Genomic DNA, 121896 nt, shown 5'->3' on the forward strand with positions numbered 1-121896 from the left:
TCTTCTGCTAAACCCAAGAGAAATATCACTTCAGAGGATTATATTACATTTCATTTGAATGCTGGGACAGCCACATCAGTAAGTAAACTAAAAACCATATGGATCGTCAGTGTTAATACTACCACCTGCCTATGTTTTCCCTTTCCAGCTCTCTTCATCAATCATATTTCATTCTCTTCTTTTCCATGCCCTTCATGTCAAAAGTACCTAAGAGTTTATTATTTTTTTATGCATCACAATTTCAGTGAGGCTGTATTTTGTTTAGGAAAAAAAATGCTTAATGTAATGCAAACATTTTTAAAGAAAAACGGAAAAAAATGCACCTGGGAAGTTGTACTTGCACATCCACACTGGCTGGCGACATGCACGTGAAATACAGAAACAAAATGAGAAACATTTCATTGTTCCTTGACATGTACTGTGCAGATGGGTGACAGCTCATGAGGAGAGATTACAGCAAACGGGACTGTCCTTTCCCAGGTTTTACTCTTACTAATCATGCCATTGTTTTAAATCAAGCAAGCCTGATCTAGGCAAAGATTGAGGCTTAGACTAGATGACCTTTAAAGGTCCCTTCCAACCCAAACTATTCCACAAAAGGAAGTGAAAACAACATCGCTGCCCATAGGTGAAGAAACTCTGCACAGGAGAAGGAACAAGGGAGCCTTACATGTAAGGACTGGGCACAAAAAACTTGGGAGCTGCAGAAATTTTAGTGGAAGTGATACACTACAGGTGACAAAACTACGTGTATCTTTGAAGCCTGTATCAGATAATAACAAAGCTTTAGAAAAACATACATATTCTGAAATTTCATGTACACCACTGTCTCTGATCCGCAAGTTTATTCTCAGTTTGCTGTAATGCCAAGACATGTATTTGCTTTAAGCAGTAATTCACAATCGGTTGAGGCAACATCATTTGTGGGATTTGCAGCTGCCTGAAACACATCGGACAACTGGCAACAGATTTATCTCAACAGTTCTTAAAGTACATAACTGTGAAACTGCACTTTTAATCGTATCGGTACCCACACGATGATGAAAAGCAGCATTTTCAAGAGGAGTAGTATGCACTCTGTCTTCTTCCCACAACTCATTCTAACACGCCTTCCAATAAATTCAGTTCTAACAGCACATTTAAGCCAAAAATACATATTTGATATATCAAATTTAAATAACAACATAGACTTAATTTAACTATAAACCACGTGTTCCATTTCCTCAACATAATATGTCACCAATAGGTAAAATTACTAAAACTTACTTCGAATAAAAAAATTTTTTTTTTCTGGAAAAGTTTCTTCCATGCTAGTTTGAAAGAATATCTAAAACAGAAAGAAGTTGGTAATATAAACTTAAATGGTATATACCATGGTATTACTTCACTTCACCTGCCTGCCTGTTAAAATAGAATTTATATAGGTACCATTTTGTATCTTGCAAAGTAAGTGCATTTATATCCTCGTTCCTAAATTTGCTAATATCTGCAAACAAATCATCTTTGTATTAACTTACCATAAATTCAGACAGTAATATAGTTCAGTTCTACAAGAATGGATAATCTTTGAAATCCTCTCCAGAAGGCAGTAATTTTGCCTTTAATTATAACAATTATTTTCACAGATAAGAGATTTCTTTTGTGATTAAGACAAGGATTATGATCTTTGTTAAATAAGCAGTAGAAGCCTTCATTTCCACCGTTTTTTATGTATTTATATTAGCTAGTGTTAAAATGCACACATATTTGTCTCCAACAGAAGCTTCTAAAGGGTCCTCATTGAGATATGAGCATGTAAGGAGTTGAAATGGTTTGGGTTCGGGTTTTTTTTCAAATGCCTTTAAAAGCAGTAACAAATTGTTTAAGTGCACAGATTTATTTTGTCAAGCATTAGTAATGCTCCATTAGCTTAATTTGTGTTGACATAGAAACAGAACCCAGAACTAGTCAGAAAAACGCAAGTTCACAGGTGACAATCAAAGAAAAACATGGTATGTACATACCAAGAGCTCAATATTGGAAGAAAGGACCAGTTAGGTATACATCTGAAGTACCAGCTACAAAACGGGTTTGGACTTTTCCCCCCACATTACACATAACTCTGCAGACATCAAAGCTCTGGTTTGGTTTTGTTCGCAATTATAGTGATAGCTTTTAAAAACCACAAATGACTGCCAGAGTAAATCAAACCTGGGGGAGTTTGTATTACAGAACATTTAGAAATTGCCCAACAGTCAGTGCGGCTGCATCTTGGTCTCCAGTGCTGACTGTCAAGAACTTAATCACGGAAAGCTGCGAGCAAAGTCTGAGCAGAAAAGGTTTCCTGGAAGGGGCAGTTCCCAAGCAACAGCCGCTGTAACTTCTGAAGAGAGTCCGCACAGAGAGCACGCACCACAACACTACACCTGGGGGTCCCAGAGATCTCGTTAGACAGGGAGCTGTCCATGGAAAAGGCAAAGGGGAGGGAGGAGGAGAGAGACGGAACAAGGAGCTCGAGAGCTCCCATTTCTCCTCATGCCAAGTTAAGTGCTGCGATGCTGGAACCCACCTGCAGAGATAAATCCTCTTGTAAAAAATAAAATATCAGAACAGAGGGAAATGAAAATAAATTATTTTGTGAACAGCAAGGTTCAAAACTGTTTTTTATAAATATACATGTGCATGTATATATAAATTGGGAATGAAAAATAAATACTTTAGAGAGCTGAAGAGTTATTGATGCAATTTTTGGAAAAATCAAATGCCACTAGTAAAATTAAATTGGTACATGAATTAGTGAAGTTTTGTTTAAGAAATTGCTACCATGTACCTTCTAGATAGGAAGCAAGGGCAGCATATAAAGAAAGAAGAGCAGTGCAAAAGTGAGTGTATGCCTCCAGGAGGGATTAAATACTTTATCAGGAACTCTGTCCTCATCCTGATTTTTTTTTTGTAGTCATGTAGCTCAGTACAAAGCCAGCACTAAAACCACCAAGTGAAAATAACTGAATTTACAAGATATGTGCTGGTCCAGGGCAAGAGAACCAGAGCTGAGGTACTTACTTTCAGGCACTTAAAATCTACATATACATTACGATATAACAAAATACACTGTATCTACTGGCAATGCTGCACTCACTATCCTGCTCCGCAGAATTTTCTCTTCTCTTTGACTGTATGATAGGTATAAATAAGGAGTACAGACTGAGCACCGAGACTACGTACAGGCAATGTTCTGGAGGTCCATACATGCCCATCCAGCTTGCACTGCACGTACAGGCAGGCTTGCTCCCTCGGCGCTCTGCAGTGACCTAATGCCACATGGCACCGCGCTGAGTCAAGCGCATCAGCCCTGCTGAATGGCTTCTGGGCTACCTTGAAGCACAAAAGCTCAACCTCCTCCAGAAAACAGAGTAGATCTAGCCGGGCAACTCTGAGAAGGGCTCTGGGAGGGGAGACGCGAGAGAGGACAGGGTGGCCATGTGGAAGATCGCATCAGGCAAGGATTGCCACAGTGGAGACAAAGCATGAAAGAAGCTGCAAGAGGAAGAGCACGAGAAAAACAAATTGTCTGAGCTGCAGCTTTGCTCTTTTAAAGCCAGGAATTGTAGTACATAGTACCATAACCAACCTAGTCTCCACAGGAAAACCATCTCCAGCCACAAGGACAACGTGTCACAGCAGAACTGCCTCTCTTGTCACTGCCTGCTCCCTTAGTCTGTGGCTTTTACACACCACTCTCTCATGACTTCCAGGCACCTGCACTAGCGACCACGCTGTCCGAGGGCTGTGGCCTGCACGCTGCCTTGGAAGGGGAATCTGCAAAGTGTACTGCATCCCAAACACAGCGGGGCAGGAGAAGCATCACTTCCCAACTTCCAGTATGGTGTAAAAAAAAAAACCATTTGTTTTCATGGACTATTTTTGTGAAAGTTGCTTTGTTCTTCTAGTGGCACCTAGGGGGGACGTGCTGGAGCCAGCACGGGGACCAGCATAATTCCAGCTCCAGCAGCACGAGCCGAGCGCAGGAGAAGTGTGCGGCTGTCCCCAGCCCTCGGCAGCACTCGGCTCCCCAGTTCGGGATGACGTCTGCGCAGCTTTGTCGATATCCCAGCCAGCTAGCTGGGTTACAGCTGCTTCACAGTTGCAAGGATCACAGCACTATCCTAAGCTGATTCTCTATGAAGCTTCTACAAAGCCATGCTGACTTCTAATAGCATTTGGAGCCTCTGTTTTAGATGAGATTTTTCTGGTAAATACAAGTTAATATAAGTTAACATAATATCTGGTTAATACAAGTTTACTCCCAGGTGAACATGAATGATGATGACAGTTCAGTGTAGAGAAAAAAAAAAACAACTATGAAAGATAAACATACGGGGACATATGGAGTTACAGAATATTACTGTAGAAATCATTTTTTCTATGCATTGCCTTAGCAGTAATTAGCACAAATAAATACATAAAAAGGTGTATTTGATAAGTGGTAACCCCATGGATACCTGGCATATGCAACAAAACGGGCCTTCTGCAATTATTAAACAGTCAAAATTTTATCTTAGGCTAAAGAACACCTTTTGCCTCAACTGAATTTGAGAATATATTATCTGCATGTTCCAGTATTTCAAAGCATATCCCTCGTTAAACCAAAACAGTACCAAACATTTTCAGGATGCCAATTTCACAGCAAGTAAAACACTGTCACTTTTCTGTAACACTGAAAGCATACATCTAACACACAGTAAATTGGAAAACAAATCTGTTTACTCTCCTGGACTGAAACCGAATGTTTTATTCACTTTGTTCTAATTTTTTGCATCCAACAGCTGTCACCAATTTAAACCGACATCAATTTGATTTGCCACAAGGTCACTGGGATACTGTTCCAAAAGGTTTTTTTTAGGCCTTTGGCTTATACCAGAAGAGGGGAAGAATATTAGATTTACTTCAGTACTGTTACTCTTACCATAAACTCTTATGTTGCCTAAAACAATTTATAGGGCATACGCAAATGTAACAGCCCCAGTCATCTTTGGATTTAAATACATATAAGCCTTACTACAAGACATTATCTGCAATTACTTTATTAAAAATTAAAATTTGCCTACAAAAAAGACCCTGCTCAACCATACTGCCAACAGAATATGAAGATAATGATTAAAAAAAGGAGAAAGAGTAACACACACTCATTTGCTTAAACACAGCCCTGTTTCGATTTCCACAGACTGATCCAAGCTACCTTCAAATGGGACGGACCTCAGAGGTTCAGACCTTTGTTGGCCTTGCAAATACAACAAGGAAGCACTGTTATACAACACACACAAAGCCGTGAACACAAACTAGTTTTAAATAAGTATAGTAATTTATATAATGCTAAATTGTAGCTTAATAGCTCTCATCCAAGAGTCTAGATTTATCTTTGTGAAAATCCTTCTGGAGGGAGAAAAAAAAAGTATCAAGCAACACACAAGTGCAGAAGTTTGCTCACCCTTTCAATCTTTTGTGAAGCATCAGGTTTACGGATGACTTGACTGTGCCCCATCTGACAGACAGATTTACAAGGTTAGCACTGAACCTAATCAGAAACAATCAGAAAACTTCCTCTCTGGTGTCATTTTCTGCTTGGATGGGTCTGCTGCGCTATTATAAATAGCAAAAGCTTGCAGCACAAGCAGGGTGGAAGACTTCAGGGAGATTTTAGTAATCACCTTCCATTCAGATCACACCTACTCTTTAATCACAATTGGATCCTTTTCCATTTTATAGCCCCAGGAGTAAACTGAGGAGCTCATAATCAACACAGATAGGGAGTAAAATTTTAGTCCCACTGAAGCTATTGTGAAATATTATCAATGCATGGGGTTGAGATTTCAATAATGGTCCTTCCCTCTGGGTTCTCTGTTCTAATTTAAGGTGTTTTTCTCCACCTTCTTCCTATTTCTCATAATATACAGTAAATGCTCCAGTGAAGTTAAAATTTGTTTTAATCAGAGGTGCTCTAACATTAAAAAAAAAAAAAAATCTCCTGAATTCTACAGGATTCTCAGCTGATTCTCTGAGATGCTGGGAATAGTTCCAGGGTTAACAACCCCAGTCATATATCCATTGCGCTTTTCCTCAATGTGAATGCTTACTTCACAAAAACCTTTCCACAGAGCTGAAAAAAATGGTTAGGAATTTTATTTAATTTTACAAATTGCACATCTTGCACTGTCAGAAAGATACAGCTTTCAACTTATGCTAAAAACTCTGCAACCAAAGCAACCTAGAAAGACCAAGAAATATATTTGACAGTTAAGTACAAAGTCCTTTACTGCAAAAAAAGGCATAGAAAGTTTACCTTTAAGAAGGTGCTTTTTGCATCAGAATAGAGCACTGCTAACTTCTTGCTTGGGCACATTCAGGGCCAAAGGCACAGCTCACTTCACCACGAGAGCGATGAGCAGCCTCACCGAGGCCGCAACAGCCTGCTGTGCTATGGCACGGGAACCTCGTCCCACCAGACAGGGTAGGAAGGGAGCACTGCCCAACAGGACCGAAGAAACCACGGGGAAGCTTGGGAGAGGAGAGATGTTGTCATCCACACCTCCCTGGTTCTGAACAAGCTCGCTGTTCGCTGACCATTTAATTTTATGCTTCGTTCTTTAATTTAGCATTTTGTTCTTTCTTGGTCAGTAATAGAGTACTAGCACAATGCAGGGCATTAGCAAAAGATACTCATTTGCCAGAACAAAACAACCAAACTTTCAGCAACCTTAATAATACAAATACCAACAGGTTAAGGTTAACATAATAACGGCGTTCTCGGGTCCCTCAATCTTCTTTCATGTGTCGGAGAGAATAGTAACTGTTAGAGACATAAAGAGCTTTCCTGGTAACAGGCTTCAAAAACTCTCCTTGCCCTTTACGTTATGAAACAGCACAGGTACAGGCTCTAACATCAAAGTACATCAGCCTCAGTAGTTTTTTTTTTTGCTTTGCTTCCCCCCCCATACCAGAATGCTTCATAAAACCAATTCCAAGCTTTCAAAAACAGAGATGCAGGCAGAAACACAGACCTCTCCCTTAAAGAGGCTTTCCAATTTAGCACTACACAGTCCATCTTCCAGAAGTTTTGCTACTGGGAGATATAATCTTTTTGCCTATTTATGTGTTTTTAGATGACACGAGTAGCACAGAATCCACCTCCTCAAAACCACTGGACATACTCTGGTTCTTCTGGTTCATTATTTATAATTGCTTGTTGATGACCGCCACACACAATACCTTTATGTGAAGAGACAGCTGTGTTACCAAAATAACCCTAAATTCTTTTACATTTTGAGATTTCATACCTTGATTGTCCTCAAAGGAAACAAAGCTAGATCTATAGGGTCTACAGATGCAGAGTAAACACGACAAAACTAGAGAAGCGTTTTGCTCAAAGTAAGTCTAAAGAACCCCAGCACTTCTGTGCATGAGCAGTACCTTTCCTTAATGAATCTGAATTATTACATGGATGAAAAAGAACCAAATAACCATTTAGTTTCTTTCCATTAATTCTTAAAATTTGTACCTATGGGGAAAAAATAAAGAAGGAGAGGCACGTATTTTCCATCTACTCCAATTCTATTTCTCATAGCTGTTCCTCTACAAAAACGCATCCAGTTGCATAAGTGATTTTCTACACTCTACTGAGACAACAAACAAGCATAGCCTTTCAAATTCACATTTGAAAATTAGATGACAAAATATTCATGTCCTGAGAAGGACAAGATTGCCTCCCTATTCGTTTATGCAGTGAAAATTAAATATTTCTCCTTCTTACCATACACTCTTCCAAGTCCCTGTAATTGCTCATTGATCCACCATTGCCCATATTCTGAACATTATTAGAAGCAGACAACTTCACAACTACTGAGTTTGGTTCAACATCTCAGATTGTGCAAGCATCAATCTAACAATCATAAAGCAGTTATAAAACCACACTTTTATGTGCACTGTAACGTTACTCTTAGTCATTGGGGGAAAATGAATAACTAAAATGTCATAATGCTCAATTAATATGCCTGAATATTTAATCAGTTGGACCACTGTGTAATGAAACACAAGTAGAACAGACTTTGTTGGACTTTTTGTGGTTTGAGTAAATCCAGCTGCTCCATCAGCTCATTAGCAGAGAACATGCACAGGGAACTCAAAGATGTAGGCTCCTGCTGCTTTTTCAACTTCTCATTTTAAAGTAATTAGCATTCTTAGTGCATGCACATGCATGAGTACATTGCAAGAGGGTGGAAAAGCTGCCCACTTGATGCAGTGGAAAAACCCACAGCAATTCACTGAATAAAGTTATATCACAGTTGATCCAGAGGAAAAAAAAAATATACCAACTGCTATTTGTTATCAACAAGGTCTCATATTTTTTTGCTGTTTTGAAAAAACACTAGAGGGGGAGGGCATCCCCTGCTCCCTGCTAAACAAAAAATCAGCTTTTTCAATGCACTCAATTAGCAGTGTTTTATGTCTGTGTCAGATTCATCGTCAGAGCTAACTGATTTCAGGCACAGGCCCATCTCACCATCCAACATCATTATGCACAGGTAGGTGGTGAAAAGGAAAACAAATTTCTGATTAAGAAAAGCATGAGGGGGAGGCACACCATTTACAAGCTGCACACAGCATTCCCTCTCAGAGAAATAACAGTGTTTAAAAACATTCTGAAGGGATGTCCCACAATCAAATATTACAGGACTGCTCTGGAAGCCCCCAAATTGGAGATTTTAAATTAGACCAAGCTGGCTGAAGGGGCACGCATTCACCTTTATCTCAGGAGAGAACATGGGGGAGAGAAAATTCAGCAATGTTTCCTGGCTTATTTCCCTGCTCCCCCTTCCATGTCCATGCACAAAGCAGAAGTCTGCTCTGGGGCAGGGAGGTCTATAGAGGAAATTGTGGTAGCACATAGGATAGTATTTCTAGAAAGCAAAAAAATTTATTACAACTAGCTAGCTGCATTGCAGTTGGAATACAACTCTCTGTATGTATCAGTGGGAATATCTGAGGTCAGCACTTGTCAGAGGAAAGAGACAAGCGCTCCTGTTCTCTTGGCATGAAAAGCATACGTTGCCAGAGCGGGAGGCGGCTTTCCTGGCCCAAAGCCCATGCTGGAGTCCCAGGAGATAAAGGCTGGGAATGTCCCTCCTCTCCCACATGCACAAACCAGTTACTCTCCAGACCTGGTTTTGTGCTGAGCTAAATTCTATGTTTATATTCATCCTTTTTAACACTTTGAAAATAATAAATTACAGAACTGTGCTTCATCGACTGACTTCCATCTCAGCCCACAGCACAGAGCTACTTTCAGCACACTAAAGCAGAGCGCACTGGCAGGGCTGGCTCCGTGGACATTGATGTTCATCAGCCCACAGAGCCTCAAGTGCCCAGCTGCAAGCACTGGCATATAATCATCACTACAGATGATTATATTTTTAGAACCATCTAATTAAGCCCTATTTTCCTGGCCTCAGAGACAGCTGTATGGTAGCTCACCTGTTCCAGTATCACCTTGTTAATTAGAGACCTCTTCCTTCAAACACAGCCAAGTGCTCCAGCCAGCAACAGGCCCAGGGTATTGTCCAGCAACACCTTTCTAACAGGAGCTCCACAACTGCTTTGGGGCAAGTCATGTCATACACGAGAACTGTACCCACCTCCTAAATGCTTTTCACGTAAACATGAAAAAAAATGAATAGTTGCCGGTTTTCTCTTTTCCCTTGTTGTTCAACAGAGGATGTGAATATAGTATTCAGGAAGCAAATTCCTGTTACATTTTGGTGTCTACTTCTACTCTATCATCACTTGCACACTATTTTCTACTGCAACCTTCTGTATATTTTTTACCTTTTTTTCACCTATATATAGCCGCGAGAATAAACTACTTACAAACTTCATTTTAACAGACACAAGTGCTTTAACTACCTTTTCTTTCAGGTCATTGTCCTTCTGAACTCATTTTGCTTGCATTGTATTTGTTCACAATAGCTTAGCAGCAGCAAAAAAAAATTTAAAAAACCAACAGCTGCGATAAATAACACTGCTGCACAAATTTGCTGTCTCACTGAAGCAAGGAAGCTCAGTGAAGCATTGGCATGTTTCTGCATCAGACTGAAAGTGAGCAGCAACTGTTACAGCTTTATATTGGTACAACACTGCTGACTGCTTCAATTAAAGTATTTCATTCTTCTTTATTTAGATACCTCCTGCAGCCCCAACCAGTACAGCAGATGAGCACTTCTGACAGTTGCTGTTCATACCCCAACACCTTTTCCCCAGTCTTCGGGGAGGCGTACAGCGAGTGGAGCATGATTTTCATCCAATTATATATTCCCACTTCTTTTATAGATCTGTGAAAACAATAAGCTTCCCTGAATGTTCATTTCTTTGCCTGAAAAAGAAAGCTAACCAGCTAACTACTTTGCAGGTGGATTAGTCAATACCAGTGCAACATTTGGATAAGCATACATTAACATATGTAACAAAAATAGTCTAACAGCAATGCTCTGAACTTAACTCCTTCAGGTCCTGCTCAGTAGCCACCCCATCACAGTGTTGCAGGTTATCAACTGTTTCACTGGTAGATGCACATTTAAGATACCTTTTAATTTACTCTTAGTCCAACACAAAGGTTGCTAATGAATAATTAGCTGCCAATATGCAGCCTGCCCCCCAGATCAGACACGATGCAGTGCCCTCTGTTCTCACCCAGCACAGCCGAGGCGGAGGCTCCCCAGCTGCAGATCGGCGGGCGCCCAGAGGCACAGCCCTCGCCGCCCTGTCGCTGGTGGCTGCCGCAAGTCCCCTGCCCGGCTCCCGCTCCAGCCGGCCCCGGGGAGCCAGGCACAAAGCGTGCACGAGCTGACCAAGGCAAAGCATGAGCCAAAGTAAGGCAAGAGGTAAATGGCCAATCGTAGGGTGCTGAGGTAAGAGACCGTTGATGTGGAAGAGATACCGAGCAGATTATCAATAACGCCACACTCACACCTGCAAAGACACCCCAAAGCTAAGAAAAGACACACCATTTTTGTCACTGAGGAAAGGCACACTTACCATTTTTGTTCGCCATCTTCAGCTGACTGCAGGCCAGGCCCAGCCCCACCGGAGCACAGAGCCCTTCCACCCTGCCCCTGCCACACTGCCAAAACCCTCCCCCAGGGCGGGGGCTCCCCACACTAATGGGCCCGAGGGCACCAACCTCCAAGGAGGGCCTGAACTGCCCCAACCAGCCTCAGCTGTGGCCACCAGCCCCGCACCTGGGCCAGGGGCAGCAGGTGTCAGCCCGGGCCCTGCCCTGGGCCCTCTCACCCTCTTCCCCACACAAACCAGCATCCCACAGGCATACAGGTCCTGCCCCGAACAACCAAACGATTTCTTGAAGTACAAACACCTTAGGAGTCTTAAAAATGGCTTATGCAAAGCACTGGAAAGCAAGCGGTCAAGAGCAACTCTCTCCCATGAGCGAGAAAGCAGGGTTTTCTCCCCTCCTCCTCCCCAGCGCGAGGAACCAGGTCCCTTGCGCAGGTGCTGCTCATAAACTAAGTAAGGGCAGCAGACATGTTTAACTTCACCCTGCCACACCGCCATCAAAATGCACACAGAGCATGGAAATTCAAAATACAAATGTGTTTGTGCAATACACTTTTATTTTTATTTTATTTTTTTAACCTTTGCAGTCATCTTGGAGTAATCATCATGTAAACAGTAGGATGGGATGGGATTACATTGAGTCGTACGCAAATGGCTCTAGAACACCTCAACGATTATGACAAGGCATTATAAATAACTTCTCGTAATAATATATATTTGCCGTTTTCAGTACATTAAAGAGCTGCCGATTATCTAGGATTAGCTAGGAAGTAGTTTAAATTGTAACCTCCAAGAAACACGTCTCCAAATTTGAAAGTCTCTAAGGTTCGCTAGCTCCATAACATCTATGTCACAGGTTAAGCATAAGACTACTTGGGTCAGAAGTGTTTTCTTTGTAACAGAGTTTTACTTGATCATTGCACAAAGCCCTATTATTTTTACTCCACCTTGGTATTTTGCAGAACTTCAAGTAAAGCTTCAGTTCCATTCTTCAAGTTTTTATCACCTGTATGAAACCGGTTTCTATCATTAAGGATAAGTCGGATCAGAGATGGACACAGTAAGCAGTCTACCTTAACAACAACAATTCGAAGTAGTTCTAGCTCATAGACTCCCCAATAAAGCATAGTCAAAATACTCTAACACCTTTGCTACTGTATATCCCCTCCTTGCTCAGATAACTATATATATTTATATATATTGTACCATATGTATGGTACTTCTAGGAAATGGAGATTATTTATTTAAGCAGCCTCAGGCACATTCTTAAAACATTGGTGTCTGCAAGGCACCTCCCACTCCCTTGACAATCAGTTTGTGGACTGGTTTTTAGACACACAACCAAAGCTTGCTAATGCCTAATTAATTAATTAATTTTTAAAAAACCCTAGAAGTTACCAAATACTTCAAAGATATACCTGAAACTTTTTTAAATAATGGGAGATTAACTGCAAATAGTACATAATCAAGTCAAATCATTTTCTTATTACTAGGATGTGTAATGCATAAATATATGAAAAATAAAATTCACAGTCAGTTTTAAAACTAGAATTCAAGTTTAGCTAATAATTAACTTTTATATTTATGTTAATTTCTAGATAGAACAGAACAGAGGCAGTATTATCAACCACAAGTACAGGTAAAATAGTATCACTCAAAGTTTATGAAAGAAGTAAGCTTGATAGAAAATTCCTTTTGTAACCAATAAATACAGCCACCTGAGTGCATTTCCACAGGCTTTTTACTTAGGGGGAATCCAAATCAACTGCTAAGAGACATTTAGTAGCATTTTGAATGTTAGCAGCAGCGGTGTAGCTGTGGGCTTTGCTTGTTCTGACTTTGTGAATTGCTAGAGAATGAAGCAGAACTCAGTGTGTGGTGCATTAATTTTCCTTTGCATCTAAGCTGGCCTCTTCGCAATCTCACAATTCGGCTTGGGGTCAAGGGACAGACATCAGCTGACACTTAACTGAGCAAACCCAATCAGTTTCACTTCATCGGGAATCTCAGTGCCATCACAGCCAGAGGCCTGCAAGTACAAACAGAAATGTTTAGTATACCATGCTACGAAGGATGATTTGACAGCCAGGCTATAAGTTTTCCCCTTATCGCCTAGTCAGCAAACAGCTTAGTCGAAGGAAAGCTTTAAGACTGCTTGGTGTATCTTCCATCAGTGTCAGTCAACTGCATCCTGAATTTTAGCAAACTCTTTTAATCAATATTAAAAATTATGAAAAAAATACTGGGAAATGAACACTTAAAGACCCAAATTCTTTAACCCAAACTTTCCAGACTGGAGCCAAATTTGCTTTTTCATGTGAGCATGCTGTTTTCACTCATGAAGAGCAAATAACCTACATGTATAGAATCCACCTTTTACCGTTGTGCTGTAGCCACCAAATGCCTCATGAGTCCAGCTATCAAGTCTGTTTGGAATACAATCCACTGAATTTTTAAACAAGAGATTAAAGCAGTCTACGAAGAGTAAATACTAATATTTGCAAAAGGACAGCTCCTTTCTGACAGTACAATCTAGTACTTAAAATTGTACAGTTGAGATTCTTCAGTAAAGTCTGTCACAGTACAAACTGGCACAAGTAATCAGTTCATTTTTCACAAATAACAGTAAGAATATAAAACCACCTTGCTCAGGACCGAACTGTTACTTTAGGTCTGCTTTAAAAAAAATTACACACGCTGTAGGCAAAATATTTTTATATTTTGATTTTTAAATAGAAAACTTGCTTCTGTAGGACAGAAGTGACCTCATTTTAAATGAATTTTTTATGCATTCTTCATCTGTGTGGTAGATAAATCAAAATAATAACACAATTGGATGAACAGTGTGTAATGGTAAATTACTTATGACAGATGCCTTCAGACTCTTTGGCATACCCCCCAAAAAATCGCCAGAACAATTGGTTCACCCTATAAAAATGCTCTTGATCCTTTTATGCATTAGTAGCAGTTGAATCCTTTAGTAGAACTGGTTTGTGTATATGCAATATAAGGAAAAGAGCTCTCAGATTGTGCACACAAGGTGCACCGAGTGACATTATCCATTGAGTTTTCATGACCAAAAATAAACCCACTCATTACTTGTGGAAGCATTACATCAGGCTACTCCTTCAAATTTACTTTGATCAGACACAGAGAACAGAAGTTCTCTCTTCGGAGAGTATTTCACAGGTCTTATTCCACTGAAGCAGCAAGTTAAAGATCTGAGATCATCACCATTGGTTATTACTAAGATATCTCAATGGTTTTTGGATTGGGAATTTACTAAATAAATGGAGTTTGAATTTTGCACTTAAAATATCATGATAAAAAGAGCTAATATTATTAACATCATTCTACACTCTAGCTAGCTATCAATCTCCTCAAAGCGAGGCTAAATAACATATCTAGGTGCATATAGATTTTTAAATGCCTTCCTTATCAATAAATATTGCCTAATATTTAATGCACCTAGAACCTATTAGCTTATATTTTGTGCTTAGCGTAACTACAACTACCATATACGAACTGCAACCTACAAGCAAAGCTCTTAGTATTTGCAAGTCACTGTTTAGTGACTGAATGCATTCATTCCTTAATTGGTTTTTTCCTCCCTTTTTCATCCTAAAAATCCTTACATAAAATGCAAATTATGCTGCGCAATAATTTTGTGTTTCCTTGAGTGTTGCCAAGATCACTTGTGTATTAAAGCAGCCTCCTTCCCAAAGTGTGGACAGCTGGATCCTGCAGGGAAATCATCATTCTGTATTAGCCAAGTCAGCTAAGAGAGGTTTAATACTATGTATGTTCTGCAGAATTACATCATTATAAGATCAAAGATGCACTGTTAAAAAATTATGCAAGAGGGAGATCCAACCTTAAAGGCAGATTCATCCAGACACCTCGCTTTAATAACTTTCTTTACCATTTTGGAAATAATTAAAGATAAAAACAGTTAAGACATAAGTTGCTCTTTTTTCCCCAAAGATGAAAGCGCTTGCTGTTTGAATAGAAATATTATATACCAGCAAAATACCAGCAAAAGCAATGTGCAAGCAGTGAGATACTAGCCAGATTCCTTGTCCACAAATAGTAGTAACTAATCCTAGACTAAAGAGTCCTTTTCAGTTGAATTCTCTGGATGGATATAGGATTAGCTACATTTAGACTTTGAATCCCCATGAAATATTTACCAACAAAATGTGTTTTAATCAAGTTGTATACAAGTGCTCTCAAATTCAGTGAGACCTTGCGAAGAGGTAACGAAGACTCAGTAGGGCATACAAACCAATGACAGAGTTCTAGGCAACAATTCATTTAGCAACTCTATTACACAATATAGAAACAGGTAGAAACGGAACATATATTAAATTAATCCAAGGATAAGAATAAATTAGGATACTTCTTGTGGTTATGTTCTTTTCCCGGGAAGTAGGGAACTAACGCAGGAAATCTAGGTTAAAAATATCAGGAAGAAACTTAGGTTAAAAACTAATCTCAGGAATTGTTCCATCACCAATGGAACTTACCTTGAGAAGGAACAAAGACATTAATTTTGGATTGTCTATTAATTCTGATTATGGTAAGAAGTAGGATTGTAACAGCATTCACTCACTGGAATCTGAAATACCATGTGACGTTGACTGCACCCCAGCAATAAACCCAACTGAATCACAGAAATACCCCAACCTAAATTTTCAAGAGGATTTGTTTTCAAGGTATATAAACATTAACTGGATACCATGGGACACTACATTTTGGAACCTCAAGCCTCTATTTCAAGTGTGTGAACTAGAAACCCAGACTTTTACAGACCCTCTGGAGTATCTATGTATCTAAATGCTCTTGGTAAGATGCCATTGACTATACAATAAAGCTAAGTCAGATGTTTAGACAGCAAGAACACAGATGAGCTGCAAAGAGAAGCATCATCCTTTAAGCTATATTTAGATAGTAAGGTCCACAGAAACAAAACAATTTGAGTTACATGTCCTTATTCCCCCACTCCAAACCCTTCTCAAAAGAAACATGTAAATTATGGTGATTTTACTGGACTGTAGAGGAAAAATGAGTCCAAATGATTTAGTCAGTTAAAACTACTCAAATCTCTATTTAAAAAATGACATGGGAAGAACAATCCTGAATTAATACATTATCATCAACTAGGTCACTTACTCTCTAAAAATGGCTCTCATCTGAAGCAGCTGCTTTTATAAACAAAGCTGTGATTCTGGAGACCTACTTATCTAACAGACATTCAGTCTAGTCTTTCATACGCGGCTGAGTCACTCTCAGCCAGGGGTGCTGAAAGCTAATTGGTAAGAGTTTGGTATTTACATAGCTAATCATTCAATAACTTTAGGTATGTAAATTTTTCAACTTAATTTTAGCAAGAAATGAAAACAAATACAGCACATCAATTCTGAATTAAGTTTTTGCAATGTAAAGTTATTAATATTAAATTAGATCTATCATGATAGCATCAAAATCAACCAAAACTAGGACCCATGGTCCAGAGAAAACAGTGCCAGGCCCAAAACCAGGGTCTGATGTCATACACAGAAGACAGAAAGAGGTGGTGAGGGAGAAACAGTAATAAAATACAGTGGGAGCAAGATCAACTTGCAAGTGTGGATGGTCAATTGAAAGAAGGTTGAAGGGAAGAACTAAGGAGAAACAAGCCGTGGAAAGGGTGACCTGCATGCTAGAAAAATGGTGGCAGGTGTTGGAAAAAATGGGATTGGAACAAAACATCCATTAGCAGAGGACACTTCAGCCAGGGCAGAGCTGAGGGAGTTGGGGTGGAGGGGAGTTAACGTAACTACTACGGTTTTCTCTGCTTTACTTGTTTCTGCAATTCTTCCCAGGGTTTTTTTTCCTGCAGTTTCTCTCCTAAACCTTATACTTCCTCAGAACTCATGTGAATGGACCTGTGTGACTGTACATATCCCTAATGTCCTGTCAAAACAGGCTTTAGGTTTTTTTTCTCTCACACATGGCAATTTCAATCATCTTATCTGTCAACACATTTATTCAGCAAAATAGCTGTCAGTGAGATAAAATCCAGACTCTGTGTGAATACTGTGATATTTAGTTTGTTTCTTCCCTTCATGCTTTTACTTACCAACTTAAAAGTCAATGTTTTCAAGGCCTTTGGATCATCTACTATCTTCTGTAAGTTAGCAGCAACTGTAAAATAAAGTATGTAAAAAATATGATTTATAGAAAATTGCATTCAACATGACATCAAGCCTCATGTTGAACTTTCTACTTAATTCTACGCACATACATGTCTGTAAATTACCACTTGAATAATTTAAATCACTCTCTAGCTGTCATTTGAAAGTCAGAGGGCAGTTGGGCTGCCATAAATCCTACCTCCTTTCTTTTGCAGTCACTGATACTTTTTGACTATGTGAACTGATTCGGGGGAAAAATCTGCCTGAAAACCAAATGAAGAAAAAAATAACTACTAATTTTCAGCTTAGTCTATTCCATAAACAATTAACAATCACACAAATGCAAGTGCAAGGAAAATCATGGTAGAATCACACAGCCAAGGATAAGCTGATGGCTGTCATGATTTATATCATGTTTCTACTACAGGCAGGGCCACCATCAGCACAAGTTTCTAGGAGAAGGCTGAGGTCACTGTCCCCTCTAACTTCTGTTTCTCCTGGCTTTATGTGTGTGCTTCTGTCCCTTTTTTGGGCTGGCATTAGTACCCACACAGACTCTTGGTGATCTGTTACAGCTCACTACCAAAAGAAAAATGAGCAAAAACAAGAGAGTGATACAGAAGGAGCTGATCTTCAAACTATTCTCTCAGTAAGCATGACCGAGATTTGTGATGCAACAGCAATAAACAGTTTAACTAGATCTACAGAGCCCAAGTGTCCAAAGACGGAAGCCGTATGCCATAGCAGAAGTAGCAGGAAGGGAATAATTTACTCCTCGAAAACAGAGGACGAGGCAGGAAAATAATAAAACCTTTTTCTATCAAAACACCAAAGTCACACTTTTAATTGGTCTATTTTTTACAATATTGCTACTATTAATCTTGACCAAAAAATTGGCTGCTTTCAGCTTTGTACGTTTACTAAACTTGCTCCTCAGCTTTGCACAGCCATAGATCCTGAGCTAACTCAGACCGAATCATTGAGAGCCTTTGTTCAAGACTGACTTATGAGCACAGGATGTCATCAACAGGACATCAGCATGAGGTAAAGACTCCACATTGGCAGAGACAAGATTTGTCTTTTTTAGACAAGATTTTAAAAGAGAGATAAGCAGGTATTAAGTAGCAGACATTTCTTAGTACACCAAGTAGGTAAGTACCATAAAGCAGAGAAGCAAGAAAAGAGATGTTCTCCATAAATAATACTTTCCACAGACTTCATAAGGTGGAAGATACACAGCAAACATTTGCATGTTGAATGTCCTACTGCTACAAACTCAGGTTCCTACTTCCTCCATCTTCTAACATCACAATGATAAAATTTTCACTCCTACTGTGCCTGATCATATATGATTCACAGTGTAGTAACAGAAATTGGCCTCACAGGGGGAAGTACTGTGTTTGGCAAGGGAATTTAGAGAAGCAAACAATTAGGCCAATCTACCACTGTTAAATGCAAATTAAATTTTTTGCACTCTCATTTTCTTTATACGACTGAAATGGCACCAAGGGTTGTTTATCTGTAACAAATTTGACCAGGGATGAAAGGGTGTTTGAAACTAAAAACAAGCCTTAAAAGCAAGCATAAGGTACATTTTGTACAGAACAGTTTTTGGAATGAAAAAAATTAACCTTCACAGTTAAATGAACTCAACTACAGGCACTACAATAGAAAGTCTTTCTGGTTTTAAAGCTTCATTATTCATAGTCTTCTTTATTCTAGTCATTACAAACAGTTTTTATTTTAATCACACAATTCACTTTCACAATCAGTAAGTCAATTTTATTGCAATATCTCCTACCTGATAAAATACATGCAAATACAGATAATGCTTTTCATTACAATTAATACTTAGAACCTCATACACAGGCAAAAAGGAGTGTTCAGCCTCATAGCTCCTGAAGTCAGGATAGAATACCTTCAATTTTTTATGTCTTAAAAAAATCTATAAAATAGGATCATGCACTCAAAAGCAGGTCTGGCTTATCCAAATCCTCATAAAACAGGTCTTTTTTTTTTTAAAAAAAAAAAAAAAAAAAGGGAAAGCACAAATTCTCCAGTTCGTGTTAGCTGGTTTCACTGAAATGGAGACACAGTGCTACAAAACCAGATAGGATTGGGTCCTAAATCCAAAGATTTCTAACTTCACCTATTATAAAATGTTACAAAAAGATGAGCTTCAAATGCATGCTCATCTTCAGGAGGGGCAGCCTTTCATTTAATGTTGAGCAGCTGTAGAACAACTAAGACAAGTTGGCTTGGCTATTTCGCCTGAACGCAAAAACTTCCAGCTGCCCTTAGCCAAAGTTACTGGCAAAGTTACTATTCCTGCACTTGCAAACAGCAGCCCATTATCAGCAAGTGTTTTAATGAACTATCATACAGTGGAAAGCAGCACTGAGGACTTCACAAGTATTATCAAAAATCTTAAAAAACCCTAACCTTCCTGCTGATTCTTTACCAGGGAAGAAATTAAAGTTTTCAAAGAAAAAATAGCAAAAGATAAACTAGCAATACATGTAAATAGTTAATTCTAATTAATTTTTTTGGTTAATTAAACACCATACCAGAAAGGAGTGACATTTTAGATGGATATCAGTCTTCAAGAAAACTGCTTTTCAAAGAATAGTGCTCATTAAAAGTCTACAGGGACACAGTTTTATTTGTTCACTTGTCTTTACTTTTAGTATGAACACAAGCCAAAAATTTTTACATATAAATGCTAGAGAAACATCTGAAGCAAGCATATGAAATATGCTTTATTTTTGCTTCTCTGATGGGCCATAACTAGAGTGGGGCATGTTTAATCAAACAGAAGATTAGGAGGATTTAAGGGAGTAATGCCAGATGTTTTCAGGCTATGCTTGAAAATGAGAAAGCAGACCTGCAAAGAGTCCATAATAGTAGAATACAAGTTTACATAAAAAATAGTCACACCTGCAGTTTTCTACAGAGATATCTTTTCAATTTCAATTATACGCATTCAGCATTTTTCAAGTAAAACTAGCGTTTCACCTGTGACTTTTGGTACTCTGTGTTTTATATTTTCTGGTCTTTACAGAATGGCAATAAAAATTATTTTGCCAAAATAACGTCATTAATCCCATTCAGTCAAGTCACCGTGAATGTGAATCCCCCCAAAGGCCTGCTCTTCCTGCAATATCTGAAAGCATAAGTAATTATCATCAACTAAGAATCAAATATGTGTGTGTATTTACCTAGCAAAACCATACAGTCCTGTTGGTATCTCTTTCATTTTTCTAATCCCTTGCTTTTGTTTTGCTAGGTCTTGTCCTTATTTAGACTGCAAGGCCAACAATTAGAGATGACTGTCTGAATTTGAATACCTAAGTCTGCGTTTCAGGAAACTACTTAAAATATGGTTCCTTTTTTTTAGGGATGAGACAATCATTATCCTTTTCACCTTAGTGCAAGCCAAAGATTCTAGGACCTCTATAAGTACATAGCACTGGGGCATGAGTCTCTGCACGTAAACATCTTGAAGATCTGGGCTCAGCTGGTAACTGGAATCTTTTGGGGCCTGATATAGTCAGCTAGGAAAAACAGCAGTAACCTATGAACTGCAGATGTCCCTGGCATCTCTATTTTCATTAACTTCCTTTAGAAACAAAGCTTGCAGCACAGGCAGCAGAAGCCATCCAAGCAGTTCAAAATCCTTCCTGAAAGCCAGCCTGCAGTGCCTTCCAATTATTTCTCCAGAAAGTTTGGGAATCCCATCTTAACTACAGTAAAGACATCCTCAAAATTACAAGTAGAACAACATACTCTAGCGTGGAATACTCATCCTACTTTAAATGCAATTAAATTATGCTATCAGTTGCATTAAATATAACTGACTTACTGCTATTACAAATATACTTCTACAAATTCAGGACTATTACTAAACCTACAGAGTTTGGACCACTAAGTATGCAAAGTCTCCCAAAAGACACCGAGATATTCATGCCAGACTATATACGTTCACAACAGTAAACAATGTTCTCACATACAAGCAGTTGCCGCTATTGTTCAGCCCTATTCAGAATTACTGATCACATCAGGCAAGAAAGAAAACCAATTACTTTTAAGTGGAACTGCTATTAGGCTTTACTGATGAGCATCTCCCCCAGCTACTAAATTTAGGCTCTTTTCGTCACGGAAAATTATTTACTAGGTCAAGATTCACTAACCCTCCTAGTACAGTTCACATACAAAGTTTTAATTTGGCTTAAATACGAAAAATGAGCCTAAAGTTTCTAAATGCAGATGAACCCAACCACATCTGCAAACAACTAGGGAGGAAAATAACCATCCCACTCTCACCACCTCTCCCTCCCCCACGCTCCCAACAACTCTTCTACTGCAAGTCACTGAACAAAGTCCATTTAATACAGTAATGCTCTCCCTCAAGTGAAAAGAAGTTTCACATTAGGAGTTTCTAGAGAGGTAGGAATGGTTCTCTCCACTGATACTTACATTATTTGGAGAAGTAGAGAGCGCTGCAAAATATGTGTCTCTGGATTCTACTTTACTCCTTATCTCTAAGTTAAGTATACTATAGTTCCTATTGACAAAGCCATTTTCCTTTGAAGTACTCTGAAGTCATGCCTTGGATGTTGTACTTCTGAAATTCACAGCAGATTAGTTTGCCTGCAAGTAGCACTAATTGACAATTTCAAATCCTGTGGGGAATTCACTGTTTCTACAAGGCCTGGATATACTAGACTCAACTTTATTTTACAGTGCTTTCTCAAGATGTTATAGCCATGCTCCTATAAAAGTCAGAAGAAGAAACATGAACAAGATAACTGCAGGAAAAAATTAAGTGGTGATGGAAAAACCTTTGCCAGCAGTAACCTCAAGTAAATAGAATATACTTCAAATCATGCCTTGGAGCAAAAGCCCTCTTCAAACGTTAGCAGCAGTTAGCACAACAGGCTTTTTGTTGTTTACAACAATAAATGAGGTGCCGTTCTGCTTTCTTCAGAAGGCTTCTGAAGGACATATAATCAACCTATGTACCACAAATCATTCCAGGTTCTTTTGCAGGTTTTGCTCAGTGACAAATGGTTGTGCCACTCTGACAAAATAAGTGTCTGCACTTGCAGAACACGCAATAGGATAAAAGGTCAAACCCAGCATATAAATATACGCAACACAGGCTGCTAATTGCAGATGTAATAAATAAAAAACCCCCACATAACTACAGTCCTCTAGCATGCATATTTACGTAGAATATACCACGAATCACTCTTTGCTATATTACAATTTTGGCCAACCACATAAGTTATAATTTTTAAATAAGTGATCAATATAAGCTGAGGTAACAGAACCAAAAAGGCCATCTTCAAGATCACAAATAAATATAAGAGGATAACCATATTTTGGGCGGTCTCAAATAGCTGTTTTGGTCCTGTAATGTGACAGGGCTCTGCCTGTTTATTTAAAATTCTTAACACAGTATGAAACCTAACCCTAATGGCTTCTGAATAGGGAAAACTTTTGGAAAAGTTAAAATTAATGAGACAGTAAATAAAGCTACATGAAGCACAGTAGAACTATTTCCAGTACAATGCCGACCCAGCCAACTGAGCCAGAGCCATCTGGCATAAACACAGACACAAGCAGAATCTAAAGCTTGAGATGATATTTCTGGGGTGTTCTCAAAAGAATAATGATTCATCTGCTTTTCCATTTTGAAAAGAGTGGATGGAGAACCTCTGACAGTATGCTTAGGTTCAACAGTTGGCAAAGCTATTGCATATTGTAATCCTGAAATTCAGGTAAGAGGAAAGGGAAAACATTATTCAGGCACAAAATTACTGTCACAAAAAAAAGCTGAAAAATTATAAGCTCTGAGAAAATGAAAAATATCTTTAATAAGTGAAAAGTGAAGTAATTTTTATGTAGTCCAAAACTCAGTCTATAAGAAATAGCCACTTTCAACTGCTCCCTACTTCATCAACGGTATTGCTGTTAGAGAGGCCAAACTCAAAGCTCCACAGATTTATTGGCTTTCCCGCTGATTGTTTCAAGTATTACCTCTCCCCCAACTGTAGGCAGTTATTTTGCCATTTTCATCTGACACATGGAGTTCTACATAATTAACTGCCTTGGGAGTCTGCTGATTTGAGGATTAATGCTGTATTCTCCTGTATGGGTCTTAGGAAGAAGGATGCCTGAGTGACAGGGAGTATTTTTCAATTGAATTATCACTCCTGAAAATTCAGCTGCTGGTAGGGCTTTCCTCCAAAGGGCTGAATTTATTATGCACGCTCTTGAGGCGGTTTCACATACTGCAAGAGGTTCATTGCAATATATACATTCATTTATATGTCATACTACACAGTATGAAGACCACTTCATGCATTTGCAATTTCATAACAAAATCAGAACTAAGTTTTAAAACCTAGCTAGGACTGGATTATAGCATATTATGCAAACAATCAAAGCAATCAACCTTTAGAGCTTTTGGTAACAATTCCTCCAGATCTCCGACTTTCTTATTATTATCTAATATTATTCTAATAGCTCACGAACTGTCTACATGAAAGATTAAAAGGCTTTTCAAAGCAAGGTCAAAAAGGTCTTTTAAGTGCAGCGCGATTCCATTAGTTCACCCATCAGGATGCTAGTCATAAAATCCTTTTTGTTCGTGTTGCTCGAGAACAGTAGCAAGGGAAATATTAAAGCATTTTGGGATCTGTGACAGCTAACTAACAAGTGTTTATTGCTAGAAGACTGCAAGGAGCTAGACATGATTCTTATAAGAAAGAAATAAAAGAAAATCTAAAGATCAACAGCAAGCCTGGTTTCTCTTCTGAAGAAGCTATTGGACACTGATAAGGCAAGAAACATTAAAAACATTTACAAATATATTATTTATGAAGAGGCTGTCATTAGGAATTTATCAAAGGGAGATGAAGGCTCACAAATTTGTCTGAATTCTCAAAGCACATTGCTACATCAGTAGATACAGATAAAAACAGAGGAAACTATCTCCAATTCAACATTTGATAGTTTAATATCCAACAGCTTGATTTGCAGCCTCACAATCAGAAAACACAGCTTAAAGAGGACAGCTACAGGACAACAGAAGGCCAAAGCAGTTCTCCCTTGAAAGGAACACTGGGACACTGAAAAAGGTCTCCTACAGCATCCTTATGAACAGGACTACAATTTCACAGTGCAATTCCCATAGCTTAAAGTAATTATTAAAACCATTTGAACCCTGTGGTTCATATGGATTCTGAGCGCCAATATTGTAAACATGGTAAATCCAGGAATGTATGCTCTTTCATGCGTGTATAAAGTACCAGGCATGAGGAAGAACTGTACCAAATAAAACCATCCTCAACTCCCGAAGAATGGCCCAACACACAGCAATAGTAAAGAAAGGAGGCAAGCAATACTTCAAACTATGCACAGAACACTCACAGGTGGAGGTTGTGCTACTCCTAGTTAGTACCAAAATCCGTGCTCATTTAACTTAGGTATTAATTCATTTATTCTGTCAGACAACCAAGGTTTAGGTTAGTTAACGTCTTTTTAGACATTTTTAAGGATGTTAACTAGTAGTTTGGCATCAGGGTATCTTGTTCCAAAAAGGGAGGGGGGGGGGACTGGGACCAAAGCTTTAACAACTAACCAATTATGCTATGTTATTCAAGAGTGGAACAGACAAAGACATGGAAAAGACAATATTTCTGATTGACCTCTACAGACAAATAAAGACTTTAAATATTTATCCTTGCTCAAACTGAAGAAATAAAAGAGTTTATGGAATAATAGTAGGCCTCAAATGACTTCACATTAAGATCCATTAACACGGGGTATTAATACCCAGGGGTCACAGACAAAAATTGGAAAACCGAGGACTGATAAAGTAATACACAAGATTTCATTTTTCTTTAGGTAGCCGACGGAAAAACTCCCACCCCACAGACACAGTATATTTTATGAAACAGGAGCACTGTATCAAAATGAAAAATGAAATAAGCTAGTGCTAGAAATCTACCTAAACTCCCGAATTCTCAATTGTTTAGTAGGGATATCTGAACCCAAGGTAATGTTTTACATTCTACAGTCTGTGAGCAAAAAAAAAAAAAAAAAAAAAAGAAAAAAGAAAAAAAGACTGGACTTGTGATAATTGTTTTTATTGATTAAATTAAAATATTAATATAACTGGCAAATTGTACCTTTTCCCAGAAACTTATGAAAAAATAGAAGGTTGATGTTTCAGATTGATTTTTTTTTCCCCCTAGAGTGTGTGAAGAACACTTAGGCAAACCACCACACATTTAAAACAAAGTGTTATAAAAAGGTAAGTAGAATATATGTGGATACTTAAATGCTTATTTATTTCAGACATTGATTCTGCATGTGTCTAATGGGGTAGATTATCCAGGAAGATGAGGGAGGAGTATATACAGATTTCACATTTTCCCCTTCATTTTGAGGAAAGCATTTTGATGATCCTGAGCGTTCCAAACCTCAGTCTAGTCTCAAATGAACATTTAAAATAAAAATTTAGACTTGCTGCCTAACATTGCTAGTAGGGATATTTAACAAGCCTGAGATATTACAGTAAATTGTGGTCATAAATTCTCTATACAAAAGAATGAGTCAGAGTACAAGGTTGAAAAAATCGTTTGCCAATGACTGAATGTAGAAAGCAAGTGCTAGCTTTCAGACAAAAGTTTTGACAACAGTTTGATAGTCATCAAGATATTGAAGACGGGTCTAACAAATACCTTCATCATGCTGGACTAGAGTTGAAATGTAGGTCTATGCAGAAATAAGGCAGGTCACACTCTGCTATGCATATTATTACTTGGTAATCTCCTCTCCCCATCAGATCTTCACAACTCCTCCTGTCCCGAGTTCTGCTATGAATTATACATATTGTTCTGACGAAACTATTAAGAAGATGAAATAGCAGCCAGGCTACTTCAATATCTTATATCTGAAACTTGAAACAAGGAAAATATATTTAGAAAAGACTCCCTGATGTGCAGGAGTTAGGTTCTGATACAGACTACCGCTACTTTGAAGAACCTCAATAAATCCTTATTTTGACAGACTAAGCACTTGCAGAGAAGTGAATGCCAAGGAAACAAATAACAGCAACTAAATTACTATTGAAAAGAGCAACATTACTTACATTGCTGTCTTTGCAATTTCTGATTCAAATTCACAGTTGTCTTTTTTTCTTTTAACTAGAAAGGAAAGGCTTCAAAACTACAATTCAGACCTGTGAGGGCAGGGAACACACTTCAGGCCTAACAGTTTATCACCTACTGTACTGAGCAGAACCCAAACTAATCCCACTAATAAACAGATGGATTTATTCCTCGTTTACACAGTGAAGTAGGAACTGGTGGACTGCATGCTGAAAAAAGGAATTTTCTTTGTAGGCAACTGCCAATTCCACCTTTTTTTTTTCCTTAAAGTAACTAAAAATTATTATTTACTTGACCATGGCTATAAGACAAGCATATTTACCATGATACATGAATACACATATATGTGTGGAGAATAATTTGTACACTTGGAGAATTTCTTACATCACGTATTTATACATTACAGCAGTGGTGATTACTCCCCTAACACAATATTGTTTTTTTTACCTTGAACCTCTCAGTTTCCACCACACTGAAAATTCAGCAAGGTGAGAACCTGCATGAAACCAGCCAGTTTCACACAATATACTTTCTCAAGTGCAACTTTTATGTACAACACATATAGCTAAAATAACTTTGAAGGCGCAATTAGATGCAAAGCTTGATTACCTGTGGGTGTACCTCAAGCTTCCAGAACTCCCAGCAGTCTAGTCATTATGAGTCACCCTTCAATGCATTAGCTCCAAATAAGCCAGATGTGTTGAAATATTTAAGTCCTTAGGTTAAACGCTGGGGATTTTAGAGATATTCTCCTGTCTGTAATGCATGTGCATATCTTGCTAAAGAGGGAGTTATGTGCACAGGTTGAAGGTACAAGAGTCTCTACAAATTGCCTTAAAATACACTCAGGTTTTCATTAAATCTGTAAGTTTCCTTTCTGGATAATACATTAAAAAGTAAACACAAAGTATTTAGTCTATCATTTGAAATTAATTGTTAGGGTCTATAAAGGCATTTTCTCATGAAAATAGAAAGTTCATGGGAACATTGAGCTTTGGAACATATAAAAATGTGATACACTTACCTAAAAATTCAGTTATTTCACTCAGTTTGAACCACAAGAATAAACAGACACAAGAAAAAACAAAACTTCTAACAAATTCCCTCAAAGATTACAAAAATCAGTGCACCTCAAAACATTACTGATATTAAATGACAAACCTGTGCTGCCTTCAAATGGTAGTGCTATCCAAGTCACCTACCCATAGCAACGTTACTGCTCTTTGGGAACATAAATTAATGCAATATGTTTTCTACTCGTGCAGCACTTATCCCATTTTCTGATTACAGAAAGAAAGCCAGAATTAGTTGAACAAAAGGTATCACTTCATTCAGTTTCAAAGATGATTAATCTAACAACACAGCAAAGTAAACTAGGTATAAGCAAACGCAGAGCAAAACCAAGGAAAGCAAAAGAATATTCACTCTGTAACTCTGTGGCTTTTCTATGATTTGGATTATCAGCGCCACTATGAGTTAAGATGTTGTTACAGACAGTACTCTAACAAACTGGGCTTCTGCTTTTTCATCTTTCCATTTTAGTATGAAAGTACCTTCAGCATCAGCAGACATGATACTGTAAGACAGTCAGCCATTTCAATTTCAAATGCTTTAATACTGCAATTAATTGGGAACCATACATATTACTTACTATTTAACATCCGTTGAAATAATGTCATTCTGGATTCGGTCAGACACATGTTCTCTGCACTCATGGCCAAATAATGCATGCACAGCCGTGATTTTTTTTTTTTATTTTAGATGCTAATTTAAGTCCTGTCTACTTACCACAGTGAGCACCAAATAAAAAGGCTATTCCGCCCCTTCCCCACCCCCCCCTCCCCCCCCCCCCAAAAAAAAAAAATCTAACAACTCCAAAACCCTTAGTCAAACTATTATGGCATCTATTGTATTCATGCTTCTAAGAAAATAGTCAAGATGTTAATGAAAAAGCTTGCTACTTTCAAAATATGTTCTATTGGGTTTTCAGCTGGTTCTTCTAAACACATTAGGCACTTCAGCAGGAAGCTTTTGTTTTGACTGACTAAAAGCTGTTCCTCTGATTACTCAGTGGATACTCCAGCACCAAAGACAGATATCCATTTACCAGTAGTTAACGTCTGGTGTATTTAAAAGTGAAGGTGCATCTTCGATAATGCTCAAGGTATTCACAGATACTTTTTGACAAAAATACCTAAAATAAAGGTACATTAATATAGTGAAGGGCCTAAGGCTTCGCTGAAATTATACACACTTTGTATACACCAGTGAAGTTGGATTGCAACTATGTGATTTTCAACAGAACTGACTGTTGATATGATTTGAGTTTCCTTTATAGTATCAAAAATATAATAAAGCATTACTAGATGAATGTTTACTAGCTAATATACATATATTGCATATACACACGGAGACATAATTCATCTCAAAATGTATTTTAAAAATATTCCAGATCTTTCATATGATTTAACATAGCTATTCCGGTACTGCAAACTCTAGTTTGCTTTAAAACAAAATTCTCTGCACTGATTCCATTGATCTAGGGACCTCCTGTGTAACATCGCTACTGTCAATAAGAACAGAAACCAGTCAATCGTAGCCAGAACTGAACATGCAAGACGGGATTTTTGCTCCTCTGCAGAACAAGTAGCTGAACTTATTGCTTATCAGAATGGAAATCTTCCTGCAAAGCCTGTGTTAAGTGAAGCAAATCCAGCAAGACTCAAAAGGTGAAGCATGTTGATGCTTAGCAGCAAATTCTATAGAACTTACACATCAGCTGGTCCCTACTAACAGCTTCAGCTCACGTATGCCATGGCCATACTTGCCACAACAGTATTTGCTAACTCCTACTCAATTGTCCTTTCAGAAAATCAGCTGTTACACCAACAAATTGTTGAGTTCAACATAAGCACAGGTATTTTCACCTTTCCTTTTTCTCCCAGCCTCTACATGTTCCAACCTCCATTAAAAGAAACTACAGGAACAACTTTTACGAGACTATCTCGGAACTTCGTTTTCATTCATGTTATAGAGGCTGAATTTCTGCATGCTTCAGCTGAAAAGTGAAAGGTAATTTATCAGCTGCTTTCAATCTGGAAGCTAATGGAATCAGTTCTTCTGGTGAAGAAGGTTAACCAAGCTCTTCTGTACTATTCCCCTCTTCCTATATAGGAAGATTTTAAACCTTTTAATTTCGAGTGTGAGCAAGGTGGCAAAATCATTTTACACAGAAAATTAGTTTTGTAAGCAGATTTACATTTTCAGCACCATCTGCTCTCTTATATGACCTATTGCTTTAAACTACGGGACTGAAATATTTCTTAGGACTCCACTGCTACAGTGAAATTCTGAAATTTGCAATAATCTGCTTGCATGCAAGTTGTTTTATTCCATGCCCATACAACATTTAGCCAGTTTTCCCAAAGCAAATCACAAACATATTCTAACATAAGTCCAACTTTTTTTTTTTTAATTAAAAGTAAAATCACATTTAGCAGAACTTGTCTTTCAGTAAAACTTAAAATCTAAAGTCATTTTCTAGGAAGATAACTATGTCCAAATGTATTTGAAAACTTAAACAACTTCATGGGTGAAGCAGACACAAGTGAAAATTATAGTACAAAGTCATGCAAGAATTTGTGCCTGTGGAACTTAAAGTAAGTTACAACAGAAAAATGAACATATAAAAATGAAATTAAATTTAAGTTGAATGCTTTCATTATATACAAGAAATCTGATTTCCTTAGGTTTTTTTTAATACCACAATAAAAAGATAAACAGGAAAGAACAGGAAGGACCATCATCATGGTGCTAAAAATCAAAGTCTGATGACATTCAAAGCAAGAATTAAGCAAGGAAATAAACTTCTATTATTAACTAGACAGTGTCTCTAACCAAGCCTGCTAGGGAAAACCTTACTTATTTAAATATTCGCGCTTCTTCAAGACCAAAGTCCCATCACTAAAGCCATGAGGGACATTTATCTTCATTTGCCTTTCCCCCATCAGTCTCCCTGAAAGATGATAACATCCCATTCATGGTGCCATTTCCATGGAAGTACTGGCACTTTGCATTGGAAGAGAACTTTGCAGCAAAGGGAAAAGGGAAGAGCGAAGAAGGGAAAAGGGGTCTCACTGGGTCCCAGCAGGGCTTGCACTGCAGCATTGCCAGCCGTGACTGACTTCTGTGCAACACAGAGTGCCAGCTGACTGCCTAGGCAGGTGGGATAGCCAACGTATACAATTCTTCCCCTAGCCAGAAAAAAAAAATTTATTTATTATTTCTAAGTGAAGTAAGGTATCTTGTGGCAACAAAAATTCTAACAAAAACATCAGCAGCAGTATGGTAGTGACATTTTCATACTGGATGTTTAAAAGGCAACAAAGGACAAGCTACCCCTCTCTCCTGAACCCTTACAATAACAGTGCAGTAGAAGTGACTTTAAGAGAAGAGTGCCTGCTAGCCTGTACTATCTGCGAACCTCTCCTAAATACTTTTTCTTTAGAAATTAAAAGCATAGGTAGGGCTTTTGTTTCTTAGACCAGCTCGAATCAACCTGTATTCTGAACATACAAAAGCAAAAAGTATTGGCTTCTCTCTGAAACACTTTAGCTACTCTACAAATGCACTAAGAACGTATTTAGATAATCTTCCAGGCAAGTCACATGAACTTAAGGATTTGTAAAACACTCTCCATATCATGGAGGATATGGAGTTTGGTAATGATATCTGAACCAATTGATATGAACTACTTTGACTGCAACACAAAGATTGATTTGCTAGTATTCCTCGATTCAGTTCTCACACATTTAGCATCTACTAGCCCCCCTCTGATTTTGGTAACTATATACCTACTGGTCTTGAGCAACCAGAAGAAGAGAAGGAACTGCAGGGAAATAAGCACTTCCAAATTAATCATCTTTGCCAGACACTGAATTTCATTAAAAAAAAAAAATTAAAAAATTACTGAAGCACAGAATAGAAAAAGAGAGAAATACCTTTCCTCTCAGCAGCCAGAAAATTTCTGATTATCTTTTTTTTACCATAGAAATAATATCTCTAGGTGCAATTTCCATAGATCCTGAACTCTGGCTTCTTTCTACTTCCATGAACCCCGGCAGAATACTTACTAACTTCAGAGCTGCCAAAGCACATTTTGCAAAATCCTACCAAAAAATCATGTTATTGTTAAACAAAAAAAATGAAGTTAGTACAAAAATGATCAATCATTGAATTGTAAATAATCCTGCAGGAGTTCTATACTACATCATCCTCTCAAACCACTAAGGAGTTCTGACTTCCAAAAGCAATCTTTGGACTGGTATCAAAATTGGCTTGTTGATTGAACTATGCATACATGAAAGCAAAATTAGGACAAAAAGGATTTTGTGAAAACCAGCATTAGAGAAAACATTTTTCACATCCATTTAACACAAACTTGTCACAAGAGCGTAATTGCAAAGAAAAATGTAATTTACCTATAACTACATCATGGCCATCAACCAGGCCTGCAGAGAACAGCTCCTGAGAAACGCCGTCTGCTGTGTCTGTCCAAAAGGTGAAATGAATAAGTATGAGAGCCCACAAAAAACCAACAAAAGCTATCAGTCATCCAATGCAATTTAATAGAAATATATTTTAGTTCCAAAATACCCATGGAGGCAGGCTTGAATTCAAAATTATCTTTAATTAGGAGGAAAAAAGATAATTATCTTATCAGCCTCTGCACAGCAAATCGCATGAGGTAATGATTTGATTCATTGCAAACCCCCCTGGCCACTAGCATTTCTCCTCTATTATCTAACTACGTACTCCTACACAGTTTACAAGTTCAGCATCTTCACAACCAAGAAAATAAACTATGTTTTGCTGTTGTTTTCACTGTTTTCTTTATCCCCTCCATTGTTCTGCATATCAAGATGGAGACATGCTATATAGGCTTTCTTTTTGTCACCAGTGGGTCAAAGGAGTTACATGAACAGTCATGATTTTGAGCTTTAGGCTTAAAATAGCTTTTAAATACTGTGACCCAGGAAATTCAGAGCTTTCGATCGATTTTGCATGAATTGCTGTACCCGAGTGGGTTAATTCCTAAGTCCCTGTGACTAGTACTTGCTCCTGGATAAAGACTTTAGAAGGCTTAGAGGTAAGTAGGAGGAAACAGCAGGACAAGCCTAAATTCCAGCTAAGTCTCAACTGTAATATGGCCTCAACACCAAATATCGACATGGAGAGCATGCTTTGAGGCAGTTACACAGTTGCATCATTTCCTCAAGAAACACACAGCGGTGAAAAACGATATAGCTGAGCTAGCTGCAATTTCTGGAGAGCTCTGAAGATGAGAATCATAGCTGCCTTCTGGCTACCTCAGTGACTACTAGGAACAGCCCTGGTGTACTTTACTATGCCACATCCTCTATTTTTTGACCAAGTAAGAATTCTCGAATGACTTAAATACTCTCTAAGCAGTTACATAAGCAATTCTTTTGTCAAGTGACTAAACCAGGATGCTCTGTGCCCAATTAAGTAAGAGATCTCTCTCGTTATTACCCATTGCAAAAATCAATGAGAAATGCAGGTAGACAACAGGGAGTATATCCATGCACAGAACTACTGCACATGAAAGATACTATGATTTACAGGAAGACACACACCTCTTCTAATCTGGATTCATTTTAGGTGGAAGCTCTTTGAAGGCTAATCTAAATATAGCGAATACCGACTTCTGAGGAACATGAAATGTGTTCACAGTTCAAAGGGTTCCTATGTAACAAGGATGATACCTTCTCACTCAACATACCAGCTTCTGTGCATTTTATGCCAGTAATACTTCATTTTCTTCAAACAAAAGTAAGTTCTTACAACTCTTAGCATTGGAAAGCCAATACAGTTCAACAAGCATGCAGTAGAGTTTAAAGTTTCAATGCCAGAATTTCTTTCTGGTGATGATACCAAAGTTAGAGATGCAACTCAACTTTCAGTTGAAGACAGCATTTGAAAAATGGTGTGCACTTCATACTTGTTAACAGAACTTCTTTTATTACAAAAGGAACTCAGATATTACCACCCTCACCACATACATCTTTATGGCTACTATATTCCATTTCCTATGATGTTTTCCAAATGTGAAAATGGAAATTCCAAAGCTGTAAATATTGCTATGCAAGATCTTATAAACCACATAGATCATTTCAATAAGACATGAAATTGATAAAGTATACTGTCGATCAAGTCATCTAATACATACTATATATTATGCAACCTTGCCACTATACATGTGCTATTCTTGTTCAAATGAAGTTCAATATAAAGCTCTGCACAGTAGGAAACATTCCAGAGAAGTAGTTTGTATTAACCATAAACGGTAATCAATTTCTGAAATATCTTTTTGAGCAATAACAGAATAATTCAATTGAAGGAGCCTTACCTCTGCCTGGAGTAAACTCAAACCGTATGTCATTAAGTTCTTTCCTGGAGTTCCTGAAAAACATTAAGTATATACATTAAAATGTAACAAAGAACAGAGCAACTATTCAGTTCCTACACCCAAAGAATACCTATGGCATTGACAACCGAATTTTTGTAGTGTGTGTTTCCTCAACTTGAAAAACAATGCTCTCCCAAAGCGCCCACAGTGGAGAGACTCCACCGCATTTTCACGGAAGTATCTTGGGGAAAACTAACAGAACGATACGCTTAACCTGAAAAGAGCCTTCGATAACCTAAAGGATAAAATAAGGTCCTCTAATAAATATTTTCCTTTTCTTCTTCAAAAGACACTCTGCCATACTGACTCTACTAGTTCAACATGGTCTGAATTGTTTGTATTACCCCTTCTCCTCCAAGAGTAACAAAATATTCACTTGGACTTAAAGCTCCCTGTCTGAGACCACATGTATACAGAGATGCTCGTTTAAGAGACAAAGTATGTAGCAAACGTTAAATGCTGAAAAGCAGGGTTTGATGCACAGTGTTTATAAAGCTGTTTTGAAATGAGCAACTTCTTTCACTGACCACCACTGTCTCAGTAGTGAGGTTCTATCGACACACAAAATAAGCAGCAGAGTGTGAAAGCCAAAGGTTTTCTGCCTTTCCATTCGCCACGAAGAGTGCTTTAACCAGTTCAGTGTATGACACAGTCATAAGGGACTTAATACCTACATTAAAGAATTTCTTTACAGTCTCATACTGTGCTCCAAACTTCCATTCCTTGCACGTTTCCAGCTTCAGTTTTAGTTAATAATTTCTACCATCAATAAAACATTAGCCTTTTCGCAAAATAGACGTCCACCTCATTTTTGGAAATGGCAAGCCGACTGAGCATAGGGATGAACTTAATTGCTGTAGCACTCTCTTTTTCCGATGAATAGCTCAATCCACTTGAAAAGCTAATAGCAACAGAATGTGTTTTGCAGTCCATTATTCTTCTCCTCAGCAAGGAAACTGTATGCAAGCTCATATTTCAGCGTACCAGGCCATGAAGTCTTGCTGTGAGAAAACTAAATCCAATAGGCAGGCATACTCAGCTGTGACTTACAGCTATCATTACTTGCTAAATACTTATAAAAATATTAGAGTCAAAAACCAGCAACATGCAGGAACACAAAAACCAAAATGACTGGCAACACAGACAAAAGCAAGATAGCAAACCCTGAAAAATAAGTATGCCACATGCAGTGCTTAAAATGAAAAGTACCCATTTATTGAATATACTGAATGCTTCAAAGCTGAAGGAGTTTCAGGTTCCCAAAATTCTACTCTAAATAAAAAACTATGGGAGTTTAAGATCACTAATACAAAGCTGCAGATAATGCAGCTAGCCAGGTACAGATTTACAAGGCTCATTTACTTCTGTTGTAGAAATCTGCTGCCATTATATAGAATATTACACTGTCTATTTGTATTCACACAGAATTAGTATGATTCTCAGTTCTTTCTTCCCCCCCGCCCCATAGAAAAACCTGGATGGCTTTCTGTTGTTTGTTTGTTGTTTTTTTTTTTTTAAAAAAAAAAAAATCAACACATGACCCATCTCTGAGTTCCCTTTCAACAATCCACTCCCCTTTGCTGAAACTTATTATACCTAATAAGCTTATTAAAACTGCCGCTTTCCAAAGAGGGAAATTGCACAGAAATTTAGCATTCTTCTTAAATAAGGTATGTTTTGACTGAACGTGGGATGCAGCTCAGACTTAGATATTAACTTCCTGCACACACTTTTGAAGAAGCAAATCAAGGGAATAAAAACTTTATCTCACACCTTTGCAAAGGTAAATCAGGAAGTTTTGCTTCTTGTTAGCACCTATACTGAATTGCTCCAGCCTGCGTATCTTTTTCCACAGAGAGTCAAACACTAAAACCAGCTGAGAAGTAATTTTGTAGATTTTGCACTCTTACGGTTATCTATTCAGAAACTAGTACAATTCACACTCAGATTATATCTTTCCACAGACTTCCCATATAGAACATGGAACATCCCATAGAACATCCACCATATAAAAAGGCATTAAGTAATTATGAACTCTTATGAAAATTACCAGCTAACAGACTGATACAGCTATGTGAAAGACCAGCTGCTCCTGATACAGACTCTTTCTTCAAGCAGGATGCAAATTGGGTGTATTTTACTTTTTCTCCAAATTGCAGAATGTCATGAATAGAAAGTTAATGAGTCAAATCTGTTTATTTAAGTGAAAGCGAAAATTCAAGGAAGGTTGATATGTATTCAGCCATCCAACTTTGCTGTCTGGAATTGTACACTGATTATTTTGAACTTGGGACGCTGCTGCTTTCTCTTTAATGGTACACTACTATTCAAGAAAGCAAAACAAAGGAAGTTTGGCAAGAGCAATTTGCTAGAAGCCTGTAAGTGCTTTTGCTTACGGTTCCATTACCTTCCAGACATTTATTGATTTCCATAAATTATTTATTCCATTATATATTCCACCAAATAGAAGATGCACTCGACTTCTCCCCTAAAAGCTGTTCATGCTCTTCTCCAGTCTTCAGACACTTCTCTGGTTCTAGTTAGCGTCACTGTTACTGCAAATTAGTTTGCTAGTTCCCTTGATACACTTTGGTGACAACTGTTTGGACTTGTTGATTTATTTGTAGGCAGAGTTTCCAAGCAGCATTTCATTTGTTCCATTGGAGTTCTCTTTTTACTTACATCCATTACACTCTTTATCATGCAGCAGCACACGCAGACTTTATTTCTGCTAAACAGAAATAGGATTTGAAGAACGGCACTTAGTATCTTTGTGATTAATAATTTTATCATCTTCATCATTTCTTAATCGTCCCTGTTTCTGTAATGCATTTGTGAAAAAGTTATTTCTATTTTAAAATGCAAACTCAGACCTTTTTGCAATCTCTTATAAAACCTCTTATTTGCTTCTTGCTCGGTGCCATTCCAGACTAATAAACCTTGATTATCATGGATAAAAACAGCCCATCTCTTTTTAAAAATAGTTAATATTAAATACTTTTGTGCATTTTAGCACACTGCAGTTTATTAATTTTCTGCAGGTTGCTTTTCATTACGCAGTCACCTCCAACAGGAGGAATTCCACAGAATTGCTTTGAATGAGGGTGACACCAAAGCACAACATGCTAAGACGTTTTGGCAGCCATCTTTCTTGCAAAGTAATTTCAGAATTTAAAACTTTACACTTTATGAAAGCATATTTTGCAAATCTTCAGTATTATTTTGTTTTCATCAGGACCACTTGATGTGTACACCATGATTGCTAGATCTGATTTTCTAGGGAATAATGCTTCCTCAAAGAACCAGAAGCAGCACATGGGCCAACTTCATCACTTAGCCCCTCGCCCATGAACTTAGACCATCCTGTCATTAGGATATGAAACAAAGATGCTCTGTTTTGAAGGAAATTATTTGCAGAACAATGCTGATATTTACAAAAATAAGGATTAAAGAATAAACAAATTATGCAGCTGTTCAGATTGACATGGTTCTACTGAAAAAATCCTAAGATGTGAAAGAGATTTCGGGCATTTGCGTTTAAAGACAAAGCCTTTCAAATAATTGCCTAATCATAGCAAAAATCCTGCTATAGTCAATTAACTATGTTCCACATGCTTGATAAAAGATCTACATTGTTGAACTAAAATAGGAAATCATGTTTGTGTAATGATGCAACTGTAAATTGGAGACATAAAATGTCATTATTTCTTTTGTCCTTAAACGGAGAATGCCTATAATATAAGTGAGATTCAAGAAAATTAGACGTCTTGGAATTAAATTTAAGGTCTAAATCATGCTGGGATAGCTTGATTATGTATCAAGCAGATGATCTTCATTCTTTTTTACAACTACTTTTTTTTCCCAACAAATTTATCCACCAATTCTTATGCAGAGCTATCTGAAACACCACTTTCTATTTCCCCACAAGTTTCAGCATCTTCCATATAGCCCTTGGGGAGAGCCTGTATTCCTAGATGAGATGCATCTTACCATAGCTAAGTAACTGTATATTCTTCCTTCCCAAAATAAAAAAAAAATTCTCAAATAAGGTACGCCAAAAGAAGGGTGCGTGCATGCGCGTAAGAACACACAGGTTTTGTCTCTGTATCACTTGCTGAATTTTCAGACTTCAGCTACTCAATCATCACACGTGGTTTACAAAGACTAATAGATGGAGCAGAGTGTCCAAGAACACAGGTGATAACAGAATGGTAACCAACAAAGCTGACTTGTGGAACAGTACAGAGTACATATACATCGCGTGGAAACTGCATCATTTACGGCTTTTGGTTAGTTACAGCAGAAGCAATTCCCTGATTTTTTTTCATTCTCTCCTTTCAGATGGAGTCAGAAACCATAAATCACAGGCACTCCCCCATCACCACCTGTTCCATCACTATGTCACGTAGAGAGTGAGCACTGTCTAGACTACACTACAGGCACTGTAGACAGCCATGCTTTCAATCAATGGTCACTTACTCCTGCTGTCATTTCACAAATACATCCCCTTCCATGAAACTTTATTTGTTTTCTTAATCAAATGCTTTTTAATTCAACTGTTTAATCATCCTTTCCCATCCCTCCAAGAGAAAAATCAATCCAAGAAATCTTAGTTCTCATCATCCCCATTCTTGTCCATTTGCATATGTAAAAAGTACATTGCTCTACACCAACATTATCCAGCTTAGATGCTAACCATTCTTTTCATTAGTGTATCATTCTTCTCATCATTAGTATTATGGTTATCCAGTCCTAACAAGGCACAAAAATATTCTCTACTATTTCTATGGACTGACAAGTGGAAGCAGCAAAAGATAGAGCACTCTTATTCACTCTTATTAGCACACTCTACTTTCTCTTTCACTTATTTTTCCATATTTCTGCGTGATTAAAATTAAATATCTATATTTTATATAGATATGAAGGAAGATATATATCTCTCTATATATATCCATCTCTCTATATATATCTTCTATCTATATAGATATATAGATAGAAGAAGAAAGATATATCTCTATATATGTATCTTTCTTCTTTCATCCTCTTTTTCCTGAGCTCCAGTCGAACATGGAGGACATTACCAGTCAAAGAGAAGTAAGTGAAAACATTCAAAAAAAAAAAACCAAAAAACCCAGAAGCTATGCTTTATAGTATGGTCAACAACATACAAGCTCTGCCCAGGCAAGGGTCCTTGGTTTGCCCATGTCGGAAGGTAGTTAAGAGGCCAGAGCACCCGCACCATTTGTAAAGAACAGGTCACCTGGTAAAAGGGACACTTTCTGCACTTTCAGGGCCTGACCAGCATTGAGGAGGGCCATGGTCCAATTAACCAAATCATAAGCAAGAAAGCATTCTCAGAAGAAAGTCAGAAGAGCACTTATTTCTTCCATCCACTTTCCGGATCAGGACTAGTTATAACTCAGCAACAGAGCTGATCTACGTGTTAAAAAAAATCTGCATCAAGTGTGCACTCCCTGAAACAGAAAAGTTTGTCCATGACTACTTTTGTCAAACCCTAACAAGTCTGGCTGGTAGAAGAGACAACTGCAGAATACGTATCCTTCTCTGGAACCAGAAATAAATTAGTCTTCAACTAAAACTGTAGAAACTCTATTATGAATGGCACCATAACACATGGTGCCACATGGCACTCTCCACAAACCAGCCTTTCCCCTCCCCTTACTCCTACAAGCCCTATTCCTACCAGAACAGAATTTCCCCCCATCATCAAGGACTAGTGACTGACCAAGTCTAAGTCAGTGTGCTTTAACAAAAAACACACACTGAAAATAAAGATCACACTTATCACACTTGTACAAAATTTACGTGTCTCAGATGCTCCTCCCTCCAAAATTCGAACTGCATTGAAACTACCATGGAAGCAAACTAAGTTAGAATGGAAAATACAAGCACAGCTTAAGAAACAAGGGCAAGCAGTATGGTACTTGCACTGCCTCACTGCAGTTGCTGGTGTAATTAAAACCACAGAAGCATTTAAAGGACTTGTTCATTTAGACTGCAGAGAAAGCAGAAGTTCACATCAAAATGGAGTGGACTAATCAGAGTGATAGGTAGGTTGTACATCCTAGAGCTGTACTCATCCAATTTTCATTCTGTCTCTCTGGGGCAAGATCTTTGTGTGTACAATGCAAGAAATATAATCGAGGGAAAAACACAGAAGAGCAGGGTTTGCAGGTTTTTTTAAAGAAATTTTGCTTACATTTTTTTTCCTTGCTATTCAAATGCTGGAGGGACAAACATTATTTGGCCACACCAAATGTTATTCAAATTCAAAAGGTCATCTTCCTTCTCGCAATAACTTGTCACCCATTTCTCACTTTCACGTGCTTAAGGCATAACGCACAAGTTAAAACATGGTTCCCTTTGTAACCTAGCTTTTATAGCACTAGTTTATTCCACAAGTATTGTATTTTTCAGTCAATGCCCTATATTACACATGGAGAAAACTGGTCACAGTAGCAGTGGAAGACATGAAGACAGCACCACTCCATAAAAACAACTGTGAGTTTACTTTCTCTGTGGGCAACAATGGGTTTTTTTGTTTGTGTTTTTTTGGGTTTTTTTTAACAGCAGAATGTACTTTCTGGCAATCTATAGAGCTTGATTCAAGGAGAATCCTGATTAAGTGACAGAGTATTGTCTTTTTAAGTATTGTCTATTAAATAGCCTTTACTGAAGATATATAGTACCTGTTTCTAATCTCAGTTTTGATTAATTAAAACTTTGTTTCAACTGTATTTACAGAACACAGTTAATATACATAGAACAGTGAAATGCAAACTGGCACTTTACTTTTTGTATTGCAAAGAGGATGCGGGAGAAGAATCTTTGAAACTGAACGTATCCATTGGTCCCAAATTCAAGGTTTGGCCTGGTATCTAACTCTTCTGTCCCTTTACTTTCTTTGCCTTGCAATTTTGTTACGCTTCAGCTGTGGGAATTTATCCATTCAGCTAGGGCAGGGAAAGCAAGAACCCTCTCCTACTCCTACAAAAATCACAGCTCACTTCTTCCTCCCCCCCCTTTTTTTTTCCTGAAGTCATGGTACCTTGCATGCAGCAGAACCAAAGCAGAGGAAGTTTGTTTATTAAAGTAATTTTGCGAATCACAACTTTAAAGCTCCTCTGGGATCACATAAACACAACAGAAGAGAGCACTTACTGTAAAGAAGCATTAGCCTCCTGAGGATTCACCACATGTTTATGTAAATCCCTTTCTCCCTAACACTTCCATGCTCAGCTGTCATTTACTAATCAATATCCAGGCTCCTCCATTACACATTACCATACTATCAAGAGCAGATCATGTCTGTTCAGCACTGTGGAGAGAGATGGTTCTTCTCAACTTATTTTTAATGACTACAGGTCAGTTCTAGATTAAATGGAAGGGCATTTCTGTTAACTTCTGGTAGGAACAACATAGATGTTTGAAGTCTGCCCTGCTTCCAGATTGCCAAGTACAATGGGATTAAAATCTCTCTGTATTAGTAAAACATAGTCCTGAAACATACAGTTCTTTGACGTCCATTAAAACTTTACCATTTACTTCAGTGGTTCTGAAAAAACTCCATGGGTTTACAACTTATCCCCCCATATACATTACTGGAAGAAGAGAACATGTTTAGCATAGGATGCTTCAAGATCAAGTTATAGGACTCAAAAGTTAAATATACAAAACACTGCCACTACCATTTAATCTTTACATGTTCTTAGGTAAAGAGCAGATCCCTGAAATGATGCAACACACTTGTTAATCACTGTACTTCAAGAGGCAGCAGCAATACTAATGGCAAAACACAGCCAAATGATGCTTTCAAGACTGAAAAACAGCCAATGACACAATGAAACACTGCCATGTGACTGTTAACCTGTTGGAATGAGACAGCAGTTACCTGTTAAAGATTTACCATCTGTATGCCATCTACCATACAGAAAAGGCAAGGGCACATTACAAAAAGCAGCCACCAAGTGAATTGTTATGGTCACAATTAGATCAGCTAAGAACAGTGTCCACAGCTCCAGGTAGCTGACAGCTCCTCCAGCAGAAAAGGACTTTACAACAGCTCTATCCATAGCTGACCAGTCCCAACTTGCTTAAAACTTAAAAGAAATTAGAGTGCTTTCAATCTAGTAAAATGGATGGGATATGATAGCAAAACTAAGAAAATACACAGTTTGTGCGATAGAAGAAACACAAGAAGACTAGCTGATACACACAAGTACCACCAGGCACGTATACAAAACCATGTTTATCATTTTAGAAGCGACATATGAACATTAAGTCCTTCCTCTCCACCCACTGGTTTACAGCCCCAAGTCTTCATTCCTTGACACAGAAGTGTTAGAACTAGAGACATTTTAGATATATCTATACCTAAACATGCTTTTAAATAGGGTCTTCTCTCTCTGCAGCTGCTGATGCCAGAAGCTAAATCAAAAGAATGTTATAAGCCCTTCAAATTTTTTTCCTTGTTATATTCATTCCCAGCTAAGTCAAATAGCAAACTCTGGAACAAACAATATTTTTTTTTACCTCAATTCTCAGTGACCCATTTCTCTGCATAGGCAGTGAAAAGCAGTATTCACTTGCATCATCTTTTTTGAGGCTCACACTTCCTACTTGCTCTCATGTATCAGCAGGTGGAAACAACTTAGACAAAGAGCTATCAGTTTTGTTGCTGAGGGCAATATTAATCGTAAGTTTTTTCCCCTAAAATTATTCCTGAATTAGCACAAAAGTTTTTTAAAAAGCAGTGGTAAAGATTTAACTTGTGAAAAGCGTCAATACTTTTAACAAGCACTTGAAATACAACGAAAGGCAGTACGCAGTTATACTGAGAATTTACTAATGTGGTAAAATCTCAATGCTTGGCCAAAACCAGAAATGATCTAGAACTGACTTGTTCCTAGAAAGAACTGGAGTTAAGTACAGATGTGTCCTGGTTTCGGCTAGGATAGGGTTAAATTTCTTCCTAGTGCTGTGTTTTGGATTTAGTATGTACTCTCCTAGTCCAAGGACAGCTCCCGTGCCTACTGACTGAGCTAGGTACACGAGATGGGAGGGAACATAATCAGGACAGCCAGACCAGCTGAACAATGGGGTATTCCATACCATGTGACATCATGCTCAGTATATGAACAGTACGCGTGATCCAGGAAGTACCGATCGCTACTTGGTTATCGGTCAGTGCGGGTGGTGAGCAATTGCACTATGCATCACTCATTTTGTATATTTTATCATTATCATTATTATTTTCCCTTTTCTGTTCTGTTAAACTGTCTTTATCTCAACCCACGAGTTTTTCCTCACTCTTACCTTTCCAATTCTCTCCCCATCCCACTGGGGGGGGGGCGGGGGGGAGTGAGAGAGCGGCTGCGTAGTATTTGGCTGCCTGCCAGGTTAAACCACGATAAGATGACATCAATAATGTTAAAAAACAATCACCCTGAAGTATTCAGTGGGAGCATTTCAATAACAGAGAGGACAACTGCCATGCACATAATTTGATCACTTTGTTAAACATTACAGCACACTGTGGTTATAGTTGCCTTTCTTGGATTTGCCAATTGTTTAACTTACCCCCTCCGAGTATCTCTCTGAAAGACCTCTGTACTTCTTGATACCAAACATCATTGATCAGTGCACAGTTTAAGGAAGTCAAACCTGTATTAGCTGCGTGACCGAAGTGATACTTCCTCTGCCTGACCGATAAGAGATACCAGAGCAACTAACAGATTAAACATGCAAAGGCTTACTTTGTATGCTTCTACATGCCTGGTGCACAAGAAGAGAGATTATAACCTGTTAGTCCAGTGACAAATTCTCCAAGTAGAGTGTTGTAAAATGGCCAAAATGCTTTAAGAAAATTTCAGTTCTTTAAATCAGAAAGTGTGAAAGGCAGATCATTGCCAGGAGGCTAGGGGTACTTCAGAATAGAGCTGTAGAAAAGTGATTTCATTTGTAAAATCAAGACAAAAGACTTGCAACAAGTTCTACAGGAATATGTATTTTTTTTAATAGAGACGTGTAAGCCCCCAAGTGCACAAAACAGGCTTTGAGAAAAGGCTCAGAGAAACCTTTTGCCCTATCCAAAGCAAAAATCTTTTAAACATGTTGAATCAAAAGCTCCCTGGATGTATGTATGCTTTCAATGCCATTGGCTCGGAGTTTTTCACTCCTGATGTTCTACCAGTACATTACCATTGCAACCAAAGCAGACTTGTAGGTAAACCAGAAAGACATCTGAGCCACCATGAAATTACGACAATCTGCATAACATCCATCTAAAATTCATGGATCCCGACTAGCTTATCAAGAAGAGTGGGAAGCATGGCAAAAAGTCCAAGCTTTGTTTTAAAATCTTCAAAGGTTTCATCTAGTTTTCCTGCCATGGGCCAAACTTTCTCAAAAGTAGCTTTACAATAAATAGGCTTCACCAGCGAAGCCTGCTCATTTGTTAAGTTCTTGTCCCACCTGTGTCCCAGGGCACCTCTTGTGGCTATTCCCTGGCCCCACTACAGCAGCAATGACAATTGCTTTGTGGAGCAAAACAGGATCAGTGAAATGAGTTCAGTTAAAATTTTGCTTTCCCCTCAAAAATATCAGAAGTCACAAACCAACCAACCAAAACCTGACTGCTTTATAATGACCCAACACAGTCCCAGAAACACCCCTACCAGTGCAAAGTGGAAAGATAGAGAACCACAACACTAAGTGGGAACAAACAGCCAAAGCAGACAAAATTATTTAAAATGGTTTCAACCCCGCCAAGTGTACTATGTCACCACATCCAGATGGATGAAACACTGTGGCCTCTCAAGGTAAATGCAATATCTTCAAAACTATTAGAAAAATATCTAATCAGAATTAAATTTTGAATTATCAAAAGGTAGGCCATATTACAGTTGACCATTAACATACACGACGCCATTAATAATACAAATAAAATTACCTTTAACACTGAGGTCAATTCAAGCTTTAAACTATTTCCTTTAACATAAAGGAGGTTGGGAGTGGTGTTTTGGTTTGTTTGTTGTTTTTTGTTCCCCTTTTTTTTTTTCTTTCTTTTGTAAATAATACAATAAAAAGTCAGAATGGAATAAAAAAGCTCTAGCGATTTTAAAATTTCAGTATCCGCAACACCCCCAAATGCCTGCATAATTTACAACTACAGCTATGCAGGTTAAATGCCTAATTCTTTGCCATCTAAATGTTTAGACATGCAAATCTTCTTGACAACCTAAATTTAATAAGCAGAAACAATATATTGATTCCCTGGCTCAATAATTATCAATTTTACATACAAAAGTTGTTTTGATAAACAAATATACCAGTTCTCTAGTAAATAAGTGATAGTATGGCGATTGCATCCAGAATTATTTAGGTCATAATTAAAATAATTTTTTAAATGTTTGATTTATTTTCAATAAAAATACAGCAAGGCATAGAAACATCCTTAAGTAGTAAATAAGAAATGCATTATTTACCATTTTTAAAGAGCAAGCTTTGAAGGAAATAATAGAGGTACAAACGGAAAACAGAATTAGAATCGATAGTTTAATCAAGGGTCCCTCCTTACTGATTTCAGTCATGATTTAATCACGATTAAACAAGTTATTTAAATCAAATCTCCATGCTGTGAAAATAAAATTCAGTTCAGTAACCATGTCCCCACACCTCCCTAATTCCCAGGGCAAAGCCTTAGAGGTGATGGCAAATTAAAATATAGGACAGTGCTCAATACTGTAATCACAAGTACATTTATTTCAAGAATTCTGCAAATGGTTTTGTTTATGATGTTTGTTACTGGATCAATCCCCAGCCTATAGAGAAGTTCTGTTACTTTCCAGTTGTAAATCTACCACACAGCTGAGTTTGTGGATTTTGTCATTAAATACACTGGAGAACAGAAGTCACTCTAAACAGCAAAAATGATGAGAAATACCTGCCCTTGGTGAAGGATACACATCAGGCCTACTTCTTACAAAAGAGATCAGAATGATACGAGATTGGAAAAAGAGAAGTTTAAGATACCAAGAAAACTAGAAGAAAAAAAAAAAAAAAGAAAGAGAATCAAGAACTCTGGTTATGGTACTAAGCCAATTATCAAGCTCATTCCGCCTCTAGCCAGAACAGATTTTGGGGTTTGCTTGTTTATAGGCAGGTTTTTTCTCCTAAAAATCTAAGCCTCAAACTTAAATATTAACAACATAAGAGTAGCTCTACTAGTTACCTCCAGCCAAGTATGCTTTTTCTGTAACTTTACATGTAATGAATTTTGTAAGAAAGATCAAAAAAACCAGACCTACATGAAAGCAGAAAGATTAGCACTTGAGCTTCAGCTCAGACTAGTGAGTGATATCTCATCATCTATGTTCTGGCACGCAGAGGAAATCACATTTCACTTGAGTCCTAACAGCTCTCCCGCTGTAGCGCCGCATAGGCAACTGCCTGCTGCCAGCTGCTCCTTGGACTTGCCATTCTGAATTGTATCTGTCAGTCCAGCTCCCCAGAAGACTTATTCCTCAGAAAGGATCACGACACACAGTTTCAAAGTGTGACAAACCAGCTATATTAGCTGAAGAAATGTTTTTGTAAGAAATAGAGACGTGCACAAATGTTTATCTATAAATAACACGATCAGAGTGCCATTACATACAATTCTGCCTTAGCATTTTCTCTACACACTATTTTAAATAAGATACGCAATAACGTAACAGAAGTATCCCATTTGCCAGCGCATCAACTAAAAATGTTCCATTCGTCCCTTCTGGTTTTCCACAGGCTTAATTCATCTAGTGCGCAGGAACTGTACTAAATTAGGTCCTGGGACATTCCAATTTACCATCAGTAAATTATCTTCCTGTCATAGGAGCTAATTTAACCATCTTAGATTGCTTCAGATAATTTGCAATTCTTAACTATTAACCATTAACAAGTCTCCTAATTTAACATGAAATGTCTCTGTTATTAATTTAACTACTCAAACCCTCTGACCTTCCTAAATCTGTAACTGTAACAGCTTGGTGGCTAGACTGGAAATTTCAAATCAAGGGTGATAATTCCTCCCCACCCCCTTTCCCTGGTGGCATGAACAGTCCCGTCGGAGGACTAAATCACAGACAATTGCCTTAAACTTCTCTTTGCAGAGTTCCTGCCAGGGTCCACTGCCAAGACACAGGGTGCGCACAGCCTCACAGGAGAAAATTTGGATTACAGATTTCATTCCTCCCCACTCTCAAATTCTTCTTCCTCTGTGAGGGTGAGGATATAAAGCATCAGCATTTCAATGTAATCGCTCAGACAGTCTGGGTTGTAGTTACATGCCATGGCAACAGATCAAGCAACAACTGAGAACCAATATTTTCAGTTCATTGCAAAATTCAAGCACAGTCTCTTAATTAAACTTGAGCTTTAAAATACTAATGGTCTGTATTAAGTATTTAATACTAGAGCCTTTTAAAAGCTTTGCATGGAATTACCTAAAACACACTGCTGCTAATTTCACTTCTGGGCCAACATACTCCAAGACACAACAGCGCAAAAGATAGAAAATAAATCGGAAATTGCTGTCTCCAACTGAAGAAGCAACTCCGACAGTAGAGAATATTTTTATAAGTTAGTCCTACTGAGAAAACTACTAAAACAAAATGGTATTAAATACAAGTTAAGGACAGAAAAATCAGATACTCAAGTTGGAAACCATCCAGATTAACAGAGTTAAATACCAGCACTTGTATAAAGAGCGTGATGGGATTCTTTAAAGATTATTTCAGAATGTGAGTTGTGCTTCTCATCCACAAGGCAATTGCACTAAACAGAGGCTGGTGTTAACTTGGCATTCCCTACTCAATTACTAATGAGTCCAACCCTGCTCTGCTTGGGAAAAATAACAGAACCTGACCATCCAGTAAAAGAATTACTGAAATGCATTGATTCTTCTGCCAGAATTCCTCCTTTGGGAAGGTAATTTTTAATTTTCATGGGTACTAACAACCTTTATTGGAATATACTACTAGGAAAAAAATGCAAAACTATCATCTAAAATCTGATGGGTTTTGGTGCAGCATAGCCTCACTGTAAAAGAGGAAAAAAAACAATCCAGAGGAGCACTTACTTCCCCACCCTGCCCCTCGCTCCTGTTGAAGGTTGCTCATCTCCCCAGGCTTTGCCCTGTCTCAAATCTCCAGGCACTACTCTTCAAACCTTTTGGCCCACACTCCCAAGCCTCATATTAAGTTGTTTCTGCCCATCAGGCTCTAAATGTTTGCACCAACTTCCATGACAAACCCTCTGTAACCAAGGTAGTTCCCCAGCCAAGGAATCAGCAGTACCGCACGCGCCATCAGGGTTTTCTCTCCACCATCCCTTCATGCCTCAGGACGCTGGGGAAATGCCCTCTCCCCTCAGGTCCCAGCCCAGCCAGCCTCCATCGAACAGGAGGGGCTCCTTCCCATCTGAGATGCTCACCTTTTGCTGTCCCCTTACCCCACGGCCCCTCTCTGGGGAAGCAAAAGAAAGCAATGAAGAGATGAGGCCTTCCTGAGCCTTCTCTTGACGTGTTTACTGCCCTTCCCCTCTCATCCTCCCCATCAGTCAATTCATTCCTCTTGTGTTTTGCCGCTATTTACATTTTCACCAACATCAGTACTGAACTTTTTTTTTTTTCCCTTAAACAGTAATTCTCAGCATCTAAAACCAGTGTGTTCTGCACTCATCAAGCTACTGCAGTTTATATAATGTGATTGCCTCAAGCGAATTATTTTAAAAGAAAAACCTTCCAACATTTTGGATGATATACTGAGCTTTGAGTCTTCAAGTCTGGCATCTAATGTTCACGATGTTTATCTGAATATCAAGCCATAATTTAACAGCTATATAATAGTAGTAGATGAAGTGTAACAGGAAATTGTTTCTATCCTCATACTGTAGCTAACTTGCTCCATAACAATATGGTTCACAAGTTACGGTTCATTTTAACAAATCCCATAAAAGTCCTCTGATGTGCTCAAGTCTCTATGAGCTATATGACTTAATGATCAATTCACCAAAAGACATCAACAGAATAGTTTAAAATCTGCAGTGGAGGTAGATAAATGCAGAAATCCCTGTGAGGATATTAGCTGTTTACTACCTTACAATCCCAAGGGAATGCTGCGGATTCACACAGCAAATGTGACACAAAGCAAGTAATCTACATCACTTTTATTCACTACAAATGCCAAAACTAGCAGTATTTTTACTTTCAGATGCTCAAAAAATGTTTACTCAGTAAGTTAACTACAACAAAGGAGAGCAGTTAGGGGTGAGAGCATACACAGCTGCCCTAAATGTAAGCTCATTTACCCCACAACAATTCCAGCAGGACAGCTGCCTACGGCTGGAACGCAGAGGGCGGCTTCCTCTGTAACCCACAACTGACCATGAGAGACTGAGGGCCTCCAGGTTCACATCCTGTGATACAGGAAATTTATTTTTCAGACTTTTATGAAGGAATCACATAAAACTGCCCTTCCACTAAAAAAACAGAAAAAACAGCTGAATTAGTGCAAAACAGATTACAGCAATAGTTCAAGCACTAACACTTTAATATTCGGAACACTACTGCCTTCCTGAAATAGCATCTCGTTAGCTTGTCACTTACATTACCTGGTGTGGCACAAGCTTGTAAATACTTCACTGGAAAGCCAGTGTCAAACCTACACTGCCAGGCCAGGGCCACTACTAGTGTGCCTACAGTCAGGTCAAAGATGAAAAGCTTTTTTTTGCTGCAGCATGGGCAGCAAACAGGAGGAGCTGGAAGCCATTGTGCAGCGGGGTAGCTATGACTTAGCTGCCATCCCAGAAACATGGTGGGATGGGTCTCATGACTGGAGTGCTGCAATGGATGGCTATAAGCTCTTCAGAAGGGACAGGCGAGGAGAGGCGGTGGGGTGGCTCTGTATGTTAGGGAGTGTTTTGATTGTCTAGAGCTCAATGATAGTGATAAGGGCGAGTGCTTGTGGGTAAGGATGAGGGGGAAGGCCAACAAGGCAGATACCCTGCTGGGAGTCTGTTATAGACCACCTAGCCAGGATGAAGAGGCAGATGAAGCATTCTACAAGCAGCTGGCAGAAGTCTCACAATCGCTAGCCCTTGTTCTCCTGGGGGACTTCAACTTACCAGACGTCTGCTGGAAATACAACACGGCAGAGAGGAAACAGTCTAGAAGATTCCTGGAATGTGTGGAAGCTGACGGCTCATGGCTAGACAGGGACTCTTTGCTGGGTAAAAAACTGGCAGGACGGCCAGGCCCAGAGAGTTGTGGTGAACGGAGTTAAATCCAGTTGGCGGCCGGTCACGAGCGGTGTTCCCCAGGGCTCAGTGCTGGGGCCGGTCTTGTTCAACATCTTTATCAATGATCGGGATGAGGGGATCGAGTGCTCCCTCAGTAAGTTTGCAGATGACACCAAGCTGGGCGGGAGTGTTGATCTGCTGGAGGGTAGGAAGGCTCTGCAGAGGGACCTGGACAGGCTGGATCGATGGGCCGAGGCCAACTGTACGAGGTTCAACAAGGCCAAGTGCCAGGTCCTGCACTTGGGCCACAACAACCCCATGCAACGCTACAGGCTTGGGGAAGAGTGGCTGGAAAGCTGCCCGGAGGAAAAGGACCTGGGGGTGCTGGTTGACAGCCGGCTGAACATGAGCCGGCAGTGTGCCCAAGTGGCCAAGAAGGCCAACAGCATCCTGGCCTGTATCAGAAATAGTGTGGCCAGCAGGAGCAGGGACGTGATCGTGCCCCTGTACTCGGCACTGGTGAGGCCGTACCTCGAATACTGTGTTCAGTTCTGGGCCCCTCACTACAAGAAGGACATGGAGGTGCTGGAGCGTGTCCAAAGAAGGGCAACGAAGCTGGTGAAGGGTCTGGAGCACAAGCCTTATGAGGAGCGGCTGAGGGAACTGGGGTTGTTTAGTCTGGAGAAGAGGAGGCTGAGGGGAGACCTTATCACGCTCTACAACTACCTGAAAGGAGGTTGTAGCAAGGTGGGTGTTGGTCTCTTCTCCCAAGTAACAAGCGATAGAATGAGAGGAAATGGCCTCAAGTTGCACCAAGGGAGGTTTAGATTGGACATTAGGAAGAATTTCTTTACTGAAAGAGTGGTCAGGCCTTGGAACAGGCTGCCCAGGGAAGTGGTGGAGTCACCATCCCTGGAGGTATTTAAAAGACGTGTAGATGTGGCACTGAGGGACATGGTTTAGTGGGCATGGTGGTGTTGGGTTGACGGTTGGACTCCATGATCTTAGAGGTCTTTTCCAATCTTAATGATTCTATAATAGAATATACTGACAGATACTTGACACTGACAGGCAAATGAGCTGAGATAACTCCCCACAGGTAATCCGATAATAGAAGAAACATAACTATTTTGTTAAAAGTTAACAAATAATCATTAGCTCCTTTTCCCGAATAAGGTTTCTGTCAACTTACTGAAGAACAAGACATTCGAATATAATTCTTGACAAGTATTCAGCAGCCTGCTCAGCCCTGCCATGCTCACACAGCCTCAGCTGTTCCCCTCCTGGGGCCAACAGTGAAGAGGAAGCACAACTATTCAAATGCCATCAGAGGTACCTTGCTAAACACAATATATATAGCAGTGAATTTCTGCAAATGTTCCATAAACAGAATAACTCTTGCTTTTAAAGTAGCAAATATAAAGAAATGCTTAAGTACAAACTCTGAATCTACACCACTGGGCAGAGATAGATGGAGCTTGTAGCCCTCGTTCTTAGATATGCACTTTGCAAAGTCCCAACTAAAGGAAAAGAGTGCTGCTCCTATATTCCCCTCAAACATCCACACACACACATTGATTATGTGCTAGCTCTGACTCTACTCACATGCTCAGGTTTCCATCAGAAGGAAACACAGACACACAGTGTTAAGATGCATAACTCAGCCCACCTCCTACCACTGAGGCAGGACCCAGCCAGAGCTCACACGGGGCCAGGAGTTTGCACCGCAGAGCATTCTTCACTCGAAAGCAGGTCAGCTTAAATTAACAAAATGCTCAGCAAAATTATGCATCAGATTTTTGTTTTTTCCAAGACACCGTTAACAGTGTTCCCAGGCCCCAGAGTGTATCTGCTGTTTTGTTTTGTTTTGTTTAAAGGAAACCTTCTGGTTCCTAAAATTGAAATTCTTGTTTCTTCTCTCTCTACCAATAACCATCTAAACCTTCATAATTGTAACACATTAATCTAGTTACTACAGAGTCACTTTTAGGGAGGGTAAGGGGAGAGAATTTTTTCACCCATGAATTAAGAGGATCCTTAACAAGAACAAAAGTTCATCGTGCAAATAAGAGTTTGGAAATTCCAGTCTCCTAGGATCAATCTTCCTTCACTTCTGGCTTAAGAGCTGCAGAAAACTGAAAGTGTAATCCCTGACATTTCACTGTGCTTGCAGAACTAAATGTTTGCCCTGTGGATATACCAACACTGCAAGTAACTGGGTAGAAGCTAATCACTCTAGAGGTTTCATCGTAATTTAAAAATACCCAAAGCACCTCACCAGTACATCCACATAGCAGTATAAATTGGTCTGGTTTGTAAATGGTTTCATCTACCTGTCTGTCAGCAGAGAGATGAAAAATAATATTGATAGCATAACTGGGCAGTTATGTAAATTGGACAACTAAACTGATTCCAAACAATCTCTAAGTCTTTTCTCTCCCCACAATAAAATTTATTACTCCTCCCTTCAGTAAACAACCTTTGGCAGCCACACAATTTTTTGCGGCTGGCACTAGAAAAGTAGTCAAAGAAAAGGGAAGATAATAGATTTTGGAACTTGGCTCTCATTCTGTGTAGATTTCTTTTTTCTGATTGCTAACAGTTTTTGATGTTACTGTTTTGAAGCCACTTGTTAGGCATAAATCTGCTATTTGTTTCTAACATACTGGTTGTAACTTTGTAAATATTTCTCTATTTAATTTTTTCTTTTTGCTAGCATAAAAACCCTATAACATTTAACTTTTCCCCATAGCAGTAATTAAGAGTTTACAACCTCTCAGATATCCCGTCAATGCAAACAAGTTTTAAAGTGAGGGGCAGTAAGTTTTTTAATTAAGTTAGTGATTTAAGGAAAATGGCTGTAAATACATAGAAAGTTATCAAAGCTTCTTATGAAAAAATACTTTATCCAAGAACTAGACTGCATAATTAAACAATTCAAATCTTAAGTTATAAACTGATTTTAATTAAAGGTAATTTGATTCATTTTAACTATGTATAAATTTAAGTCAGACAACATATTTGTATCCATTTTTCTAAAATATCTGTCACTTCTTCACAGTGGCTGATCAAACTTGCCAGTGAAAAACGTTTTGAGTAGGCAACTTGTAATACAGCTATGGTTTATTTCTGTCAGACGCTGACTGCTGAAGTGTGAAAGAAACTCATTAAAAATCTCTCACTGTGATCCTGCATTGCAAGGAAAAAAAGAAAGAAAATACTTAATGATGGGTACACTTAGCCTGAAGCCACATTCATACTCTGCTTTTCATTTTACACTATTTCAGTAAGCAATTAAAAGACAGCAATTAGTCACAGAAACACTATTCATACTGGTCATACTGGGAGATTAAAGAGGTTAACACTTATTTTATGTTAAGATTATGAAAGTAATGAGGGAGATCAAGAATAATACAGCTAACTAAGGAACGCTAAAATAAATAGAAGAATCTCTTACCTTAATCTTAAGACAAGATTCACTGCACATGGAACTTCACTATATTCGTCATTAACAGCAGGCTGACACTATTAAAGAAAAACAGCAAAAAGTCTTATAAAGGATGCCAAAGGAAAAAAAAAAATCCCAAAATACTTGCCATGCTACCAGTTTGAAGTTAGCACAGAATATTTTACACATCCTCTAACTCTCAAAAACCTTTTAAACACTTTCAGTAACAGTCTAAAATATAGCTGATACCAGTAAAACTGCTGTATTTCAGTCACAGAGATACAAATTATAAGACCTGCATTAAAGCACTGAGTGTAAGAGCTTTTAATCCACCTTGCATCAAAGCTCCAATAACCTATTAAATAACACGCACACAGTGAGAAAACCAAGCTACTACTCACATCATTTTTGTGTAACAGTTTTGGTTGTTAAGGAAGTCTTGCATCTACCCATCTGCAAAGAACTAGTAGCGTATCAAAGTGGGCATCACAACTCGGAGAATGTCTTTCACAGAGAAAAATCAGGAATACGGATATCTTTCACACTATCACTCCTCCCTCACACTATGATATCCTCCCCAGCCCTCAACTAACATTTCTATGAAGTCTCAAGCAAAAGTCTATCCTACATACAGAGAAGCTCAGGGTCCTCTACCCTACTATGATTTCATATCCAACTTGGCATATTGTCACCACGCACAGAAGCCTGGCAAAGGTTACAGTCAAGTCCTCCCAAAATAAAGACTTGCATCACAAATCTCATTTGATTGTTTTCCAACAGTTTTCCAAATTAAAGCTACTTTAAAAAAAAAAAAGTGTTACAAAAGATCTATATTTTATTATCTGTGCATTTTAAACAAAAGTTAATGAATATTTGGAAAATTATTTAACCACTAAAAGGGAGTAGATTTTTTTCTACTTTAATTAAGTTCCTTCCATTCATATAAACTACTGCTATTATTTCTGCATCTTCAACAGACCTGTTATTTCAGTGTATAGGAATGTGCAGTCCAAAGACCAACAGGCGCACACCAACAGTGACAAGCTGCACTAGTCTCAGTTCCAAGTCATCTTCTGAAGCATTTAGGAAAATAAAAATCAATAGAAGACTTCAAGCAGAGGCTTTTTTCTCCTTCATAATCTAAACAACTGTGCTAGTTTTGGCTGGGGTAGAGTTAAATTTTCTTCATAGCAGCTAGTCTAGGGCTATGTTTTGGATTTGTGCTGAAAACAGTGTTGATAACACAGCGATGTTCTCATTACTGCTGAGCAGTGCTCACACAGAGTCAAGACCTCTTCTGCTTCTCACCCCACCCCACCAGCGAGCAGGCTGGGGGTGCACAAGAAGCTGGGAGGGGACACAGCCGGGACAGCTGACCCCAACTGACCAAAGGGATATTCCACACCACATGATGTCATGCTCAGCATATAAAGCTGGGGGAAGAAGAAGGAAGGGGGGGACGTTCGGAGTGATGGCGTTTGTCTTCCCAAGTAACCGTTACGTGTGATGGAGCCCTGCTTTCCTGGAGATGGCTGAACACCTGCCTGCCGATGGGAAGCAGTGAATTAATTCCTTGTTTTGCTTTGCTTGCGTGCGTGGCTTTTGCTTTCCCTGTTAAACTGTCTTTATCTCAACCCACGAGTTTTCTCACTTTTACCCTTCCGATTCTCTCCCCCATCCCACCATGGGGGAGTGGGCGAGCGGCTGTGTGGTGCTTAGTTGCCGGCTGGGGTTAAACCACGACAACAACTCATAAATAAAAGAATTACCTGTGTAAACTGAGTCACAAACTGTGGAACTCAATTTTCTAAGACATAAAAAGACTGTCTGGTGAAAGTCCTTTTTTTTTTTCATACTCAGCTTACATAAGACATCTCAGATGCTGAAGCGTTAAGTAAACTAGCTCTGCAACGGAAAGACTGGGGTCATCACAGGAGCTAACAGGACCAAACCTGGCAGGAAGCTGTTAAGACTTTTAGAAGATTTCTATGACACCAATGAAGATCAGAGAATCTAAAATTGCAGGTGAGATCGCAAGTATCACCCCCCAAGAAACAGACATTTTTAAAAGAGCACTTTGGCTGTAAGCCAGTAATCCTATTAAGCAATTATTTATAGCAGCGATGCTTCCCACACTCTCAGCACAGGGCCATGAAACTCAATATGGTATTTTATTCCTCTGAATTAATCTACTATGCCACAGTACTGAACTATATTACTGTATACGGGATGAAGCATTTTAATTACAAGCTACATGTCATGATACAAATCCTAAGAATGAAAAATTATTTGGAGATCTTCTGGCTACTCCGAAACAGCCACCGTAACTCTGGCAAAAAGACAGCAATTAGTGTGATCCAGTTATGAAGATTCATTAAAAACAGCCAAATTACCTATCTTAACCAATTCTCCTGGGCATGAACATAACATGACTTTAAATTTCCTATCCGTTTTATCCAGCGTGCGCTCAAATTAATTGTTACAGGCCCAACTGCATACAGTTCTATCCTCACAAGTACTTGCCATACAAGGCTGCAGAACAACACTCCCACCTCAATTCACATTTTTAACAACAGAAATGAAAAAGAAATCCCTTCACTCAAACACTTGGAAGAAAAAAAAATTGATAGACATTTTTACCTCTGTGTTTTCCTCCACTTTCACTCTTCGTGACTGGAAAACAAATGCAGTGAGATATGAGCTATGCAGCTTTATGCATTAAAGATCCAGAAATGCTGACAATTAACATTAAGACAGAATATCTTGCAGAGTGCAAATGTCTTGGTACAAACAAAAGTTACCTTTTCCTGAGAAACAGCAGCTTTGCCTTCCTCGCTCTTCTCATCCATTTCATCATCACTCCATTCCCAATCCCCATCTTCTGTTTTATGGAGGTGACCACTGGAACCCGGCACTCGTCTGACCTACCAAAATATTAAGTGTTCACCATTATACAGACATCTTTAGTCTTTATTAGTGTTCTGGTTAATCAGCAATTCTTCGTTATTTTTATTCTATATGCTTTTAGTAGTTTGCTGGAGGAGTCACTGGTCATCCTTGAGTCAGTGGGTACAGCTAAGCTATGCAAAATACATATAGGGGAAACGGGCTTTGGATATATTTTACAACTGCTTAGGAACAAGCTCAAATAGATGACAACTGCTTACTATGAACTAAGCCTTGAAATGAAAGGAAGCTATTCAAGGAAGCCGAAGTTATACAAACAAGGTTGTTCTTGGGACCCGAGTATTAAAAACTTTAATTGTTCTGCTAAAAAGCTTTAAAATGTATAAAGCCGTTAAGGATACTTTAAAAGTAAAATTATCCTTATTTAAAAAAAAAAAAAAAAAAGGCAGCTGTATGCAGACTGAGAAGGTAGGCAGGCATGCACCACACCAAACCAACTGGGCAAACTCCTGTAGATCAAACAGTCTAACGAGGCTTAATAAGAATATCCAGCAGCTAAATCTGAAAAATAAAATAGTCTTCTGATGCCATCTTGCTCTTTGTCAGAGCCTGACAACACGGTTGTTTTCCCCAGATCATGTTTAGCCTATTTGAGCAAAACAAAAGAACATCCAACAATTCTTCCCACACCTTGGCATGCATTTATGAGACTCATGAGATGGCTGGAAGCACAGCACAATAAGCAGCAGCCCCACTGGTGTTTAGATTAGAATCAGTTTCTCTAATTATTTCACATTAATGAACCGATATACAGTTACCACTGCACAACTTCAAATGCTCGTACAGGTATGCTCCCCAGCACTATAAATTTGTAAGTCTTAAAGTATATCCTTTTGAATTTTAAAAATGAAAAAAGTTATTCAGGAAAACAGCCTGTATATTGGTAAGAGAACGAAAGGAATAAAACATTAAGTGTTCACAGCACACAAAAGGAAGAACTAAGTTGGCAGAAAAGCAGTTTCAGGCTAAGAACCACTGCTGGAGAAGACATCTAATAAAAATAACTTTTTTAAAAAAAAATTACAAACTAGATGGTCTTAGCTCAAAATTGCATAATATCCTGTTTGCCAGTGTCTACAGTAACATACAACAGCCTGTTGTTCAACTTTGGTTTCACAGATTCCTGTCTGTGGTGTTTTGCTGTCTTGTACTGAAGTATACTGAGCACTGATTAACTTCATTCTGCCATTCTGATGGCTGGTGGTGGTGATGGAAACCATTCTGCTAGCACAGCTACCACACAAAACAGGAAGAGGTAAAAAAAAAAGTCATCTAAAATCTGATTTCTGATAGAAAAATTACTGTTTTTTCAACATAATGAAACTTACGTAAAGACTAAACTGATATTAACCTTGCTCTAAACCCCTCCAGTTGCTGCAAACCACAATGTGGGGAGAGATACAGCATGTGAGAGATTCCATCTGCTCCTAAATCCCATCAGATAGTACTGCAACAGAATATGTGTGGCATTAAAACAGTATAGGACACTAGAAGTCTGAGCTCATGAGCTTCTAGAAAACTCTGCAATGCAGATATTTATACAATTTTTCCAAAGCAGCTTTTCACAGAGAGCTGGGCACAATTTGGAGCTGGCTGGCCTGACACCACAACAGCAAGAGTTGAACTTCGGAGCTTTCTTTCAAAACCTTGTGCATACACAAGCAGGTATCTTGGTGTCTGTCTGCACTCTTTACCCCTCTTCCTTCCTTCACTCCCCAAACACTCATCTGCTCCTCTTCCTTCCCTTTTGCATATATAAGACTAAACTAGAGGAAAGGGTGAAGTTTCCAGAACCTCAGCACATTTCTGTACCTTCTTCAGTCCTTATGATATTCCTCCCTTATATTTCTTCCCTGCACAACTGAATAAGAGCGCCCTACTAAGTTTCTCCATATTTTGTACTCCTTTGAAACTGAAAAGAGGGGAAACGTATGCAGGACACTGGGGGAATATCCTACTCCACCACTTGAGGGACAAATTCTGCTCTATTTTCCCTGTTTCCCATACGAGGCTCCTCATGCACCAATTTTAGCTCTAGCTGCCTCAGAGCTTGGTAAAAGAAGCTTGAGTGCGTTTGGGAGGGAGGACTAAGCAAAAGTCAACAGACGCAGTAGCACAGCAATTTCTTACTCGGCTGCAATCAGCCCAGGTACAATCAGTGGGCTTTTACTGTCTACATCATCAGGGATTAGCAGCGACACAAGGTAATCTAGCAAGCAATTTGCCTGGTGCTTGTGGATATAATTTGTTATCCTTCAAGGAACAGTCCTGACGTAGGCTTTTGTTTAACAGCACAAGCATTTTGCCAACAGCTATACATGAACCTATGAGAGGACATCAACCACAACCAAAAGCATGCTTTTCAAACAGAATAGAATAGAATGGTTTACAGACACATTCACACACTACATCGTGCACTAATCAAAATCTCTTCTGCATCCATTTTCAGTTGTTCTGAAGACTTATTCTAACTAGAATGATTTTAATGGAGCTTAATGATGCTGGCAGAGTTATGGGAGAAAGCTTTACTGATGAAGATGGAGTGCATTTCAAGTTTTTAAATAGATTGCCTTTTAATAAGCAATAAACAAATGGCTCAAGGAAAAGAAAATAAAATATCATGTTAAATTAAATTATTTTCTTGAAAAGTGTCTGAAGACAGAAAAACAAAAGTTTAGACTTGTACTCTGTTTCAATCAGACTGATTCCCACCAGCACACATATTCACAGGAAAGAAATCATAATTTCAGCTACAGCAAAGCACCCAACCTATTTAACCTTTAAAAATGTGAAGTTGTTGTCTATGACTTTTTTTTACTGGTGGGTGTGCTTAACACTCGCATTACTTGGCAAATTTGCACAATTTTTGATTAACAGTGGCTTTGCTCAGGCTCAGTTCTGGTTAAAGCCACAAAGACTCAGTCACATAAGGAGGACACGTACCCTAGATGCAAGACAGAGCAAGAGTGGCACATCATGTCTACAAATAAATTAATTGTCTCTTCATTCATCATAAACCTGTACAACTCTAATATCACATATTGGATGGAAACATATTAGCTTAAATTTCTGTTGTAATAGAAAGTTATCATAACAGACTTGATACTAGTATAGCGCTGCTTCCCTTCAGATTTTCTAGTGTCTTTTCCAGAGCACGTTCGTTAAAATGCGTGTAGGTGTAACATATTTGAAATATTTTAGGAGACAGCTAGCATTTTACCATATTCAACTCACATTAATAAAAAGCAAAAATACACTAGAAGAAGTAAAGGAAAAAACCTACATTATACAGCTAAAGTTTTTAGGCTTTGAATTTGGCACAGCCAGAGAACCACTTTAAAGGGCTAAGACAAGACAACTGAGACAATCTACTAGTTTGCTACCGTGGGAAGAGACGTGCATCAGGGCTGCACCAGGACCTACCTGGTTGTACAGTAAGCAGATTCAACCCACCAGCCTGGGAGAAAAACTAGCCTTTTTTTAATTTTCTGAACAATTTTTTTGCAAGATTTGTGGGTTAAATCAGCCCATCTTGAGGTCAAATAGCAAAGACTATAAGCAAAGAGGCGGAAACAAAAGGGCCAGTGAAAAGGAAGTTGGATCATCTTGTTTTGGCAGCAGAAATCCCCCAGGATCCTCAAAATCACATACTCTAAAACCCTTACAATGCAGCATCATGACTGGAGTGCACAATCTGCCACACCCAGTCTCCTCAAGCTTTCATTAGTGCTCCTACAGTGGTGCAGATGACCCAACTGAAAAATTAACATGGAACACAGTGAGCTTGCAGCCACATCAGCTTTTTACTTTAGCTGATCATGAGCTAGCACCAGCACTAGAGCCTGAACAAGAGAAGGAGCTGGAATATAATTTTCAGTAGTTGCCCCAATCATCTGTGGTAAGAAAGCATTGTAAATTCCTAAAAAGTGATACAGACATAAATATGAATAGGGAGCAAATATGTCCAGACGCATACATTTGTCTCCATTCCCTTTCGTGGGCATGCTAGTTTAAGTTCTTTAAATCTGTCACACAATCTTTTGTCATCCTTTCTTGCTTTATTCAGCCCAAATATTAGGCTTTCAGTATTAGGCTCAGTATTTTTTCTTCCCTTCCTACATGCAAACACTATAAACATATTGTTGGCTTTTCAGCATAAAACAACCCTTTTCCTAAGGATCTTTGCAGCTTTTTCATCATGAATTGATTTATACAATCAACATTACATATCAGCACACATTTTCTGAGGGGGGGGAGCGGGGAGGGAAAGAAGTCAAGCTACCTGCTTTCAGTACCTTTTTTTTAATACGCTACTTTCTCATATAAATACCTCTTCTCTTCATGAAAAGAAAAAAACATGAATAGCATAATGCTGTTATTTTATGTTCTGAAACAAAGAAAAACATTTTATAGTGTGGATACACACTTCATTGGTATCAAATATTTAACTAAAAAGGACAATTTTAATTCAGGAAAAACTATTTTGGTATTATATCAACATATTATTTCTACTTTCAGAAGGGATGCATCTAGGATAAGCATTTAAGCATTGCAATGACAACTGCAGAGTTTGGAGACCACAGTAGCACCACATTAGATATGAATCAGCCGTAGGGGTCAGCACCCATTGCAATGTGCATACAGTTTATTAGACTATGAACATCTGTAAGAGTTTAAGAATGGTCATAATCAACCCAACCAATAAGCTCCAGCATTGAGCTGGATACCAGTTGTATCTCTGTTTAGAAAAGAAAAAGCAAGTGTGAAGGCAACTCTTCAGCACTTTATGTATTCCCCCAATTTCTAGTAATCCTCTTTTCATATTATGTTTGCTTTATCAAGACAAAGACACTTTAAATAACGTTAAAATTCCTAAGACCTTTTGATAATCACAGGATAAAATTAAAGCAATTTTGTCCCTTAAAGAAACAGATTCTTCTTAAACACTTGCCTTCGGCCACCAAACTCGTCTTTTGTGCTACCCCAAGTCCTAGTTTGCTAGGACGCAACGTATCTTCTGCTCTAACCTTTTTTCCCCGTCTCACAAAACACTGCAGAATTAAAGTGAGCACATTTCTATAGAGGTATGCCAAGTCACTACACTAAAATCTTCAGATTTTCACTTCATCACAATCAAGCCTTTCCGACCTTTTGGATTACTCTTGAAGTGTTCGTCACAGAGTGTGGTAAAGCTCTATATCCCTTTTGTCCTTACAGGCCTAAACATCCTTCCACACAGGAAAAACCTGTTCCAGCAAGTACGTTAAGGGCTGTTATAACAGGCCTGTGAGGAGAGGAAAAGAAAAAAGGAAAAAAAGGAACAAGGATAAGCCATCACTGAGCGGCAGGGGCACCAGAATTGTTCTATTAGAAATGCATCTTCATCTGGGTGGAAACAAGGAAAGTGTTTTTCTAGATCACATTCTCACATACCTTACTGTTTTGATTGTTTCTTTTCAATTTACAAGAACAGGTGTGCAATACACAGAAGTATTTTGCTGAATAATAGTTATATACATACATGTACTGAACTGTAGCCTGCTAAGCACTCGTTTTGCACAATAGAACAACAGGAATCTGTGCCTCAGGCGTCAAGCGTTTGAGGCAAAAACATTATGGTATGCCCATCGGGGGAGAGGGAGGGAAATTATTATCCCATTTTCTCCCATCAAACCATAGTCCCCTATGGCAAAGCTTACAATTTCTTTCCTTTGGTAGTGAGCAGCTTAAGCTACTCTGAAATGCTGCAGCTTGTAAAAGCTGATGAAAATGCTGCAATAGGCCAACACAAAAATCACATAGAAATGATGAGGAGAGTTCATAGGGACTTGATGGCCTACATAACATTCAACTGCTACCTAAAAAATAAACCAGATGGCTACTGATGGAAGGTTATAGAAAGCTGTGTTCACCCCTGTACAAAGTATTTATCTGTGCTTTGCCAATAATCTCAGCCTCACTGGGTCACTGCAGGAACACATGGAAAAACTTGATAGAAACAGCAGATCTGAAAAGATCACACAAACAGACAGCAATAACATCATCAAGATATTTTCAAACAGTGAAGATATTCCTACCTAAATTCAGAAAGACAATGCAACATGATGAATGTCTCAGAGGGCACCTCAAGTCCCACTTAAAGAATCTCTTGTATTTCTGACAGAGTTCGACTCCCAGCTCTGCTCAACAGAAGTGTTTTTCAAAATGTATGTTGAAGATACACTTCACAAATACGGACATTAAGAGTTTTTCTACCCTCAAAATAAAGTGCTAAAGGAAACTAATGTTGAATGAACATTGAATGAACAATGTCAAGTGTATGCAAGACAGATCGTTCATCCCAACCTCTAGTAGTACCGTGGAAGGGAAAAGAATTACCTGAAGACAAGAAGGAAGGAAGTTCAAACCATGCTTATCTTGGAGACTTGAAGACGTAACTTAGGAATGAGTACTGCATAGCTCTCAAAGGACACCATACAATCAAGAAACAAAGAAAGCCCAGACTTTGTGCCCTGTTTATCAACTTTCGATGAGATTCAATGGCACTTTACCCTTGAGAGAACAGATAAACCTCTCTTTTCTTCCGATTTTATTTTACAATCAAGTATAGCATTTCCCTCATATGAGCTGTCCTTCAAACAATGCACTATGTTCTTCCCAATTCACGCTATCTCAAACTCCTGTTGTTTATGTATAGACAGTTAAAGTGTCTTCTTTCTATGTCCCCCTTTTCTTTCTATGGGGGGATTTTTAAGACTGTAAACATTATTTGGCAACTACATCCATGGTTTCTATCATAATGCCATATTGATGGCAAATTCACAATTCAACCGGCTGGAGAGAAGACATTTCTGCAGACCTCTATATGCAAGCCTAAAATTGTCAGTGGACTTCAGTCCAATTTCCCAATCTCTCTTGTGTCAGTGCTGAAATTGGCATAAAAGTCAAGCAACATGAGAACGGATCCTCACCCTCAAATGACATTAGCAATTGGTGCTATAGGTAATTTGAATTCCATATTCTTGTTCAGATCCAGTTTGCTTCAGATTGATTTGCTCCAACCCAATTGTAAATGACCTTTCACTAGTTTTCTCACAAGCTAGCATAAGAAAGGTTGTCTTAAGCGGTACTAGCCTAGGACCAAAATTAATTTCTCAAGTGCCAGATGAACAGGGAAGAAAAGGCAAATGGAAGGTGAGTAAGAACAACAGTCCACTGTTCCAAGCAAGAATACACAACAGGGGTTGTATTTGGAATATGGTAAATATTTGGAATTTTCATTACTGGTTATCATTTGAGATACTACTAGAAGACTGATATCAAAGGCAGCATGCTTGCATTTCACCCCAATGATTACAGCATTACAACAGTTGAGAATATTCTATATATTTCTCCTGATACCCTGCTACAGGCCTCCCATTTTACAGAACGAAATAAAGAAGCAGATAAATGAAGTGATTTATCCAAAGCCACAAAGCAAATCCAAAACAAAGCATGGAACTGAAACAAACTTCTTGTATCTCTACAAAAATAAGGAAGAAGTTCTTTTACATTGCACGCGGTAGCTATACAAATGCAATTTCTCCATTAGCTTTAGTCAAAATACACAGCATCAATAGTTCTTTACACTGGGATTATATCTCTCTCAGTAAATATTTCGGAGGGAAAGGGAAACAAGTTAAAACATGCTCAATTCTAATTTGGGTTTTATTGTTTTAAAAACCTAAATGCTCCTTCCAAAATAGGACCTAAAGTGAATCATAACTTTAGCTAATAAAGAAAACAATGAAAGCCTTCAGCCTTACAAAGACAAATTAGTACATACTAGAAAACTTATTTCACATAAAACAGAAGAGCACACAGGGAACAAAAAATGAATTTAAATGACTGTCATTTAAACGGCACCCAACACAAACGCAGCTCACAACATTGTAATCTACAACCAAAAGCAGTTTGTAGGAGGAAAAACTTAACAAGCCACTGACAACATTACCACAGCTGTGGAAGAAAGACATTATGAACATCAGCTGCAACAGAGAATGCTTGGACAATTTAGTGAGTGAAAAAATCATGACTACCACAAAAATATTAAGCATCATATTATTATTACTGTTGTATATGTTGTTGCTGGTTAAAGCTTATTCCAGTATACACTAGAGTCACAAACATTTAAGAATAAACTAAGCTGCTGACAGAACTATTTGTCCTCACGCTTTTAAAGTAAGATACAGATAAGTTAACATTCCCAGCCAACAACACCATGCATCAGCTTTCCAGGAGAATGTCTGCTTAACCAGATGAACGGGGCAACTGTAAATCCCATCCATCGAAGGTAAGCCCAAACCAGCCTGACAGAGGGAGAACTCTGGTATCAGAATGCAGAAGCTGCGCACATTTCCCAAAGCTTGATGAAAAGCAGGCTACAGCATAAGGAAGCAAAACATAAATTGTTGTCTTCTAGGCACTGATGTGCTTGCTATATGTAGATGTTAGAGACTGGGGAAAGAAGAATCTATTATTCATCACTGATTCTTTTGCTTCTGCAAACTCTTTATAAATTTATTTTTGTAGGGTGACAAGAAAAAAGAATGAACCTTTTCTGAATATTAAGATCTTTCTACTTCCTTATTCACAACTACTCAAAACAGCAAAGAACTGGGCCCACTTACAGATTTAGTATTTTATTTCAGTGTCTAATTTTAAAAAAACATAAAAAGGGCACACTGTGGGATACCAATGCATACACACAATTCATACATGGTACAGCACATGATCTAGACCACATTAAAAAAACATTCTTTCAGTAAGAGTAATATTATGCATCTGTTGTCTTTCTCCTCATTCTACAGGAAGACGACTGAACTAGTAATCTTGATTTTCCCACTATCTCAATTATTTAAGCTATTCCTATTAAAACCTCTGGCAACTGAATATTTGGGATGGAGTCCTGGGTAGATTTAAAACAACATTTTTAATTCTGCTCCACAAAAGAGTACAGTGACCTGAAAGTATAGTAAATAAAATGCATTTGTGTAAGCAAAATTGATGGCATTAATGAACATTAAACATTTCAGTAACATGGAAGGCACCTTGCCGCCCTCCATATATAGGCAACTTAGAGCCCAAATGTACTTTGTTCCTGAATTCCTGGAGAGAGGCAAATGTGTAGACCCCAACCATTTAAAAACACATCTGCAAAAGTCTTTGTGGAACCCTGACATTGCTCCCTATTAATTTCTAACTAGAGAGCAGCCAGTGCTGTTCTTCATTTTTTGCACTTGCACATCTACAGAAGGCAATTCATATCTTTTTCTTTTTTTTTTTTTAAACACACATCCTTCTAGAAATACTGCAGTCCAACAAATCAACTAGCTTAGCTTTTTCTGGAGATAAAATTGTCTTTTCTTTTACCACTGATGCCCTTCAGCTACATCTGCTAGTACAGTTTTCAAGATATACAAACTCCCATGTGCCCCAGAGAGCAGGAATGACAAGGTGGTTATTTAAACACCTCATCTTTTTCATTTTCTGCAGTCTGTCCTAGTAGGAGCCCAGATTTGACTTTCAAGCAGAAAAGAGAAAGACCAGTTAACTGATGCTGTATGTCTTCACCTTTCCCTAAGACTGTGGTAATGGTTCTTTTAGAAGACAGGACTCCCCCGTTACACAGAGCCCCGAGGTTCTTATAGAACAGATACGCTGAATTACTCTTTGAAGTGCCAACATTACTTGATAATTGGTAAAGTGAGGTTTTTTGCCTTCCCAACCACCACGCCCCCTTTTTTTTTTCTTTTTTTTTCTTCTTTTTTTTCCTTCTTTTTTTTTTTTTCTTTTAAATCAAGTCCCAAGAGCTTCACTTCTCATACAACTTCATGAGAAGTATTTACGATGCCAGTTACCATGCCAGTTCCATGCCAGCTATTTTATAGGAAGATCAACGATGAGAAATAGGACATTACTGAACATAGTTTTGGTTTTCGCACAACATTTTCCGCTGTGTATTTTTCTTTCCAAAAAAAACCAGACCAGTTCCTTCCATACACATCTTAAGCCTGTAGAGCAATCAAATTTTATAATTTTTACCTTCAGCCCTCTTGCAAACCTTTCCTGAATGTCTCCTAAGATACAAAAGCAAATTTCAATCCCCATACCTATGCATTTGTTTGCATTCCAATGCAACGAAGGAAATCAGCATATCATCACATTTATCCAATCATGGCACAAGCCTTTTGCTTAAAACAGTTACACATTTAATCACAGCTTAGCACTTGAGGTAAAAGGCAGACCATGGAGAAATCACTTTCTACAATATATTTTCATGCAAAAGAACATCAGTCTTGTTGCATAAGAATACTTACACTGTAATCACATTTTTGGGAAAAAAAAATAAATTAAAAAAAAAATCCGAGGTCCAAGACACAGTATGAATTCCCACGTGTACACATCATCCTTTGCTCTAGAGTTGAGGCACTTCCTCAAGAGAAGGCTAGTCCCCATCCAACCCAGTCTCACAGGTCTTGTGAACATCCTAATCCCTTCACTGCTGCCTATTCTTAAATTCCCCTGAGTTCATTATAATGCGAAGTCTCATTTTTATTCTGATGCAAACCACAAAAATCCTGCAAACCTAAATGTGCTTTATGCAATTGGGAGTCTTGTTTTTTCTCACCATGACTTATGCAGACTACCATTATTAATGGGATGTACCACTACCTTTCTAAAATAACACCCTGGCATTTCTGCTTTGTAGGGCTCAAAATGCATTAAGATATCAGTAAGTTGGTGTTAGTGTCCCCTCCTCTTAAGCCACTCTGCATACTGCAAATACAATGTGAAAAAGCCTTCCTCTTAGTCTGTCTTTGTTTTTCTCCTACTTGGAAAAGAAGTTAGACAGAACTTCAAGTGTTTCATATTCATAAGCAGGAACAGGGGGGGGGTTGGCTTTTTTGGGTTTTTTTTGTTTGGTTGGGGTTTTTGTTTGGTTTTTGTTTTTGTTTTTTTAAAGCGCAGGCAGGCCTAAGACACTGCTTTGACAGCAAGAATTTAATCTGGCACAGAAACTAATTCTGGGATAGCTGCAACTGGCCTTTCAGGACCAGACAGTAATCTTAAACTCTCATCTCAGAATAAAAATTGAGATGTGCAAGCCATCACTCAGGACGACATAAGCCCCTTCCCTTTGCAAGAACTGTGGAGGTTTGTTGCATTACACCTTTTGTGGTATGAAGAGATCCAAGTCCTCTACTTCACTGCCCACAACCACATGCCACAGAAACTTTCCTGGGGGAAAAAATTCATGTATGCAGAAAAGGATAGGTAAGGCCAAACCTGAACTCTGAAAATCTGCAAAAGTTATGATTCATACTCTGCACCAAATTAATTATTTTGTATCCGTTCTCTACATTGCACAGCCATGCTTGGGTTTTGTCCAAATTGCTGACTGAAAGGACACAGATGATTTAAGGCTTTGCAGTTCCTGAAAAATGTCTTTAGACGTTTCTGGTATGTATATTCTCTCTGTGAAACAACAGAAATTTTTGACTGAAGAAGACAGGGAAGCTGCTAGGAAGCAAACACATTATTCAGTGTACACACCTCCCATGCCCTAAAGTCTCAGTCTGAAGGGTTTGAATTTCAGTATTCCAAGGTGACCTTACAGTGGGAGGAGATGAGGTGTCGTTAGCACGTCAGGTGGTACGTCCCGAGTCAGTAAAAGCAAGAGCAGAGAATAGTCTCGCATATATATCTGTTATCTCACTAGAAAGATACAGGAAGATCAAATCCTTAATTCCAAGTCAATTCCAACTGAATTCTTCAATTCCAAGTCAAATGCAGATGGTGTCTGCAAAACATGGCAACACTGAGAGAAACTGTTATCCCATTTGAAATCTTGCATTAGAATAATGGCCAAAAATATTTCATTTACTTTGGGGTCAAGCTTTCATAAATCATGTTTTGATCTCATAATCATTTTCTTCAAAAACTTAAACTGTACCTCTGTTGGAATTAAAATATATATTTACAGCTATCCAGCACACCCTTCCAAAGCAGCTATTTATTGTTTGCTCTGAAGTGTGCAATGTCATGTTTACAGAACATTTATTATTACCTTCAAAGAAATAAGTCAATATGGAAAATTTGAGTCACTGATGCAAACTTGCAAATACTTGTTTTTTCCTTAATGCAGCACAAAACCTGAAAAGGCACCTAAGTCATTTAAGAATTGGAAATACAGGAATCTTCACCATTTTTGTGTAAATTACCGCTTCTACTCACTATTGGAAACAATTACACTGGCAACTTCAAGTGAAGAAATCTAAGAACATTACATTTTCTTTCATGAAAGAGTACTGCATAAAGGAGATTGATAATTCTGCATTGAATAGGACTTCTTCAGCTCTCTCTATCAGTTCTTGAAGAGCACCCTTTTTTAAGGGATAAGACAGCACAAGTCAACAAAGACTAGAAATCTGTTAAAAAAAACAAAAGACCATTTGCTTTAAATGTTTATGATGCTGGTTTGTTTTTATAGCCAAACACAAACAGTATCATGCTCACATGATGACGAGTGTGACACCTGAGGGCAGGGCCATCAATTGAGAAGACTGCCATGAAATCTTACCTAAACTCACATTTTAGAAATGGAATACAGTGGAGCGATCAGTGAGAGGAAAACAAAGCCCTGAAAAGCTGAAGGGAGAGGGGAGGAGGGAGCACATTCCTACATCTCTAGTGGAAATGCCGAAAAATGGGTACAGATGCTCAGTGTACCAACTCCCCACCCACTCTGGGGGATTCCCTGTCCAAAGCCCTCCTCCTTTCGCTCTTTCACCAAGTCTTCTTTTGCTGGCATAATGCTGCTTAGAGACAGCAAAATGTAGTGGCTCAAACTAGAGACACTATTTTGTCACATAAACATCTTGTAAACAAGTGCAGGTAATTCCCTGCACTCCTAATTCTGCTTTCCAAAACCATGAGGTTTTTTATAAATACTGCAACTTATTATCTCTGCTCCAAAATTTGAACCTGATTTTGAGAAATTGCAGTGTTTTGCAGAAATCCCAGTAACATGGCACATGTCCAAGTTTAGTAATTCAGTATGATTTTTGGTTTTCAGACATTATTTCTCCATTTATTAGTTCCACTACATAAATTTCATTACTGAATGTTATTAACTGCAAATGATTCTTTAATTCACATTTCAACAATAGTCTTTTCAGGCATGAATGTGTACCTGTGCTGAGGAGGATCTTTTCAATTAATTGTGCAGAGGAGTTGCATTGTTTCTCAAAAGTAACACTTCGCCTCAAAAACAAGGAATCCCAAACGGGCTGTCGGCATGACCTGATGTCTAATTCATACATGCAGAGAGAGGCTCTTTTACATCCTCTTTCTTTTCCCTGCCTGACCCCTTCCCCCCCCCCCCCCCAAATCAAATTAAGGTGCTAAGGCCAAAAAGGTACCTGCAGGAAGCAAAGGAAGCCAATCAAAAACACACCAAAATGGCAAAGTAGCTTGATACTCTGAAAGATGAAGAAGAAAGATAAAAAAGCAGCTCTTTAGAGCTTCTGGTTATCTTTCCTGGCTGCTCAGATGAATGGGCATCACGATGGTGAATCACTACTAAAAGACCTTCTATTAGAAGGATCACTGGATCCTCCTTTTATAATCAGCTTTTTCCAGTTCCACCATCCTTTTCTGTTTACTTGCTGCTTACTTGCTGTAAACATCCAAGCTGTTTACTTGCTTAAAATGACCAGAGGGGAGAAGAAAGACGACAAATACAGCCTCATGTAGAGCTTTCATTACTCAGTAGTAGAAGACTCATTATAAGGTGGGTTTCACTGCCAGCAATATGGTCACGTTAAAGAATATTTAGGAAAAAAGTCTACTACTGTAGAATTCATCAAGAATTTACTATGATTTTCACTTACTTTCAATCTCAAAGGCTTGAAAATACCATTTCAAGGTGAAATTCTGATTTCTTCCCTTTTCTATTTTCTACGAGGTTTCCATTTATTTATGCACAGAAGAGAAATTACTGTAATATACATTCTGCATTCCACACAGATTTTAAAGAGACCTAAGCTTATTCAAGACATTTTAAAAAAAATGGAAAGGCAATCAAAATGAAAATTTGAGTGCAGTTCTCCAAAAAGATACAAATGAACATGAAAATAACGAACACAAATCTACAATTTTTATAAAATCTAGTTTTATAAAACCTCTATGTTTATATTTTAGTTAGATATCAAGCAGCAGCATGCATTCAACCAGGCCATAGCATTTAAAATCACAGACCTAGAGCCGCTCCGAGCTGAACAATGCTCTCCCCAGCCTGCGTGACTTTACAGTTCAGGAAGGACTGAACGCTGCTCGCTGCACTGTGCGTTAGGTGCGGCTGCCCTCTGCTGTCTATGACTCCCACACAGCACAGCTGGGATGCACACATCTTTATCACCCAGTTGATGTTTTTCCCCTTTCACTTCATGTATGTAACTTCACGTTTACCTGCAGATGCAAGGTTTGAATAATCTTCTCATGGAGCTGCTTTTCAGTGCTAAACAGAAACTGGACTCTGCATATGAACTATTACTATTCCAGTCCATCCTTCTGCTCTGCTAGCCTTAAACTACCTGTTCTGATTAAAACCTTGAAGTTTTCAGCTCCAGCCATAATTTTAACTTCTTGAGCCAAGAGCACTTTTCAGCTAAATTAAGTCCCCCGTAATACCACTGGGTAGCACAATCTCAAGGATGTCCTGCTTCACCTGTACTTCCCTTGCAATACTCCCCAGGAACTTCAAGTATATCACCAGTATCAAGCATAAGTGCGGGGGCAGGGGGGAGGGTGAGCATCAAAACAAATGGCATGCAATTCTTTTGTGTTGTACCTCTAAAAGCTTTACAAAGTCTAAGCAGGAAACCATACTTACTTTTCACTTTCTTCAGAGTGTTGGGCCTGGGCTCCTTTTTTAGAACTAGGAAGGCTAAAGATTTAACTTCTCCATACAAAAGCAAAAATTCTCACATAGCTATTCCATTAGTCTTTCAGCAAATGGTAACAGATGGCAACGCTGCTTCTGAGCCACCTTGCATTTACAGAATCCTCTTTGTAATTCATCTCCCCATGTGACCTTCCTGACAAACTTCCCAAAAATGTACAAAATCACAAGTAACACACACTTCCACATCCTCCAAAACTCCTCATTACTTTCATGAACAAAGACAGGCAGAATGGCTTCTCCTACCACCTTGCTCAAGAGAGCACAGTGGGAAACCTCGTGACACTAAGGTGACCCTAGCAAGCCAACTGTGGCTGCCTGCATTGACAAAATACTGATTTGGCCTATAGACTGGGAACAGATTTAATAACAACTAATTCCATTGAGTCACTTTCCACTTAGGACACCATTTCAAATCCAAGAGAGGCAATCTGATTTTGGATGTCACACGAGGCTTCAATTCTCAGAAGGCAAACAAGTAAAACCAGCACCTTCCTGCACATTCTCAGCAAGAGACAGAAAACCAAATCATTAAAAAACAGGACAATAAAATAGGATTATCTTCTGGTTAGTTACAAGACATACCTCCTGATCAAAGAATCTACTACCAGCATTATGCACGCCTTCCTTTATCCTGTCTTGATCCTTTAACCAGGACTCGTTCAACAGCACCTTTAAGAATACACTACACTTGCATTCACAGTAATGAACCCCTCCTCCAGTACTAAAAGTTTCAACAGCTTAGATAAATGCCAAATATTTAAAGCTACTGCTCTAATCAGAAAAGTTCTCATACACCAACCTCACATTAGTCCATGTTCTAGGCATTTCTGAACAAGTCAACAGGTCACAAACACACTAGCTAATGAGCAGATCAATGCTGTTACACAAGAGACAGTGACTCATTCACCACATGAATGAATTCTGAAGATGAACCGTGATAGCCCATGAATTGGAAAACACTATCCAACACGGGAGAGGATTACTTTTTAACGATTAAGATGAATCACGTGTGAGCTTTTAAACCCCGCCAAAATAAGTAATACAAGTTATTGTAGAGATGCTTATGGCTATCTGAAGTAGAAAAGACACTATTCCATAACTTGTTTTAAAGCTTATCTATTCTGTAATAGATTAGCTCCATTTGAGAGGGCACAAAATCCAACTTCACAAACTCTATACAGATGGTAAAAGCACCCTGTGAAAGAAAGGATGTACTGTACGAAGTTCCTTGTACCTTATGGCACAACTGCATTTAAGTACACCTGGCAGAAATGCTGAAAACAATCTTTCTCCTTTATCTTAAATGTTAAAACAAAGCTGATGCAACTGCATGTGTCTGCCCCTTAAAACACCTTCCATTTCTACTACCCACTAATGCAGGCACTGCTTTCTGATTATGTGAATTTTTGTCAAATTTACACTTTATGGAAAAAGTGTTTCCATTAATTTTTACTTCCAACAACTTCTTGAAAATAAAAAAAACACCCAACATGGTCTGAATGCCAATTTCTCCTCTATTTTTTCTAGTAATATCCAACAATATAAAAACAGTTGCACTATTTTTTTCATTTGTAGCAGTGTTCTGGGTAAACTGAACAATTAATCCTCTGTGATGGAGGGGCCTCCCCCACATAAAGTCTTGCCAAATACATACTTACAGTTCAGCTGCTGTTTTCCAGAAAAAGTGTTCTAGTATAGCACATGTCCCTTCTCTTTACACAACAGCATTAATGAAATAAGCATTTCTTAAAGCGTAAAGAATCATAGCAATGAATATACATTTTTATTAACACCTGAACTCAAACTAATGTTGCTCTCTGCTTTTCAAAAGGTCTGGAGTCCAGCTGTACTAACACCCATCATTGGCAAGGTGTATCTATCAGATTAAATCCATTACTGAAAGAAGGAAATGTTGCATATGTATGTCTTGCTGAGGTGCAATCATGCTGTTAGAGCTGTCCAAGAAATCTGGGATCTAATGATATTTTCCTCATTAAATGCAGGGGAATGTAATTTCTTCTATAAGTTAACATGATCATTTCCCTAAATTAGCTGCACTGCAGAGCTAGAATTCCAACCCATCAGTAAGGGTATTTCTACTGAAGTTTTAATAAAAACTGGTATCACTCACACTAATCATCTCTTTATGCTGTCACAGGTTTTTCCCAGTACTTACAACTCTAAGCTCTAAAGAGCTTCTATTAACAGCGCAGAGCAATACCACCTTCCCCAAAATAGAATTCAAGCCCAATTACACTCAGATTTTTTTTTCTTTTTTTACTAGCAGCACTTCAGACAGCAATAAAATGAAATGCAGATACATGTTTTTCCCTGTTCACTTTGTAAAAGTGGCAGTCATGCAGGAGATTTTCAAATTAAAGAAACAGGATTATAAAATCACAAAATTGACCCAGGGCCTTCGGGCATACAGAGTACTGACAGTTCTAATTAATTTTTTAGTGTGACAAGATTTCAAAACTGACTGTGGAATTCTGGAAGCTGTTTCAAATTTGCTCTATTCCAATACAGCAATTCGGATCACACATGAAACAACTTAGCATTCAGTTCAAAATTAAAACTACTTCAACACGTGTTAATAAATAGTGTATCTAAACTCTTGCTAAGCTGTTGTATAACAGGGGTGTACACAGCCCTGATCCAAGCAGGACAGGGCAGGCTGCTCTACCATCACACCACCTAATAAGGCAGAGGCTGCAACCAGGGCTCCCACATTTCTATCAATGACAAAAATGTGGCCTCAGAGCATGTCCCCACTTACCAGACCACACTGAGCTCAGACCATTCACCACAGTCTTTTCTCCAGTTCTTCTTGACACCAGCAATGGTCTCACAAGTGACAGTCACATTAATGAAACCCAGAATTGCCAGTAAGAAGTTGCATGGTGTGACACTCATTTCTGTACCGGATCAGTACCGGTATATACTTAAGCAGATTCTGCACAGAAAGAGGCAAGATATGTTCGTCCTCTATTGAGGCAAGTCAACTCCAGAAGTGTTTCACTGTTATCCTTAATTACTAGGATAGGGCCAGGAAGAAGGGCATCATTTCAAAATTCGCAGAATTAGAAACACTGAGACGGGGAATATGTGCACAAACATATAGTTTACAACATATAGTTTACAACTCTGATGTTAAACAGTATTTTAAACACACAATGAAGGTGGTGTTTAATTATCAAATTGGGTTTTAAAACGGGACACATCTTTACAGCATCAAGTGTTTTCCTCACATATACAAGACCACATGTACCTGCTTTCAGGATTTCACAAACTAAATATGAAATCATATTTAGTCAAAACAGTTGCCAAGTATAAGCTGTAAAGGCAGAAGCAAAACATGAGAACACTATGTCAAGTGAAAAGAATTTAAAGTTAAAACTAAACGGAGGCTGGAGTTCTGGGCAATAAGGCGAAGTAATTATACACGTGGTAAATGCAAGAAAAATTAAATTACTGCAGGGCAGACCTGACATCTGTGCTAGCAGCAGTGCTACAGATCATTAGTTATAGGCATTTCACACCAAGTGCTACAGAAGATAATTTAAGCAGTAATGACACCAGCTCCTTCCCATCTCTTGCCCTAGTGATGTTCTTTTTTGCATTACAGGGGTTACTTCTTCTAAGAGTGACCTCTTAGGCATTTTACATGTTAATGTTTGAGCAACTAAACTCTACTTACACAAGCTTTTTTAAATAAAAACCCACAGTTTTAATATTAAAATACATTTATATTTTATGGTATCTTAAAACAGTAGCTACATGTAAAGTTGTAACAAGTGAATTAAATTTTAAATCCCTGATGAATTTTAATGTTGTGTCCTTTTAAAATATAAATAATTTAGCATTTTCACTAGCTAAAACCTAAATATTTTCTCCATTTATGCTGTAATTAAAAGACCTATTAATTTGTCCCTTGCACTGTACAGCTTTGATTTCTTAAGAACCACTCCTCTTCCAAAATAGAAAGAGGAGTCCAAAAAGTCATTCAGAAAACCATTTCTGGTGGTATATGGGAGGCTACCCTGCATTCATTTTGCAATTCCAGATTCTAAGTTACCTAAAGAAATAAGTATACGTACATATATGTATGAGTTAACGTACAGTCTCTAAAGTTGAACTGAGGACACAGCTGGGAGATGAATCGCACGAGGCACAGGCTCTATCAGAAACCTAGCTGGTACTAGAACATATTTAAATTACTCCTGTATGGCCCAAGATGTAAAATGAAAAACAAACAATTATGATTATTCCCCCAGTTAGGTAATTTTTGATGTGGGCATTGCTGCCACCACATGGCCAAACAGCTGAACTATGTCTACCCTTCCTCTGCACCTTGCAGATGCTAACCTGCTCAGCACACTTTCCCTTCTACAAGCCCTCTCATTCCAGCTTTCTACTCCAGCCTCTCACAAAGCCCCATCATTGCCACTGCTTTCCCAAATTACTTCCACCTAAAAGAAGATTAGAAGGAACTTAAAGCATTCAGATCTTGCTGACGGTCTCTTCCAAGTATATGCCACTAGCTGTAGGAACAATTCAGTGTTGCAGAATTATGCCAAACCGATATTCACAAAGACAACAGAGTATCTTACCAGTGCCAGTCCAGGTAACTGAAGCCTAAGTGATGTGCCAACAAAGGCTGAAACAGTTCCTTTCCTGAAGTGCCCTCCTCAAAACATCCTCCCAGAAAGCCTGCTTTTAGAAAGCTGGACTCAGGACACTACCCTGTCACTTTCAAAGGCTCAGCAATCTCCGAGCAGGTTCCTCATACTGAAGAGACATGGTGAGTTAAGTCACCACAGAAAGGGAGTTCCCTAATTTCTCATACACAACAAGCAGGAGTCTACATTCATTCCTGTTTATTAGCTCTTAAATGTATATTGCTTCATACTTAAGTTTTAAAATACTTACCTGTTAAGAATTTTTTTTTTTTTTAGTTCTGCTGCACATGACCTGGTAAGCTCATTTACACAAGTGCCAAAGGCACCACAGAAATACTAGCACATGCCATAGCTGTGGGTTTAACTCCATCACCTGCGGGATAAGGCTCCACTGGTCTGAATAACTCAGCAGCACTCTTTCTTTGGACTGGACTTCCATACATTTGGGCGTCACATTTGAAATAATCCAAAGAATCAGGTAGTCCTCAATAAATACCATTTCTAGTATCTTTACCCTTTCTCTAGGTGATGAATGAAGATATGAATTCTGCAGTTTATCGACTTATATGCTCGCAGATCACTTTTTATTTGCACAACCATTTCACCTGTAGCTTTCTAAAAGGGAGTGGGAAAAAAACGTATTATGTATGATGACAAATACCATATATCATTTTAGTAAGGCCAGAAAGGAAGTCAAAATGCCCCAGGACTTCCTGGAGAAAGCTAGGCTGCAGAAGACATTCATTCAACAGTCACTATCTTTGAAGGACTGCATAAGAGAATGGCTCAGTCAGTCAACTAATATGTAAGGCAACTGAACAGTCCCTGCTTTCTCTTGCATACCAGTCAAGAAAAACATGTGAATACACTCACCTTTTTTGCTCTTTGTGCTATATTAGGCGTTCTAGTGAGAAGCTTTTCAATCAGGTATTCTCTATTCTGCAAAACCAACATTTGGTAAGTTAAAAATCAACACAAGGAAAGAAGAAATTTCATGTAGATTTTAAGGCAGAGCAAAATTTACTCGTAGGGTTAAACGTTTTACCTTGGCTTTCTGGAAAAATTTGCATTTTAAAAGTTCTGCTGCTGTGGGCCTGAAAGATCAATAATAAATTAGAACAGAAAACAAAGACCCCTCTCAGTGAATACAGTACAAGACGTTAGTTAAATGGTACGTCTCTAATACTTTTGAATTAGTACTGTATGAATGGGGAATGAATGATAATAGCTACTGAATTAATTCACACGTACTCACTTACCACACATGAAAAAATTAAGTCTCCCTAAGGCAAAAATACAAAAAAAAAAAAAAAGGGAAAAAAAAAAAATCAGTCTAAGTTGCCAATTTTCCCTCTTTTTCTTTCAACACAAATGCATTTTACCCTTAAAACAAACAAACAAAAAAAAGAAAGTCAGGTATCATGTTCCTCCCCAAGGGACTCTATGAATGCAACTGAACTTTGCTCCACAGCAATAAAAGAGTAATTACATTTTCCAAACAGTAGTATCAATACCTGCTACCGGCATTCTTTTACTTCATTGATGTCAGCAGGTATTCACAAGAAACCATACTACTAACATGATGCATAAACCAAAAAGAGAGTCATCAGGAGCATCTTCCAACCAAACGGACAAATAAAAAAATCAAAGCAACAGTTGTAAGGTCAAACCCTAGACATTTCACTTTTACTTGCAGTTCTGTTCAAGCCTCTTTTTTCCCATCATCGTCAAGTTTTTATTTTTGACATTTTCAACAGATAATCACAATGTCACAGCTACCGAAGTGATTCCAACAGCAGGATTTGTCTCCCCTAGCTTCAGGGATCTAAAAAGCTACTTATCTAGCCAAAGCCAGGCTCTGGTACTGAAGCAGACTCTGGAGAGAAAGCAAAGCATCTCTATGGGCTCCTTTCCATTAGGAGCCCATACCACTATCCAAGACTATTTTGACACAGCTAAATTTAGGGAAGCCAAAATCTCCAAGATTCATCATTTCTAAATGAACAGAAGCAACATCTGTTATAGTTTCCACTTGAATTAAAGCAAGAGACTGGATATAGCACAAACTAGATAAGACAGTGGAAAGCTTCAATTTGGAAAATTTCAGACTCAAAAAAAAACCCCAAAATCTGAACTTATTTCTCTGAGGACACATCTGAAGAGTAAGTGAAGAAAAGAGGAGTAGTAAGGAGTGTATATGTATATATCAGTTCACTCCTACTAGAAATAATGAAACAACTGCTGATATTAACAAAAAGCATCCAATTTAGACACAGACAGTAGTTCCATAGAGCACTTATTTTTCTTCCCCTCCAAAGCACCAAACTCTACAATAAAGGAGTTCTTAGAAGTGGTACTGTGAAGACCACCAGGCTTAGCAGTAATTCACACATAAACCTTGGATGAGCAAAAAGGAAGGGGAACTTTTTAAAAAAAAAGAAAAAAAAAATCAGTTTCTGTGTTAAAGTTTTAAAGTTATATCTCAAATTAACTCTTAACTTCAAAACAAGTTTCAGTGATCCAGTACCATCACATCTCATAACAGGGATATGCACAGTTAAAAGCTAGAGTCTTAGTAAAGTTTTATCTAAACAAGTGTTCTCCATTCCTCTACCATTAATTATGCCAGACACTTCTGAACTGGTCTGGACATGCTTTCTGGGCCCGTTTTCCACACAGGCCGCGGCAGTGAATTGCAGCTGAGGACTGTAAGCAGCATCCTTGGCACTGGGGAGAGAGAGAAACACCCACACACAGATCCCCAAAAGAAAAACATCATGGTCTGAGACAACAGTGCAATGTCAGTCCTAGAATTTGCCACAAAGAGCAGGCACTTCTCCCATAATTGACACGACAGCTATAGAGGTATCTCTGTGCAAAATTAAATCCTGGCTTGGGAGAAACATTAAAAAAAAAAAATAGCGATGACCCCACAATATAAGGACACTCGCTCCTCAGTGGGAGTAACTGGCACACAGATCTAATCACCTATCTGATAGTCTAATTGTTCAATTCAAGGCAATTCTGAGTATGAAGATATAGCACGTGTTTAAGCATCCAGTGTAATAAATTAGCGTAATTAGTTTAAACACTAATGTTTCAATACTGATGTCATAACGACAGATCAGGTAACTCAGTACTATGTATTCAAGGAGAGAAGAAAAACCATTTTAATTATTTACTTCATGTTTTAAAACCAATTTAATCTTGCCCTGAAAATTGCTGGACACTTGAAACGAAAAGAAGGCTTGATTATCCAGAACACATTTCAATCTTATCTGTAAGTGGCCAAACTGCAGAGCTAAGCTTAAAGCATCAGGAATTGCTGCTACGACCACCAATTGTAAGGGGTTTGGGAATCTGAAAACAGTACACAAATGATCCTTCAGTAAAAAAAGAATTTGAAGGATTTAAAAAATAAAGATGTTGCCACATAATCTTTTTTCTTAATTATACTTAATTATATATTGCTGCCGTCACCTTTTCGACTTGACTCCCTACAACAATATCCTGGACTTAAGCTAGTGGAACATCAGTGAAGAGAAGTACACACCCCAAAAGACCCACCCAGTACTCGATCAGGATTGCGCTGTCAGAACAATCTTTTTTTCCCAGAAATACCAGCTCTGAGACTCTTCAAAAAAGTGATACATTAAATACCCTTAGGAAATAATGTTAATTAGAATGTGCCTCCTCCAACTCTTCAGCAAAAGAGACCTACAAAAATGGGTCTGCATAAAAATGAATAAAGGATAAATAAATTAATCATTCTGGGAACTTGGGACCTCAGCAACGGTTTTGGAATAGATGTTTAATATTTTCATCATCTTGGCTATCCCATTCACAAAACACAGCAAGAAAGAACAAATCACAAAGGTACTATGACATGCAATTACCTACATAAACATGAGGAAAACTCTAAACAAGAGCTTGGAGTGCCTAACTTTACAGTAAAAAATAAATACCTCTTAATAATTTTCTCTGGAAATATCCAAGTTAAAGACAATACTAAGTTTATGTCACAAAACGAGAAAAAAAAATCAACACATTATTTATTTATCTTTAATTTACTTTAAAGGCCAAGACGCTGGCATGTTTGATTACCAACAGTTCTGTCAGATCCATCTGAACAGTCTTCTTAGACTTAACGCACAATATCAAGATTTTTATCTTGCCTCAGATGAGAAATTAAGATGTAGAGCAAGGACTTCTGTTTGATCAGATTTGATTGATCAAATCAACAGTATATTTAAATATAAATAAATTAGGTTAACAACCCAAAAGAAGAAAACTTAAGCGACAATTAAAAGGCAATTTCTTCTCCCCGGATGAAGATGACTGAAGGCTGCTACTTACAAAATTCAAATCAAGCACTTACAGATGATGTTTAAACAATGGAACTTTAAGTGGTCTGTATATTTAAAAAAAATAATTCCACTGTACTTGGCAATAATTACCTACCTTTTGGAAGGATCTTTTTGAAGGCATAATGAAATTAGTTTTCTAAAGGATTTGCCATACTTTTTCATCATCTCCTTGTCCTCTACACCTGTCTCTAAAGTGGGAGGGTCATTTTGAAGCGTCAGCATTAACACCTACAGTAAACCCAAAAAAGGTACTGTAAGCAAAATCAATTCAAAACATGTAGAAATTAAAAGAGAATAAATATTCCACAGAATACATATATTTAGATATCTTGAGTTGCTATTGAAAATGAAGTAGTGCTAACTATCTAGCAGCATTAATAATACAGCTAACAGCATTAAGTAATACAAAGTGTTAAGTAATACAAAGTGTTAAATAATACAAAGTGATTGTTACTTTCATAGGAGGGTATTTGTGATAAGGTGCTGCTCCTGTTGCTAACTCAATGGCTGTTATCCCAAAACTCCACATATCAGCCTTGAAGTCATAACCTCGCACCTGGAATAGAACCAGAAAGGAAAAACAAGGTGGTAATGTCTCAAGTTCCAAAAATTAAAGACTGAAAATGTTGGGGGTTTTTTTAACATTAGGAATACCTGCTCCATCACTTCAGGGGCCATCCAACATGGAGTACCAACAAATGTTTTCCTTACTTTGTTACGAGTAACATCACCTCCCGTTGCTAAAAATGCACTAACGCCAAAATCTGGGAAGGAGGAAAGAAGTCAAAATCTGTTAACCTACCAATAACAAAGCAAAAGTTTTACACTTTAGAAATTAAGTCAATTCATAAAGGTCTACTTATAGAAACTCTCCATTGCATTCTTTAGTTTCATGACACACTGTTCTTGAAATGCTATGGAATAGATGGTATAGTTTTATCTGGGAGATATGCACTAGGACACCCTCAAGTTTAACCTCCTAGCATGTGTCTTCCTGAGTATGATTACAAAGGGCTCTAGTACGTCTGTCACTTAAGGTTTTCAAATGTGCATTTTGAGCCAAGGTTTGAAAGGTTTGCATCTACTATTGTTCAAAGATAAGGTGCTACTTCTGTATAGCTACTGAATTTGAATGCAATTTGAACAAGAGGGAATACTATATATAACTTAAATACTTACGGAGATTTGACAAATCAAAGATAATCAGTAAAGTGATCAACAATATACATTTAGTAGTAGACCATAACATGAATAGTTTTTTCCAAATTCCAAAATAGCAAAAAACCCTGTCACTACGTCAGTTACAGCTGTATGGGAGAAGTAGGGGACAAATGGAAGAAAGAAGAGCAGATTACCAATGTATGGAGAAATACTGCCATTTTGAATGGAGCTATATGAAGAGTATTTTAGACTGTGCTATTTACAATCCAGTTATACTGAAATCAAGCAGTTCACTATAGACCTACTTCAATTTTTATCTTCCTATTGTTTTCCTATTGTTCCCTGATTTTAAGATTGGGGGGGGGGGGGGGGGGGGGGGGGGAAATCAGTAACTACAGAAAATGTAGTTTTATCATTACTTTCCACTAAATAACCATTAAGCATCACAGACACAAATTCTGGACCTCTTCTACATCACACAAGCACACAGAAATACAGTAGACAAGTAAGAAGCAAGCTTCAAGCAATATTCTTTAATTTTCCCTGCAGCTTGCGTGATGAATAAACAAAACATTTTTTTCTCCAAAGTTATAGAATAGACAGGTTTTGTTTGTATTTCTGAAAAAGCACAAACAGCCTCAGAAACACCTGCTTCTTAGTTTTTAATGCCCTAAAAATCAATGCTGGTATTAGTGACAGTTTTCTGAAGAGGAACCGTTGCATATAAGGAAAACTGAATAGGTAAAAATCAAAAATAAATAAATAAAAGCATAAATAAAGGAGAGATATGGAAAAAAATTTATGTCCTTTTAGTACCAAAGATAAATAGTTTGTATTGGACAATTGTTTACAGGTCCTTTCAGGAACTGAGATACACAGCTAAAATCCTGACTTATTCTTTCCTCCCCTACTGCTGTTTTTCCCTATTAACATAACATTAATTTAACATAACATAACATAATAACAATAATAACATAACATAAAAAGGATAACAAACAACAAACATAAATGGGTGAGGGAGGACAATGAAAAAAAAAACAACCCATAACTAAGTAAAATCTCTTCTTGCATAAGCTTCAAAATGAAATATTGCAACACCTCACCGAGAAAGATGTGACAAGTATTTAACTCAAGTGAACATTTCACTATACTACTAGGCAAACACTGTTGTATGTTTACAGAGAGAAAGAACGCTTTGATAGCTACTCAATAAAAACAAGACTTTAATTTCCTATCCCAGACATAGCTTTCACAAAAGCAGGTTATTTAAGAAAAGACATGACCTACAGTGGCAAGCTTCCTATCACATAGGAGACAAAGTATTATTGAGAACAAGTTACATAAAGAGGAAAGGGAAATGTATTACAAGGAAAGAGCTGAACAATTCAACAGTGTTACACACTAGAAGTCACAGCTAATACCAAAGAAAAAACAAATTCAATGAAGAGCCCTGATTTAACTGTATTAGTAAAGCATTTTGAAATTAAAGGAATAAGAGTTGCCCAAATAAGCATAGCCTACAAATCATTTATTCCCTAACATCTTTTCCACTTCAGCCAGGGCTGGACACTTGGCCAAGCCTCAGCCAAGGCCAACATCCAGAGTTAGTGTTAGGCGTAGGGTTGGGAGAGAGACGAAGCCTATGGCCGCCAAGGGAGCTGGACTGCAAAGAGCCCACTAAGGCAAGGTACAGGCTGCAAAAACATTTTGTACCTGACAGCTTTTTCACCTCAGCCAGGGCTGGAGCTCTTGGCCAAAGCCTCAGCCAAAACCAAGCTCTAGGGTCAGGATCAGGCACGGGAGAAAGACAAAGCCACTGCTTCCATGGCAGTGGAGCTGCAAAACAGCTGCTGCAGAAAGGCACAGGCTGCAAAAACATTTCTCCCCTAACTTTCTCACCTTGACAGTGACTGTGGACTTTAGCCTAAGGCTCAGCCAAGGCCGTGTGTAGGGTTACGGTTAAGACTGGGAGAGAAATAAAGCATCAAACTCCTGTGAGAACGGGGCTGACCAAGGAAAGCTTGGGCTGCCAAAGAATTGTCCCTGGTAAGTCTGGCTTGACTATCTGAGGCATAGGCTTTGCATATTTTTAACCAGACCTTTTCCAAACATTTCTGTGGGTATGGATTACCACAAGAGTGAACACCCTGAGAACCACTGGTGCAATGGGTAAGTTTACATAGCCACCTATGCACAAAACTGAAGAGCAGGATCTTCTGCCTAGACTCCTCAAAAGGCACATTCTTCTTCTGATAAGTTTTATTGAAACTGTCATTTCTTGTATGGACCAAAGACATCATACAGCCCATACCTTCTACACTTCCACCAATCTCTGTATATGATTGCTCTTTGCTACGTGCGCCTTACCTCATGTCGCATATCTGTTCCTTTACTGGTTTCTTTGATATTTTGACCTTCGCCAGGCAATTCAGGCTTAGAAGGCTGAAACCCTGATGAAGTACCAATCATCTTCTTTGCTCAAAGCACCAGATGTTACAATTCCAATAGTTTTAAGTAGAATGTTGGAGCTGAGGTACTGCAGTGACTATTTAACATTGTATTTGTGAATAAGCCGAAAGTTTCCTGCTCTGTACAGAGGAATTTTGTACTTTAAAAATAAGTCTCCCCAGTTTAAACAAAACTCCTCTTTCCCACCAAAGACTGAGCAGATTCTCTGTGCAGGACCTCCGAGGTCCATAATCGGAGGTGTCTGTATCCCAATTCTTTGAAGAATCTATGCTCTTCTATATCTGCACAAAGTCTTTTGTCAGAGAAACACTGGGTTGAGCTTCATTTGTGAGCCATAGCCCCTTAGAACCCAGAAATGCTAATGAACAACGGTGTCTTCAAATATTACTCCTCGTTCATATTAGCAGTATGTGCTATGGATACATCTTTTCATTATAGAAGCTTGGGGTGCAGGAGAAGCAAAATTATCAGGTATCTGATCTCCAAAGACGAAAGGAGATTTTACTTTGTCAAGGCAAAAAGATGTAAAAAGGATGAATTTCAACCTCTTTGACATTCAAAATTGGCTTTCAGTTCATGTGCAATGTTCAGCTGTCCCAAACAGAACAGCCCCACACCAACAAAAAAAACAAGTTTGACACTGCTGCACTTTTCACCTGAAGATCAGAAATAACCTGGTACTGAAATAAGGCATCACAGAAAGACACATTCCACATATCTATCCAGCCACTGAACTTCCTCAGTCCCGCATGCACTGAATGACCTAGCAGCACAATTAAAGCCTTTACTCATGAAGTTGCCTACAGCAAAAAGGAGGAAAAGGTCAAGAAACCAAGCCCTGGAGTTGAACTAGAAAGGGATAAATGAAGCTGTTGTTTGAAAGTTATCTGATTACCGGGAGAGTAGATTTGATTATGTGTGAAAGTAATAATCTAAAGTCAACAGCTTTATTTCAGATGGCTCATAAGATTTTATCTTTCAACTTTTTTAGTTATTATTATTATTTTTAATTAAGTTGGTTGTCTGGACATCTACTCCTTTGCAATATGAGAAGATCTAAAAAATACTTGAACCACACAGACCTAGAATCTCAGCAGTTGCCTAAAGTGATATACAAAGTGAAGACAACTGTAGAGTATAATCAAGTGAATAAATAAATATTAAGTATCTCAATAAAATTCAAGTCTGTAAAATTGACTACCTACTTAAAAAGTCTTGACCTCAAAACAGAAGACTTAAAACTGCTCCAATTAGTAAGTGGTTCACCTGCCAGCCAATCCTTTCCTGTCCAGTTTCGCAGACTTCAGACACTGCTATATTAAAGCCCTCAAAATATAGGTTTATACGGTACTTTGAAAGTATTGTTTGTATAAAAAACAACTTTTGGCTATAGCCAAAAGTTACTGAGCGTTACTAAACACAAAGCTTTCACCGCTGGGTCACAAGCTGTATATAAACTGTGAAAGGCCTGGGAGTACGCTGGGACAGGCGGCAGGTATCACCACCTGCTCACTCTATTTTCCACATATCTGATACTAACTTGAGGGTCTTGCTCAGTACTTAAGCTCTCAAGAAAACCAAATCATTTGATTCTTACGGACTACCACTCAAGAAGCATATAGATACATTCAAAGGATATTTAAGATGCTAAACTGTATCCAACCGATACCATTGCAAGACAAATGGTAGAAATGCCAAAAATAATTCTCAGTGAGATGTATCTCATGCATCTCAGTGACTAGTTAAGTTATAGCCAAGGTCCTCATGAAGGGCAGTACATACAGATTTTTGAATCCCCAAGAACTATTACAATTACTTGCAGAAATAAATGAAATAAACAGAAATATGAGTTGCTACCGTTTGCAAGCTGTTTAAGGTACATGGGTGATTCAAAAGGAAACATTAAGAGGACATTAAAAAGTTTCCTTATATATTTGATGGGACACAGAAAAATATTGAATAATTTCTAAATCATGTATCATTAACCAAGAATCCTGAAATCTGAAACAGGGTAACTTGCTGCTATGGCACTCCAAAAGGAATAGTTAAAAGCCAACAGAAAAACTTTTATCTGCTGCCCCTAATCCAGCTGCAGTTACCTTTTTCTTTTATTTAGCTATTACTCTACCACCGCCATTACCTGCTATTTGTACAGAGCCATCTTCACCCAGAAGAATGTTGCCAGCCTTCAAATCTCTAGAATGTACAAACAGAGGTTACTTTTATGTATGAAACTACATATGTGCACATTTTAAGTAAATAAATAAATAAATATTGCATACTAATTAGTTTCACAAGATAGCATTTTAAAATTTAAAAGACAGAAACAGGAACTGAAGTATGAAATGTAACTGATTTACAGTAAAACAGACTGCAGAACTCAAACTCTCACGCACTCTGTCTCTCATATAAAAAGACTCAAATTCATCTTTGGCATAAAATGAGCAGAATTCTGGGATAGATTTTGAGAACACAAATACTTAGGTCCAAAGTCTGGTTTACCAGATATATAATAATTTTTTTTTTTTTTACATATATATATAAAAAATAGATATATTTCAGACCTTTAAAGCAAGAATTAACGCTTTAATCCAACATCCAACTGCACCACTAATGAAAAAGAAAAGTTGGAAAAAAGTTCTCCTCTTTGCTCTCTTCAGATAAGAGACCCATCTTCAAGAAGTCATCTTCACTGTAGATTTCTACCCAATGAAACTATTAAAGCTCAGGAATAGCAACCATATTTTGCTACAGGGTACCATGATGAAAAGTTACTTGACACTGAATCTGTCAAAAATTCAGCATGTGCTTAACAGTCAACTATCTCCATTTAACACACTATTCATGCACAAAGTTAAGAAGAAACCTTTCCGGATGTTTTTTTGATAGAAATGTGCATCCCATTCTTAATGCATAGGATAAATCTTTCATACAGAATATATCATAAACATTACGAATTTGAGCAAATCAATCTTTCCAAGATACACTGAAAATAATTAACACATTGCTACTGAAAGGTAACATAACCTGTTCCCTTATACATAAACAAGAATGCATCGAAACAACAGAACAAAATCCCTGAACAATTTCGGAAACATCTCCAACTGGCAAATACCACCTGATACAGTGTTCCCTGAACTACCACAGCTTTCACCTACAACATACATAGGAAAAGGAACGCATACTGTATTGTCTTGAACACGACTTCTGTGGTACTGCACAGTTCACAAATTAGATGTTATAAAAAAGGAGAAATCTCAAATGTAACAAATAGATCTCTCTCGCTTTATCTTTTTAAGGTCCTTTAAGAATAGACGAGGGGAATTCCCAAATCCGATCTCAAAGGGTCCTGTTATCTTTAAAAGCTAATGAATGTTCCTTCTGCAACAATATCAGCTTAACAGAAGACTATGAATTAAGGTTTGTGGCAGATCTTTAGCATTCCAGACCAGAAGTCAAGATAATTGTTCTTTATTTCTCCATTTATCTCAATTTTCTCTCTGCAAAAGGAGGAAATAGTTCTTGATTTACATCAGAGGCAGTTCATTTATAAGATGAGACACAAGTAGTACACATAAAGAACAATTACTGTGCTACATCTGCACTACCTCCATTCTCGGAGTTCTGTCTGCAGAGAATCTGTTTTTGTTTAAAAGATTTCCTTATAAAAGGCTAATGCTTGAAACAGAGAGTCTGTTGTAGGCACCTTCCTTAAAAGGCAAATTCACCTCAGTGAAATTAATTAGAGCACAGCACTTCCAACACCCAAACAGTGGAAGCAACCTGTGGATTGCTACAGCAGGTATGTATAGATCACCCCAGGGGAACTGCACAATTCACACTGAGGAAGTCAGTGGAGAGAGAATATATAGAAGAGAACAATCACTAGATCATATACACCAAGATGCAGTTCCATAGTACCAATCCCAGCTTCATGTGTGGTCACAAAGAAAGGTCTGTAGAGTTGTAATAGACATTACTGATTACCAGGAAAAAATAAATTTCACATTTATAGAGCACTGCCCGAGTGCCCAAGGTTATAGGTTTACTGTGCAACACAATAAGCAAGTCACAGACCATAGAACATAAACTAGATTCAGATTAGATATCTGGAGTACCAGCAAGCACAGGAGTATAGACCACAGGTCTGGCATACTTAGTGCAGCACAGACCAATCCTAACTACGAGACAGACAGGATAAAGAACAGGCAAGTACTAAGTACAAACTGCAGTCAAGATTACAGCATCTGCCTGAGCATTATCATTTGATAATTATTGATCACATTTACAGTATGTGCAAGAGGCAATACAATTTGCTTCGCCAAGCAACTGCAGCTGACCAGTATCAACAAACTATACACACAACTTTGAAAATGCTTTTCCCTGTGGATATGCTCCTACCTGTGAATTTGCCCATTCCTGTGTAGATAGTCTAAGCCCTCCAAAACTTCTTTAAGAATTGTTGCTATTGTGGGTTCTTCAAGGACACCATTTTTGTGCTCCCCTCTGTTGACAATATACTTTATTATATCAAGCATTGAACCTATATTGCAGATCCAGGAAAGAAAAAAGCATATATACAGCATTATCATATCAGATTCTTGAGAAAGTTGTATTTCTTCATTCTTTCTATGCTACTGCAATTTAAATCTTTGCATGTACATCTAAAGACCTCATGTAACTAGCTCTCAATAAAGCACACTGCTACCTCATTCAAACAAGAAACAAAACACTGTTTTTTGTCAAGAATACTGTAACACTCAATGATCCATTAGAAAGATCTGCTAACAGCTTGCTAAGCTACCATTTATTAAAAATTCAGGAGTATCCCATATTTAAACAGACATGTACAGCAAAGGTTTTGGTTTATTATCCAGTTTATACTATGGTTCATGTGTTCAAGATGTAAACATGCAGCTGCAAGACTGGAAGGAGATATTCTCTGCAAACAAATGGTGACAACATCCCTAGCGACACCCAGTTTGACATTGAACGTCAGTTATTATAAATTTCAAGGAATCTAATAGCAACATTTTCTTTTTATCCAAGCATTTTTCAACAGCTCACAGTAAATTCCTGTCATGAATTACTGGTTTCTCTGAGGGTCTATGCTTGCTTTTGATTGAACTGAACAATTCAACCAAGTATGATGTAACAAGTGTTATTTTACGAGCACTACTGCACTTTCTAGCATGATAGTGCCGCAATCTGCTGCCATCAAGGCTAATCTTGAAGAACATCATGTAGCAACCAGGACCACCACATCTTATTTTGGAGCTTTACTTTTCTAAGCCACAAGCACATTCAGTTCAGCCCCTTCTTCCTCTCCCAGAACCAAATAAGATTTTTATACCATTAACCATCATCATAAAAACTGTAATGAATGTTTGTTTAGTTTAAGCAATAAAAAGGATGCAACATGTATAATGCCTGTCCTAGGAAGAATCTTCCTTGAATAAGGTATGAGAAACACTCATTGTGAAATCAGAAATATATGCATTTTTACAAAAATAGAGTGGATTCTAGAGAAACTCAAAAAAAGGCCACACTGACAGAAGTGGCTTAATTCTCATCAGTTTTCCCTACACAGCCTTAATAGAGAATTTTAATATATTGATTCAGTAGTTAGATCAACAGAATTTATCTCAGCCTATGTCTCAAGGTTCATCCTATGTAGTCCCCCCTCCTTACTTGGTTTCGGTCAATTAACTCAAAGAAGGTACATTAGAAAAAAAGTCATACAATTTCCTTGCAGCTAAACAAGTAAAACCAGTAACTTACCCCCACTTAACAGCTTCATAACCAGCCAAAGTTCATCCTTCACCACAAAAGATGTGTAATACGTCACCACATTGGGGTGATTGCATTGACTCATTGCTTGAATTTCTTTCTGTAAGAAATACAAAGCCCAACGTAACACAGCCAGCTATCAGTTCTGCTTGTATAGAGAGAAAGTTTAATTTCCAAAGTGAAATACTATAACAGAACTGAAGCATGCATAGAATATGCATCAAGGCACCAAAACGTTTCAATTTACCTATAGATCTACATGCAAGACAAAACATTATTGCAAAGAACACAAGGGAGGTTTGGTCAGGAGATACAGGCATAACTATATCAATTTTCTTCTGAGAGAAGCAAAGAAATTACTTTGTCCCAAATTCAGAGTGAGCAATGAAGAACGAGCAGTCTCCAAGAGCTGAAGCTGTGGGTACAGGCTGGACAACAAAACACAAGGGAAGATGAAAATCTACTGCCTTTCCTGTTCAAAAGGGGTATGAAAAGAGTAGAATGGGAGCAGGTGAGAAAGGAGAAAAGAAGCTGTCGGACAAAGGACACAGCACCATCGGCTCGGCTACTGTGGGGTGAACAGGTGGACACCCGAGCCACGCAATCAAGCGGAAGTGCAAGAAAAAAGCAATGTTACAGACCAAAAGTCAGAGGAAACAATTGACTAGAAGAGCATACAGTCACCAACAGATGCACAACATGGCACTACCAAGTAACACCATCTATGACACGCCACAGCTGTACACATTAAGAATGACTGCCTTGTATCTGTTATTTCAAGCAGAGTCCTTTTTCTGTTCAGTCTTTCACATAATTGTTCTGTAACACCTTTCCGGCAGCTCTCATTATCCTGCCAACCCTTTACGTAGGAGTGTTTAGGCCTCCTTTATACCAGAAGGTTTGGCCTCACACCAACTTGAGATCCCACAACCCTACTTCTCCCCCTCCACCTCCGGCTACAGAGCCCCGGATCCATCCCTGGTGCCAGAGGACGTGCTCCTAGAGAGAAGCCAGTCAGGGAGTCAATCCAGCTAAAAACCAAACTCATCCACCTCCCCTCCCTCCCCGAAAAGCAATTGCTTTCAGGTGGACCTGCGCTACACGCCGACTCACCAGCACTGGTACGAGGCAGGCACTATGGCAGTCCCACTTAGATTGATTAAAGCTGCCTCAGATGCCATTTTCAACTTTCAACCTCAGCAAGTGTTTGAAAGAGGGTTTTTTTGTTGTTGTTACCTGCAATGCACTCGAGATCACAGCCGCTTTCTAATAAAAAGTTAATTGTATGTATTAAAGACTGTGATTTAATCTCGTGATGCCTGGTGGTGACTATTAAGTCAAGCTGTAGTTTGACACACTCTTCAGCTAGCCCTGTTGTCAAAAGTCCTCCTCCCTAGACAACGGTTGGACACGATGACGGTTGGACACGATGATCTTAGAGGTCTTTTCCAACCTGTATGTATGATTCTAACTTCTGATCCCTGAACTACGGAAGGATGAATGCCTGGGTAGTCACGCACTGAGCCTGAATTCGCAAAACAGCTTCTTTTTTTTTTTTCCCCTCTCTGGGAGACAGTAGGTAGAAAACAGAAGAAATGCATGTGGGGCAGATTTCCCTTTCCCAGCAGACGTGTCAGCTTAAACACAAGTCAAATTACTGCCTCAGGTTCTTAATTCAGCTATCCATACAAAATCTTAACTGTAACTCTCCCACGCTTTATTAGTATTTCATTTCTTATATTGTTTTATTGTTTTCTATGCTGGTAATATAACGATGGCTCAAAAAGCCTACCTGCCACTACTGGGCAAAAATACACCTCATCTATTTTACTCACACATTAATAGTGCAGAAATGTAACTAACTGACTGTGGTAAGCTTCACAACCTTTAACTGAAAAGTGCTTTGAATATTTTGTCTGCCTGCATCAACTCGACAGCAAAAATTGAGCTATCACAGTAACCATGGCCAAAGGCACCTTGTGTCTCAGCTTTGGTGACTTTTTCCAAAGACAGTCTTTGCAAAACAAAAACAAATAAATAGAAAGCACCCCATGAGAGATAAGGGACTAAATTTTAGTCAGGAAAGTATTAATTTCAGACTTGCAGTTCTGGAGAGCCCCTATCACACACAGAATGGGAACCTCCACAAAATTCAGTTATTTGGCTGAGGCCTGTGATATGCACAGGCGAGAGAGAACAGCATTCACTTAAAATACACTGTCAGAGGAAAAGCTTGCAGCAGGACGTCCAGGAGAACGCCCCGGAGCCTTCTTCACATTCACGTCACTTTAGACATTCGACAGCACCAAAGCCATAACGGCACTTAAAATTTAAAGTCTCTCCCTCATCCCTCTGCTTCTCCCTCCCTCGTGCTAGCACAAGTGTTTGTGCACCGCATCAGGAAATGTGCCCAGGTTAAAAGCTAACTTCTTTCTGGCCAGGTCATTCCTGATCCAGTTTCACTGAGCAGCTGCACAAAAATGTGTGTCGGCCTAAGGGCAGGCGGGTGACACAGTTAATAAGCAACTGCGAGAGGGCCCTTTCAGCGCCCAGCTGCAGCGCCCACAGGGCGGGCCCAGCTCCCAGTGACCGGGCAGGTGCCCCAGCTCTGTGGGAGCTTCCCCGGGGCCGCCTCCACCGACACGCGGGGTACGGCTGTTGGAGGGGTTGGGCACAACACGCGAGGGGCTCCTCCAGAGAGCCCGCCTCGAAGGGCTATCCAGAGCAGAAATGCAAACCGTTTAGAAAATCTATGCAACCAAATAAGCCATGCTACAGAATATTCTTTGGTTTGTAGTGTTGAGTTTTTTGCTTGTTTTAAAAAACTGGAGGTAAGGGTATGGGGGAAGATACCCAGTCAGGACAATACTAAGGACAGGAACTTTTTCCTCGGCTCATGGGGTTAAGTTACATTTAGCTTACAATAGTGAGAACACAGGACATTGCAGGAAACAGAGTATTGAATTTCAGGAGTTTGGCAGTTTGTGTAACCTTAGTATTATTTAAACTCCCTCCCCCACTGCCTTTCTATTTTAATTGACACTGGCCTAAATCCTAAGTCTGCTTACGTGGGCCCCAGGCTTGCTGCATTTTCCACTTGAAGGCCACAGAGCTGAGAATTTGTGAAGGGTGTCTTTGCACACCATCTGCAAGCACTCAGCAGCAGGATTTTACAAAACAGCATGTTCAGAGGGCAGAGTTTCAGAACATCCCTGTACCAATGGAAACTGATCAGAAAAATAAGTCATTGAAAACTGAGCTTACTCAGTTAAAAACAGTGTTAAAAAACCCGAAATGCAAGAGCATTCTAAGTATTATCAACTGAAATAAAAATGTTAGTACAGTTGTAACAAGAGTTTTGAAGGTCAACAATGCCCTTTTCCAGAATAACATGTCTATTTTTTAAACAAAATTTTAAAATCTCTCTATTAGAACTGAGTCAGAGTAAGTATACTTCCCCTCACAGAAAAAAAAAGAATGAATTACGTATGTGTATGCATGAACATAGAAAAATAAAAGGAATCATACGTGGCCCTTTTTTTTTTTTTCTTTTACCCTCTTAATCAGGAACGCAGAAAGCCAGAATTCATGATCAGATCAAAGCAGGTCAACAAATAAAAGAAACAAAATCTGAACACAGAAAAGCAGAAATTGACTTATGTTAAAAAATAAAAAAAGACGGTATGGACAGTTGTCTTCGTACCAAAAGAAAGCAACATGGGACCAAAAATTCAAGACCTATTGCCTCATTTGGCAGACAGCGGAGACATGTCAGCAGTAAAGATACTCAAGCACTTGCTGAGGTAGCTTTGTACAAGCTGATAACCAGCTACAGTCATTTCTCTAGACCACCTCGATATCTCTTACAGATTTTTGGCAGTTTTGTCTGTTTTTATTTGTTGTAACTTTTTAATTCTTAATTCCCACTATTAGTTCAAATTCTAATAAAAAAAGATAAAATTTTGACCATTTTATATTACAATGATTAGTATTTCTGGTTTTACAGAAATGTTCTTTATGGCCTGTAGATGTTAATACATCATGCATAGCATCTCACCTTGGGCTGTTCTCTTTCTCAACACAGTTCAGAATTTATCTTTTGAGTTTTTAGTTGACAGAAGTCTCACTACCTCAATCACTACCACAATCCTCTCTTAAAAACACAAAATGTCCCACACAAGCTGTTACATAAACTGAAGGCGAATGCCATCAATCACCAGGGGAAGAGCATTTTGGGTCCTCCACTGTAAACAAGCCATTTTAACTGAAGAAACTGGATGGACCATACCCTCTGTATCAAATTCAAGATATCTTTTGCACTGGCAATTCCCTGCTGAGGAGATCATTTCCTTCAGAGGCAGGAATTTCTGCATTAGAAAAAGCCCACAGTCTTTAGGCAGTAGTATAACCTGTGGAACAGAAGAGAGCGTTCTCACTTTTAGAATGGTTTTGTGTCCTTCAACTCTTGTTATGCTGCCTATATATAAATATGCATTAGTCTTATAAGCACCTGACTAGGAGCATTAGAAAGCAACAGGTTTAGTTTTTTAACAGTTCTTTGTGACTTTGTGTGGATTGCCATAACCAGTGCAGAGGAAAAACTCTTGCAGTCCCTTTTACTAAGGGCCTCTTACAGGTCCCGTCCTCCTCTGATCAGTGACCCAAACAAACAGCATTGCTCAAATGGCTTGTTATGGCCTAATGGATAAATGCGTGTTATTAGCTTTAATAGGAGTTTCCTTATGTAGATAGCAGTGTAGCCATTCCTACTTTTCCCCTCAAAAGTTATCATTACAAAATGATCTAACAACTAGTTTTTGCCATGTTTTGGTGCTTTAGACATTTTAAGGAGACCTACTAAATTCTACCTTTATATTTTTAATCAGTGTTTAACTAAAGGAAAACGTATCTTTCCTCGGTATTAAGAAAAGACAGACAACCAGACAGTGATCTCTTGAAAATCGAGTTCTCCAGAAAGCAAGGGGTAAAGTTCTTCCACAGTTCTCAACAGCTGGTTATCCCAAAATTCAAATTTGCACTTCTTGTTTTTGTGCATTAGAAAATATACATTAGTAAAATATATTTTTAGGGGAAGGGCATACTTCTTTCAGATTATTTTCAAATCCTTTTCTCACTATTAGCCTGCGTAAAATTCTACCCTCACTCTCGGACCAAGCAAAAACCAAAATCAAAATAGAAGATAGTCTCCATGTAATATGTTCCCCTCTGATTTACTTACAAGTAATTCATCCATACTGGTTTGGCATTTTTCTAAGTTGATCCTCTTTATTGCTACGCGTTCTTGCCTGGGTTTGCATAGTGCTGCCTGGACAACTGCTGTAGCACCACTACCTGAAAAAGGGCAGAAAAGGAACACAGTCTTAATACAACAGGAGTTTAAACCAGTGGCCAACATAAGAACCCCACACTGATGAAGAACTTAAAATCTGCTGTTTATCCTTTTTCAGTGCTTTCCCCACACGCATACCTTTCCACTAGCAAGACGCTTGCACATTTCTCGAAAGGAGAAGAAAAACCTCCAAGTTTCTGTTCCATACTCCACAAAAAATTCCCAAGCCGACAACTTAAAATGATGTGCTCATTTATCAAGTCACATCCACCACCTCAATGCATTTCATATAGTTTGGGAACCATTACACTTTTTTCTTTGGACACATCTGTTGTAATCAAGAACGTGGCAGTTCTTGACTTGCACAGTTAATACAATTAAAATCATTACACAGGGGGAGCGGGGAGTGCGTGCTTTATCAAATGCTATTTCTTTCTGTTCTTTCAGGTCAGCCCCTGTTTGTTTTGTTCCCACTACGCAATGAACAGAAAAATATCAGTTGAATTGTACATGCCAAATCTTCTACAGTTTCACCTGTGTTCCTGCGCATTCATCGTGATTAGGGTAACATCCTACAAAAAGCATGCCGATTCTTGTAAAGAGTGTGGGAGGCACGAGTATCACACCAACAATAAGAAGATGCACGTTGGGGAATGGCCCAGCAGAGAAAGTCAGTCATGCTTATTTGACATGCAAATCACATACGGTCATACAACCACACTGATAACAAAGCTTGGTGGAATTGAACAAATTTTGGGGAAAGCACTAGTATAATTTTCTTTAGTATGCTTTATTTGCAAACAGCAGGAGTAAAAGGTCTTGTTGCTTCTTTTATCGAGCCCCCACTGGCTTTGCCCCAGTCAGTCTTGCCTCACTAAATTAATGAAATGATTGCAAGTAATATTCAGAAAGAGTTTTGCCTGGGTTGCACATCTTGCTGCCACATCAAATACAGCAGTGTGTGCTTCCTCAAAGTAATTACATCATGCTCATTCATGCAGAAACCTAAAATCCCCCAACGAGTACCTTCTACCTGTAATTCTAACTATTTTAATATAAATTATGGATTTCTGGTAAGTCACAAATTGAGCAACATGTTATATCGGCCTGCTCATACACTATGTTTTAATTATGCTCAGTAATTGGCATGTTCTAGATGAATACAAATTGTGAACAAAAAGCCTTTTGTTGTCAAGCTCTACAAACGTGGATTCAGTTACCAGCCGACTTAAGAACAATTGAGAGCTTTTCCCTCTGCACATCTGAAAATGGCACCAACAATACCTCATGACTAAAAGTTATTGTCCATGTTTTAATTGCTATTTGCTTAGCTATTTTCAGTATTGTTTGTTCACATGATGTTTGCACTCAAATCACAAAGCTTTTTAACTCAGTGTATGAGTTTCATTACAAAATTCTGAGCTCGTCTTAAAGAAAGAGTCTCAACAGGACTAACTAGTCATGTTTTTGCAGGATGCGGTCACAGACAAATATTGACATGTCCTGTTCTGTCTGCTTACAGAACAAAGCCTTTAAAAATTCCAATAATGTACGTAATAAAAGAGTTAAGAGAGATTTTAAAAATTAAATAAGACATTCCAAGGAAGGAACCACCAAGTCAGCACAATTCAGCTCAAGTAAGACTCATCTACATTACTTTAATGAAGTTCTTATTCGGTAGACATCGAGACACAAATCCTCTCGTTACTTTGGATACACAACTGTAAGTTGAGGCAGGTGGAAGAAACCAAATTTTTAGCTATTAAGGACACAGGAACAAAGACCAAGATTGTCCTTGATGTATCTTTTTCATCTATGCCAGTAGTATTATCTACTTGTAGGAAACAATCAGATCTTCACTCTCAAAATAAATTCATATACAAAGGCCACATAAAGGACAAACAGAAAAATTGTTCAGCCAATGCCAGGATGAAATCCTGACTGCTTCCTCAAGTTAAAGTAAAAATGACAGTAAGTAACACTTCAAAACATTTTGGAAAAATTAGATTACAAAAAAAAGTCTTGTCACATCCCTGACCGCACCCCACTATATCACTTGCTTAAGTTCTGTGAGACCCCAAACCAAAGACTATGTGCTTACTACTATTTAAAAACTCTTGACTGCAAAATTAATCCTGAGCTATCCTTATGCACAAGTTGAAGATCTATTCCTTTTTTTCCTACTGAAAGAGGATGAGATGCAAGGTTTTAGGACATAAACTAGAGTTTGAAGTTTATTTATATGAAAAGCCTTTCAGTGCATTTCCCTGTGTTTTCTGCTCAGAGATGACTTGCAGCAGGATATTCTTCACCACAAGAATATGATGCACTGACAATGCAAAAAGCTTTCTATGTTTAGAATAAAGCCAGTCTACCTTGGTTTCTTCTTTGTCCTGCCTTTTGAATACTCTACGCAATACAGTATTTTCATAGTAAAGGCAATCTGTGCAGCCTGCATTCTCAGTGGGACCTACATATAAAACCCATTTGAAAAAGCAGTTTCAAGTCCTGAAGGAGGAGCCAGGCAATTAGTGGCTATATGCCTCCTTCCTCCTAAAAGGTGTTCCCCTCTCCTCTTCCGGCTCACAAGGTGAACAACCGGGGATAAAGATGAGGAAAATCGGCAGCTTTCCCATCTGGTCAGAAGACTCCTTTTGTGTCAATAAAGAGATGCCCTTCTCTAGTCTACTATACAAGTAGAAATGCAAAGTGTTCCTGTCATGGTTTAAGCTGGCAGGCAGCCAAACACCATGCAGCCGCTCGCTCACACACACCACCACCACCCCCCCCCGCCATGGGACGGGGAGAGGATCGGAAGGGTAAGAGTGAGAAAAACTCATGGGTTGAGTTAAAGACAGTTTAATAGAACAGAAAAGGGAAAATAATAGTAATAATAACAATAATAATAATGACTATGATAGAATATACAAAAAGAGTGATGCACAATGCAATTGCTCACCACATGCGCTAACCAATAACCAAGTAGCGATTGCTACTTCCTGGATCACGCCTACCATTCATATACTGAGCATGATGTCACACGGTATAGAATACCCCATTGGCTAGCTGGGCTAGCTGTCCTGGCTGTGCTCCCTCCCAGCTTCTTCCAGAGCATGGAAGCTGGATGTCCTTTACTAGTAGGCTACTTAGCAACAACTACAAACATCCAGAGGAGCAACCTTTATAAACAGGACTACCCAGATAAGCATTTCAGTCGAGAGATAACAGACTACACGAGTAATGCACTATCATACAGTGAAACAAAATTGTCAGAGACAACCATTCAGCATAACAAATTAGGGTCACAGAAAATGATTGCATAGAATAGATTACAGTCAACCATTCCTTGTCAGAAGGCATGACTTCTTCAGGTATGCTGAACCCTACGAGTCTTCCAAAACCTAACCCTCACGGCAGAGAACATACTAACTACACCACAACTAAAGCACAGACTGGTTTTAGCATCCAGTCTCTATTTAGAAAACTGATCTAGTATAATGAAAGCTCAGGTTGGATAAACCATGAAGCCTTTACATCCAGCTGATTCCTGCAGAAGAACAAAACAAAGGATTACCAGTGGTCAGACTCAAAAAACCAGCTTTGTAAGAAAGATGGTTTTTTTCCACTACTGGAAATGTCATTCTCCTGCTACAGACAAGTTCTCTTTGCCGATTTCAAAAGTTAGCAGTGAAATAACGCAATTTCAGTCCACATCAAGTTGCCTACTGTGAAATGGGAGTAGTATGTTCTATGATTCCTAAATTCTATCATAGTAGGCATCAAGTCAGAGAGTTTCATGCAGCCATCCTTCTCTCTAGTGTAAGCATGCCCTTAACAGCCAGCCTGTTCCTTCATGCTATGAACCATGCACTCCCTACTATCCTGCCCTCAGTGCAGCAAAGCCATTAGAATTGCTTTTAAATATTTGGGTTCATGCAATAGAAACCTTCTCAAGAGCTATTCCATATGGCCACACTTCATTTCTTCAGAAAGGATAGAACCTAAAAGCAGTTTTCTGCATTCCACTTTGCACATGCTTCACAGAAAGCATATGAAAACCCCACAAACATAAATACTCATCCAGGATTTAAGCTTAACTGAATAAATTCCTTGAAGTTCTTCTAAATCTGACATAAAGGTATTTATCTTTTTTTTTTTTTTAAAACAGGAATTTAACCCTCACAGAACCTGTCTCCAACTGGCAAAGAGAAGAAGGATCTTTGAACAAGCGTGATCAATGACTGACCTTAACATTTTAGTTTTATCCACCCTCCACTAGGCAAATCTCAAAAAGACAGGCAGTGAGGTGAGCTGGCTGGACCATATCACTTGCACACCGCACATCCACACATGCCTCTTCATACAACCATGTGACACTTCGTTTATTCCGTTATGTATAAAGGTCTGACACTTTCCACTAATTCATCACTGCGCAGTAACTCTATTCAAAATAGATCTAGAACTATTCAATATTTTTCTCCTCAAAAACGAAAGTCAGTAACCTCGTTATTCCATAATGATTTACCATGTCTTTTTTTAGTAGCTCAGTGTTACTCTACAGTATTCCAACACAAACCTCTTTTAAAGATTTCTGCATTCATTAGGTCCCTTCAGACACTCTACCCAAAGACACCTTCCTCAATCCCATGGTGGTTCTACCTAATCTCTGAAGAGGAGGATGTAATTTGTTGGTAATGGTAAGTTTTCCTGTTGAGTAGGTATCTGAAGGGTTAGACAGCAGTCGTAATTGGAGAACACTAAATACCTTATCTCAGGATCTATACAAACTCGTACATACTGACCTATACCATCTGCATTTTTACACACCTCTTCTGCTCCTCCCTCAATATAGAAACCTCCTATTAAATGTAGCTGATTAGTGCACACAAATTTTAAGTCAGCCTCTAATCCAAGACTAAATTGTAACCGTCTGTAAAAGAAGCCAGTACTAAATAGAATAAAATCTATTAAAATGGATTAAGCAGCTATGGAAGTATTTTTATTTAATCTTTCAGACAGTCCAGTTCTGAAGAACAGAGTCCCCTAGGTAATTCTTAAATGCAGCTCATACACAATGTAACTGCAGAATTCCTTTTGCATAGAGCAGAATGCACTTGCGCACACAAACAGTGCCTGCACAAATGCAATCCATCTGAGGTTTCCACTCATAAAAACATGAGGTTTTTTATGTAACATGCAAAGCATCTGTGCTTCTATACAAGCTTTGAAAGCTATGTTGTATATGTTGTATATTGCATGCAATATTGTGTAGCATATTTCCACCATTACTACGTATGTGTTATGAACTGATCAGTACTTCAACATATTCCACGGCAGCATTGTGCAGAACTAGTCTCTTCAGTCTCAGAAGCATCAATTCTGTTGGTGGCAAAGCAATACTTTCGGTTAAGAAACAAAGAAACCTTTAATTTCTTTCAGTTTCTAGCTTTTACCCCACAACACTCTAGAGATCTTTCAGTGCTACTCATTTTCTTTCGTATTACTACCATTGATTAAAAGTAAGTTATAAATCAGCTGATTAAAGCTCATTTAGACCACCATACTAAAACCTAAATCCTTCTGAAACTTAACTTCTTCACAGAAAATGAACCATGATTTCTCTCTCCACCTTTACACGACAAATGCTTGTGTTCTTAAGAACTTCAGGATAAGCAGGTAAATACAATTTACTAACAATTCCTGCCCACTTTGTCTTCTTAATTCACGCTGGGATCAAATCTCTCCCCTTATAACTCACTTGGATACTAGTTTGTTTATCCTAGCCATACGGATTATGACATAACTCACTTAAAATACACTAAGTGTTCTATGAAATCTATGCCCATACATAGAACTGCTACTTCTGCATTTTCATCATTCAACAATTAATCTCATTAATTCTTCATGGAGCTATACAAAATGAGTTTGTTCTGCAGTTGGACATTTAAAAACATCACCGTTATAGCTATAGAATCACTGGGTTATTCAATTGTTGTATTTACCTTTTTGTGGGAGAGCAGCTTACACAAAGTCTCTGAGGCATAGCTTATCCCATACTACTTTTCAAAAGCATATTGCATAAATAATCCAGAAAAAGCTCTCCAAAAATGATAAAGGTCTACAAACACTTCTGTGATCCCACTGAAGTCTTAGAGAAGTAGCCTAAATGTCCATATCAAAATTATTATGCATTATAGAAAATCTACAAGAGAATTTCTATGCAAGCATTGAGCCAACCTGTACTAAGGCTAAGATAGAGCAAGCCTGAGCATTAACCAGACATCATATTCTCCATGCAGATAAAAAAAGGCAGAGGGATTCACAATCAGCAATAAAACCCCACATACAAGAAAAGCAGGGGTAGGAAAGAATGACTAAGCTTTTTGAACTATTCTCTTTATTTCCCCCCACCCTCACTAAAATAGTAAAAGGACTGGTTATATCAGATGTTTTGGCTAGATAATTATAGGATGTATTTTGAGGTTTGCTATGCTATGTTACAACCCCTCCCTATCAAATCTGCAGAACAGAATAAAGAAATTCTTCTGCCAAAAGCACATGAGAACAGGAATCTACCTTCCTGAACACAGAGGTTTCCAGCATCAGAGTACAGCAAATAACTATCAATCATAAACTAATTATTCAGGAAATAAGACAAATCAATACTGTACAAGAAAGTGGAGAACCTATACCGATGATCTGGAAAATGTAGAAGTCTTCCTTCCCTCCACCAGTGAGCCCAGACACTCTTTATTGCAGGAACTCGTCTGAAATGTCTGTCTTATCTGAAGAATAATCAGCTATCACCACCAGTCATGGTTAAAAGTATTTTAAAAGAGCTCTACTCTGACTGAAAAAGGCATTAAAGAAATCTATGGCTAGAAAGTGAAACCAGATATATTTAGATTAGACATAGGTTTATTTAATAGTGACCGTGTTCAGCTTTGAAATAAAGTATCAGCCTAAGTGATGGCTTTTTGCTTTCAGACGCTTTCTTGGTAAGGAGGCTTCTGCCTAGGGCCATACAGAGCTCAGCACTTGTCAGCTTGGTACAATGCCATCAACACACTAAGATCAGATTGGAAAGTCCAAGGATGACCTTTAACTATGTTTGGGGCATTCAAGTAAACCTGGCAATAAGCACACCGTTTGGAAAAGGAGGAAAGAAGAACAGAGACTATGCCCATTACCTCCCTTCCACCTCACGACTGCCTCCTCCCTCTGTTCCCATCCCAGCTCTCCCAACAGAGACTGACAAGAAGTGCTGATGTTAAACCCCAGCCTGAGAGGTTTTTTTTTTTTCCTTTGTCAGAGAGGCTTTATTTGGTGCAACTCTATTGAAATCAGTAAAATAAAAGACCACCAAGAATATAGCCGCTGTGTTTGTTAAGCGCATGGGAGAAACAATAACGAATAGGTGGATCAAGATCACACGTTCTGTTGAAGCTCAGCAGAAATAAAGCCATGCCTCACTGCTAGAGAAATACATCCTGTTACCCCATACAGTCATGCCACATACTGCACACAGTCTTGCCTTTGAAGCTACAGTAGTAAGACAGTCAGTATCCCAGCTTCCCTTACCAGTTTTCCAATCCAATATACTATATTTAGTGCAGAACATGGTTTTATCCTCCCTGTGCTATCATGATTAGTATTCAAAGTGACAACACAGCAGGAGACACTGTTAGCAACCTACCTGACAGCCCCGCATTTCAACACTGGAAAACTTTTAGCCCTGTCAATCACAAAAATAAGATAAGGCACATGACAAAAACATGTTCCCATTCTTTTTTTAAGAAGGTACCCACAAAGGAATTCAAGTCTTTTGGGTAAGATAAGGTGCTAAAAAGTTGAGGATCAACTTTTAGAAGTGCATCAGAAACAGACAGTAACCACAGTGCTTCTCCTTTTGCCTGTCTTTGAATAGCAAACTGCACATACTCCAAACACACCTTGGTACTGGACACTGAAAGAAAGGTGATGTGTTGCAAAGGAAAGTGGAGTGATGCCAAACATCCAGGGAGTTTAATGCCCATCTGTGTGTGTCATCACAAAAATTACCTTTTAACTAAGTACTTTGAGCTAAGGGCCTTTAACTAAGGGCTTTGAGCCCTCTTACATGCTAGTTGCGGAGCTCACAGGGAGCCTGGTACCTTTCCAGATCTGGTATGAGAGCATCTTCCCATTCGTTAGCAATCCACACCAAGGAAATGTCAGCACCACAGCAGGTAAGGAAAACCTAAACAAAAGCAGTCCACTTTCAGCAGGTGTTATCTTCTCCCTGACTTGTCATTTAAAATGGATGAATCATCTAAATAAAGAAGTTGAAAGGGAACTATAGCAACCCAAATAAGACTGTCTAGGGAAACACCATATGATAAACACTACCCAGGATTAAATTCCTTTTGCTCTGCTCCACATCTCAAATACCTTCATAAGAAGCATTATTTATAAGTGAAAAAAGTGTATATAAAAAAAATCCACAATCACCACTATTTCATAATTTGCAGTCATCAGAACTGGAATTTGCCTTGTGGAGGCATCAGGATAAGATTGGTGTAACTGGTACCCCCTGCTCCTGACCCTTGGTTAATGTGGTTAACATAACTAACACCATTTTATAAGGCAAGCAGCCATTCTCTGTGACTGAGTGGGTCACATATTCATTCCCTTTCCCTCATTATCAGTCCCTGAAGGTCCTGTGAACTGAGCAGACAAACCAAATAGATTTCTTCTTATCCTCCCTACTGGTCTCAAGGTTCCTGGGCACCAGGCTGATTAAGCCCTTCCTTACCAGCCTTGAAGGTCCCAGGCACCCGACCAACCCAGTGGTGATGATGATCCCATTACAGAACAGGGAAGCATAACAGCACACAGAGCACCGTCCATAAAATCAAGCAGTTACAAGTCCTAAGTGGGGAACCTGGACCAGAACTGCTGCTGGACAGTGAGACCCGTGATCCCGGTGGCCAGGGATGCCTCCACCGTCATCTGCTTCCTCCAAGGAAGGAGTGACTCGTATGCTTTTATATGATTTTTGAGTCTAGATTATGATCATTATACTGATACAGCAAACCATGTACTAAGATTTGACCTGCTCTCTAGAGGGTCCAGGTGATTAGAAATAATAAGTTCTATTATAAATTCTGTATTGCTTAGGTGATTAGAAATCATAAGTTAAGTAGTATTATAAATTCTGTATTACATTACTTATAAATTGTACTATACTGATTCTACTTGTAGAAATCCTGTGCCATTCTAATCATAAGTTCTGTGCTATTCTAACCATAATATCTTGTCAAGAAAATAAAGCTTTTATTGTTTTAGTGCCATTCTGCCAAGGATCCCTAAAAGAACCTGCCTGTCCCCTTAGTGTTGGGAATCAGCTGGTAAGCTTGATTAACAGATACTTGGGAGTCAATAGATGTTATTCTCTGGTGCAGAATTTACTTCTCACACACCGCAAAATTATCCTGCTCACATGTGCTATAAAAGAAGGGTACAGGGGGGAACAACCAACACACAGAGACAACTTAATAAATAGAGCTGAACCTAAAACAAACAAGTAAACAAGCTAAAAACATTCAGTCCTGACCCCAAAACACATTGAATCTTTTGTAAAATATGCTACTTAAAACCTACAATATATCAATTTGAATGGGCATCAAATGTGAAATGCAAAGAAAGTATCTCTGCTCCAGTTTGCAGAACTTGGGTTTTCCTCACAAGCCCCATGGCTTTCAGGTCTGCTTGGGGTATCCTACCATCACTTTATATACCTAGTCCACTTATAATCCCTTCACCATCATTTTCCAAGGTTGTGATTATGAAATAATATAAAGCATTTTAAGAGCTTAATGAACTAAAGAGTATGAAACTCTTAGTAGAACTTGACTTTTCACTGCTAAGTTCAATAACTGGAATGATCTCTCCTCTCAATCACGTTACCCTCCATATGAGCTGCCATTGTTAAAAAGAAAAAAAAGTGAAACAAGGCATTATGCATAAGAGTAAAATAAACTATACTCCATTTCAATATTAATTTTACTCTAATTTACAAAAGGTGCAGAACAGAAATTTGAAATTCAATGCCACCAAGAAATAGCATGGATCAGGTCAGAGAGCAAAGAGGTTGCTTAGCTATACTCGCCTAACGAATGCCTAAAATGCCTCCCACTTTTATATCAGTATATAAAGGTAACTTGTGAATTCACCAAACTTATGGTCTAGAAGATACGTGTGCCATTGAACAATGATTACCGTTACACATAACAGTCCATTACTTAAAAAGATTTAAACAAATACTTTTATTTGGGCATGATGCAAAATAATTAACTAAAATAAATTCATTTGAGCCCAGCACCTAGGGGAAAAAAGGGAAGATCTATTCTGTTAGGTTGTCATTAGGTTAGATTATGTAAAAGAATATGCTGGCAGGAGCATGTATCCTCTTTAAATGTTCTCTGAAAGGACTCTTGAGAAGGCCAAAATAAAGAACTGAGCCACAGGTAATAATGGCACATATGTGAGATGTATTATTATCTGTTAAACTAGCTCACAAGACAGAAGAGGCGGAAGAAAAGCTCTGAAGCACCTGAGCCCTTCTCCAATTAACATTAGTTTTGTAATCAGATCTGCACTGGCTTCCTGCAAAACACAAAAGAATCCAACTTCACTCACACTGCAAATTTGTTAGGGAAGAAGAAACAGAAAACGTAGCAACCAAAGAACTTGCAGCAGGCTTTTTCACCCACGCTGCCGCTGCTCTTGCGGCATGGTCAGCCGCACAGCTGTGCTGCACAGCCATCCAGCTGGCACACTGTAGGCAGGAGTGAGCTCCTGTTGTACAATCTCCTTGGGGCCGTCGTGTGATAAGGAGAAATGTCGATGTACTGTACTTGATGTGAATGAATCTAACAAATCCCTATTCACTCTGCATTTTCCCAACAAGAGGTGTGAAGAAGAACTGAAGTGAAGGATACGACTTGGTTTCAGAATTTATTAAAATGGATTTTGACTGTCATGTTACTATCCATTCATCCTCACAATGTAGGTCAGATTTTCAGGTAACAATGTAAACCTCTCTATTCGGTTTTTTTTTTTGTTTGATTGGTTGGTTGGTCTGTTTGGGTTTTTTTACTTACAGTTGTACCAAAAACTTGCAATCAAATTCACAGAACCAAAAGCCACACAAAAGAACATCTGTGTAAAACAGAGACAGTTTCTTGCTGTTTTAATATGCTGTGGTTAGGTCAAAGGCTTCACCGATGACCTAACGAGTCTCACTTTTTTTTTTTAATTTAAACTTTTTCTTGTCATTCACACAGTGTTACACAGAAAAAAAAAACTTGAAGTATGTGTAAGAGGTCTTGACAGTTTCTGTTTTTACAGGGTTTGACAAAACTAGGTGAATTTTGCTCACATTTTGGGAGAACAATGAATTTTTTCTTACAGGTTAATCCAAAAGCATATTTTTCACATCATTGCTTACAATACACTTTTTTAAACACTTTTTTTTTTTTTTTAAAGTCATGGACTTTAAACTATCTGTTATCAAAAAGAAAAAGCAAAATCTCCAGGGCTTTTGTAGAAGAGCAGGTTTCTACAAGAAATTTGAGAGATCCTCCTCTACTTAATTAGCCCTCCAGAAAGCATACCAGCAGGGGCATTTCATTTTTCCTTCATTGATCTGAAAAACCATAAACACTTCACTCAGACACATGCACCACAAAAAGTAGCTTTTTTTTCTACAGTCATTTGAAAAGCTGCTAAAATAAACTTCCTTATCATTCAGTCAGCTGCACAACAAAAGAACATCAGGTAATAAATCTCAGTTTAAACCAAAGATGCTATCTAGAAGAGAAAGGGAAAGCTGACATCATTCTTCCCTGAAAAATTTTATATCCAGATTTGTTGTTTCAAAGGTCTAGAGTTTTATCCTAGAGTAAACAGTCAACACGAGTTTCACAGGAAAATCTTAACAGTAATACTTCAAGTATTAAAAAGACCAACAATGCAATTTAGAAATAAATGTATCAGGATGTAGTACTTACTCAAGGGCAAAGCCTCCCATCAGACGCAAGAGAAATTAAAAATTTCGAGAGAGTAGAAAAAACGGAGAAATAACCGACAAAGGATAAAGTGATTGAAGTTAGAGGGAAATTCAAAAAAGAGCATCAACTTGCACTTAGTACTATTTGGTTGCCTGTACATTTGCATTTTGGTTTAGAGCAAACAGGGTGGTTTTGAAATGAATATCCTCTCCTTGATCTTCCTCACAGACCTTTAGTTTGCTTTGCAGAGCAGCTCTTGTGTGTGCAAAATAAACTCCTTTTGGAGGAACCGGAACCAGAAGTTCTGCTCCAGCAGAAAGATGCTCTAACCCCTGAAAGATGTAATGATTCAGACCAGTCTTCGGATATTTTCAAAAAACAAGGGCAGCTAGTATGTTCCCTGGAACTAGCATATCTCTTGTTTGAAGTAAAACTCTAAACCCAAATACATTGTAGAGGCCTCAACATTAACTGATTCACTCCCCTTCTCTGCTCCCATTTCACCAGAAACTTACAGACATAGACACAACTAAGATACTAATAAAATTCCAATCTGGAACCAGTTTGTAATCCACAAGTATTCTCCAAATCTGCCTTTCTGTTAGCAGGAACACTTTTGTCAGAGTTGCTTCCCAAATATAAGATGCTCTTTGAAAAGCCCCAACCAGCTATTTTTCTGCTGTTTCACACAAAGATACCACCAAATACTGTTTTAAACCATGCAATCGTAGAATCATTTAGGTTGATCTGGAGATCTAGTCCAATCCCCCTGCTCCAACAGGGTCAGCTAAAGCAGGTTGCCCAGACAGGTTTTGAGTACCTCCACAGATAAGAGACTCCACAACCTCTCCAGGCAACCTGTTGCAGTGTTTGATCACCCTCACAGTAGAAGTTTTCTTGTGTTAAGATTGAGATTCATTCTTTTTAATTTGTGTCCATTGCCTCTTATCCCGTCAGTGGGCACTACTGAAGAGTCTGGCTCCCTCTTCTTCATTTCCTCCCATCATGTATTTATACGTATTGGTAAGATCCCCCTGAGCCTTCTTTTCTCCAGACTGCATAGTCCCACTCTCAGCTTCAAACGAAAGATGCTCCAGTCCCTTAATCATCTCTGTGGCCAGGGACATGCTGAAGTTCTGCAGGCTCACACCTGAAGTACAAAGCTGAGGAAAATCTCTGTTAAGAGAGACTCCCTGAACAGGTTTAGTTTGTCCAAGCTGAGACACGACCAGCAGGGCTAAGGTTTCTACTGTTTCCCATCTCCTTCTTACCTGCCTGTCCAAACCTCATTCAGCTGGAAGTTTTCAAAATACCACAAAGAAAAGCCCTAGAGTAACATACTCTGAATAACATACCTGGAAGAAACAGCTATTTTGAGCTACAGCTGTCTACACAACAAAGATCTATAAGGAAAAAAATGCAAAATAAATTACCTTTTTCTATTAAGGAAGAAAAAAGTTAACCTAGCAGTTAATTTGAATCATACTCTACAACAGCAATGGCATCTTATCATACCAAATATAGGTGCATGGCACCGCCTCAGAAATAAAGCTTTTCCTTCAAAATTCACAGACGTAAGGAAACTTCTTTCTCTGGCACTCTTCTAATACAGAATCAGTTCTTCCTAATAAAATACAAAATAAAAACAAAACACCTTTCCTATCATATATTCTACTACAATCTTTAATCTAATTTCTAGTTAAAATATTTTCAGAAAGGAAACATGGATTGTGATCATTTCATTCTCCCTGTTGTTTCATCATCAATACAGAAACCATTATTCAATATGCATACAAATCCCGATATCTGGAAGGCAAAACTCACACTGGAAATAGCTGTGCATAACTACGCGAGAACTTGGTATCTGGTATTTACTGTAGGACCAAAAGTTACCTTACCAGGGTATCATCTGAATTCCACAGAACTCTGCTTAACTCCAATTCACCTTATACAAGCAGGATAAATTGAAGATTTGCTATGCTGAACCAGATTTCCCGCCTAGAAAAAAAAGCTGTTAAAAGAGAATTACTGCTCATTTCTGAAGTAGCACTATAAACAATGCTGGTGTTGATTTAGTTGGTATATTTTATTGTTTTTCATTTAGTTTGAAAGTAAACACTTGGAACAATTCTAATACCGTGAATGCAATATTTTCCAAGTGTTCCGGATGTCACCACATAGTGCATCATTCTCTTCCGAGAATGAAGAACAGCAATCTAGCAAAACAAAGGCAGTATTGCTACTGCACTGTCATGAAGATCTCTAATTAATACCGCAATGTTGAGCTACGAAGCATCTTCAGCTAATTCACCCCAACAGAACGTGCCTACTAGAATTTGAGTCCATCGTGGCCACACACTACAAGCAAAACACTTACTTATTTCTCATCCTGCTTCTCATGAGACAATGGAAGAGCTGGAGCAATATAAATGCTATCATAATTAAATTTTCATCAGGTGATTCTAATCTAATTCTAATGAAGTTCCTATTATTAGTCTTAAGTGGCTCAGAGGCTGGAAGCACAAGACACTAACAGGAATAAATTATAAGTTTAAATTCAGACCCTGTAATAAAATGTCTTCAACCCAAAGAAGTGAGAAAGGAAAAGCAACTTTATAACTGAATTGTGATCCTTCTGAACGTGCATATGTTTCTTCTCAGAAGTCTAAAGCAATAGCTCAAGCTTATGATCTTGTCCATATTACTCTTAAAGGACAGAAACCATGACCAACAAGTAAATACACAACATTTTTCTGGTCTGTAAAATTAACTATTTTTGTACCACTACCCTCAAGCAGGTATACCTGGCACAGTTTGCTTACAGCTCTAAAAAGTAATTTGTTCCTATTAAGAAAACCCTCAGACATCCAACATTGATTTTGAGAGAGATTTCGAGATCTTATGTTTTAAGTTCACACTACTTCTGAAAACATGACTAGGAAGACAGAAAACCTTCCAATTTTTAGTCTGCTTCTAGTCCTCATTTCTCTTTAAGTGTGTTAGCATAGCTCAGCTTAAAAGCTATGTAACATAATCATTACATCAGCCTTACAGGACATCCTCAAGTTTCACCTATATGTTACTTTTGATTGGAATACCTCAGAGGCAGTTAGACATCCACAGGAATAATTAGGCTAATAAAACAATTCAGAAATTGTTAATCGTAAAGACAAAGAATTAACAGAGACAGCTAATTTACCATACTGGGATTTCACCAAACTGTTGAGTAAAGTCACATACCTAGTCAAATACCTAGGGGTAAAGGACTGGAAATGTTAACTCCACCAATGCCACAAACTTAATACTTCAGCTAACGAACGAACAACACTCTTCAAACTTTTCACTGAGCTTCTCTCGGGAGCAAGCTGCAGGACTGTCACAAACAGCAACCCTGGAAAATTGCACCTGAGAATTGTTCAGAGGGATTCTTTAAAAACCCACCACCTTCATCAGCACTGTCAGCATCTCACCACTGCCATGGAAACTTTCTACCAGCCACCAGTAAACTGAAGTCTACCTAAATGCCAGGAAGCATGCACACTTCTCCATGAAGATTAAGCTTCTTCCCCTTTACTGCCATGCCCCAACTATCTATTCTCTCCTGAAAGGCAACCAACTCTCATAAAGTAACTCTGACTTGACAGCAGTTTCAGGAAAAATTAGGTTCCTCCTGCACTGTCAGGCACCACGTGATTGCTTCTTTCTCCCTGTACACTCTCCCTGGTTTTTCTCATTTCATTACTACGTTTTCCGTCCCAGGGCAGGGTGGGGGGAGGTTTCACATCTCTTCCGTCTAGCACTCCTAGTCCCCCAGGCACGCGTTAAATACCACAGCATGGTCTCCAGCCAGAAGCACTGTGCAGGAGGAAGCAGGTGGCAGAGAGAAGGAAGAGCTGCATCGCCACCACACAACCCTAGGGTAGGCAAGGGAGGACAACAGCAGCCAAATCCCACGGAAGAAGGCAACAGACAAGCATTCAACATGTACTGGTTGCTTCAATTACAGAGTTGATTGCATAACGACACAGAACCTCGTATGGTGCATATAGAGACTGATATAAGAAGGAAAAAGAAAAGTTTTAAAGCAAATTCTTCTCTCAATGATTTCATACCAGCATTGCTTCCTTCTGCCACTGCCGGATGATAACATTCTTACACCCAAGCTTCAACCGTGCAACCCTTATGCACACCCAAAGACCTTCAAACTTAGCAAGAAACAGTGAAATCTAGCACAGCCGTCAGGATTTCATCCTACCAGTAAGGCTGTGCTGCAAAAGGCAGAAATAAGTAAAAATCCACTCATTCAAAAAAGCTAATTATTTATTTACACAGGGTAAGCAGTGTCAAATTCTGTCAAGTGTGATTTCCTTTAGGGGGAAAAAAAAAATATAAAAATCTCGCTTTTAATTTTGGGCACCAGTAAATTTCCTACTGACATATTTATCTTGAAGTTCTGCAAGCAGATTGCTCCTCTGCTGCTGCTGCTCAGCAGTACCCCAGTGACTTCAGCAAACCCAAGAAGTTAACGGGATAAATAACTTAACTTGATTTTTGAAGTCCATTCTTTAAATGCCAAGAATTGCTATTATTACTGGAAATAAAACCAGCTTTATCTACTGCTGCCTTATAGTTCTGAATTATTTTGGAATGGGGGAAGAGGGAAGAGAGAGAGAACCAAAAGGGTCACAAAAATGAAATACGGCGTACACACGTAGCCACTACATCAGCCACCCACATCTCCTTTGCATGGAGAGCTCAATGTTTTTGGCCCTCTAGCCAGTGAGAACAGATGTGGTTTTGTTTCCATTTAACAAAGAGAAGCTCCATTTGACAAGCAGATTCCGGAAAAAAAACAACTGGTCTCTGACCTAAGGGAAAGTGATTCTTCACTGAAAGAAATAAAAGAGTTCTAATGTTGTTTCAGAGCAACATATGACCCAACCTAAAATTGCTCTCCCAGGTCTGAACTTGGCCGCTGCTATCAAAGTACCTTTACAATGCTGGTCACAAGCAGTGGTCCCACTTCGAAGACGCAAAGCCTTGCTGTTATAAGGCTTAGCAAGAATCAAAATCACGCAAACCCTTCAAATTTCCACACGCTCACCAGCAGAACTGCTCCTCTTCAAGCACTCAAGCAACTCCTGCGGAGCCAGGACTTTCCAGGTCTCAGGCGTTTTGGACCTTATCTGTAGGAAGAACTTGGATGGGGGGAGAGAGAAAGCATAGGGACAGGAGGGCTAAGCATAAAGGAGGTAGGCAGATTCCAAGAGCAGGAAAGCATAGCATACTTCCTGTAAATTATCATTACACAGCACCAGCCAACTGCCTGATGCATTGACTACATGCTCCTTTACCTTTCCAGTTAACAAATTAACTTTAAAACAAGCTTTATTTGCTGGTTATTTGCAATCGTGGCAAACCCAAAGCAAGTTACACATGATTTTCTTTATTTTCACACCATTCCGATTCTTGTAAAATATAATTAATCTTCTTCCTGACAAGTCTGAATTCCAATTGCATGAGTTAAATTTTTTTTTTAAAAGTCTCTAAATTATATAACAAAGTTTGATCATTGAATCACTTACAAAGCCTAACCTCTTTGAAGCAACGAAAACGAAAGCCTTGTCTCGAATCTGGGTATTTCCAATGCAGAAAGTTCATTTTCACTGAAAAAAGCCAAGACAGAGCTCCCTTCCCCAACACTATTACTATCATGTGGAGACAAGGCAAATAATTAACAACTATGAGCTCTGCACAGCCTCATTAGCAGCACAGTACTGTGAGTGTTCTACAAGGTATTTTTAAATTGCACCATGACCATCTTTACTCTGACAACTGAATTAAAAGCCACTCCTTATAAAAATCCTAAACGGGGATTTAACATTTCTACAGTTTCTTCAAATGGTTATTAGCTGACAGAAAATCTTGACTAATTATTTCCCAAAACATAAAATTTTAATTTACAAAATAATAAACTCTTCCTGTCAAGCTACACATGTATTAAGTTATGATTAATGTTATGAAGGATATATTTAATATGTGCATGTACAATATGCTTAGGCTGCTGTGGTAATTTTTAAGATTGGTAAGGAATAGAATTTGTTTTGGAGCAGAATTAAGGCAGGCACATCTTTCTTCTTACACAAAGTTTTATAATAAACATCTTAGGTGGTGTTAAGTATTACTTATCAAATTATGCAGCTTCTTATGCAAGAATTACAGGAGTTTTAGAAATAAATCTCTGCAAGAACAAATATCAAAGTTTATCATAGCTTTAGTTGCTACAGTGTGGTATTTCACTGAGCACAGTCCACACTGATTTGCAGCATATACATAAAAACTGCTGCAAAAGAAAGCCCTTCTACTGTTTTTTTCCACTTAAAAAAAAAATCCTGATAAGCACAGGGTTAAGAAATTTTGGAAAGTGTGAATGAGACACAAGCGTCTGATTAACAGAACAACACAGAACTGTAATTTTACCTCCAACTATAAAGAGGCTTTTCAAAGCAGCATACATCATGCTTACAGACTTGAACATCAGTTCCTGAGCATCATAATCAGAGACCTCTCTACAGAGTCAAAGATGTCTGATAACCACAAATATAGGAGAGTCTATTCTCTGTCAGACAAAAAGCCATTAGCAATACACATGTAGCAGGGGAGGGGGGAAAAAAAAAAGTAAATAACATTCCATGGAAACACCAACAAAGACCCCAGAGCCGTTAATGCGAGAGTGGCTCACAGGCTGCTTACAATAAAAACTACAAAATCAGCAGAACAGTCTCGAATGGTAACCTGTTCTACTCAAAATCCCAACAGTTTTGACTTAGCAACACTGCACCTTATGAGGCAACAAACCACAAGACATTTTTGAGCTCCAAGTTAGAAAGACAAAACCAGATGAAAGCCTCAGTTCAACTAAGGTAACTTTGTTAATGAGTTGCAGCCAATATAGATAATCCATCACGTAGCATTAACCCTTTATTTTCCAATTAATTCTGGCTGTTTTCTAGACAAATTAATTTTCCAAGTCAGTTGCAGCAGAGAGATGAAAATATAATTTTATAATGAAAGCTAGCACCCAGCCTAATCACAAGATAATCCACTGCTTCTCCATAACAGAATCTTCCTTCCACAACTATCAACACAGGCTGACAAACATTAAGTTACATCTAGCAGAAGAGCATCAACTTCAGTGTAGTTTTCCAAAAACAAGGCAAAGCCACTTGTTCATATCAATTTAAGAAACCTTTTTAAAAACAAAACAACAAAAAACCCCAAAAAACCCAAACCAACACACACAAAAACAAACCCAACAAAAAAACAATGTAGATTTAATGCTGCTTTGTCTCATCCATGTGATGTAGGGCTCATTACAATTTGAAAGGTACAAATACAATTTTTAACACTATTCAATTTTCAGGTTTTTATGTTGATTACCATTTAAACATTTGTTCTGCGAAGATTTCTATTGCTTCTGAGGAGGATAAAACCTCACATACGTAGGTGACATAAATTCAGGGAAATATATTTCACTTACTTTATTCAGAATACTTGGTCATAAACCCAAACTGAATAAGAACATCTCTCACAGTACTGCTTTTATTAGCTTTTTTTTTAATCTAAGTCATATCCAGCTTACAAAAAAAACCCAGCACATACGTTAAAATCCACTACACATTTTAACTTAATGCATTAAAATCATAGAAAGAGATCTCCCAGGTCTTCACTAAATTAAATCTGGCTCCCTTAATAGCAATTATAGTTCTTATCTCTGTAACTCCTATGGGAAGGCTGCTTTGGATCCTCCTGTCCTAAGTTAGGAATCCCCTTCTAGCTTCCAAACAGGTACGTACATGGACAGCCTGTATCAATCTGAATTAAAGAACTTCCTCTTCTCTTAACTCTCTAACCTACACATTTACAGATAGCAATCACAATGGCTTCTTCCAGCTCCAAAAAAGATTTGTATATAGGCATTAATAGGAAGAGCCTTTTCCTTGCATCAGATCTATCAACCACACAGCCATGCAGCAAGTCAAACAGGGAACCTGATCCGACAGAAAACTAAGCCAGCAGAAGAACTAGTTCTCTGTCAGATCAATGCGATCTTTTCAACAGCTGCCTGTTAGAGCAGATTAAGTGTATCATGAAACCGCACACAAAGAGTTTACAAAGAACTGGCTAGCCACCTTAAAAATAAAGCAAACATGGAATAACATCTCATAAGAAGCACTCCTTAAAGCCAGCATTTTCTCTCTAACAGGCACTTGAATCTCCCAACCATCATGAAGGAAGCAACGGACAGAGAAGGAAAAAAAGCTGTATCATTTGAAATCCGTATCATGTGGCCTTGGTTTTCAAAATAGCATTTGGATAGACACAGATGAGCAATAAGAAAAGTTCACGTTCTCACACAGAAAAAGAGCAGAACTTCTCCAACCTGCTAAACCCACAGGATGAAGACAGCCCACATGACTAACAATGATTTTCATTTTATCATCACCACCAAAACTTTTAAATGCCCCCTAAAACAGGCCATTGAAGTCATTCTGCATCTGCGTTTTAGTCACCGTACGATATAAAGCCTATTCTGTTGGGAAGTGGTGTGATAAGCCATCCTGGTGTACCTCACCCTGTGTACCCTTCCTCCTGCAAAGCCCACAAAGATGCTTCAATATGTTGTTATTTTTCTCATCTAACTGGCAAAGGGCTGTTGTAACTGAACCCGCCCCTGAAGACGCTACCCAGCTCCTCAGGGAGAGGTATGTAGTGCTTTCCAGAGGTGAAGGGCTCTGTTTCAGCAAGTGGTAACCACTCATGTTCACAATGCAATTAACCCTGCCATGGCCAATGCAAAGGGATATAAATCGCTGCTGAACCAAGTTCAGACTGTATCATTCTCCCCTCCCTCAAGTATGAAAAAGATGCTTTAAGAGTCCCTCACTGGGTTCATTAAAAGCAACAACATTCATCCAACATCTGCAAAATTATGTCCACATTTGGTCAAAGGTAAAGCATTTATAAGCGGGGTTTTTTGGAAGAAGCGGGGTGGGCTGTGTTTATTTGGTTTTTACTATTTTTTATAGTATTGAGACCAAATTTAATCTCACAGTGGGTCTCCTATAAGTTAAGACAATAAATACAAGGTGTTAAAAAAAAAAAAGATGTATTTGACTAAGCACAAGATTTTTAAGTCAAGCAGTACAAAATAAATCTCAACGAGTTTGAGAGAAAGTTAGGTAAGCAACCTAAGCTTAGTGAAAGTTCAACTGAAATCAGATAAGTTCAGTGTGTCCAAGAATCTGATTCAATATAACTTGACCTTAATTTCCTCACTAGGCATTTACTTCAGTTAAAGAAATAATATCAACATTTAATAGCACCAGTAGGTAACTAGCAATAAAGTTTCTCTACAGACAGGTATTTGATACTCTGATTTAGCATCCACCTGTACAATGGATATATGCTTATATATAAATATTTAGAAATACATTTTATATATCAAAAGATACAAGCTTTTAAGTGGAAAGGAGAAAGCGAAAAGGAATTTCTAAATGAAACTCACCCAGGCATTCCACAGGTACTGCAACAGAAAATAACTACTATTTAAATAACTCCTATGACTCATGTCACACCCTAGACAAGGATTAATCCAACACCTTTGAGGCCTTTTTTACCTTAAAAGAGGGATTTGCTCGTCAGCAAATATACAGCTTATGCTAGTAGAATCGCTTCCACTTGGCTAATTTAGATTCATTCCCCAGACCGAGTTGAGACAAAGTCCTCTGGCCAGTAAACCCACGCACATGTCCATGGGGGTGCCTCCACTGGCAGCACTCGCTTGACGCTGAGCCCCCGTCTGGTCCAGGCCAGCCACCCCCAGGGACCTGAACACCTGAACCCTCATCCCTCCTTAGTCCCTTTTCACAGCCTAGGAAGCGCAAACAGAAACACAGAGGCACCACCTGGGTCAACAGAAAGCCATCCCATTTTAAGGAAGAAGTACTTTTCTCAACGATTTTGTTTCTGCCTGTGGAAAATAAAAAGCTTAATGACAAAGCTGAGTACACACAACTTGCAACCCAGTTCTGGTTGTCATCACCCTGACAACAATTAGCAATTGGTGTAATACTGAAGATAACCAATAGCATCAGCAGGCAAGACTCCTGGATCTTTTTCATTTAAGTGGCCTCGTTCACAAGGAATAGCAATCACAGTCTTAGAGTTGGCCTTTGCCATCTGCAGTATTTGCTGGAGGTTTAAAGTGTTACATACAAATAAAAGCAAGTTCTCCTAAAGTAGTTCACTAGTAACAAGCAACATCTAGGTCAGAAGACAAAAAACTTCTCATCACATACTGTTAACGACAGTCACCTTTTCACACAGTAAAATTCAAAATAATCCAATCCAAATACAGGGGATGAAGACCGAACACATCTGATCTGCATTAGCTGGACACGTGAACGAAGTGCTGAAGCACACTACCAGAAAGCCCCCTACCTACCTATAGGGGTGTGGGGAAGGGGGCCGCAGGCGGGTTAAACCTCACACAGCAAACCAGATAAAAGTAGGTTGGCTGGGGTGAAAGGAAGCTGTAATCCCCCCCTGGCCTTACGTGCCACCGACAGGCACGGGGAGCTGGGCCGAGGGGCAAGACTAAACAGTGAGGGAGGAGAGGAAAGGGTTTAAAAATATATATATATAAATATATATATATATAAAAAAAAAGTTAAAAAGGAAGTCACCACGATAGTAGCAGATCTAGGGGTGAGATTTACCTCCCCCATGAAACCACCGGAAAAATGCAGAGTAATCTGAGCGGATGCATGCACATGTGTGCATCCACAGACGGACACATACACGTACACACATACACAAAGCACAGACAGCGCACACGCAGAGTTGCCAGCGTCCCAGTGCAAACCAGATCAGGGCTCAGGCGGCGGCAGCCACCGGTGCAGCAGACGACGATGCACCGCGGGGCAGCGGCACCCTCCGCCGGGCCGGGCCGGGCCGCACCGGGCGGGGCGCGGCGGGTTCTAGAAGCAGCCGCCGCCCCCCGGGGCCGCGCCGCCCGCCCGCTGCCGGGCGGATAAAGTTTGCAGCAGCCGGCGGCGGCGCCACTGCAGTGCCGGGCGCATCCGCCGCAGTGAGCGAGCCCCAGCCTGCGGGAGGATGAACGCCGGTAGGCCCGGAGCCGGCCGGCTGGCCGCCGCGGCATCCCCTGCCTCCGCCCCGCGGCACCCCCCGCCGCCCTCCCCGCTCCACTGACCGATAACCTCCTGCAGCTCGTAGGCGTCCCTGCAGATGGGCCAGCCGACGGCCGGGGCGGCGGGCGCGGGCGCCGGTTGGGGCTGCTGGACGTGGACCGGCGACTCGCCCTGCTCCGCCATGATGCTGCCGGAGCGCCCAGGCACCCGACGACCTTCTTCAAACTTCCCTTCCAGCAACACCTTTCGGCCGCGCTCCCTCCCCGCGCAGCCGGCCGCCCGGCGGAGGGAGGAGGCAGGGCACCGAGGGGGAGGAGGCAGAGGCGGGCGCCGCCGCCGGCCCCGGCCGCTCGCCCCGCGCCGCTGAGGGGAGAGGGAGAGCGGCTGTGGGGGCCGGCGGCCCGCGGCGGCGCCGGCAGAGCGCGGTGGTCGCCCTCCTCACGCGCCTCCGCCTGAGGGAGACGCGGCGGCTCTCCGGCGGCGGCGCCCCGCGGGAGGCGGCGGGGCGGCCCCGCTAGCCCTGGGGGCTCGCAGCCTCCCCCAGCGCTTCCTAACCTGACTGCCGGCTGCCTGCATCTCCGGCCATCTTCCTTCCCTGCTCATCCCGCGGCTCCGTGTGGGGCTCTCCGCGGCTGGAAGCACTGTGAGGTCCTGTGAAGGGCGGAGGGCTTGCACGCGTGCAGGCCACGGCCCTGCCGGCAGACCCCCAGGTGCCCCTCCGGACCCCGCCGGGGCTGAGCAGGGGAGCCAGGGAAGGGCTGGAAGGAAGCCACAGGGCATGGCGGGGATGCTGCAGAGCACCTGTTAGGCCGGTAACATAAGTACACAGGCATCTGTGGAGCCCAGCTCTCAAGCGCACAAGTGTTACTGCCGAGAGCACTGCTGCTGCAAGATTACTTGTATTTAAATTTGAGGACGTGAAAAAAACATCTCTTTTCATCAGGGATGCCTGCTCCAGTCCTGCAAAGTGTTTAAGTTACCTCTTGACATGACTGGCCCTTCCCAGGGAGGGTAGCAGAGCCGCACCACGTCACCTCAGTGCGGACACTGCCTCAGCTCATGCCGCCAAGAAGGACTGTGCACGGTTGAGAAATGTTCCCCATGGCTAACCAGAACCAAGTGATTTAAACAAACATTCAAGGCAAGAATCATAATTAAACTTCTCTACCACTTCCCCTTAGACAAGATGAGATAAAAAAAAAATCTGTGGTTAGATGAAAGTCTGCTGTTAATATTAGTACAGAATTAATTTTTTTTCCTTTCCACCCTCTTAGTAGTGTCACTGTTTGTATAATAGCAGGATTTTACTTACTATGAAATAATTTAGAAAATAGCTATTTGTGCAGTCTATAGTCCCACTCCTACTTTGAATTTTAAGGTTTATGGAGATCTAGGAGAGTAGTAAGAAAAGATTTCCACAGATTTTAAAATCTCACTTCCTACTACAGCAGAAATTTAAGGTAATTAGAACTAATAATGAAAATATGTGAGCAGGAAAGCTTTCAAAGTCAGCACTGATTAAAAGCAGAACTGAATCTCATAAATGGTTAGGAAGTATGACAAAGTGTGATTTAAAGTCATAAAAAGATACACATAACGCAACCTATTAGATACTTTATTCAGTCCTAGTTCAGTTCAGGATAACCCTCTTTTACTAACTAAACTTTTTTGTGTAGCTTATTCAGTGAAGACTTTCAGTTAATAGAAGGTTATTCTAAACAGAAAAGCAGGTTACTTCTGTTTTGCTGTGTTGCTGAGAAAGCTGAATGAAGCATAAACTCACCACTGCTTACCATTTCATCAGAAGGTATATCAGCAACTGGCAAATATGGAATCATTTGTGCACTGAACTTCCATTTTCTCACATGCAACAGTTAAGCTCAGTATAGAGGCTCCTAGTAGCAGAAAAAAGTATTGCACGTTTTTGTGCTAAACCAATGATTCCTCTCAATCTAGTTTTTAAAAGCTAGGTGATTAAAATATTTTCATATACACATATTAGAAATTATCTGCCACAAAACTAAAGGTCAGCAAGACTTGGAAGAGGAAGTATTAAATTGTCATTCAATATTAAGCTTAACGCCAAGACTAGACAAACTTGTTATTAGTAGAAAAGACCTTTCTGCCAGCAATAGCATGAACAAAAAAAATGAGTAAGACAGCAACAGCACAGGCCAAATCAATCAGCACAGAAAAATGGGTTACTCACTATTGATGGAAAACAGCCAACTTCTCCATCTGTACTCCGTTGTTGTGGGTGGTGGCAGGGGGGTAGGTGGTGGGTTCAGTTCCTGAGCTATGAATTTCCGTGGTGCTCCTGCTGTATCATTATATAAACTGCTGGTTTACATCTGATACCATTATAGTAATATTGTCCCAATTTGTCCCACTAATCCTACAACTTTGGGAATTTCTAGAGTGCACCTGCACTATGCAATTTGTTGAAATGAGCAGCTTTTACAGGAAGAACTTTCCAGGATAGCAATTTTATAAACAGTGGGACCTGTGGAAAGTGTTCTGTGCATTCAGGGTTCAACTCAAGAAAAATATCGGAGCCTCAGAGTCGGGTAGGATAATAGAAAAGAAAGCAACAGCAAGACCTTGAAGCAGATGGTCCGTGCCAGTAAGGCCAAGCTGTCTTTGAAAAGCAGGTCCCCTGCTGGAGACGTAGGAGAAGAGCCCTGCACTACCGAAGGCTCTGCTGTTCAAAGTGTTACAGGCAATATAGTTCTTCCACAAGACTTTTCAGACACTGAGAAGAATAGCAATCTGCAGATTTTGGAGATTCCACAGAAAGAGCTAGAACTCACTTAAAATCACTGTTCTCCGAATTGAAGACAGTTTAGAACGGTCCTGTCTGAACATGATTTGGCCTTGCCTAGTGCTTGAAGACATAGGACTCCAAGAGATTGTCTGGGTCACTGAGTCCAGTCACCAAATGATTGATTCCAAAGTGAAAAAAAGGCTTTACATAGCCAGGCTACAATAAAAACTGGCAATATTTAAAACCCTGTAGGCTACCATGGGAGAAGAGTTAAGCCAATACTTAGACCTTTTGATAGCCCCCAGCAGTACCCTCTGCAGATAGAACCAAAAAAAAAAAAAAAAAAAAGTTTAGAGCAAAATAACTGGGACTTCATTTCTAG

The 121896-nt window shown here is 38.9% G+C and overlaps 1 protein-coding gene across 1 annotated transcript; it reads right to left on the reverse strand.

Moving 5' to 3' along the window:
• Nucleotides 1–11648: 11648 nt before the first annotated feature.
• Nucleotides 11649–119030, reverse strand: STK39 (serine/threonine kinase 39). Its single transcript, XM_075153124.1, has 17 exons — nt 118813–119030; nt 95374–95486; nt 90126–90234; nt 88746–88887; nt 86485–86540; nt 81369–81478; nt 81169–81270; nt 80809–80942; nt 77393–77441; nt 77221–77286; nt 56493–56615; nt 56332–56364; nt 53701–53768; nt 33888–33940; nt 31939–32007; nt 17222–17286; nt 11649–13129 (listed from the first exon to the last, which is right to left on the reverse strand). The coding sequence occupies exons 1-17, from the start codon at nt 118931–118933 to the stop codon at nt 13055–13057; spliced, it is 1488 nt and encodes a 495-aa protein (XP_075009225.1). The 5' UTR covers nt 118934–119030; the 3' UTR covers nt 11649–13054.
• Nucleotides 119031–121896: the final 2866 nt, after the last annotated feature.

Source organism: Calonectris borealis, chromosome 6 (assembly GCF_964195595.1).
Source record: "Calonectris borealis chromosome 6, bCalBor7.hap1.2, whole genome shotgun sequence".
NCBI lineage: Eukaryota > Metazoa > Chordata > Aves > Procellariiformes > Procellariidae > Calonectris > Calonectris borealis.

Coding starts and splice junctions, on each gene's coding strand:
- STK39 (XM_075153124.1), bottom strand. CDS start 118,933: ATGGCGGAGCAGGGCGAGTCGCCGGTCCACGTCCAGCAGCCCCAACCG. Junction 33,941..53,700: donor AATCTTGTCTTAAGATTAAG/GTAAGAGATTCT, acceptor AATGTTTTTCAG/GAACTCCAGGAAAGAACTTA. Junction 13,130..17,221: donor AAACATTGACTTTTAAGTTG/GTAAGTAAAAGC, acceptor TTGTACTTGCAG/GCCTCTGGCTGTGATGGCAC.